This window comes from Salvelinus fontinalis, chromosome 2 (assembly GCF_029448725.1).
Source record: "Salvelinus fontinalis isolate EN_2023a chromosome 2, ASM2944872v1, whole genome shotgun sequence".
Classification (NCBI taxonomy): domain Eukaryota; kingdom Metazoa; phylum Chordata; class Actinopteri; order Salmoniformes; family Salmonidae; genus Salvelinus; species Salvelinus fontinalis.
Genome location: NC_074666.1, coordinates 83197662 through 83341502, shown reverse-complemented (window position 1 = coordinate 83341502; position 143841 = coordinate 83197662). Strand labels below are relative to the sequence as shown.

The following is a 143841-nucleotide window of genomic DNA, read 5'->3' as shown; positions in this document are numbered from 1 at the left end:
AACATCTCTGTTGATGAGTCATCGATACGTAAAACACTTAAAAAGAATGGTGTTTATGGGAGGACACCACGGTGAAGCCACTGCTGTCCAAAAAAAAACATTGCTGCACGTCTGAAGTTCGCAAAAGAGCACCTGCATGTTCCACGGTTCTACTGACAAGATATTCTGTGGACAGATGAAACTACGGTTGAGTTGTTTGGAAGGAATACACAACACTATGTGTGGAGAAAAAAAGGCACAGCACACCAACATCAAAACCTCATCCCAACTGTAAAGTATAGTGTTGGGAGCATCATGGTTTGGAGCTGCTTTGCTACCTCAGGGCCAGGACAGCTTGCTATCATCGGCAGGAAAATGAATTCCCACTTTTATCAAGACATTTTGCAGGAGAATGTTATGCTATCTGTCCGCCAATTGAAGCGCAACAGAAGTTGGATAATGCAACAGGACAACAACCCAAAACACAGAAGTAAATCAACAACAGAATGGCTTTAACAGAAAATACGCCTTCTGGAAAGGCCCAGTTAGAGTCCTGACCTCAACCCGATTGAGATGCTGTGGCATGACCTCAAGAGAGCAGTTCACACCAGACATCCCAAGAATATTGCTGAACTGAAACAGTTTTGTAAAGAGGAATGTTCCAAAATTCCTGACTGTTGTGCAGGTCTGATCCGCAACTACAGAAAACGTTTGGTTGAGGTTATTTTTTATTTTTTATTTTAATTTTTAATTTTAAATTTTTATCCCATTTTCTCCCCAATTTTCGTGGTATCCAATCGCTAGTAATTACTACCTTGTCTCATCGCTACATCTCCCGTACGGGCTCGGGAGAGACGAAGGTCGAAAGCCATGCGTCCTCCGAAGCACAACCCAACCAGCCGTACTGCTTAACACAGCGCGCCTCCAACCCGGAAGCCAGCCGCACCAATGTGTCGGAGGAAACACCGTGTACCTGGCCCCCTTGGTTGGCGCGCACTGCGCCCGGCCCGCCACAGGAGTCGCTGGAGCGCGATGAGACAAGGATATCCCTACCGGCCAAACCCTCCCTACCCCGGACGACGCTATGCCAATTGTGCGTCGCCCCACGGACCTCCCGGTCGTGGCCGGCTGCGACAGAGACTGGGCGCGAACCCAGAGACTCTGGTGGCACAGTTAGCACTGCGATGCAGTGCCCTAGACCACTGCGCCACCCGGGAGGCCCTGGTTGAGGTTATTGCTGCCAAATAAGGGTCAACCAGTTATTAAATCCAAGGGATCCATACTTTTTCAACCCTGCACTGTGAATGTTTACACGGTGTGTTCAATAAAGACATGAAAACGTATAATTGTTTGTGTGTTATTAGTTTAAGCAGACTGTGTTTGTCTATTGTTGTGACCTAGATGAAGATCAGATCAAATGTTATGACCAATTTATGCAGAAGTCCAGGTCATTCCAAAGGGTTCACATACTTTTTCTTGCCACTGCTACATCTGTAGTAAGGGTTATTTCTCTGAGACATCCCACTGCCTTTGGTCACGTAGCTGCCCAACTCCATATGGTGGATAGGCAGACCGGTGGATAGATCTCCTAGATGATATCAGAGATGGTAATTAATGTTGAATGGTTGAACAATCACGCTAAGTGAAGCTACTACACTGTTAGTCATTCACATGCTAGATCTGATCAGACAGGTACATTGTCTCCAATGGGCTGAAATATTCAAGAGGGATTGATCCGTTTATACTGCGATCAGATCCCAGACGAATCACCAAATTGACGTTCTCCACAACTCTCCTCCCTGAAATAGGCTACATCTATATGCTGATATGCCATTTGCTTTGTAAGCATGCATATTTTACTGGCCTGGCTCGCTGTGGTGTGGAGGGTCAGTTGGAAAATGACTCAAACACCGTCAGACTACTCTTCTGTCCTCTCAACTTTTGGGCTTTAGTCTCCCTTCTGCATGAATTTCCTATCTTTCCTCTTCAAACTCCAGGGAGTCAGCACCAACTACATATGGAAGGCTACTCTGAAGGCCCTTCCTGATTGATACTGTCTCTATGATCTGAGTTGAGGCAGAGAGAGAAGGGGAGGTCAGTCTTAGCTATGGGTTGCTTTTAAGCGTATCACAGTAGAAACAATAGTTTAACATTGCCCTAGTCTAGGCCTCTCTTTATCACTCATTGACCTATTCTCTTCAAGCTGTCAATCAGTTGTCAGGCCCCTCCAAGATAATAACCTTCAATAACAGATCATGGAACAAATCAAATCAATGTTTGTTGGTCGCGTACGCAGATTTGCAGACGCTATCGTAGGTGCAGCGAAACGCTTGTGTTTCTAGCAACGACAGTGCCGCAATACCTAGCAATAATACAACAATACACACATAATCCAAAGTAAAAAGAAAGACATTAAGAAACGCCAGAATGAATCCAATGAACAGCCAAAATAGCACTGTAACAGTAACCCAAATGGAATCTGTATGTACCTACACCAGATGAATGTACACAAGATCTTCTAAGAATGATATGTACAATACATCAGTAGAAATATTAGAGTGAGCTATGTCAAGAATCCAGAATATGAATAAATATGCGGTGTGTATAAGCAGTGTAACTAAAATGCAATGTACAGTAGTAGAAATATTAGAATGAGCTGTGTCGAGAATACAGTATATAAATAGACAGTACAAAACCCCATAGCAAAATGGATAGAATTGCAGGAACTTAGCTTCCGGACCTGAGTATAAATCATGTATATGTATGTGATTGGTGTGTATAGACAGTATGAATAGAAAAGCTGTGTCCTGCAGTAGTTATATAGGATGAGCCTTGACTAGAATACAGTATATACATATGAAGTGGGTAAAACAATATGTAAACATTATTAAAGTGACAAGAGTTCAATCAATCTATGTACATAGGGCAGCATTCACTAAGATGCAGGGTAGAGCATCGGGTGGTAGCTGGCTAGTGACGATGTCTGAGGTTCAGGACAGGGTACTGGGAGGACGCTGGCTAGTGGTGACTATTTAACAGTCTGGTAGCCTAGAGATAGAAGTTGTTTACCAGTCTCTTTGATGCATCTGTACTGTCGCCGCCTTCTAGATGGTAGTGGGATGAACAGGCATAGCCTGTCAGCCTGCCATCAGCTACGCACAGAGGCAGGTTGACAACAACATGAAACGATTGGGCAAGAATTGAAAACAACAACAACAAACTAATGGCACGCTCGTCGTTTTCCAACGGCCTTGTTGCATCACTGCCACGAGCTAGCTCTCTCAGGACGGTCCGGTCCTGTCCTCTCCCCCCACCCCCACAGTCTCTTCTCCTGCCCCCGTCTCTCCCCCCCCCCCCCCCCCCCCCGAGTCATGTTTAAACAAAGTAATACAAGTGGGTTTCCATGGCCACGGGGTCTGGCGATTATCTGGTGGTGTGATAGATAGGAAAAAGGCCTAAAGTGCTGCGCATATGCTAGCATGCTAGCTGTTAATGGGCGATAGCATCAAAGCAAACTTTGAGATGTAATGTTTTTCAAAGAAAAGATGAGCTTGACAGAAGAGCTCAAGGGCTAACTTTAAATTGGCTGGTTTCCACCGTCACATGGGAAGGGCATGGATTCGGGGAAGGGAGAGAGATGTGAGGGAAAAGAGCCTCTCACATAAATAGCCTTAACTCAAGAGTGTTTACAGTACGGCAAAGAAAGGGCTGATGGGGAATGTGTTCTATCTGAAGGTGATAAAGTGTATGTTTTGGTGTGGGGCATGGGGGAGAGACTGAGTAGGGGTCCTTGGCTGGGGCAGTGGAGTTATGTCTGGATCTCATCTCGTCTTCTGTCTACTGAACTTGGCAGCAGAGGACTCCTGGAGCAGCCGGTCCTCTCCCCTACACTCTCCACCCCAAGCCATCCAGTCATTGACCCAGTGAGGGACCTATAGTGGAAAACTGGTCCGTTTATGTGTGTGGAGTCACTGCTAGCCCTGGCAAGACATAGGCTACACACATGAATAATAACTGGAGTCAGAGAGACACATAGTGAGCCAGGACTGTGCCTCTTCAGTCCAAGTCTGTAATCCTTCAGCTGTTATCATGTTATCTCTGTTATCATTATTGGAAAGGAGCATGCTTCTCCTTCCAACACTGGTTTCTGTGGAGAACGACAACAACGAGATGACATGAAAACTGAGACTGACATGGTCAATGAACACGCCTTTATTCGTCTGCTTGCCTGAACAATAAGCATCGCAGTGTGTGGTCTTGGATGTGAGACAGCACAATGTACAACAGTAGGCCTACGATGGTGCAGTCATGGTGTACTCTTATGCTTTAGCCTACAACGTTTTTAGGTCAATGAGGGATTTGTTTTTTGTGAATTCACTTTTGTTAACATTTTTTGGGAGAGATCTGATGTTCCCCCATATTCATTCCATAGTGACTACCCCTCCTCCCTTATTCTTCATCTCTGTACTCCATTCCTCTCTCCTCCCTTACTCTTCATCTCTGTACTCCATTCCTCTCTCCTCCCTGGTGCACCCACTGGTCTTTTGTGGAAGGTAATGTGATTGCTTAGTTCAACATAATGCTTTCCATCTGTTGAATTTGGCTTCTATTAATTTCAATTGAATAAGTTGGTGTTGGAATCTTGCTCTATGGCCTTAGGGGTCTCACTTAAATAAATCCATGGGAAACTCTTTTTCCAGGGGAAAGTCCTATACTTTTCAATTTTTTTAATACCTTACTTAGCTATGGGATGTCACTATCAATTACCTTTAACTATGAGCTGTGTTTTCCTCTTTTCTGAAACAGGGAACTCTTCCACATCAGAAACAGATGCACTATAGCTTATAGGGCATCTCTACTGAATGTCTCTCAAATTCAATGATGTTGTTTGATAAACCTTGACCATGTTGATCATTTTTCTCTTAGAGATTTGGGTCCTTGATCAAAATTCCTAGCCACTTAAAGGCCTAGGCTATTCATGATTGAGTTAGAGACATGCGTGGCCACACAGTCATGGGTGAACAGGGAGTACAGGAGGGGCCTGAGCACGCACCCCTGTGGGGCCCCCTTGTTGAGGATCAGCGTGGTTGAGGTGTTGCTGCCTACCTTCACCACCTGGGGTCAGCCTGTCAGGAAGTCCAGGACCCAGTTGCACAGGTAGGGATTCAGACCCGGAGCCCTGAGCTTAGTTATGAGCTTGGAGGGCACTATGTTGTTGAAAGCTGAGCTGTTGTCAATGAAGTCAACAGAGGCACAGACCACTGGATCTTAAAGTTAATTCACCCTCCTGTATGTAAGATGTCTATTTTGACTCTGCCAGAGGGGGTAGCCAACATTGATTCATTCATTATTCAATGCTAATTAATTTCTGTGATAACTCATGCGTGTTTTAAAAGGATTTAGTCATTTTCACACCCCAAATTAAATGTTCACAGCTCATGACAATAGCTTAATCCCAATTTAGCGCTAGTGAAAATATAATAAATTCAGCTAATGACATGTTATAAAGTGTAATGTCAGGTGCTCCTCCTTCCTGTTGTTAATAATATTACACTTATTTCACTCACTAATCAATTTCTAATTTGTGTTGTTACGTTTTTACCATGCCGATGTCATCAATCATGGCAATTGGCAACACACCTTTTTGTATTCATTTCTCATTCAGTCATTTGGCTTTAATTTCAAAGGACATGAAACAGCCCATACAGATTAGCCCTCCGCTGGTATCTGGAGCAGAGATGGTGAATATGTTCAGATCCCAGGTCAGTTGGGAGCGTTCAGCTCTGTGACAGAGCAACAGGGGGTGAGCACATTTGGCAGGTCTCAGGTTCAGCTTTGGCCTCAGGCGATGTACCAACAACTAACACAATAGAACCGGGCTTCTGAGAGCTTGAAATCATATCCTAATGCTCTTTATTGGCCTCTCTCCTGACTCTCATGACCAATTTATCCTATTCTCTTCCATCCCATCCCATTGTCCCATCCCATTGTCCCATCACATTGTCTCTCAGGTTAATCTGGGTTTGCTTGTGCGTGTGTGCTTGTGCTCTGACAGCGGTTTGCGGTTTGTCCAGTCATAAATCACCATTCTAATCATCTTTAGTCTATACCAAACACTGCTGTAATGGACTCACTGGAAATCAATCTCATCAATAAGGGAATCTTCCCCCTGTGTGTGTGTGAGTGTGTGTGTGTGTGTGTGTGTGTGTGTGTGTGTGTGTGTGTGTGTGTGTGTGTGTGTGTGTGTGTGTGTGTGTGTGTGTGTGTGTGTCTGTGTGTCTGTGTGTGTGTGTGTGTGTGTGTGTGTGTATCGACCCTGGTTCAGTGTCTGATTCCTGCCCTGTTTAAACTCCAGGGGCCTTTCCTGCACCGCTTGTTAGCAGCACATCTCACATCAGAGGCGTGTCTGCCTTAAACATAAATTACCCCCCCACCCTGAATTCAGGAGTCAGCTTTAATGAATATGTGTTGGTCTGTATTTGGCAACATTTGATTCACCTAATTACTGAACACAGAGGGTAAGAGTTGAATGACATACTGCACATGCAACAACGAGGACTAGACGTACACACTGATGCTGCGTGTTAGATATGGAAGGAGGGAGTCTATATCCTCAGGGTCTTTGGTGGATGATGAGGAGTTCTGGTGAGGAAAGAGGGGGATGGGAGAGGAGAAGAGAGGAGGCCTCGGTAGCGGGGAATTAGGAAGGGGGGGGGGGGGCTACAGCTACACTACAGACATGGTGTGGTGGACGGGGGCTGGGTAGCGAGGGGGGTTGGGGGATGGGGGAGAACCTTGTTAGAGAGCTGATGATTTCCCCTCTCAGAGTCCACACACACAGCTCCATTTTGTGCCCTGGATGAAAGGCTGTGAATGAGTTGGTAGGGCAGCATTGTGTCTACTGGGTCCATGGTGCCATGGGCTCACAGACAGACACAACGCTCCATTCATACACACTCTACTGGCGTAACACTGTGGGCTCCATGCGTGCTAGGCTGTCTTTGTGTGGGGGAGTTGGTGTTTGTGTGTGTGTGTGTGTTTCGTGTTGCCATGTGTGAGAATCGCTCAGCTTTCAGGTTTTTCTTTGCTAATGTATGTATGTATGTATGCATAGGGCATCATTTCACTATCTGTGGTTAGCATGGCTTTGTTTAAAAGATAGTCGGCATGGAGAAGGAGGGCTGGGGGGATAAGATAAGACCACTGAGGAGGAAGGAGAGAAGGGGTGGATGGTTCTCTCTATCTATTTCTCTCTCTGTCCAAACCCAATCATCAAGACTCTGTCTTTCACCCCTCAGGCCCTTGCGGAGATCTCTGCACGCTTTGATGAGTGCGTTAAGCTCACAGTGCCTCTTCCCAAAACGATGCAGCGACTCTCGTAGTGTGACCCTTATTTTACAACAGTGCCACATCACCCCCCCCCCCCCCCAAACAGAGTCTGTTTTCTATCACAGTGTATACATAGAGTTGTAATAGGAATACGTTCCCATTCACATACTGCTGTGTAAGTCAAATGCAACACCCAGTACAGTTCAATGGTGTCCACAGAGACACCATCCTATTTCTGCTTTTAAATCTGTCAGTGTTTCTTTCAGATGACAGAATGTCTCTCGCAGTACTAGAGACCCAGTGTGCAAGCTGCTGCAGCTGCTACACCCCCCACTCCATACACACACACACAGGCACACACACATACACACATACATATACACACACGCACCCTCATGCACATACATACAGGCACACACCCACACCACCGCTGCACTCGCTGCCCCTCCCCATTTGTCTGATGTTTCTCTTTGCTTTAATAACAGGACTGATGCCATTTAAATCTCTCGCTTCAGTTAACTCAGTGGAAATCCAACTGCATAAGTGGGTTACTGAGTTCCCCTTTTTCACCAAAATATGATAAGGCGCTGAATTCAAGTCACCGTGTGAGCGCAGCTGTGACAAGCTGTAAATAAACCTTATATTATTAATACTAATAACACTACTGCTAATAACAGTAATGACATATCTTATGAGCTGTGTCCTGACTTGGTTTGAAGGAGACCTTGCCACCCCCACTGCCCTCTGTCCCCCTGCCGTCCTCCCAGGGGGTGCCAGCCACAGTACCCAGTGCCTAGGCTGTGCCCCCAATTCCCCCCTCCCTAACCAGCAGCCAGGCTGTGCACCTCATCCAACCCCCCTTACCCAGCGCCCAGGCTGTGCCGCCAACTCCCTGGACATTATGCATCCCAACACAGCCAGATGGTCTATCTCTATAACTAAAGCACATCCTCATTTAGGAAACAGATTTGACGTTAATGAGTCTACAGGATGTTATTTAATAAAAACAGCCTCTCCTCCTACATCTAGGTTTTTCTCTACCAAACAACCCTTGTTCAATGGAAGGTATTTTAAGTAGTGCTTATTAATCAAGTCACCACAAATACTTTACAAAGTATATTTAAATTTAGACTAAACAAAACCCGGAAACGGCTTAGTGATATATTAAATCCTATTTGAATGGTAATGGTGGTTTGGACCTGAGAAGTGAGTGTGTGTGTATTGTACACTGTCTCTTACCTCTCTACCCTAGAGAATAACCACTGCACCAGTGGAAGCTGGTGACTTGAGACCCACGGTATAAGCGCGGATTGCACAGGCGACAAAGCGTCTTTCAAAAATTGCCAAATCAATTATTTTAACCTAAAACATTTAATAAAGACATTTATAGTAAAATGGAAAATGGAAATGAGAGGGCTACTTACACACTGTTGGGAAGGGACCACAGTAGTGATTAAATTAGTTGAGGTGTTCAGAGGCTTGACTTCAGTTCAGGACAGGGGTTGAGGTGTTCAGAGGTTTGACTTCAGTTCAGGACAGGGGTTGAGGTGTTCAGAGGTTTGACTTCAGTTCAGGACAGGGGTTGAGGTGTTCAGAGGGTTCAGTTCAGGACAGGGGCTGAGGTGTTCAGAGGGTTCAGTTCAGGACAGGGGTTGAGGTGTTCAGAGGGTTCAGTTCAGGACAGGGGCTGAGGTGTTCAGAGGGTTCAGTGCAGGACAGGGACTGAGGTGTTCAGAGGGTTCAGTGCAGGACAGGGGCTGAGGTGTTCAGAGGGTTCAGTGCAGGACAGGGGTTGAGGTGTTCAGAGGGTTCAGTGCAGGACAGGGGTTGAGGTGTTCAGACGGTTCAGTTCAGGACAGGGGTTGAGGTGTTCAGAGGTTTAACATCAGTTCAGGACAGGGGCTGAGGTGTTCAGAGGTTTAACATCAGTTCAGGACAGGGGCTGAGGTGTTCAGAGGGTTCAGTTCAGGACAGGGGTTGAGGTATTCAGAGGGTTCAGTTCAGGACAGGGGCTGAGGTGTTCAGAGGGTTCAGTTCAGGACAGGGGCTGAGGTGTTCAGAAGTTTAACATCAGTTCAGGGCAAGGGCTGAGGTGTTCAGAGGGTTCAGTTCAGGACAGGGGTTGAGGTGTTCAGAGGGTTCAGTGCAGGACAGGGGTTGAGGTGTTCAGAGGGTTCAGTTCAGGACAGGGGTTGAGGTGTTCAGAGGGTTCAGTTCAGGACAGGGGCTGAGGTGTTCAGAGGGTTCAGTTCAGGACAGGGGTTGAGGTGTTCAGAGGTTTCAGTTCAGGACAGGGACTGAGGTGTTCAGAGGGTTCAGTTCAGGACAGGGGCTGAGGTGTTCAGAGGGTTCAGTGCAGGACAGGGGCTGAGGTGTTCAGAGGGTTCAGTGCAGGACAGGGGTTGAGGTGTTCAGAGGGTTCAGTGCAGGACAGGGGTTGAGGTGTTCAGACGGTTCAGTTCAGGACAGGGGTTGAGGTGTTCAGAGGTTTAACATCAGTTCAGGACAGGGGCTGAGGTGTTCAGAGGGTTCAGTTCAGGACAGGGGTTGAGGTGTTCAGAGGGTTCAGTTCAGGACAGGGGCTGAGGTGTTCAGAGGGTTCAGTTCAGGACAGGGGCTGAGGTGTTCAGAGGTTTAACATCAGTTCAGGACAGGGGCTGAGGTGTTCAGAGGGTTCAGTTCAGGACAGGGGTTGAGGTGTTCAGAGGGTTCAGTGCAGGACAGGGGTTGAGGTGTTCAGAGGGTTCAGTTCAGGACAGGGGTTGAGGTGTTCAGAGGTTTAACATCAGTTCAGGACAGGGGCTGAGGTGTTCAGAGGATTAACATCAGTTCAGGACAGGGGCTGAGGTGTTCAGAGGGTTCAGTTCAGGACAGGGGTTGAGGTGTTCAGACGGTTCAGTTCAGGACAGGGGTTGAGGTGTTCAGAGGTTTAACATCAGTTCAGGACAGGGGCTGAGGTGTTCAGAGGGTTCAGTGCAGGACAGGCTCATCATGGATGGATGGTGTTGGAGAAGAACTCTCCAACTGAGGGCAGGACAAGATTTTACTGGGAAGATAACAAACAATAACACTAAACAGTTAGACAAAAGAGTTAAGAATGAGTTAGTCCAAGCACGGATTAAAATCGCATTGATGTGAAATAATGAATTAGTGATTGACTCTACTTACAGTTATGAGAGAAAATTTAAAGGGCACATTCAATGTGCCAGATGAGACATTGTTTCAGTTCATATCAGGAGAGAGTTGACACTGGTAGTGGAGTGGTTATCCCCTCTTAATCAGTGAACAGGAGGGGACTTGGCTGTAAATACAAGACCCTGCTAGGTTAAGTCCCCCCTTATCTCAGCTCGCTGGTCATCATAGCAGCACCCACCTGTAGCGCGCACTCCAGCAGGTATATCTCTCTGGTGACCCCCAAAACCAATTCCTCTTTTGGAGGTTCTCTGCTGGTTCTCTGCTGCCAATGACTGGAACGAACTACAAAAATCTCTGAAACTGGAAACACTTATCTCCCTCACTAGCTTTAAGCACCAGCTGTCAGAGCAGCTCACAGATTACTGCACCTGTACATAGCCCATCTATAATTTAGCCCAAACAACTACCTCTTCTCCTACTGTATTTATTTATTTATTTTGCTCCTTTGCACCCCATTATTTATATTTCTACTTTGCACATTCTTCCACTGCAAATCTACCATTCCAGTGTTTTACTTGCTATATTGTATTTACTTCACCACCATGGCCTTTTTTTGCCTTTACCTCCCTTATCTCACCTCATTTGCTCACATTGTTTATAGACTTATTTTTCTACTGTATTATTGACTGTATGTTTGTTTTACTCCATGTGTAACTCTGTGTTGTTGTATGTGTCAAACTGTTATGCTTTATCTTGGCCAGGTCGCAATTGTAAATGAGAACTTGTTCTCAACTTGCCTACCTGGTTAAATAAAGGTGAAATAAATAAATACAAATACAAATAGAAGATACATTCCAATACAGCAGAGCCATCCTAGGTTTGGGCAACAAGTTTCTCCATGGAATTAAACTAGAATTGATATTCAAACACAGACTGCACATCTCGCCTACTTGACACATCAAAGCAGCCCAAGAAACGTTCCTGAATAAAGCCCTGATCATCCACATACCTGATGATAACTAACAACTGCGCGCGACACCTGAGGTCTGTGGTTTCATCCATTTGCCATGCGTCAACCTCTCTTTTAATCTCATTTCTAATGGATGATGCGGTAGAAGTTATCAAATCATTCTGAATGTATTTCTACATCCCAGAGAAGACAGTAGAAACTTCCATATGCTCAGCAAGTAAAGCATCGTAACATGCAATTACCTTTTTTCGTATATACACCACGCAGGGTAAAGCAGAGAACTGACTGAATTTGAACAGACATCTTCTTTTATACTGTGACAGATGTAGTTCCAACTTTAGAGTTGGCCTGTCACAGTAGAGGCTTAGCGTGGTTTAAACTTGCTAGCCTATCGGTGGTGCCTAAGCTGGTCCCAGCCGCACAGCACACAGGATCCAGAAATCCGGAAGTGTTTGTTGTGTAGCTGAGAATTTTCCATCTTGTCTCAACCTCGTGGTTAGCACATTCGACACCCTAGATTATCAACAGCTTTTCTGCAATCACACTATGTTTTGTGATTAACATGTCCTATTTCTATAAGGCATACATTTTTGTTAAAAAGAGAACAAAACCATCCTTCTGTAACGGCAGTCTAAGTTGTCCTCCTCCTCAGACGAGGAGAGGCGAGAAGGATCAGAGGACCAATACGCAGCGTGGTAATTTTCCATAATGAATTTAATCAACACACTATACAAAATAACAAAAGATAACAGTCCTAGCTGGTGCAGACCACAAACACAGAGACAGGAAACAACCACCCACAATCCCCAACACAAAACAAGCCACCTATATATGATTCTCAATCAGGGACAACGATTGACAGCTGTCTCTGATTGAGAACCATATCAGGCTGAACATAGAAACAGACGAACTAGACACACAGCATAGAATTCCCACCCAGCTCACATCCTGACCAACACTAAACAAGCAAAACACACAAGAACTCTGGTCAGGACGTTACACCTTCACACTTTTCAAGTTGTACTAGTTGCACTTGTTAGCGGAACTTTCCTTCTCATCATGCCCCTTTGCTTCACAACGTGTCCCTTAAAAGCCCAAAAATGCAATATCCCTTTTTTTTCTTGTTTTGTTGCGCAGTTTGAATACGCAGACCTTCGTCCATTACATGATCAATGCGTCTTTTTCTCAGAAGCTTGAATCTGATGTGTGCAATGAAAGGGGTTCTTCAACAACAATTCCACTATGTTGTTCCACTACAACGTTAGTGTTAACTAGCCATTCTGGCGAGAAAAAAACCCTGCTCGTCTAGTATCTAGCTAGTTACTTGCTAGTAAAGTTAGGAGGGCACTAATGGCACTAACTTGACACCAAAATAAAGTTATAAAACCAAGAAAACAACATATAATCTACCCCCTCTGTCTCCTGTAGTTTGAAGATACTAATTTGAATGGAATAATATTTGTAAAAATGCTCCTTTCACTATTCTCTATCTCAATCTATCCAACAATGTCACCAACTCACCAAGCTTCTAAATCAGTACTAGGTTCATTCTCTGATCCTTTGATTGGATAGACAACATGTCAGTTCATACTGCAAAAGCTTTGATTGGTTGGAGGATGTCCTCCGGAAGTTGTCATACTTACCATATAGGTCTATGAAAAGAGGTGAGCAGCACGAGCCTCCTAGGTTTCGTAATGAAGTCAATGTAGTCAGAGAAGGATGGAAAATAGCTGTCCTCCAGCTACACCCTAGTGCTTTTGCGACTACTGTAAACCTTCATTGCAAAACAGTGGGTTTTATTCAGGTATTTGGTGATGTGAATATAGTTAGTGTATAGTTTTATCTAAAAAGTTTAACTTTTGTAATGTTATGTTATTTGTATTTTTATTCACTGAGCAGGATGGTCCTCCCCTTCCTCATCTGAGGAGCCTCCACTGCACAACACATACACACACACTCATCCATTCTACTCCCAAACCTGTCACTTTAGGCAAAGCACTCTGTACACACACACACACACACACACACACACACACACACACACACACACACACACACACACACACACACACACACACACACACACACACACACACACACACACACACACACACACACACACACACACACACACACTATTCATGCCTCAAGACACAACAAGAAACACTCACTCCCATCCTGGCTCACAAACACAGTAAAGCATATTTCAGCCCGAAGTGGACACACCATTTTCGCTGTAGTTAGTTACAGCTAGGAGGACCTTTATCTCTGTATTATAACCCATACATACTGTACGTAGCCAACCTGGCTTTCTGTTATACCTTTCATGATCCCACCTCCCCACCCCCACACAGACACACAAACACACACACCCCACACACACAAGCAATCTTTTACACACTTCCAGTGGAACATCCATGAACCCCTTGCCTTTACGATCCTGTCTGTCACAGACGATATAAAAAATATTTCAGAAATAAAAATAAACAATAAAACAACAACCTGTATTTAACCTTTATTTAACTAGGCAAGTCAGTTAAGAACAAATTCTTATTTACAATGACAGCCTACCCTGGCAAAACCCGGACAACTCTGGGGCAATTGTGCACCGCCTTATGGGACTCCCAATCACAGCCAGATGTGATTCAGCCTGGATTCAAACCAGTAGTGACGCCTCTTGCACTGAGAAGCAGCGCCTTAGACCGCTGCGCCACTCGGGCACATTAATAGGGTTTCAGACAGGGCAAAAATATAAGTATACAATAACTCTCTAAATTGTACGCAAGCACACGTGCATTCCCTTGTACACTTACATGAACTCCAAGATCCCCTTCCCCATCCTCTCCTCCATCTCTTCCTCCCCTCCTCCTTCCCCCATCCTCTCCTCCATCTCTTCCTCCCCTCCTTCCCCCATCCTATCCTCCATCTCTTCCTCCCCTCCTCCTTCCCCCATCCTCTCCTCCATCTCTTCCTCCCCTCCTTCCCCCATCCTCTCCTCCATCTCTTCCTCCCCTCCTCCTTCCCCCATCCTCTCCTCCATCTCTTCCTCCCCTCCTTCCCCCATCCTATCCTCCATCTCTTCCTCCCCTCCTCCTTCCCCCATCCTCTCCTCCATCTCTTCCTCCCCTCCTTCCCCCATCCTATCCTCCATCTCTTCCTCCCCTCCTCCTTCCCCCATCCTCTCCTCCATCTCTTCCTCCCCTCCTCCTTCCCCATCCTCTCCTCCATCTCTCCCTCCCCTCCTCCTGTCCTGCCTGCTAATGAGATATCTTTCTAGGAGCTCGCAAGTGAGTCGGAGCTCGGGGGTGCGGAGGTGTGTGCCGGTGCACTTTCCTGTGTGTGTGTGTGTGTGTGTGTGTGTGTGTGTGTGTGTGTGTGTGTGTGTGTGTGTGTGTGTGTGTGTGTGTGTGTGTGTGTGTGTGTGTGTGTGTGTGTGTGTGTGTGTGTGTGTGTGTGTGTGTGTGTGTGTGTGTGTGTGTGTGTGTGTGTGTGCTTACAGTGCAGGCTGATAGTGCTCCTAGCCTCACTTCACCCCCAGGTCGACTCATTTCCTTCCCACTAATTACAGACAAGAATCTCAGGAAAGCTTTTGGTGTTTAAAGGCTTCCATGAAATTACAGTTTTATGGTATGGTTAAAGTCTGCATCTAATAAAGTAATTAGATGTATAAGATATAAACTTAGAACTGCATACTTGAGTATAGGTATTTAAAGGTAATCGTTTTCTGTACCATTATATTGTTGTGCCTTTATTTTAATAGATAATACATTTATCAATTATAATTATTTATAAATAAACCTGGCAAACTAACCAAGACCAGTCACAAATGACCACTTAGAAAACAAGGTTACTAGACAGAGTCCACATTTGAAATAGGCTGTGGATTTGTGAGATGCAATTTGAATGCTAATACCCAGCGATTTTTCTTTCCGGGTGAGATGCTGTGAAATGTGGTGATAGGAATCTGTCCACTCTCAACAGAGAGATAAGAACAGAGTTGAGATAGCCCTTAACTCTCATTTACGCTACACCGGAACCACTGGTGAGTGGATTCCTACAATACCAAGGAAATACTTATTATTATTCTCAGCAGGGAATGATTATATGAAGGTTTGAAGATGCGAAGGAAGGGATGGAGAGAAGAGACATTGGAAGGATGAAAATGCTTATTTTATTCATATTAATTGCTAATATTAATTGCTGTCTGGACACTTACTGTACCCTACCATTCTAATCATGAAGTATTCTCCCCCCTTACACTGTCTATTCTAATACATTCTACAAGGTCACTCCTTCTCCCGCGTACGGTTAGCAATTATACCACTTACATATATTACCTTCTTCCAATACCCTCTCTCTTACCACCTCTTCCCCCACCCATATCACTGTCTACCCCCCTCTTCTTTAGGGGGATTTACCATAGAACCCCACCCCCATCCATGACTCAGTTCTGAGGAGATGAAGGGTAAAGTGGGGAACATTGTGTTTGCCTCAGAGAGACGGGATACTCTCTCTCCTCTCTCTTTCATCAGCGCCTCACACTTGGTTAGACATACACACTGCTTCCTTGTTTAAGCACATGGCTCCGGGGTCATCTGTGTTTTGTGTTGTTTAGTGCGCTTGGGATTAGGCCGGGGCACTGGGACGCCAGCTCAGGTTAGTTTAAGGAGTCGCTAAAGGAGACTGAATATTAACATTAAGGAGATAATAGAGATGCAGAGGAAACACAGAAACAGGCTCAGAGACAAAGGAGAGGCTGACTGGGCTAGGAATGTGGGTATGTCGCCCCCCTATTTCACCTTGTTGCACCTTTTGTTTGTGTGTGTGTGTGTGTGTGTGTGTGTGTGTGTGTGTGTGTGTGTGTGTGTGTGTGTGTGTGTGTGTGTGTGTGTGTGTGTGTGTGTGTGTGTGTGTGTGTGTGTGTGTGTGTGTGCACGTGCACATGTTTGTTGTGAAAGAAAGAACCAGGCTGTATGTGTGAGACCTTTTGTTTGTTTACTTGTTCATTTAATACTGGAGCCTTTGGCAAAATAGTCTTTTATTGTTCATTTAATACTGGAGCTCTTGAGGAGATACAGTATTTTATTGTTCATTTAATACTGGAGCTCTTGAGGAGATACAGTATTTTATTGTTCATTTAATACTGGAGCTCTTGGCAAAATAGAGTCGGACAGTTTGTTTACGCGTGTAGTGTTTTTTTCTCAAGTTGAGGAGAAATCCCAGATGCCTACAGTGCCACTCAGCCCCAGAGAGGGGAAGGACAGCCTGAGAGATTGTTCAACTAACAAACATATGGAACAGCTTCATAGTTGCCTTCACTCCCTTTTGGATGCTGTAAAATACAGAATTCCTCACAATCTGTAGGCCTACTTTCCCACGAACACAGAGAAGCTGACACTTCTCCCTCCTTCCATCCGCCCCCAAATGTCTCCACCCATCTCCCCCCAAGACGTCCGCATTCTCCACCCTGATTCCCCACTTGGACCACGGTCCAATATATCTGACCGGATGGGAGACTGTGCTTTTCTTAGAAAAGGTCAGAGGTTGTCCAGCACTGTATCCACGTTTACCCTCTAAGGAGAAAGATCTGTGTTATTCTTGGTGTCTCATAGTAAAAACATGATCTTTTTATAGAACAGTTGAGGCCCAAATAAGGGTCCCCCCATCCATCTTCTCTCCACTGTGGAATAAACTGTTGTGTTTTGGGATCTTGTGTTTTTTTGTGTGTGTGTGTGTGTGTGTCTGTACATCCTTGCTAGTGCGAGTATGTGTGTGTGAGAGTGAGAGAGAGCGAGAGAGTGACTGTGTTAACTATAAGTATGTACAGGTAATTGACAAAATAATGGAAACACTTGAGTAAATGAGATATACAAAGTATATTGAAAGCAGGTCCTTCCACACAGGTGTGGTGCCTGAGTTAATTAAACAATTAACATCCCATCATGCTTAGGGTCATGTATAAAAATGCTGGTCAGGCCATTATTTTGGCTACCGTGGCTATGCCCCCATAGGATTACAATGCCCCCATCCACAGGGCACGAGTGGTCACTGAATGGTTTGATGCGCATAAAAATGAGGTAAACCATATGCAATGGCTGTCTCGGTCCCCGGATCTCAACCCAATTGAACACTTACGGGAGATTCCGGAGCAGCGCCTGAGAATTTCTTGTGGAAGAATTGTGTCTCATCCCTCCAATAGAGTTCCAGAATCTTGTAGAATCTATGCCAAGGTGCATTGAAGCTGTTCTGGGTCGTCGTGACCCAACACCCTATTGAGACACTTTATGTTGGCGTTTCCTTTATTTTGCCAGTTACCTGTATATCAATGTGTAACTGAAGTATATAGGCCTCTAGCAGTATGTTTGCATTAGATATGCGGAGAAAACTGTCTGAGAACATGAAGTCAGCTCTTTGTAATGTGTGATCATAAACACTGATAACCGGCTCAGTTTAAACCCAGCTGTGTGTAGTCATTTTTGGCAGACATTCTTACACATCCGTCTGATCCACTCCCAGGGTTATTGGTTGGTGCTTAGACAATAAAACAGGCAAGGAGACATGATAAGAATTCCTCTACTAGCTATGCAGGGATTTAGAATATTCCTGAACATTTGACAAAGGGGCTAATCCAAACCCCCTAGCTCAGATATGATAGAGTAACCAAGCAGGAGAGAAATCCTGTGTGTATTGCCTTAAGGATTTACCATTGCATTCCCCGCTGGCTAGAAGAAAACAACCTCCTCCCCCAGCCAGTCGCTGGCTAGAAGAAAACAACTTCCTCCCCCAGCCAGTCGCTGGCTAGAAGAAAACAACTTCCTCCCCCAGCCAGTCGCTGGCTAGAAGAAAACAACTTCCTCCCCCAGCCAGTCGCTGACTAGAAGAAAACAACTTCCTCCCCCAGCCAGTCGCTGGCTAGAAGAAAACAACTTCCTCCCCCAGCCAGTCGCTGGCTAGAAGAAAACAACTTCCTCCCCCAGCCAGCCGCTGGCTAGAAGAAAACAACTTCCTCCCCCAGCCAGCCGCTGGCTAGAAGAAAACAACTTCCTCCCACAGCCAGCCGCTGGCTAGAAGAAAACAACTTCCTCCCCCAGCCAGCCGCTGGCTAGAAGAAAACAACTTCCTCCCCCAGCCAGCCGCTGGCTAGAAGAAAACAACTTCCTCCCCCAGCCAGCCGCTGGCTAGAAGAAAACAACTTCCTCCCCCAGCCAGCCGCTGGCTAGAAGAAAACAACTTCCTCCCCCAGCCAGCCGCTGGCTAGAAGAAAACAACTTCCTCCCCCAGCCAGTCGCTGGCTAGAAGAAAACAACTTCCTCCCCCAGCCAGCCGCTGGCTAGAAGAAAACAACTTCCTCCCCCAGCCAGCCGCTGGCTAGAAGAAAACAACTTCCTCCCCCAGCCAGTCGCTGGCTAGAAGAAAACAACTTCCTCCCCCAACCAGTGGCCTCCAACAGTCCTGGTTGGGTCTGTGCTCACTAACATTAAATCACACAGATGTGAATGACCTTTTGAGCTCCATCCTCTCTCCCTCTCTCTCCCCTTCTATCTTCCCCCCTCTCGTTCTTTCTCTCTCCCTCTCTCTCCCCTTCTATCTTCCCCCCTCTCGTTCTTTCTCTCTCCCTCTCTCTCCCCTTCTATCTTCCCCTCTCTCGTTCTTTCTCTCTCCCTCTCTCTCCCCTTCTATCTTCCCCTCTCTCGTTCTTTCTCTCTCCCTCTCTCTCCCCTTCTATCTTCCCCTCTCTCGTTCTTTCTCTCTCCCTCTCTCTCCCCTTCTATCTTCCCCTCTCTCGTTCTTTCTCTCTCCCTCTCTCTCCCCTTCTATCTTCCCCTCTCTCGTTCTTTCTCTCTCCCTCTCTCACCCCTTCTATCTTCCCCTCTCTCGTTCTTTCTCTCTCCCTCTCTCTCCCCTTCTATCTTCCCCTCTCTCGTTCTTTCTCTCTCCCTCTCTCTCCCCTTCTATCTTCCCCTCTCTCGTTCTTTCTCTCTCCCTCTCTCTCCCCTTCTATCTTCCCCTCTCTCGTTCTTTCTCTCTCCCTCTCTCTCCCCTTCTATCTTCCCCTCTCTCGTTCTTTCTCTCTCCCTCTCTCTCCCCTTCTATCTTCCCCCCTCTCGTTCTTTCTCTCTCCCTCTCTCTCCCCTTCTATCTTCCCCCCTCTCGTTCTTTCTCTCTCCCTCTCTCTCCCCTTCTATCTTCCCCCCTCTCGTTCTTTCTCTCTCCCTCTCTCTCCCCTTCTATCTTCCCCTCTCTCGTTCTTTCTCTCTCCCTCTCTCTCCCCTTCTATCTTCCCCCCTCTCGTTCTTTCTCTCTCCCTCTCTCTCCCCTTCTATCTTCCCCCTCTCGTTCTTTCTCTCTCCCTCTCTCTCCCCTTCTATCTTCCCCTCTCTCGTTCTTTTTCTCTCCCTCTCCGTCCTCATAGGACTTTACTCTGGTGTTCATTGTTGTCACACCATATTGGACATTCTACTGTGCATAGTGTTATGTGTGTTAGGACTCTGTATTAGAAGATGGCTCCCTCACCTAAATGTGTTAGGACTCTGTATTAGAAGATGGCTCCCTCACCTAAATATACCAATTTAAAGGGGTTATCTCTTACAGATGCCATCCTTGCTGTCAGTCTAGCAAATTACTATGGTGTGTGTGTGTACGCGCGTGTGTGTGTACATGTGTGCATGTGTGTGCTGGCTGGTGCCATGTGTGCGTTTGTGCATATGCATGTGTGTGTGTGCGTGTGAGGCGGACAAAGTCTTTACAACACTGAACTCTGGAGGTGAATCTTGAATGACGTAGAGAGGCCAGGTTGGCACTGACCCTTACAACAAGAACAGTCCCCTCAGCATGGTCCCCAACCACCATCCTCAGATGCAGAGAGGGAGGTCAGTATGGATAAAACAGAGCTGTGCGTGTCGGTTTGTGTCCGTGTGTATGTTGCTTGTGTGTGGAAGGTGTGTGTTTTACATGTGCTGAAGCATGTTTCTGATTTGGGGCGTACAATCAGACATCGACTGCCAGCTCCCCATATGGTAGTGACAATTAGGACATGGAAGTTTGGAGTGGACACAGGAATGAACCTGAGGGAGATTTGGGATGGGTTAAGGAATGAGATGTTGGGACGAGTGGGAGAAGGGAAGGGGGAGAAGAAGAATGAGATGTGACGAGTTGGAGAAGGGAAGGGGGAGAAGAAGAATGAGATGTGACGAGTTGGAGAAGGGAAGGGGGAGAAGAAGAATGAGATGTGACGAGTTGGAGAAGGGAAGGGGGAGAAGAAGAATGAGATGTGACGAGTTGGAGAAGGGAAGGGGGAGAAGAAGAATGAGATGTGACGAGTTGGAGAAGGGAAGGGGGAGAAGAAGAATGAGATGTGACGAGTTGGAGAAGGGAAGGGGGAGAAGAAGAATGAGATGTGACGAGTTGGAGAAGGGAAGGGGGAGAAGAAGAATGAGATGTGACGAGTTGGAGAAGGGAAGGGAGAGAAGAGGGAAAGGCAAAAACAAAAGGAAGTCTCCTTTGATTTCCTGCTAGTGTCACATGTCGCCTGAGAGAGAGACGGGCTCTCCCATGGCGAGCTCCAACAGTGTGCTTTTAATTAGGAGGAGGAGCAAGAGAAGGAGGGATGGAAGGAGGAATGGATGTGTTCACCAGGCTGGGACCGTGCTGTTTTGTCTATATAGGCTTCATGCTACAGCACTTTCACTTCTGTGAAGTCTTCCCTCCCCAACTGGAGAGACAATCACTATTTCCCCCTCACAACTCACTGTGGATTTATGTTCATTATCCAACTGCCCGCCCACATTTCCCTTCTAACGCACACAGTAGCAGTGTGCATGTGTGTGTGTGTCTGTGTGGGTGCGTGTGTGTGTGTGTAGTTATGTGTGTGCTTGTGTGTGAATATGCAGTCCCCAGCGGCAGTTCATGTAGACAAACAAATGTAAAGTCTCTCGTTCCCTTTGGGGGTGAGTGTCAATTCAACCTTGAGAGAGAAATAACACAAGAGAGAGAGAGTGAGAGAGACACAATATACTGCCATGGGGAAAGAAAGAAGAGAGAGAGAGAGAGAGTGAGACAGAGAGAGAGAGAAAGTGCAAGAGACGTATACTGCCATGGGGAAAGAAGAGGGAGAGAGAGGGAGAGAGAGAGAGAGAGAGAGAGAGAGAGAGAGAGAGAGAGAGAGAGAGAGAGAGAGAGAGAGAGAGAGAGAGAGAGAGAGAGAGAAAGTGCAAGAGACACGTACTGCCATGGGGAAAGAAGAGGTAGAGAGAGAGAGAGGGAGAGAGAGAGAATAAACATGCATAAGATAAATGGTTGTTCTTCATGTCAGTTTAGTTGACAGTTTATGGTGACTCTATGTAGTTATTTGCCTAATGCAGCCTATCCACTGCTCAACAACACCCATGTAGGATATATCTGGACACAGTATATCCTGTGACACAAACACATTCCCTCTCACTGGGCTCTCCTTCCATCCCATCCACACATGGAGACACCACCCTCCATGCTCAGCTGGCCTGCCTTAGGACAGGGTTGGGGACAAATCCATTTCAATCTCATTCAATTCAGGAAGTACACTGACGTTCTTATTCCAATTCTCTTCTATGCTTTTCGATGAGTAAGATGTCGAATTGGAATTTAGGGCTCGATTCAATCTGTAGTGCAGAAGATCAGCGTTAAAGGCAATGCTTCCGTGTACATGGATACTGCATTCACGGTGAATGCTGCATATGCTGGCTCAATCGGAAATTACATTTACATTTCAACCACGCTACAACACAGATCTTCCATCCTACAGACTGAATCTAGCCCTTGGTTTACTTTCTGAATTGACTGGAATTCATATGGAATTGACCCCAACCCTGGTCCCAATGCTCCTTTGTCCTGCCTCATATCCAGCCCCATGCTCACTTTTTCTGCCCCTACTTCCAGCCCCATGCTCCCCTGTCCTGCCCCTACCTCCAGCCCCATGCTTCCCTGGCCTGCCCCTACATCCAGCCCCATGCTACCTCCAGCCCCATGCTCCCCTGTCCTGCCCCTACATCCAGCCCCATGCTACATCCAGCCCCATGCTACCTCCTGCCCCTACATCCAGCTCCATGCTCCCCAGGAGGACCAGTGTTTCTCTGGCTGCTGAGGTGACATTGAGACACAGCTGTCCCCTCAGTCCTCACCAGGACACTCCACTGCTCTGCGCTTTCTGTTGGGATGCACAGATGGTCCAGAATCTGTTGTGTATGAGGATGGAGTCTGGGGTTTCAAATGTCTGTCGGTCGGTCCATCCAGACTTGTTCAATGCGGGGTATGATAAGATGGCGGCGGTGCGTGTCCATAACAGGGAATCTAGTGGCATGGTTGCATTATGATGCATCGTAGAAAGTGCATCATCACCAGCGGGGTGATTTGCACAGAGTCTGCGCAGTGTGTGGTAGAGATGAAACTAGGTTATGTAACCAACTATCCCCTAGGACTCAGCCCTAACCCTTCTGACCTTGCTCCTAACCCCTCTCATTTGGGCCTTAGTGTGTCTGTTTGGCTCTGAGCTATGCTACGAGTGTTGTGGAATTGATATAAGAGGAGTGCATATAGAATGATGATACACTATTGCATGGTCTGTGACATGTCTGCCTGTGGCTTTAAAGTCATTGATTCGGACTAAAAAAGTTCAAAAACACGTTCAAAGGTTAGGGGTATTTTCTGCTAGAATGATTGAGAAAGGGAAGGCCAGGGTGTGGGGGGTGGTAGGATGGTAGGGGGAGGCAGCTGGAGACGTGCCCATGTTGGAGGCTCTCGCATGGGCAGCTGGTGGTATGACGGCCCCAGGCTGCTAGTTATTTCCATGGCGCTCCAGGCCTGGGAGTGCAGGAAGAGGCTAATCCTGACTGCAAGGCAAAGGACACTCTGGCCATCTAACATGGTGCCATCTAACATGGTGTCGTTTAACATGGTGCCATCTAACATGGTGCCATCTAACATGGTGCCGTCTAACATGGTGCCGTTTAACATGGTGCCGTCTAACATGGTACCATCTTACATGGTGCCATCTAACATGGTGCCGTCTAACATGGTGCCGTCTAACATGGTGCCATCTAACATGGTGCCATCTAACATGGTGCCGTCTAACATGGTGCCATCTAACATGGTGCCGTCTAACATGGGGCCGTTTAACATGGTGCCATCTAACATGGTGCCGTTTAACATGGTGCCATCTAACATGGTGCCATCTAACATGGTGCCGTTTAACATGGTGCCATCTAATATGGTGCCATCTAACATGGTGCCGTTTAACATGGTGCCATCTAACATGGTGCCATTTAACATGGTGCCATCTAACATGGTGCCGTTTAACATGGTGCCATCTAACATGGTGCCGTTTAACATGGTGCCATCTAACATGATGCCATCTAACATGGTGCCGTCTAACATGGTGCCGTTTAACATGGTGCCGTTTAACATGGTGCCGTTTAACATGGTGCCGTCTAACATGGTGCCGTTTAACATGGTGCCGTTTAACATGGTGCCGTTTAACATGGTGCCATCTAACATGGTGCCATCTAACATGGTGCCATCTAACATGGTGCCATCTAACATGGTGCCGTCTAACATGGTGCCGTCTAACATGGTGCCGTTTAACATGGTGCCGTTTAACATGGTGCCGTTTAACATGGTGCCGTCTAACATGGTGCCGTCTAACATGGTGCCGTTTAACATGGTGCCGTTTAACATGGTGCCGTCTAACATGGTGCCATCTAACATGGTGCCGTCTAACATGGTGCCGTTTAACATGGTGCCGTTTAACATGGTGCCGTTTAACATGGTGCCATCTAACATGGTGCCATCTAACATGGTGCCATCTAACATGGTGCCATCTAACATGGTGCCGTCTAACATGGTGCCGTCTAACATGGTGCCGTTTAACATGGTGCCGTTTAACATGGTGCCGTCTAACATGGTGCCATCTAACATGGTGCCGTCTAACATGGTCTCTCTGTTCGCATTCACTTTGTGTAACTCTTTCACAGTCACACATACACGTATTCCACCTCTAGCTCACACACACACACACACACACACACACACACACACACACACACACACACACACACACACACACACACACACACACACACACACACACACACACTTTGTTCACTTTCACTTTCCTCCTCCTCATGCACAAACACACACCTACACACAGATATAACACACACACACACACACACACACACAAACACACACCTACACACAGATATAACACACACACACATTCAAATCCTCACACCTTCCCATTCCAGAGAGACAGCATGTTAACATCCAGGGGTCTGTTACCCAGATCTTCCTTTCACACGGTGATGACTCAATGACAGGTGTCACTCGAGATCCCCCTCTGCCACAGCTGGCGCTGACAGATAAGAGACGCACAATGCACATTCAAGAAACAGAAAACTGGACTGGGCTTACACAGCAGAAACTTCCAAAAAGAACAAATGTATGGTTAACAGGTGTTGGAGCACTCGAAAAAAAAAAAAAAAAACAGGCAGACATACTTATCTTCTTACACTCAGGCTTTATTCAAACACGTATACTGACATCTGACGGATCCTCAGTGACGTCTTCCTCAGATGAAAAGATCCCCGTCTGTGTCACACTGTACTGTAAATTACAAGTCACTTAGTGCCGTTTATTAGCCTTGGACTGGGTGAATGTAAAGTATGTGTCTAAGTGTGTCTAGGGATAACAGATAGCAGAGGGATAACAGATAGCAGAGGGATAACAGATAGCAGAGGGATAACAGATAGCAGAGGGATAACAGATAGCAGAGGGATAACAGTGAGGGTTCTACAAAGACGGTGTGTTTAATGATGTCATGCAGGAGAGGAAAGGCCAGAGCCAGACAAGAGTCCAGACGGTTGAAGGACAAACTGCCTAATGGCTCTATGTGTTAATGTCAGCTCCTCACTCTCAATATGTCCTCATGATACCTATTCATACATGTCGGGTATGAAGTGTTAACACTGGTACTCACTTTTCTGTTTTGGGAGGGGGAAAAAGTATTATATATATATATATATATATACAGTGTTACTGTACTACTGTAATGTGAGACTGGTGTTAAAAACACTCATGTTTATGTGCAGCAGTTCTAGTACACACTTGGGAACATACACACACATACACACACGCACACACTCACACACATACGCACAGAAACAAACACACTCTAAAACAGCAGTATGCACAGCATTCCTGACATCTACAGTCCCTCCTCTATCCCAGGCAGGCCTTTTATGGTCACAGTGATCAATACTGCACATGTTTTATAGTGAGTCCAAGCAGGCAGCTTCAAACATTCCCATCTCTTTCACTCCCTTCCTGCTCCTCTCCTCTCACTCCTCTCCTCTCACACTATAGAAGACACTAACCAGGGGTCTGAGGAGCTCCAGCTCAAGCCTCCCTATGGGCCCTGGTGAAAAGTAGTGCACTATGTCGGGAATATGGTACCATTTAGGACACACCCTACGGTATGTCTACTAACAGCCAAGCCTCCACTCCCTCCAGCGTTCAGCAGACCTGTATTGGCCTCCCTCTATCTGAGCTCCCAACCTGCGAGGGGGGAGGAAGGCGCTGTGGAGCTCCTTTCAAACCTCAGCCTAAGCTCTTATTTCATGGTTGGGTTTACCTTTCAGTCCGACTCACAATGAGCCATGCACCATTGAAGCTACTTAGCAGTGAAATATATATATTTTTTTGGGTGGAGGTGTCACTCTGTGCAGAAGGCAACCTGGCTCTGGACACCTGTCCCCCCACCACTCCCCCCCCCCCCCCCCCCCCCCCCCCCACTCCCCTGGGATCAGGCAGGAGGGTTGGGGTTTTGCTCCAGTGCCTTGGCTAATGTGGGTCTGCGGTGTGACTCCGTGCTCCACTTGTTTTGGCCAGGCCGCCTGCTGGTTTAACTGGTGCAGTTGGACTGGCTGCCTGGAGCCTACGGCTAACCTACATAGACAGGCTTCATCTCTCCCACACACACATCCATTTTAATACAGCACTACAACACAACACAACACAACACAACACCACACAACACTACACTACACTACACAATGCCATTTACACACCAGAACAACACCGTTAAGGCAACACAAGCCTCACACAGAGGACGGATCACTAAGAGGATTTATTCCCCAAAAGAGAGAGAGAGTGTGTGTGTAAAATGTGTTCTGTGATAACTCAGTTCCTATTGGGATTATTTTGGCTCCTCTCTGCTACACTTGAGCATCTTTTTCTTAGGTTTGATATCCTATTGTTTGGTTCGATATCCTACAGCCCCTCAAAATATCCCCATTTATTTCACCGTGCTGAAACTGTGTTGTTGGGTTGGAACGTGTATTCTTTTGGGGTAAACCAGAGACTATAATGGATCTAATACATGTGGAGATTGCAGTCTGTCTCAATTTCAGAGAGAACACTTGTTTGGATTTAGGCTCCTCTCCTCTCCGTAATTCATCTGTGACTCCTGCTGTTGAACTTGAAGATCGAAGCTCATTGGTCTAACTCGACTATCTCTACATTCTCTGTCAAAATCCTCTCACTCATCCGCTTTCATGATAAGATATTGTGCGCTCGTACTTCTTTGCTCTTCCTTTGAATTTTTTGAGACATGTTGGTAGACAGTACGTTATGTATAATCTCCTTTCATATTTGACTAATTCTCTCTTTTTCTCTCTCCCCCTCTCTCTCATCCCTCTGTCTTCATCACTCCCTCTTCACCTCTCTCCCCTCTCTCTCTCTCTTCATTATCCCTCTCGCTCTTTCCCTCCACCCTCTCTCTTCATCCATCCCTGTCTCTCTCTATCTCTCTTTGTCTCTCTCTTTCTCTCTCTCTCTCTCTCTCTCTCTCTCTCTCTCTCTCTCTCTCTCTCTCTCTCTCTCTCTCTCTCTCTCTCTCTCTCTCTCTCTCTCTCTCTCTCTATGTAGAGTCTGTGAGCAGGTGAGTGCGGGACCCTGTCTGCCCCACTGTCCAGCGACATAATGAGCTGGAGCTTCCTCACGCGGCTGCTGGAGGAGATCCACAACCACTCCACCTTCGTGGGGAAGCTGTGGCTCACCGTGCTTGTCGTCTTCCGCATCGTCCTCACCGCCGTCGGGGGAGAGTCCATCTACTATGACGAGCAGAGCAAGTTCATCTGCAACTCGGGCCAGCCGGGCTGCGAGAATGTCTGCTACGACGCCTTCGCGCCGCTATCGCACGTCCGCTTCTGGGTCTTCCAGATCATCCTGGTGGCTATGCCATCTCTAATGTACATGGGCTACGCCGTCAACAAGATCGCCCGGCTGGACGAGGACAAGGGCGGGGGAGGGTTGGCTACTGAGACAGGGGGAGGGGATGGAGGTGGCTACACCCACCGGAGGCCCAGGAAGATCTGCTTCGGGGCGCGGCAGCACCGGGGTATAGAGGAGGACCAGGACCAGGACCAAGAGGATGACCCTATGATCTACGAGGTGCCTGAGCCCGAGCCCCCTCGCCGGGTCGACCCGCTGGCCCCGCGGCCCAAGCCCAAGGTACGCCATGACGGGCGGCGGCGTATCCAGGGTGACGGGCTGATGCGTATCTACGTGCTGCAGCTGGTGACTCGCACGGCGTTGGAGGCAGGCTTCCTGGCGGGCCAGTACCTGCTGTACGGCTTCCGTGTGATTCCCGTGTTCGTGTGCTCCTTCGAGCCCTGCCCCCACAGCGTGGACTGCTTCGTGTCGCGGCCCACGGAGAAGACCATCTTCCTGCGCATCATGTACGGCGTCACGGTGCTCTGCCTCACCCTCAACGTGTGGGAGATGCTGCACCTGGGCATCGGGACCATCTGTGACATCATCCGCCGTCGCCGCTGCCCACCCCAGGAGGACGAGTACCAGCTGGGGCTGCTGGGACCCAGCGTGGGGGTCTCCGTGGGGGTGCCCGGGCCGGAGCCGGGCGCAGGGGGAGGGGTGGTGGGGGATGGGGGTGCTGAGTACGTGGGGTACCCGTTCTCGTGGAACGCCCCGTCAGCTCCGCCGGGCTACAACATCGTGGTGAAGCCGGAACAGATCCCTTACACGGACTTGAGCAATGCCAAGATGGCGTGCAAGCAGAACCGGGCCAACATCGCCCAGGAGGAGCAGCAGCAGTTTGGAAGCAACGAGGATAATTTCCCCACGGGAGGGGAGGCCCGCGTGGCCCTCAACAAGGACATGATCCTGCATGCCCATGACCAGCTAGAGGCAGCCATCCAGGCCTACAGCCAGCAGCACAGGGCAGAGGAACACCTGGGGGACAACCATGATGACAAGCCCCGAAGCAACATCACCCAGGCCCAGCCTCAGCCGCAGCCTCAGCCTCACAAGGAGCGCAAGCACCGATTCAAACACGGCAAGGGGGGCAGCAGTGGCGAAGGGACTGGAAGCAGCAGCAACAGCAGTAGTAGCAAGTCAGGGGTGGGCAAGCCTTCTGTGTGGATTTGACCCCGTACACACACAAATAGACAAACACACACACACACACTCCAGCCCTGGCCTGAGCCAGCACTGACGGAGCCCCATATCCGTGTAGTGTATGTGTCAGTGAGGGAAGGGGTGGTCCCGAAAACACCAGCGCCAGCCCTGAATGGAGGGCTGAGGTAGTGGGATGTCATGCTGTCTTTCTGTGGATATTTCAACACCATGTTGTGCCTTTAAAAATCCCACAAGCTGGAGGAGACTAGCCTACAGTAGTAATATGTCAGTGTGGACAGGTGAGGAGAGGTGTGTCAAGAGCATTGGTGATTTATCAGCAGTTTGTCTTGCTTGTTTCTGTCTAACCTACAAGACCCCGACACAACTCTCTGAAACAGTCTCGAGTGTTTCTGAACTCTTCCAGTTCTGAAGCAGACACTTGTTCTCTGTTGTCTTCCTACTGTCCAGTCTTCCAGGTAGCCTGACGACTCACACTAAATGATTCTGTAGTTCGCTGCATACTTTAGTCTGAGCCTGCCATCATTGAAGTCGTTTGTGGTGACGAAGGGCACGTGGGGCAATGTACAAAACAAAGTCATCAGCGATTGGATCCTCTCTAACCAATCAGAGTCCATGAGGAATTTTCAAACTGCCGCTTTACCCACGTGTGTTCTGGCTCTGGTCCAACCCATCGGTTTCTGGACCAATCAGATGGCCTCGAATGTGTTGGCATTCGGTGAAGGGTCAGATCCAGACTCATTGAGGAGAAGAAACTAACGTCTGTGGGCGTGGTGTAGCGTTTGGCCGGAGCAAGGATTCTGGGCAGCCAGGCAAGTCTTCCAGAGGATATTGGGCTGAGAAAATTACTAAATTGTTATCACCATCTCTTTTCTGATCCATTTATTTCTGATCCATTTATTTATATCCTGTCCATTCTCTTGGTGATCCTGATTTCCATTCCAGATTTCGATCAAGATAATCTGCTGGCTGACTTTCTGCAAAGTCACTGACTTCATAATACATTGGCATCAGAATGAATCGACATCGTAATGCAATGGCATCATAATGCAATGAATGACATCGCAATACAAAAACCGTATAAAACAATGACTTTATAATGCAATGACATCATAATGCAATGAATGACATTGTAATACAAAGACAGTATAAAACAATGGCTTTATAATGCAATGGCATCATAATGCAATGAATGACATCATAATACAAAGACAGTATAAAACAATGACTTTATAATGCATTGACATCATTATGCAATGAATGGCATTGTAATACAAAGACAGTATAAAACAATGACTTTATAATGACATCATAATGCAATGAATGACATCATAATACAAAGACAGTATAAAACAATGACTTTTAATGCAATGACATCATAATGCAATGACATCATGATGCAATGGCTTCAGAATGCAGGGATAATAATGAAAAGGTCAATCACAATGTCGATGTTCAAATTCCCTGAAGGCTATTGTCTGTCTATTTTCTCTCCAAGGTCACTGATGTTTAATGTGTGTGTGACTTTATATTTGACCCATGCCAAGTCTTTGAGTGCATGCATCTTCCAGGTGGAGGGACTGTTCATGGCTTGATCAGATGAAAGTGGTCAGGGAGATGGTTGATGGAGACAGTCTGGTGAAGAGGGCTACTCTTGTAGCCACTGGAGTTCCCCCTCCTTCACAATGTTTATGAGAAGCAATTATTCTCACCATTAATTGATACCATTTATTGACAACTCCCTGTGTAAACCTGCACTCTTTTCACTTTATTTTCTCTGTGTTTCTCCGTCTCTAGTTCTCTCCAGTTTGGACCTGTGTAAGGTTCTCTCAGTACTGGGTTGACATGTTATCTGTCTGGTTATTGAGTGCCCCCTGGTGGTACAGCTTTTAAACTAAGGATTTATCATCCCCTTAGTACAATATTACTTACTTTCATTTGGTGTTTTACTAGTACTAACTAATGTCGAGTTACCAATGATCACCCAGCATTCCAAACACCTGAAGTTAGTCTCTCCAGTTACACTGTAGCCTACTGTTTCCTTTTCAACCTCTTCCTACCAAGAGTCTTCCTTACAGTGTTCTATATGAGACCAACAAGGCTGGAATACAAACAGCTCTCTAAGCTAGCCGTGTTGATGAAGATCTGCCTCTCTGTTCTCCTCTGTCCAAGTATTTCTCTGAACTGCCATATAGGCTGCGTCCCAAATAGCACCCTATTCCCTATGGGCCCTGGTCAAAAGTACTGCAATATATAGGGAATAGGGTGCCATTTGGGATGAAGCTGTAGAGACCAAACACTGTTAGTGTGATGACGGCAGCGTCACTGCCATTGCCAAGACGACGTCATGTAGCTTTGCCAAGGAATACTGTGGCCATGCTACCTGAATCACAAAGGAGAAGAACCTGTGTGCTGTATGTGAGACCAATCCTTTGTATTTTTTGTAAAAGTCGCTCTTTTTTCTATTATGTGTAAGTGTGTTTTGGTGTGTTTTGGGAGGTCTAAGTTAAATTGGTTTCTGTTTGTTTTTTTTTTGTTTTTTTGACCAGTGGTGTTTTTCAAACAATTTTTTTTTCTTCAATAATGATTTTTAAAATAAACAATAAAGATTGTTTTTACAGATAATTTCTTCGAGATTTTTTTTTCTTTCATTGCCTTCAAATTGGACAAATAATATATTTTTTATAGGTACAATAGTTGTGTATCATGTTGTTGATGTGTAAAATAAAAACTGTAATTGCCAAATGTATCCTTGTATGGAAATAGACTCGTATTTGCCATGTAGAAAACTTCTGGGCCCATATTCAGAAATCATCTCAGGGTAGGAGTGCTGATCTAAGATCAGTTTGGCCTTTTAGGTTGTAATTACACTCAGTGTACAAAACATTAAGAACACCTGCTCTTTCCATGACATAGACTGACCAGCTGAATCCAGGTGAAAGCTATGATCCATTATTAATCCCACTTGTTAAATCCACTTCAATCAGTGTAGATGAAGGGGACAAGTTTTAAGCCATAAGACAATTGAGACATGGATTGTGTATGTCTGCCATTCAGAGGGTGAATGGGCAAGACAAAAGATTGAAGTGCCTTTGAACAGGGTATGGTAGTAGGTGCCAGGCACACCGGTTTGTGTCGAGAACTGCAACGCTTTTGGCTTTTTGATGCTCAACATTCTCCCGTGTGTATCAAGAATGGTCCACAACCCAAACCACATACAGTCAAACAAAAGTTCTGAGTAGTGCTGACCAGCTGTGTGTATAGGAGCGTGCCAGGTTTTGGGCATGGGGGAGAAACTGCCAATTCTTTCTTAGCTCTGCTCGACAGTAACTTTTCCCAATTTTAGGACTAATAATCCTGCTCTTTCTGTCCTAGTTGTACTGTTGGTTTACTATGGGTAGACCTTTCTCCTGATAGGTTAGTGAAATTTAAGAGAGGCCTATGTAAATCAATTAATTGATCACATTTATTTATAAAGCCCTTTTTACATCAGCCGATGTCACAAAGTGCAGTGCAGAAACCCAGCCTACAACCCTGAACAGCAAAGCAATGCAGATGTAGAAGCAAACTAACAGTACTTCATAACCTACAGTAACTAATTCAAATGAAAACAAAAGCATTCCTTGTAAGTAATAATCCTACAGCCTGTACATGTTCAGTGCCCCGTGTCCATGGTTATAAGGCAGCCAACAGGCAGGCATAAATCACAGGAAGTACTCCGTCCAGTCAGCTTCTCTTCTGGCAGTGATTGGCTGATTGATATGGACGCCAGGCAACCACTCACTCTGCTCTGATCCCAGCAAGCCGCAGGTGTTATATCAACCGCCCAATGAAATGAAATCACATTTTATTGGTCGCATACACATATTTTGCAGATGTTAACGCGAGTGCAGAAAAATGCTTATGTTTCTAGCTCCAACAGTGCAGTAATACCTAACAATACAAAACAATACACACAAATCCTTCAAAAAATGAAGAAAGGAATTAAGAAATATCAGAACGAGCAATGTCAGATTCAGGAATATAAATATATATGTGTATAGACATTATGGACAGTATATGAATAGAAAAGGTGTGTACAGCCGTAGTTATATAGGATAAGCTTTGACTAGAACACAGTATATACATATGAAGTGGGTAAGACAGCATGTAAACATGATTCAAGTGACCAGTCTGACCATCTACAGTGCATTCGGAGAGTGTTCAGACCCCTTCCCTTTCTCCCCATTTTGTTACGTTACAGGCTTATGAGACTCGAAATTGAGCTCAGGTGCATCCTGTTTCCATTGATCATCTTTGAGATGTTTCTACAACTTGATTGGAGTCCACCTGTGGTAAATTAAATTGATTGGACATGATTCGGTAAGGCCTACACCTTTCTATATACAGTGCATTCATTAAATATTTAGATCCCTCCCCTTATTCCACATTTTGTTACATTACAGCATTATTCTAAAATGAGTAAAAAAAAAAAAATCCTCATTAAATCTACACACAATATCTCATAGTGAAAAATTAAAACAGAAATACTGAGAACACAGTGGCCTCCATCATTCTTAAATGGAAGAAGTTTGGAACCACAAGACTCTTCCTAGAGCTGGCCGCCTGGCCAAACTGACCCCTAAAGAGGCAGTGCGAGAGCTGGGCCCCTCTTTGAAATCAAACTGTGTACAGTATATAGACTAAATGCCACAGAGAAAAGGCCCAGACTGGGTTCAAAGTACCTGGGTGGGCCCGTACAGGGTCTGTAGAGGCTCGACAGTGGCTCTATAGGGGCCTAGAGTCTATGTATGCATCCAAAATGGCACCCTATTCCCTATATAGTGCACTACTTTTAGGGTGCCACTTGGGATGTATCCTCTATAAGCTGTGTGCAGTAGGGGGCAGCTGTTTCTATGTGGCCCCAGCCAGCAGACCCTCAGTGGGACCCGGTCCCAGGCAGTATAGGGGCCATCTCAGAGAGAAGGAAGGCTGAGGCCCCATCTGTTTCACATCTGAGCATCAGTCAGTGTGGACTGGGGTGACTTATGGCTCCAAGATGGGGCCTGTGTGGTTTGGATTTGTGTGCATGTGTACGTTCATGTAGGGGCGGACTGGCCACCTAGCATTTCAGGCAAATGCCAGATGGGGTGGTCCATTTTGAGCTCAGTGGGCCTATTTAACTTTTGTGCAAAATTATCATTATCTGGCTAATAATGGGGGCCTGAAGGAAAAAATGGGCCGATGTGGGGGCCTCAAGAAAGAAACCGGGTTGGTGTCCTCAAGGAAAATAATTACCCGGTGTGTTATACAGTGCCTTCAGAAAGTATTCATACCCCTTTACTTATTACCAATTTTGTTTTGTTACAGCCTGAATTCAAAATGGGTTAAATATTTTTCACCCAATATCACCCATCTACACACAATACCCCATGATGACAAAGTGAAAACATGTTTTTAGAAATTTTTGCAAATGTATTGAAAATGAAATACAGAAATATAAAGTATATCAAGTCACACCCCTGAGTAAATACATGTTAGAATCACGTTTGGCAGCGATTACAGCTGTGAGTCTTTCTGGGTAAGTCTCTAAGAGCTTTGCACACCTGGATTGTACAATATTTGCACATGATTATTTTTAGTTCTTCATGCTATGTCAAGTTGGTTGTTGATCATTGCTAGACACCCATTTTCAAGTCTTGCTATAGATTTTCAAGACGATTTAAGTCAAAACTGTAACTCGGCCACTCAGGAACATTCAATATTGTCTTGGTAAGCAACTCTAGTGTATATTTGGTCTTATGTTTTAGGTTATTGTCCTTCTGAAAGGTGAATTTGTCTCCCAGTGTCTGTTGGAAAGCAGCCTGAACAACAAAGTGGTTCACAACAAAGGGGTTGCATTCTTATTGACTCAAGAGATTTCAACTTTTCATTTGTATTAAATTTGTAACAATGTCTAAAAATATAATTGCACTTTGACATTATGGTGTATTGTGTGTAGGCCAGTGACACAAACTATCAATTTAATCCATTTTAAATGCAGGCTGTAACACAATAACATTTAGAAAAGAGTGTGAATACTTTCTGAAGGCACTGTAAATGCCAGGGTCAATTTCGGGTCCTCATCCGCCCCTGCATGCTTGAACGTGTGTGTGCAAGTGGATTTGGGCACTCTTCCAGACTCTGTGTCAACATGGTCTCAACATGGTCCCATGGTGGTTGGTGAGTGGGGTTGGAACTAGAAGGCGAGGGTATTCAGCAGAAGTGCAGAAGTGACACATCGCTTTCCCAGCACGTCTCATTCCAGCAGGAGACATAATGGCTTGTGATTGGCCGTGTAGGCTGTTTGTCTAACTGTGTGGGTTCTACATTAGACAGATACTTTTCTCAGACGTCACATTGTGTTGATGTCAGGCCCAGAATATAAGCTGAAAAAAAGAAAAGATCTCCAGTCAGACTGAATCAAAATGAAGTTTTGTCAACTGTGTCTACTCATCAGGAAGCTACATTATCTTCCTTCAGCATGTGTCTGTTGATATCTATGTAGTTGAACCCTTTATGTGCACGCAGGGATCTATTTGTCTGATGATGGGTCGTCTGTTAGAGGTCCTCTATGTTTGTCAAAGTCCCCCTTTGGGGATTTCATCACAAACCAACAGTAGAAAAGCACTGTTTCATAAATAACATAATAACATTTGTGTTTTCCTAGCCTTTTGTAAAGGATGTTTCTGAGAGTTCCGGTCTGGTATCCCCATCAATGTACTGTATGTCTCCCTGATGCCTGTCTCTTCAGTATAGAAGCACCGCATCACCAGAACAAGACAAGACTGACATGGACTTTTGGGATGTTGTTGTATTGTCCTCTCACTGTCAGTCGGGTTCCCGTTTGATTTTGATTGGTGGAGAGCAGCGGACTGTACGGTCCTATCAGAAGGATTACAGTCTTACAGGCTGATGCTGTGTCACTATTCCAGCGACCCATGCAGCAGACGGGCCTAATATGTCACTTCTTCTCATGTCAGCTATGTCATATTTATTTGGCAGTTGTTAATGTGGTGACAGTTGAGTTTCAGGTTGGTATGAGAACATTTCAATCCTTGAGGGAGCCCTTGATTGACTGTCACAGAGGCCCCACTGGTATAAAGCCATTCTTAAAATAGAGGGGATTTTCTATTTGCAATCAGCTTGCTTATAATATCATTAATCATACAACAATGCACCAGTCGGAGACGGAGCGGAGCTGAGAGCAGCAGCTGGCTCTACACTGAGGTCACAGTCCACATGAATGGAATCTCATGAACCCATGTTCTTGAACCGCAACATGTGGGGACCACTGCTTTCAAACAGTAACAAAAGTATCTTCCCTATTATATGTCCTCGCTGACTGAATTGGCAGTAAAGAAGCTATGTTACAGGGATGCAAACTGGTGAAGGCCCAAAAAGGTGGCACTTTTTTCTTGCACTGAAACATGCATAAAATCCCTGCTACGGGGAAATACAGGTTTTAACTAATTAAACAACAAAGAATATGATCTACATGGTCAGTCTCTGTGTGTAAAATAAAAAGTGGTTAATGTGAACCTAACTCACAGCTAAAAAATTTAAAGAATTTGTATTTATTATGGATCCCCATTAGCTGCACTCTTCCTGGGGTCCAGCAAAATTAAGGCAGTTTATACCATTTTTAAACATTACAATACATTCAGACTGTGTGCCCTCAGGCCTCTACTCCACCACTACCACATATATACAGTACAAAAGCCATGTGTAAGTGTGTGTATAGTGCGTATGCTATCGTGTGTGTGTGTGTGTCTGTCCCTATGTTTGTGTTGCTTCACAGTCCCCACTGTTCCAAAAGTGTTTTTTTAAATCAAATTTTACTGCTTGCATGAGTTACTTGATGTGGAATAGAATTCCATGTAGTCATGGTTCTATTTAATACTGTGCACCTTCCATAGTCTGTTCTGGACTTGGGGACTGTGAAGAGACCTCTTGTGGCATGTCTTGTGGGGTATGCATGGGTGTCTGAGCTGTGTGCCAGTAGTTCAAACAGACAGCTCGGTGCATTCAACATGTCAATACCTCTCATAAATAACAGTAGTGATGAAGTCAATCTCTCTTCCACTTTGAGCCAGGAGAGATTGACATGCACATTATGAATATTAGCTCTCTGTATACATCCAAGGGCCAGCCGTGCTGCCCTGTTCTGAACCAATTGCAATTTTCCTAAGTCCTTTTTTTGTGGCACCTGACCACACGACTGAACAGTAATCCAGGTGCAACAAAATTAGGGCCTGTAGGACCTGCCTTGTTGACAGTGCTGTCAAGAAGTTAGAGCAGCGCCTTACCATAGACATACTTCTCCCCCATCTTAGCTACTGTTGTACCAATATGTTTGGACCATGGCAAACAGGGCTAAAGTAACCAATGTTATTTGTTGCCTAGACTTTACTGCAAATGACACTCAAGTCTTGAGGAAAAAAACAATACACTGATATTACAGTTAGTCATGACAACCTTTCTAATAGAACGCTTGTGACCACACATCTAAATATTGCACTTGGGAGAAAACATTTTAAGTAGGAATAGAATGAAACAAACAGGCATTCTATTTTTGCTCTATTATAGTGGCCACTATAGATATCGATCAAGTGCACAAGGCTACATGTGTGCAAAAATAACATTCACTGAGTAAAACATGTAATAAGTGGTACTGTCAAGTTCAACACAACAAAAGCAATATCTTTGGGCTACACTGCATTACTACATTGTACACTTTCTGCCTGTGGACATCTGTTCTACAACGTGCCAGCAGAGCATGATGCCCTTTCTTGGCATAATTGATCTTTCAGGCAGAAAGTACACCTGGCATACGCCTTTTTGGAGTGGGGTTGAAGAAAAGTATTTAAGAGATAATCAACTAGGGGCTATGTGTTCCATGGAAAATAATGAATGAGGTGGAAGGTGTGTTCCATGACCCGCTGGGTGAGTGGAACTGACCTTCCACTGAATTGCATTATTTTCCAGAGAACGCATAGAGCCCCGAGTTGATTATCCCTTTTATACCATGGCTATAATTGAACACATTTGCCGTTAGACATGTGTTCATTTGACGCTATAAATGTGTTCAACATCCACTGAAGTAGCTAGCTAGTTTACTAGATAGCTACAGTAGTTGCCGTGGTAACCAAACAAACAGACTTGCTAGTTTAGCTAATCAAACCATCGTCTGCGCTTACCACCGTTTTCAATTCGACTTTTGCTTTTAAAAGCAGTTCAAACATAGAACATGTAAGAATGAACTATAGCCATTGAATTCTAACTTCCAAATATATCTTGCATTATAGGGAAATAATGCAAGCCCTAGAATGCCCTTCTTACCCATGCATCTAGTTTTAACCTATTACTTACAGCAGCTACAGTGCTAATAAGTGAACTGTCAATCCTGCATCTCCCCACCACTCCCTTGCTAATGTTGTTATTTAGTCACAGCACAGATGCTTTACTGTCACCATGGTCACAGGGGGAGAGTATTTGTTGTTATAAGCTTTGACCTGTGAGAGCTGGTAACCATGGAAACCCTTTTTGAAAGAGGGACTCCCCAGAAATGTTTATGGGTGTCATCACTTCCCTGGTCTCTTTCTGTTCCCCCTTCTGTGTTTTTGCCCAAGGCTTCTGTGTCTGGGAGGTTGTGTTGCGTTGTGCCAGTGTGGGCATGGCACTACCCAGAGAACCAACCGGGAGACTAAGGCCTGAGACTGAGGCTGGGGCCCAGGCCATCTCTGTGCAACATCCAGGACTGTCAAATGGTACAAAGAACCAGAATGGAAAAGATCTCTGTTTGAAGGGTTATGTAACATCAGTGTGTTAATGTTATCAATAAAACATACTGTGTCAGGTCACTTTCAGACACTGGATTAACATTGGACTAATGACACTCCCCAGATCCTTTTCACAGTTGTTTTTAAATGATGTGCAAAAACAATTTTGTGCTCCAGCATCATTAATTCTGAGTTCGTTTGGCCTGGGTAAGGTATCTAGTATAGTCCTTGCTGTGTAATAACCCTTTGTTGTTATTTTATGTTTACACAATCATTGAAACACCAGTTTTTCTTTCCCAAAATGTATTTTGAAATGATGAAACAAAAAGTGTTGGTATAGTAGTAGGGTCATTCCAGGAAACAAGTCCCTTCTGGTGACCTAATGAGACTCTTAAGGAAATGTTCTCTAAAGTTGTGGGAACATTTGTTGTTAGCTGGGTTTTGGGTAGTCTAACTTGGAGAGAATAAAACGGTTTTATTTCACCTAATTTTAACATTCTGTCACGAAGAGCACATGATCAACTTAATAAAAAGCGTGTTTCCCCATCATAAGAGGTGGAATAAAAAATTACTATAGTCAGTGCCTATTAAGTGCCAAATAAAGTATCAGGGTTAACCGCAACAGGGTATACCATTTAATCTGAAATCAGCTAATTGTCCTTGTGACAGGAGGAATGGAAGCTTGTTGTGTGAAACTGAGAAGGGCACTTGAAAGAAAGCATCACAAAAAAAATTTATTGTAAAAATAATTCTAGCCTGTTCCTATATGGGTAACAGGGTTGACATGTTATGTTCAACCCACTCAGTTTTCCACCACAAAACACCAGAAAATAGCCAAAAAGAGTAGAAGCAGCTCTGCTTTTACACTATGATTTGACTATTAGATATTCAATGTTTCTTTTCAAAAACATGTTTAAAAGGAATAGTTTCACCATATGAAAACGAGAGTTCAGTTCACGCAACAGGGTTGACCTTAAAATGACGGCCAGGTCTTTTTTTTTTACCTTAAAATTAATAACTAAATCATGTGAAATAAATAATAATCTTCAGAAATGACTTTGTTAAAGCAATAAAATAACTAGGGCTTTACAATTATGGTGAAAATTGGTTAAGTGGGGTTAAATGGGTTAGAATCTTTCTTGAAGGCACAAAGGGAGATCTAAAATTCAGAAGTCTTTATTCATATTAAAAAAACATGATTTTTTGAATTTTCCATGTGGTCTATATTAAAGGACACTTCGTTTAATTTAACAGTCTTTTAAAATTCAATATTGGTGCACAATTTCTACTTAAAATATCAAAGAGACACAAAAGGGACTCATTTCATGGAAGGACCCAGTACCACATTGAATGTATTATACACTATGTCATAATGAGATATAACACATTTAATCATCATTGATATTAAATATAAATCTGAAAGTAACAGTCCAGCTGAAGATTGGCCAATCCAGGAGGTATTAGATTGACATAACCATACATTCAGTTAACTCGTAAAGGCTCGCATGTGTTTTTTGTTTGTTGCTACAGTCAGGAAGGTGAGTCATATTAGGCACTACACTGACCCCCTCTGTAGTTGGGAAGGCCTCATCTAAACCATACATGTTCCAAAACACTTTGTATTTAAGTCCAACAAAACAAAAACATTCTCTAGATTCCAGCTGGAACACTTGATGATAAATACATCATTGTAAATCTATACAGTAGATGATATGCATAATTCATGTATTTACACCCATTTTGGGTACAGTACAAATTATTTGATTGCGGATCAACCTGTTCTGTAGACTCTCACACTGAGAATCTACAAACGGCTGCTGGGGCGACTAAATGTCCCAGCCTCCCCATTGCTCCTCCACTGTGACCAGACATACGTCACATAAAACATGCCCCTGTGCTGAATACCAGAGTGTTCTGGGCCAGTCGGGGCCATCCCATCTGGCAGGTAGCAAAGACATGACTGGCTAAGTGCATGACTGGGTAAGACTCCTGAGAGAGCCTATAGGAGGGCCCTATGTCTCTGTTGTGTCTGTCCTAGCTGTAGGTAAAGTTCCGGTAAAGGGGTGGGGCCTACCTGGCCGCGGGCGCACACTCTCCCAGGTGTATCCTGAGCACGCCCTGGCTGTGGAGTCTTAGCAGGTGGTCAAACTCAGCGGGCATAGCGTGCACCGTCTTCTTACTCTGCCTGTTGTCGTAGTAATGGTTGGTGAGGGGCTGGTGTCGGTGGGGGTGTTCATTAAAGGGCCAGAACCCGTAGAGATGCACGTTGGCGCACAGCTCCAGCGCCAGGCTAGCCACGATGAGTCCTGTGCTGAGGCGTACCGTCCGCAGGCCCTGGCCCTGCCAGAAGTGCGCCAGACTCTGTAGGTACTCTGGGTTGAGGAAGACGGGCCGCAAGGGGCTGTCAAAGTCTTGGATGGTGTAGAGGGCCCGCAGAGACACGGGCGTGTTGGGGCCGTACGAGAAGGCTGGCAAGAGCATCAGGGAGTCGCCATAGCTACGTAGGCTCTCCACGAAGGGCCGACGACGCTCCTGCAGGCCCCCATATCTGAGAGAGGATGGGATGGAGAGAAAAGGGGAGCGGTGAAGAACAGCTGGAGGAGATGAATTTGACCAGCACCAGAATATATGATCAGGTCATTTCTTAATCCACCACAAAACACCAGGTGATAAGCAGTATGAGAAGCCCAATGAACTCCGAAACTCACTTCTCCATGAGGATGCTGGGATTAGCTGTCACCAGGTCTGTCTTGTTGCCCACGTCTCTCTCATAGCCGTTCTCCAGAGGAGGGAGGTTACACCTGAGAAAGGGAGACATAGAGGGAAGTGGTCAGTGAATTTGTGTCTAATAATGTTTGAGAGGAAAAGGTAATTATTGTGGAGTAAGTTTTCTGTCTCACACCTGATAACAAACTGGGCGGAGTCGATTTTCTCTCCGCAGCTGCTATTAGCTAGGATTCCCCCATTCCCAACAACAGAACACGTATCCCATGTCGTATTCACAAAAGGATTCTCCTGTAGGCAACACAACATGTGTCATGTCACTCTCTTTCTTAAACACACACTCACACACACTAACCATTGAGGTGACACTCTGGACCAGAGCAACAAACCTTAGCAAAGGTGCTGAACAGTTCAGGCGTCACCTGAAGAGGCTTCCTCTTCTCTCCATCGTACACAACCTTTGACCCCAGAGGAGTGTTGGCCTGTGTCACCATAGCCTTGGTGAGTCCATGACATCTGTTACTCAGAAGAGACCTGAGAACACAACAATAACCTTTTGATTATAAGATGAAGACACCGTATTAAAAGCGTACTGTAAATGAATCGTACTTCATACACACATTTCTCTTATTTTGAAACAGTCTGGTTGATAAGTTAGGTATAAAAACCTACTGGTGATAAATGTAAGAAAATATCAGATATAGGAATACATAAACAAGGCCTCATCTTCATCTTGATATAAATATACAAATTGGAAAGGGATGATTATTGAAAAGTATTTTCTTTTAGAATTTCCTTCCTTTCAAGTGTTTATTAATTTACAAAGCGCTGTATACTCAGAGAGAGCTTTACTAAGCCACCATTAGCCTGCAGAGACAGGAAGCTGAGGAAGATAGCCTTGAGAAGGGAAATACAAACTGACTGACTGACGCAATGTGTTCGCAACAATCTTACATAACTCTGACCTTTACTTCTACTGCTACTAACAGCATGAAGAAGTAAACGCTAACATTTCACAGGTCACTTCTCCTGCTTTGAAGCACACTTCCACGTGCTTTGCTTCTCACTCTTCTAGGAGTAGAAAGGAAACGTCCCCTTTGTTATGGTTAGTGACCCTCACAAATTGGTCTTTGGCTAATCTTGGCTGGCTTTTAGTGGGGTTCAGAGTCTGGGTTTATAGTGTGTTTATATTTCACCTGAAATTTCTGAACTTGTCCTCCTGCTTCTTCCAGCTGTGAGAGTAGCGCTCCACCACTTTTTCAGTAACTGTATCCCTTTGACACACACACAGACACACACACACACACACAGACACACACACACACACACAGACACACACACGGACACAAAACAGAGAACATGCCGTTTTGAACCATATAATGAAGTTAAGGACAGTAGAGAGACCGATGGGGTGGTTGTTGAGCAGAGAGGATTGTGGGTAGTGGTTGCCAGGGTGTGTATCTAGTCTCACCTGCAGCCCTTGCATGTTCCGGAGGGGACTGGCCCAGAGTTCATAATAGGATCTTTGTGGGGGGGTCTGCCAGGTTGGACATTGCTATGAACACAAACAGGGACAGAGGTAGACCGAGAGAATAGGAGGATGAGTAGACCTCTGTTTGAACTCAGTACACCACTTATCTTGTCAACGCTTGTATAGCTGCATTGTTTGCTGTTGTATTTGCAGTGTATTGCTTGAGATTATCATGTTACCTTCGTTGAATTAATTGTTTTGATGTGGTAATTTACGGTGTGTTTACATTAAATCAATAGCTGAATGTTGTGCATACTATAACAACAACTTGGTGAGCTAAAGGTGTCACGCCCTGACTACAGAGAGCCTTGTTATTCTCTATTTTGGTTAGGTCGGGGTGTGACTAGGGGGGTGTTCCTGTCTAGGTGTTTTGTTTTCTATGTTGGCCTGGTATGGTTCCCAATCAGAGGCAGCTGTTTATCGTTGTCTTTGAATGGGGATCATATTTAGGCAGCCATTTCCCCACTGGTTTTTGTGGGATCTTGTTTCTGTGTAGTTGCCTGTGAGCACTGCCACGACTTCACGTTTCGTTTGCTGTTTATTGTTTTTGTGAGTTTCCTTTATTAAACATGTGGAACCCAAATCACGCTGCACGTTGGTCTGAGTATATTTCTAGTTCGTACGACGATCGTGACAGAAGATCCCACCACAACAGGACCAAGTAGCGTGCCCGGGAAGAGAAAGTATCCTGTCCCTGGGAGGAGATAAAAGAGGAGAAGACATCCTGGACTTGGAAAGAAATTATGGCTGGAGACGAAAGCCTTCCGTGGAAGCAGACTCAGGGAGAGAAGGGAGGACAGCGACGACGCCGGCGTTCGTGGACACAGAGTAAGCCCAAAAGACAGCCCAAATATTTTTTGGGGGGGGCACACTGGGTGGTCAGCGGAGCCGAGGAGTGAGCCAGAGACCATCCGGAGAGAGGTGGTGGCGATGAGAGTGCTGCAGAGCGGGCGTGCTAAGGAGCGTGACACCAGTCCGTTGTCATCTGCACCGGTTTCACGCATCTGGAATCCAGTGCGCCTCCCCAATACGTCCTGTGTTTCCTCCTCGTACTTGCACTGAAGTGTGCGTCACCGTTCCGGTACAATTTGTGCCGGCCCTACGCACCAGGTCTCCAGTGCGCCTCCACAGCACAATACGTCCTGTGCTAGCTCCCCGCACTCACCGTGCGGAGTGTGTCATCGTTCCGGCACCACCTGTGCCAGCTCTACGCTCCAGGTCTCCAGTGTGTCTCCACAGCCCAGTACGTCCTGTGCCTCCTCCTCGCACACCCCCTGAAGTGCGTGTCCCCAGTCCGGTACGTCCTGTGCCTGCTTCTCGCACTCTCCCTCAAGTGCGCCTTCCCAGTCAGGTATGTCCTGTGCCTGCTCCCCGCACTCGTCCTGAAGTGCATGCCACCTGTGCAGGCCTCACGCATCAGGCCTCCAGTGCGCCTCCCCAGTCCAGAGCGTCAGGCGACGGTCCCCAGTCCAGAGCTTCAGGCGACGATCCCCAGTCCAGAGCTTCAGGCGACGGTCCCCAGTCCAGAGCTTCAGGCGACGGTCCCCAGTCCAGAGCTTCAGGCGACGGTCCCTAGTCCAGAGCTTCAGGCGACGGTCCCCAGTCCAGAGCTTCAGGCGACGGTCCCCAGTCCAGAGCTTCCGGCCACGTTTCACAGTCCGGAACCTCCTGCGATGGTCCACGGTCCGGAACCTCCTGCGACGGTCCACGGTCCGGAACCTCCTGCAACGGTCCATGGTCCGGAACCTCCTGCTCCGGGGCAGGAGCCTTCCTCTGCGTCGATGCCCAGTCCGAGCACGGCGTCCAGTCCAGCTCCATGGCAGGAGCCCTTCTCTGCGCCAATGTCCAGTCCAGGCACGGCGTCCGGTCCCGCTCCAAGGCCGGAGCCTTCCTCTGCACCGGTGCCCAGTCCAGGCACGGCGTCCGGTCCCGCTCCATGGCAGGAGCCTTCCTCTGCGCCGGTGCCCAGTCCAGGCACGGCGGTCAACTCAGCTCCATGGCCGGAGCCTTCTTCGGCGCCAATGCCCAGTCCAGGCACGGCGTTCTACCCGGCCCCATGGCCGGACCCGTGGTCTGGGTGGGGGCAAAGACCCGCACCGGAGCCGCCACCGACACTAGTCGGGGGTACTGTCACACCCTGACCATAGAGAGCCTTGTTATTCTCTATTTTGGTTAGGTCGGGGTGTGACTAGGGGGGTGTTCCTGTCTAGGTGTTTTGTTTTCTATGTTGGCCTGGTATGGTTCCCAATCAGAGGCAGCTGTTTATCGTTGTCTCTGATTGGGGATCATATTTAGACAGCCATTTCCCCACTGGTTTTTGTGGGATCTTGTTTCTGTGTAGTTGCCTGTGAGCACTGCTTGAGCTTCACGTATCATTTGGTCTTCTATGTTGTTTTTGTGAGTTTCATTTGATTAAACTTGTGGAATTCTACGTACGCTGCACCTTGGTCCGTTAATTCATTAGACGATCGTGACAAAAGGGTTACGGAAGGGTAAACACAGCCGTTTAAGGGTGTTTTACTGTTCAAACAGGAAACCCGAACGCTTGAAGGAGTTTTACAGCTGCATTACAAACCGCAGTGCCAAAAGCAAATTAACTGAAAGACAGGGGACTTTATCAAAAACAGTCTGAGAAGAAATCCAAGGGCAAGGTCAAGCCTGAACTTACTATATGCAGATAATCCCACTTGAAGTGAGCTATAAAGAGATATTTTAAGAACACACTACAGAGGGTGCATGGGTTTCCCTGCGCCACAATGTGACACTCTTGTGGATAGTTATTTATGGTGGGATAATGGGCATATCCTGCAGATGGTGAAAGTCAAACAACACTTAGTTCTATGATTAATCTGAGTCTAAAGTCACATTCAGACAGTTAGTTTTATCGAGACATGACTGGAAAAAAACGACTCTCAAGTGTCACTGTCACAGAAGGGCAGACACTAAGCTAAAAACAAGCCAACAGTGTGTTCATCGAGCGTGTTTTGGTAACAGCATGAGAATACATTTTACAGTGACTTCTCGATCTCAATCTCTTGTTCTGTTCACCTTTCACTTACTTATCTTCGTCTGCCTACAGGCGACATCTTCCTTTCCCACCGAAAACAGATCACTATTTAAAATCAACATCTAACAGAGCACACCTACAGGCACATGCTAGGTTTGTATGTCTTTTAAAAACAATGGGTCAGGGGGAGATAAGATCTGCTGTAATATTTTTGTTTGAGTATGATATTTCAAAATGCACCAACGTTGAGCCATCCATGTACCTTTTCAACACCGTCCTCTTATTCTGAAATCCATCAGCTCTGCTGGGGCACAAACAGAAGTTTCTCTCTCTCTCTCTCTCTCTCTCGCTCTCTTTTCCACCACATAATCAGGGTGTGTCAGTGGTTTAGTTAAGATACCCACAGTAACAAGCATTGAGGAAAAACCAACCATTGCTCTGAGGAGAGAGAGAAAGAGAGAAAAGGCGAGTTGGTGGAGGGGGGGGGGGGGGGGGGACCAGTGAACAGGCATAACCACCAACACCAAACATATCATATTTCACCCCCTGCACAACTCTCACCTTGTTCCAGTAGAGCAGCTACTCACACCAACCGATGTGAAACAATCACACATTAAAAACAGAAGTGTGGAGACTCACTCCCTTCTGTCCTCTCTGTGCCTGTCTGGAGTATATGATGCTAGCTACCACCAGCCAGGCCTAATCCCCAAACCTAGCCCGTGGCTAAAGGCTCCAACGCCTGCCCAGTCGAGAGGGAGGAAGTTGGGGAGAAGGGGTGTGAAAGGAGTGGGACTCACCGGTCTCTGAAGACATACCAGACGAGTGCAGTCAGGACAGTCCCCAGGATGGACAGGGTGAGCATAAAGCAGAACAGTCCCCTCATGCCTCTCTCCCCCTACTAAGCCCTCTGGCTGGCCCTCTCCTCTTCTCTCTCTCTCCCTCTCTCCTAGTGTCCCTCACTCCGCACTGACACATTTGTTTGTTTTGGCACCTTTCCCCTCTTTCATTTGATTTTTTCTACCTCTCATGCACCCTCCTCCCCCCCTTGCTATTTCTCCCTGATTGTACCTCACTGCTCACTCTCGCTCTTTCTGACTGGTTAATCTTTCTGTCTCACTCACTCCCCCCTCCTTTTCCACCCTCTCTCTCTCTCTCCCGCTCGCTCTCTTTCTGAGCGTTTCCAAGCACACCGCTTCTGTAAGCAGGCTATCATATCTCTGTCTGTGCCCTATAAAAATACCTCATGCGCCTCTCTCCTTTCTTTCTCTCCTTTCCCCCTCTTTTCTCCCTCTCCACTCGGCTCCTGTAGAACTACAATGTCCGTCTTGTCCGCATGCCCTCCTTTACGTAGATTGATGTGACTTGTTTCCTTTCATCTCTCTTTCTGGCTTCCTCTTTCTCACTCCTTCATTGAGAGCACTCCGTGCTCTTACTTTCTGTCCACTGTAGTCCCAGAGCTCAAGCTGTTGCTCCTTCCTCCTGCATTTTCCAACCCCACCCCTGAGCCCCAGCCTTCTCTGCACTTTCCCCCTCCCTCCCTCTCTTCCTGTAATATCCGTCCCACCCCCATCCGAACCCCCTCTTCTCTCCCCTCCTCTGCATGAAGAGCAGCCAGTAATATAATTCCCTGGTACTGAATTAGCCCAGGGTCTGCCTCTTGACTTGTGTGTAGTGTGTGTAGTGTGTGTAGTGTGTGTACGTGTGTGTGTGTGTGTGTGTGTGTACGTGTGTACGTGTGTACGTGTGTACGTGTGTACGTGTGTGTGTGTGTGTGTGTGTGTGTGTGTGTGTGTGTGTGTGTGTGTGTGTGTGTGTGTGTGTGTGTGTGTGTGTGTGTGTGTGTGTGTGTGTGTGTGTGTGTGTGTGTGTGCGTGCGTGCGTGTGTGCGTGCGTGCGTGTGTGTGTGTGTGTTGTGTGTGTGTGTCTGTTTGGCAGGGATTTATTTTTCCCCTAGCCAATGATGGTCAGAGTAGGCTAGGGGAAGGGGCTATTGGCCAATCAGATCGACGGTTTCCCTGTTCTCTATCTCGTGCCCTTCTCTGACTGCCCCGTTCCATATCTGGCTGGCTCTGCAAGTTTACTTTCCAGGTGGTTTGCAGGCTCAAGCTCAACTTTGTTTACAGCATCAGGCATCAGTTCTAAGAAGCTATTAATTAAAACTTTTCTCACCCTGAGAGATGATGAGAGAGAAAGAGAGACAAAAATATATACTTTGTGTAGAACGCAAAATCCCAAACAATGCATGCAGAGCAGAATTAGGACTATACCTGCTAGTTATCAAGATGTCATTCTACAACCACCTAAAAGGAAGCAATGCCCACACATTCCACCACAAAGCCCTCACCTACAGAGAGATGAACCTAGAGAAGCGTCCCCTCAGCCAGCTGGTTCTGGCCAGCAAAACAATTAGACCCAACCAAATTATGAGAAAGCAAAAAGAGCTTTCTCATATATACAAAGTATGTGGACACCCCTTCCATATATAGAAAAGTATGTGGACACCCCTTCAAATTAGTGGATTCGGCTATTTTAGCCACACCCGTTGCTGACAGGTGTATACAATCTAACACACAGCCATGCAATCTCCATAGACAAACATTGGCAGTAGAATTGTCTTGCCGAAGAGCTCAGTGACTTCAACCTGGCACTGTCATAGGATGCCACGTTTCCAACAAGTCAGTTCGCCAAATTTTTGCCCTGCTAGAGCTGCCCTGGTCAACTGTAAGTGCTGTTATTGTGAAACGTCTAGGAGCAACAACGGCTCAGCCACAAAGTGGTAGGCTACACAAGCTCACAGAACGAGACCAGTGCTGAAAATCATCTGTCCTCAGTTGTAACACTCACTTCCAAGTTCCAAACTGCCTCTGGAAGCAACGTCAGCACAATAACTGTTAGTTGGGAGCTTCATGAAATGGGTTTCCATGGCCGAGCAGGCGCACACAAGCCTAAGATCACCATGCGCAATGCCAAGTGTCGGCTGGAGTGGTGAAAAGCACGCCGCCATTGGACTCTGGAGTAGTGGAAATGCGTTTTCTGGAGTGATGAACCACGCCTGGCAGTCCAACGGACAAATCTGGGTTTGACGGATGACAGGAGAACGCTACCTGCCCGAATGCATAGTGCCAACTGTAAAGTTTGGTGGAGAATGATTAATGGTCTGGGGCTGTTTTTCATGGTTTGGCTAGGCCCCTTCGTTCCAGTGAAGGGAAATCTTAACGATACGCATACAATGACATTATAGATGATTCTGTGCTTCCAAGTTTGTTGCAATCAGTTTGGGGAAGGCCCTTTCCTGTTTCAGCATGACAATGTCCCTGTTCACAAAGCGAGGTCCATACATAAATGGTTTGTCGAGATCGGTGTGGAAGAACTTGACTGGCCTGCACAAAGCCCTGACCTCAACCCCATCGAACATCTTTGGGATGAATTGGAACGCCGACTGCGAGCCAGGCCTAATCGCCCAACATCAGTGCCCGACCTCACTAATGCTCTTGTGGCTGAATGGAAGCAAGTCCCAGCAGCAATGTTCCAACATCTACACCTGCATTGCTTGCTGTTTGGGGTTTTAGGCTGGGTTTCTGTACAGCAATTTTTATTTATTTTTTTATTTATTTTATTTCACCTTTATTTAACCAGGTAGGCTAGTTGAGAACAAGTTCTCATTTGCAACTGCGACCTGGCCAAGATAAAGCATAGCAGTGTGAACAGACAACAACACAGAGTTACACATGGAGTAAACAATAAACAAGTCAATAACATGGTAGAAAAAAAAGAGAATCTATATACAATGTGTGCAAAAGGCATGAGGTAGGCAATAAATCGAGTAATTACAATTTAGCAGATTAACACTGGAGTGATAAATCATCAGATGATCATGTGCAAGAAGAGATACTGGTGTGCAAAAGAGCAGAAAAGTAAATAAATAAAAGCAGTATGGGGGGTGAGGTAGGTAAATTGGGTGGGTAGTTTACAGATGGACTATGTACAGCTGCAGCGATCGGTTAGCTGCTCGGATAGCAGATTTTTAAAGTTGTTGAGGGAGATAAAAGTCTCCAACTTCAGAGATTTTTGCAATTCGTTCCAGTCGCAGGCAGCAGAGAACTGGAAGGAAAGGCGTCCAAATGAGGTTTTGGCTTTAGGGATGATCAGTGAGATACACCTGCTGGAGCGCGTGCTACGGGTGTGTGTAGCCATCGTGACCAGTGAACTGAGATAAGGCGGCACTTTACCTAGCATAGCCTTGTAGATGACCTGGAGCCAGTGGGTCTGACGACGAACATGTATCGAGGGCCAGCCGACTAGGGCATTCAGGTCGCAGTGGTGGGTCGTATAAGGTGCTTTAGTAACAAAACGGATGGCACTGTGATAAACTGCATCCAGTTTGCTGAGTAGAGTATTGGAAGCTATTTTGTAGATGACATCGCCGAAGTCGAGGATCGGTAGGATAGTCAGTTTTACTAGGGTAAGTTTGGCGGCGTGAGTGAAGGAGGCTTTGTTGCGGAATAGAAAGCCGACTCTAGATTTGATTTTGGATTGGAGATGTTTGATATGAGTCTGGAAGGAGAGTTTGCAGTCTAGCCAGACACCTAGGTACTTATAGATGTCCACATATTCTAGGTCGGAACCGTCCAGGGTGGTGATGCTAGTCGGGCGTGCGGGTGCAGGCAGCGAACGGTTGAAAAGCATGCATTTGGTTTTACTAGCGTTTAAGAGCAGTTGGAGGCCACGGAAGGAGTGTTGTATGGCATTGAAGCTCGTTTGGAGGTTAGATAGCACAGTGTCCAAGGAAGGGCCGGAAGTATACAGAATGGTGTCGTCTGCATAGAGGTGGATCAGGGAATCGCCCGCAGCAAGAGCAACATCATTGATGTATACAGAGAAAAGAGTCGGCCCGAGAATTGAACCCTGTGGTACCCCCATAGAGACTGCCAGAGGACCGGACAACATGCCCTCCGATTTGACACACTGAACTCTGTCTGCAAAGTAGTTGGTGAACCAGGCAAGGCAGTCATTAGAAAAACCGAGGCTACTGAGTCTGCCGATAAGAATATGGTGATTGACAGAGTCGAAAGCCTTGGCTTTCGACTCTGGTCGATGAAGACGGCTGCACAGTAATGTCTTTTATCGATGGCGGTTATGACATCGTTTAGTACCTTGAGCGTGGCTGAGGTGCACCCGTGACCGGCTCGGAAACCGGATTGCACAGCGGAGAAGGTACGGTGGGATTCGAGATGGTCAGTGATCTGTTTGTTGACTTGGCTTTCGAAGACCTTAGATAGGCAGGGCAGGATGGATATAGGTCTGTAACAGTTTGGGTCCAGGGTGTCTCCCCCTTTGAAGAGGGGGATGACCGCGGCAGCTTTCCAATCCTTGGGGATCTCAGATGATACGAAGGAGAGGTTGAACAGGCTGGTAATAGGGGGTGCGACAATGGCGGCGGACAGTTTCAGAAATAGGGGGTCCAGATTGTCAAGCCCAGCTGATTTGTATGGGTCCAGGTTTTCCAGCTCTTTCAGAACATCTGCTATCTGGATATGGGTAAAGGAGAAGCTGGGGAGGCTTGGGCGAGTAGCAGCGGGGGGGGCGGGGCTGTTGGCCAAGGTTGGAGTCGCCAGGAGGAAGGCATGGCCAGCCATTGAGAAATGTTTGTTGAAGTTTTCGATTATCACGGACTTATCAGTGGTGACCGTGTTATCTAGCCTCTGTGCAGTGGGCAGCTGGGAGGAGGTGCTCTTGTTTTCCATGGACTTTACAGTATCCCAGAACTTTTTGGAGTTAGAGCTACAGGATGCAAATTTCTGCTTGAAAAAGCTGGCCTTTGCTTTCCTGACTGACTGCGTGTATTGGTTCCTGACTTCCCTGAACAGTTGCATATCGCGGGGGCTCTTCGATGCTATTGCAGTTCGCCACAGGATGTTTTTGTGCTGGTCGAGGGCAGTCAGGTCTGGAGTGAACCAAGGGCTATATCTGTTCTTGGTTCTGCATTTTTTGAAAGGAGCATGCTTGTCTAATATGGTGAGGAAGTAACTTTTAAAGAATGACCAGGCATCCTCAACTGACGGGATGAGGTCAATATCCTTCCAGGGTACCCGGGCCAGGTCGATTAGAAAGGCCTGCTCGCAGAAGTGTTTTAGGGAGCGTTTGACAGTGATGAGGGGTGGTCGTTTGACCGTGGACCCGTGGTGGATACAGGCAATGAGGCAGTGATCGCTGAGATCTTGACTGAAGACAGCAGAGGTGTATTTGGAGGGCAAGTTGGTCAGGATAATGTCTATTAGGGTGCCCATGTTTACGGATTTAGGGTTGTAGCTGGTGGGTTCCTTGATGATTTGAGTGAGATTGAGGGCATCAAGCTTAGATTGTAGGACTGCCGGGGTGTTAAGCATATCCCAGTTTAGGTCACCTAACAGAACAAACTCTGAAGCTAGATGGGGAGCGATCAATTCACAGATGGTGTCCAGGGCACAGCTGGGAGCTGAGGGGGGTCGGTAGCAGGCGGCAACAGTGAGAGACTTATTTCTGGAGAGATGCATTTTTAAAATTAGAAGTTCTAACTGTTTGGGCATAGACCTGGAAAGTATGACAGAACTTTGCAGGCTATCTCTGCAGTAGATTGCAACTCCTCCCCCTTTGGCAGTTCTATCTTGACGGAAAGTGTTATAGTTGGGTATGGAAATCTCAGAATTTTTGGTGGCCTTCCTAAGCCAGGATTCGGAAACGGCAAGGACATCAGGGTTGGCAGAGTGTGCTAAAGCGGTGAGTAAGGCAAACTTAGGGAGGAGGCTTCTGATGTTGACATGCATAAGGCCAAGGCTTTTTCGATCACAGAAGTCAACAAATGAGGGTGACTGGGGACATGCAGGGCCTGGGTTTACCTCCACATCACCCGAGGAACAGAGGAGTAGTAGGATGAGGGTGCGGCTAAAGGCTATCAAAACTGGTCGCCTAGAGCGTTGGGGACAAGGAATAAAAGGAGCAGATTTATGGGCGTGGTAGAATAGATTCTGGGCATAATGTGCAGACCAGGGTATGGTGGGGCACGGGTACAGCGGAGGCAAGCCCAGGCACTGGGTGATGATAAGAGAGGTTTGAGATATCAGCTGATGTACGAAGGGCTATATAAATACATTTGATTTGATTTGATTTGAAAGACTTCCCAGAAGAATGGAGGCTGTTATGGCAAGCAAAGGGGGGACCAACTCCATATTAATGCCCATGATTTTGGAGTGAGTTGTTCAACGAGCAGGTGTCCACATACTTTTGGTCATGTAGTGTATGTGATCAGATTTTATCAACAAGAGATAAATCCTGTCTCTAACTTCCAGGGAAAAGCCCCATTGATTATGAGTTACTCTTAAAAGCTACCGTTAATCTGGGAAGTTGCCCAGTAGGCTGGACTGTGCAGTCTTAAGCCTCCCAAAACAATAGAGCTCTAAGAGAAGTTCTCCTGGCACATCTCACAGTATGCCGCTGTATGCCCCTGCCCATGCAAAGATCCTGCTCAATTATATAAGGGTACTAAATGTGCTACATTATGATTATGTGCAGTAAGGCTAATAAAAGATCATGAAGATCGGTCTGTTAATAACACACACTAGGACTAATAGTGTTGCTAATGTTGGAGCTCACTGAGGCAATGAGGGAGCATAATGGCAATCTGACCGTGCTATTAGCTAGCTCTGTGTAAGCAGGGAGGAAGGTGAATGGGTGAGTTGTGTAATGGTTTTGTGAACGATGACTGCTGTCTCTATGCTATGCTAGGCTCACGGATTCAGTGATTTATGTAAGCAGCTGGGCCTCCCGTGGGGAATGTGTGCTGTGTGTGTGTGCTGTGTGTTCCATTGGCCTAAGCCGCTGTACCATCTGGGCTTGATGGTGGTCAGGAGGAGGGGTGGATGTTATGTCCTTCTAGTTCCGTTGTGTCATTTCCTATTGCAGACAGAAGAACGGACAGACAGACAGACGAACATACACGGACACAGATAACAGTATTTCCTCTCAGAAAGTAATATGTGTCCTTTCATGACAGAAGAGGGAGTTCTGGGAAAGCTCTTTCTTTTTCCGACTGTATGAACTATGAACCTTGTGTAGACGCCAGATGAATGACTAAGCCCTAGAGCATGAGGCCTGTGGGGAGAAGTACACAGCGGCATGCATGCCTACAAAGATGATATGATCGGAGCAGGACTGTGAAGCACTGATAAGAAAAGGCAGTGCCAGCTTGGAACCCTTAAAACAATGAAAGCAGCAGGCAACAACACTGAGTATATAATATGCCGATAGAAGGAGGCAGTGTTCTCTCTCTCTGTCGCCCTCTCTGTTGATCAAAGTAGCTAAGTCTCATCTCGTTTCCCCCGTGTTACATGCTGTCCCTCACACAGCACTCCAAGCCACATTAATTCCTCCTTGTTCCAAGCAAAAAGGCCTTTTTTCCCCCCTAAGGGCACATTTCTAATCTTATTAAAGCCTCGCTCTCTGGGAACAACCTGCTCTCCACTCCCCCACCTCCCTCACTTCCCCCGCCTGACTGAATAACTCATAAATTATCAATCTAATTCAATTGAGTATACTTTAACGTGATTAATCTATTATTCAACAGAGAGAGGAGGAATCAGTCCAGTACACTCTCGATAGATTATCAAGATTTGTGAGTGTGTGTGTGTGTGTGTGTGTGTGTACTGTTGAACTACTACAGTAGATATGTGTACGGATAAAGGTCTGTTTGAGAGTTCTAAGTTTATCATGAATGGTTTTCTGTGTATTTAGGTGAGTGTTTTTTGTACCTGTGTATTTGTGTAAGTGTAGATAAGTGCTGCTGGTCTTGATTGTCAAGGTGTTGGTTAAGTGTTGCTGCGTATGTTTCCAGGCTGACATAGCCCAGCTGTTCCACACAGGGAGCCTGAGAAGGAGCTTAGCTGTGGGGGTGGGATGGAGGGATGGGGCAATTACTTCCTGCGCCCATGTGACATCACACGGCATGGCTGGGCAGCTTCTGGATACAGGACAGGCGGTAACAAAAGGACCCATTGTCCCCCGGCAAATCAAATCAAATTGTATTGGCAGCATGCACATATTTAGCAGATGTTATTGTGGGTACAACGAAATGCTTATGTTCAGAGCTCCAACGGTGCTGTAATATCTAACAATACACACAAATCTAAAAAGTAAAATGGAATTAAGAAATATATAAATATTAGGACGAGCAATGTCGGAGTCGAGAGTATAAATATATATGTATATGATGGGATGAATAGACGTTATGGACAGTACAGTGGCTTGCGAAAGTATTCATCCCCCTTGGCATTTTTCCTATTTTGTTGCCTTACACAACCTGGAATTAAAATGGATGTTTTGGGGGTTTGTATAATTTCATTTACACAACATGCCTACCACTGATGCAAAATATTTTTTGTGAAACAAGACAAAAAAACTGAAACCTTGAGCGTGCATAACTATTCTCCCCTCCAAAGTCAATACTTTGTAGAGCCACATTTTGCAGCAATTACAGCTGCATAGCAGTGGGAAGTAAGGGTGCTGACAAAAACAACTAACCTAAAATAGCATTTGAGAAGTCATTGGGGAGATAAGTGAGTGTTACACACACCTCTATGAAGAGGGAACGCAACACCCTGCTACAACTCAACTCTGAAGTAAAAGAGGTATGACTGTAGGTGCGAGTAAGGATGACAAAAAGGTAGAATGTGGTACCGTTTACAAGGACTTTATTCCTTTACATATGGGAAAATGGGCTGGACGGAACCAAAGCAAAGAAAGTAAATGTCAAAGCCCCCTCTCCTACCTTACCTGCCTACCCACTACTTACCTAACTTAGCACCACCTGGTGCGCTAACCAAAATACAGGGGGTGGTCCGCCCAGGTCTTTCCTAGTGTGCCTAGACAGTGAATATACTACGGGTATATGTATGCATTTTAGATTAAATGTTTCATATGAGGCGACAGTACAGTCACCTTTTGATGGTATTTGCATTAATATCTGTTTTACAGTTTAGAAATAAAAACACTATGCTCCTTGTCCCCTATTTGAAGTAATTTGGACAAATTCACTTCTAGTGTATTAAAGTACTCAAAACTTTAGTATTTGGTCCCATATGCCTTGCACACAATTACTACTTTGTGACGACGGGAGGAGAGTTTAGTAGGAAGGATAGAGCACCCTACTCCAGCTTCTGCGTTCTTTGTGCACAAATGTTGCACTTGCACTGCGTTCTTTGTGCACAAACACTTGCACTTTTTCTACTAGAACAGACTTTGCTCAAACTACTTTGAGAAAAATGTACTCACTATGACGTGGTTGTCTCGCCTAACTAAGTTAAAAACCAAAGTTCTCTGAATCCCAATACCACACAGTGTTTGCGGTTCTTTAATACCGTTCTTGTTATTAAAAAAGGGGGTTACATGATAAAAGCAAAACAAAACAGAAGGACAGGCCAGTGCACACTCACACCACATGCACACCAGAGTCCATAGTTGTTTGGCATGGAGCGTTCGTCGCGTCAGCATTGTGGTGTTCTGATGCAGTAGTCGTTGCCTCAGCAGTCTTGTCATAGCAGGCCACTTCTGGAGAGGGTGAAGAAAGCCTCATCAGTAATATCATCGGGGCCAGCTTAACCCTTTTGGGGGGCCTAAGAGAGTTTGGATTGCGGGGGCCCCTGCCCTCGCGCCAAAACATTTGTGCTTCACAACATACTCTTAGGGCTTGGGTCTGGATTATATCTAGCTTTTTTAAAGATGTCTGAGCTGGTGATCCAAACGCTACACTTCCAATGATGAAATTAACAGCACTATATACAGTTGAAGTCAGAAGTTTACATACACCTTAGCCAAATACATTTAAATGTCACAGTTCCTGACATTTAATCCTTGTAAAACTTCCCTGTCATAGGTCAGTTAGGATCACCACCTTATTTTAAGAATGTGAAATGTCAGAATAATAGTAGAGAATGATTTATTTAAGCTTTTATTTCTTTCATCACATTCCCAGTGGGTCTGAAGTTTACATACATTCAATTAGTAATTAGTATTTCTTTCATCCATCTGGAGGCATTTTGCCTCAATAAGAGAGCCTCCCTTCAAGTGGTCCTTTATTTATTTCATGTTAACAATTTCTTAAACTTCTGTAATAACTCCCTTCACCCACTGCCGTCCAGTTTGATCCGGCATGCTACAATCAACCACACGTTTACATACCTGCTTGAGTTTGTGAGCCTTCTCATACGAAGAACTTTAGCAGAATCAACTTCTCCTACTTTTCTCTCCAAATCCCCTGGTCAACATGATCAGACTCACCGCAGTGACCCCACCCTCGTCCTTAAATTTCACCAACACCATGAACATCCCTCATCACTACTCTCCTCCGACAAGAACTCCAAAGACTCCTCATCTTAACCTTTACTCTCCCTGCTCTACCTCCAACTATTCCCACTCTACTCCATCCCGTCTTCCTAACCCCCCTACCTTTCCAGACATCTCTGCGCCAGTAATAGCTCAGTGTTGCTCAACCACCTTCACACGATTTCACTCTCCAAACCACTTTCATGTTCGTTAAAATTTCAGCAACTAGACATAACATTGAACAGAATTATTACTGGCCTTCATTGAGCACATTCAGGTGCGAAACATGTGTTTTGATGCCTGCCTTTGCGCAGGGGCAACTCATTAACCCCTGTTGATAAAACGTTTACTGTTGACAGGAGAACAAGAGGAGACAATAGGACGAGGTGGATAATTTCATAATAAGGCAGATTTATTCAAGTGTAAAGATATTAGGCAAAGCGTGCAGCACGGCTCTTTCTGTCTGATTTGTATGAAATCGTCCAGAAAGAGGTAGTTTCAACAATTGTACAGTCTTATATAGACAACAAGCAAAGTAGGTAGATCTGCGAGTCTGGCCTTCCGATTGGTCGATCTGGGTCTTGGGTAGTCCTGTACAGGCCTGGTGTCCACGTTCCATTGGTTCCTGAGATAGTTCTTTGTCTTGAGCTCCAACCCTGAGTTGTGTGTGTCTGTGGTTATCATGGGGGAGGGGAATTATGTGTGTCTGTAGTTGGTGTCTTAATAAGTCCAGCATATGTCCAAGAGAAATGAGGAGTATGTGTATTTTGTATAAAAGATGACTTATGTATAAAAGATGACTTATGTTGAAATGTAGTTATTACTAGTTTCCAGTCCCTATTACAATTTCTTACACCCCATACCCCTTAGGTCCCTAATTAACACTCATTCACATGAAACAAATGTTCAAAAGGGATTAAACAATTCAAAGGAAGTCACATAAGTAACCCAAAACCCAGCACACAAAATTAATACATATTAAAGCGCCTAAGTAAATCAATTCAAAATAAAGCACGAGGGAAAATGACTAAATATAATCATAGGTGACATATGCACTAAGTCACTCTGCATATGATTCTGCTAAAAGACTCAAATCTAAAATTGCAGTGTAACGCTGACCTTTAAAATATAATTGTCCATCTAAATCAGCATAAAAAGGTCTGACCCATTTTGATGTATCCTAAATTAAAATGGCTATTTGAATATATGCTCCATGATCCCACCTTAGTCCCTTCCCATAAAGAAACATTCTATGGGGCAGCAGGTAGCCTAGTGGTTAGAGTGTTCGGCCAGTAACCGAACGGGTGTGAGCTGACAAGGTAAAAAAATATGTCGTTCTGCACCTGAACAAGGCAGTTCAGGCCGTCACTGTTCCTAGGCAATCATTGTAAATAAGATTTGTTCTTAGCCGACTTCCCTATTAAATTAAAATATGGACACAATTCTCAAATGGCATAGAAAATTTGCCCGACTGATACAGATAATCATATTAGGCTAACAATGAGAGTCATAGACTGACCAGTGTTGTGAAGTAGGTGCCAGTGACCACGAGATCATAGCAATGATTCTACAGGATCTGTTTTGTCCAACAGGTAGGCCTACCAGGGTTGATGTAATGATAGCTTATTCCAGAGGCAAACCCACTAAAAGGATTGAAAGTACACACGTTTTCATTTTGTACTTGCAATTATTTGATAATTTCATCAAATAAACAATTTCACTATTGGCTTTAGATGAGTCAGCTAATTTGCACCTGAAAAGTACATATTCTCATTCCATTCCTTAGATGTGTGTATTAGGTAGTTGTGGAATTTTTTGATATTGCTGTACTGTTGAAACTAGACTCACAAGCATTGCCCTACACTCGCAATAACATCCGCTAACCATGTGAGCAATAAAAGTTGATTTGAAAAGGGTAGGGATACTGTCAGTAAGACAATAAAGGGTACCACATACAACCACACCACACATATCCAAACCACTTGAATATCACCAACACATCACATTCTAACACCTTGTGGCACATCTGACAAGACAGTTTAACCAACTGTCCTCATAGCTCACCAATGTGGATTCACAAGTTAATAAAAATACCAAGATTCTTAGCTCGTCATGCGGCAAATGTAAGGTCAGAAAAAAAGAAGGCACAATTACTTTGCTATGGTATGCATCCAGTGGCTTTGTCCTGTCAATTTCCTACAAGCTTTGTGAAAAGTCTGGACTGAGGAAAAACAGTAAGATCAATCACACAATGTTATTGTGTAGAACAGGTTATATCCTTGTAAATAGAAGTAATCCAATGCCACTTCAGAACTGCCCACACAATTGATAAACCCATGAAACCATGTCAGGTAGTGTACATCACAGGTGTGATCAAGTAAGAGTGGACTCAGGAGACAGGGTTGTCTTTCGTACACTTTTTATTGTCATCACTTGACAGAGGGAAGGGCAGGAGGTGCATGCCAGGGACAAGAAGCTGTTTACTTCTTGGTGGTCTCCTCCTCCTTTGACAGGGTCTTGATGATCTCCTCTTTCTTTGCTGCCAGGCGCTCCTCTCTGCGCTTACGGGCCTCCTTTGTCTTGGAACGACGGGCCTCAGCCTGGTCACTGCAGAGAAAAATGGTCAAACAACGCTGTAACTTATCTTTGGCTGAACACAAATGTACATCTTACCATCTATAAACATTCCTATATAAAGATCTGCTTTTAAGTGCTCATCAGCTCAGTTCCTTCTCCACTAATACAAAACATTGCACACAGAAAAGTCTAAGGCAGATAGATAAGTTGTAGTTTTAGACTTACCACAGAAGCTTCTTGCGGGCCTTGTCTGCCTTCAGCTTGTGGATGTGCTCCATGAGGATACGCTTGTTCTTGAACACATTACCCTTCACCTTAAGGTAGAGGCTGTGGTACCTGCGGGAAGGAAAGGGGCAAAACAAGAAGAGCAAATCAATCTACAATACACGCTTTAAACAATTCAATAAATACAAAATGAATAATATATCAATTAATGAACTACATTTGAATTTCCTTCCTAAATCAAATAGGAATTTGAACAGGGGTTAATCAGATAGCCAAGAGAAACATTACATCAAATTTCAGGGAAGTTTGTGTAACCATTCTCAGGAAACATTTTTACCAATGTAACTCTGGGTTGATTGTTAGCCATTATAGCTAGCAAGTTCAGCCTAGGCTAGTAGAGTTAGCTAGTTCAACATAATCAATGTGTAAGAGACATCCTTGAAATGGACCCAATAGGAGTTGCTATGCCTTGTGAATCTGTATACTCGAGGGTGGATGTGGAGAACTTACATGTGCCTGTCAATCTTATGGGACTCCCTGTAGCGACGGAGAAGACGACGCAGGATTCTCATACGACGCATCCAGGACAGCTTCTCTGGCATACGGGCGTTGGCTGTACCCTTTCTCTTACCTGGTAGGGTGGGCAGAGGAAAGGATGGTGTTAGGCCTGAGATTAATACACCCCAAAATTCACAATCCTGTTATCAAAACAAATCAGTTACGTAAATAAAAAGACTACCTGATTGTCATCACTAGTCGATATAGCTACGACAGCATTCACTCACCGATTCCTGTGTGCCTTCCCTTGCGACGTGCCAGCGTGTTCTTGCGGCAGCGGGCGCGAGAGTGCACCGTGACAGGCTTGCGGATGATAAGACCATCCTTTACCAGTTTACGGATCTGCTGGCCTGAGGGGGGACAGAAAATATATGGGTTAGACAAAGCAGGTGAATTTACAGCAACAAATCAATATTCAGTCAACTACTGGGCAGATTATGCACAGGCTACATTAACTACATCACAGTGCCAAAATAACGCGCTAAAACACAAATTGTCTGAATCCTTACGGGAGTTGGCGTTAGCAATCTCATTGGTCTCGTTGGGGTCCAGCCATACCTTCTTCTTGCCACAGCGCAGGACGCTGGAGGCAAGCCTCTTTTGAAGCCTGAGCATGCTGGGTTAGAAATGAAGTTAGTTAACGCATTACATTTTGTGTAACGTTGCTAACAACATAACTTAAATGTTTGTAGTGTGAACAGGGGTTAATCAGATAGCCAAGAGAAACGTGACATCACAAATTTCAGCAAAGTTTGCGAAACCATTCTCAGAATCATCATATTAACCATTTATCCTATATAACTCCAGCTTGATTGTTAGCCATTACAGCTAGTTAGATGCTAATGACTAAGTGTTACCATGGCTGCAACTGGGCTAACGTTACTCGCGTTAGGCTAGTAACGTTATTTAACTAAAGTAAACTCACCCCATTCCGTACAAATGTGAGCAACCGCAATATACAAACGAGGCTACAAAGAAAACTAATGGGACTGTTGCGACTGAGTTGACTTCAAAATCGGGGGTGTGAACTAGGTTTCTATTCAAGCGTTGATCGACATGGTAATGGCTCTATAGTATTGGAGAAAAGTTGACATGTAACGGAGGGTCCGTTTTTCATGTCGTAACGTACAGCACGCATAAAGCAACGATTTCTGTCTTACAATCTCTCTCCACCAGGTGTAGCACTTCTCCCATCATTTAAAAACAAGAAATAGAAAGTGTCAGGGGTAAGGGGGGATACCTAGTCATTTTTTGCGTCATCATTGTATGATATCATCACTCAAAGCCGCTGTTTACTTCTAAGACCACTTTAGCACTGCCCTAAAAACCCGATTCAAATTCGACACAAACCTTCATATAGGTATGTAATGACACATTACATAAACTCTTTATAGTGTTTTATTTACATTTTAGAGGTGATAAGTTGGACAGATTGAGTGAAAAAAAGCAATTTTCCCACACAACCTCTCTCCTCACTATCACGCATTAGTTTCGCTTTCCCACCCGCCATTTTTAAAAAGACCCGACGGGGCTCATTGGCTGCTTAAATTATGCAGAAACGGGCAGCGTTTAGGTCATGTAATTGATCATGTTGGACAGGGGAGAAATTGTGCTTTACAATGGTATTGACATTACAGTTGATCTGGAAGTATTACGTTTTTGGGGCGCTAAAATAAGGGCAATTGTACGGACCAAGGCGATGTACGAGTTTACGTTACTATAGTCGTATAGCTAAATATCATCCACACGGTTACAGTTCTTAGAAAGTGACATGGTTGACACTGAATCTTACAAGACACAAGTAACCAGTTCGCTAATACAAAGCACCGGGGAACATCAGTCAAAATCATGAGACCAGTGTCCAGGTATGTGTAGGTAACGTTAGCTGTCAAATGCTAACAAAATGGGGTAGACCAAATTTGCTAGCAACGTAGCTAGTTAGGCTGTCAAATGTCAACACTCAAATTATATGGAACATGGATATCGTTGATACTAACAATATGGGAATCAGACATGTTTTAAACGATCATAATCTAGTCAACTATGATAGCAAAGGGGTTTAACTCGCATTTGTTTAACGTTAGGCCTGAATGTCTCGTCTCAGAAATCTTGGTCGACAACATGGCCTCCCTGGCTTGGAACATCGTGCGGCACATTTACATAAAATGTAGCTTTTCAAAGATTAAATATGTTAAGGGGCTTTGACGGTAGTGTCGCGTAAATGTTGGAGCAACCTTAGTAAACGTTTAATTGGCAATTAATGTTTATTTTATAAAAAATATGCGAATTTAGACTCGCACAAAGTCGGTTGGCTTACCTCATGGCTGCTACTGCAATAGAAAAAGGAAGAGTCGAGCGACGGACAGGGCCGTACCATTAAAGCTACAGGAGAATCCAAAATGAGATATACAGCGTTTCTTTTGTGAAATAAACGGAATACGACACACATATAATATTTTTCATGTGAAGTGTTAGCATTAAAGTACTAATTTGTAGAGAGAGCGAAAGTAAGAGAGAGCAATATTGTCTGAAATCATAAGATAACGTGTATAGAAAATATGTTCTCCCCTTATCTGGGAATAATAGTATATTCCAAAGGCGGGGAGTGATTTCGCACTGCATTGTGGGTGAAATCATACAAAACGCGCCTCACTACTCCGCCAGAGACCATGTCGAAGCCAAAGACTAAAACTGTGTCTGTCTGACACTGTCAGAGGAAACGTTTCTGTACGGCTGGCTACGTTTAGATAAGCAGCCCAAATGTGATATTTTTTCCCCATTAATTGGTCTTTTGACCAACCAGATCACCTCTGAAAAGATATGTGAAAATATCTGATATATGGCATTTACTTTTACTCAAGTATGACAATTTATTAGTTTTCCACATCCCTGTACTTAAGTACATTTAAAACAAGATACTTTTCGACTTTTACTCAAGTAGTATTTTACTGGCTGACTTTTACTTGAGTAATTTTCTATTAAGGTATCTTTACTTTTACACAAGTATGACAACTGAGTACTTTTTCTACCACCTTGAAGGAGACCCTAAAGTTGAAGCCAAGTTCGCGTGACATGAATGCATTGTTTGATTTCCTCTCTGAACTGAAAGAGATGGAGACCCGCACACTGCTGAGAAAAATAATAAATCCAAAACTGAGGCTTGAATACAAAATAAAGATGTTTATTAGAACATCATGGTCCACCAAAAAATCATAAATGGAATGTGAAAACAAAACAAACGTTTTGGCCTCAGGCCATCCTCAGTGTAGATCTTCAGCAGCAAGCTCACCTGGCTTCTATTTCAAGGATAATTGCAAATGATCAAGCAAGACAGAAAATCAATAAATCTGTACCTTGTACAACATAATGCATGTTCTAGATTCTATACAAAAGGTACAAATGCGGACAGAGAAATATCATCAATCATTGCTTTTACATAAACCATGTGAACATTTCCTCTGAAAAATAACACAGGATTGTAATAGAGTATGAAGCTAAAGAGACCACTAGATGGGGCTATCGATCACCAATAAGAGGCAATATACCAGCTACAGGAAAAAAATTCAATAACAATTCTTAATTAATAAAATAAAATGTTATTTGTCACATGCAGTGACGATTTTAGCATGTAAATCTTGGTGGGGCAAAAAAAAAGAAGAAGTGGATGCATGCCAACAAAGCCACTATAAAATATAACACTAAACAATACATGAATTGCACTATAACGGTGACAAACGGTGCCCACAAACTGTTAGGACCTAGAGAAATCTGTCCCAACATCTTACCACTGCTACACCTGGCTATCAGCGGAGCCTTGTCTGACAGTGAAACAGTTCATTCAGCCTCATTTACTGCCTTTAAAAAAACATAGCTGATATGGCTGACTTGTTTAAACAAATCAAATCAAAGTTTATTTGTCACGTGCGCCGAATACAACCTTACAGTGAAATGCTTACTTACAGGCTCTAACCAACAGTGCAAAAAAAGGTATTAGGTGAACAATAGGTAAGTAAACAAATGTGGTTTCTAATGACAATTGAGATGTACAAACTATGACATAAGGGGACGACAAGCGGATAAGAGGACACCCGTAATTTCGATTAAGACATTAATGAGCAAGCTAGGACTGACGTAGTCCATATAACTATTTGTTTAGCACTTTTGAAATGTACAGCGGCAGAATTCAGAACATGGGCCGTTCTTACAGTGTTCTCCCTGTATACCAAGTCAGAACCGTAGGATAAATAAAGGGGGCATAAAAGCAGACAATGAAAGCTCTTACAATATTCAGTGATTACATTTCTCAAAAACAGGTTATAGGCTACATGTGCACCACCAAGTCAGAACAGTAGGCAAAATTAAGAGAGGTAAAAATACCAAATTATTAGGGTGAGGCACATGGGCTACTAACATTTTACTACACAGCATACACTTAGTATTACTTTCTTAGCTACAGTATTCATATCTCCCTGGCATATTACATAATTTATGCAGCAGCATACAATATATTTTTGGACTCACCTTGTTGTGCAGAGCTCACTTGAACAGGAAGGTGGTGCGGCGGTCCTTTGTGGGCAAATTTTGTCATCAAAGTCTGGCATTCTCTGGATTTATGGTGCTGGGAACTCTGAACAAAAACGTTCAATCATGATGACGTCATTGATCTTCAGGTCATAGCTCTATAAAGAGGCCAGATTTACAATTTCGAGTTGGATGACCATTCAAAGCGTATTTTCCCAGTCGGAGCTCATTTATTCCCAACCTCCCAGTTGTCTTGAACTCACTGAAGTCAAGTTTTCGCAGTTCCAAGTTAACAGTTGTTTTGAGCACGGCACAAATCATACTTCATTGACAGCATGGCCAATGTTAAATGTTTAATCCCAGATTTGGGACCACACAGCCACTCCACTGATTGGCAGGCTGGGGATTGCTTTACAATGCTTGCAGTTAGTCACTGATTCCTTCCAAACTACTCGTTGTTGAATTTGCGATTTCCAACTTGTTGTATAATGAATATGTCTAATGGCCGATGAGCACCAATATGTTTTATCTATAATTTCTCTTCATTATTTATCTTCATATGTCAAGGATTAAAAAGGATTTTCCAGTAGATTGTCGACTTTATTTTATTTTATTTTTATTTCACCTTTTTTAAACAGGTAGGCTAGTTGAGAACAAGTTCTCATTTGCAACTGCGACCTGGCCAAGATAAAGCATAGCATAAAGCAAGCAGTAACTTGATTCATGATGATGACTGTTGGCTAAGATTTTGAAAGTATGATGTTGACATGTCAGTCCAATCAAAGCTACTGTAGATATAACGTGATTTGACGTAATTTTATCTGTGGCCAATGACCTTAAGCCTTCTTGGATGAGCACTTCTAATGTAACTCTATGGAGGCACCCAAGGGAATAGAAATTTCTAGCTCTACCCTTAGACTTGTCAGTGACGTAGTGTCCCCATGAGTGACAAAACACTGAGCCAATCATGGTGCAAGGCCCCGTATTTTCTGCTGGCTTGCGCCACCACCACAGAAAGCACGGAGCTAGGCTGAAATACCTGCATTTTGGAGCTGCCTTACTCAAGAAAACAAAAAAGAGACCATGTTTGTATGCTGATTTATTAACTCAATGATATATGTATTATTTTACATTCTTTGCAAACTGATATGTGACACGTATTAATGCAAAAATAACATGCAAAACAGGTAAGCTCCACCCACAAAAAAATATATATCACGAATGACTGGTCGCCACTGGTCACATGAGCGAAATACAACAGGTGTACACCTTACAGTGAAATGCTTACTTACCAGCCCTTAAACCAACAATGCAGTTTCAAGAAAATCGAGTTAAGAAAATATTGACTTAATAAACTAAAGCAAAAAAGCAAAAAGTAACACAATAACAATAACAATAACGAGGCTATATACAGGGGATACCAGTACCGAGTCAATGTGCAGGGGTACAGGTTAGTCGAGGTAATTTGTATAGGTAGGGGTAAAGTGAATATGCATAGATAATAAACAGTGAGTAGCAGCAGTGTGAAAACAAAGGGGGGGGGGTGTCTCAATGCAAATAGTCCCGGTGGCATATTTGATTGATTGTTCAATTGTTCAGCAGTCTTATGGATCGGGGTAAAAGCTGTTAAGGAGCTTTTTAAGACCTAGACTTGGTATAGAAGGGGACTAGGCATGCACCCTTGAGGGGCCACCGTGTTGAGGATCAGCATGGCAGATGTGTTGTTGCCTATCATTATTACCTGGGGGTGGCCCGTCAAGAAGTCCAGGATCCAGTTGCAGAGGGAGGTGTTTAGTCCCAAGGTGATTAGCTTAGTGAGGAGCTTCAATGGGACTATGGGGTTGAACGCTGAGCTGTAGTCAGCATTCTCACATATGTGTTCCTTTTGTCTAGGTGGGAAAGGGCAGTGTGGAGTGCAATTGAGATTGCATAGTCTGTGGATCTGTTGGTGCGGTATGCGATTTGGAGTGGGTCTAAGGTTTCCGGGATGATGGTGTTGATGTGAGCCATGACTAGTCTTTCAAAGCACGTCAATGCCTGATGGGTGGAGAGTTATGAAATATATCATCCACCTGCATTCTGTCTGGAGAAGACTAAGTTCAAGATTACTACACTACGTGAATGTTTTATCTGCTGAATAGAACAGGAGGACATGGAGGAGACGGGGTGACCAGACTGAAGCCATTTTCCCATAAAACGTCTACCTGCAACTAGCCTCTGCCACAAGCTTTCACCTTCAGGAGCGAAGCCTGGGAGCTAACCTGCTTGCTTTGTTCATGTTCAATTTGATTTGATTTGACTTTGGACTTAAACGCCCTCGAAGCCATTCAGGCTACCCAGCAGCATAGAATGCAACTGACATCTCTCCTCTTGATAAGAAGGTATGCCAAATGGGTTACTGTAGTAATTTTCTTGGCCAAAAAATAACTGTATGACATTGTCATCTGAATCAGGAATTGAATGGACATCAGTAGGTACACAGCTGGAGAGAAGGATCTCACCTGAATCAATGAGTCAATTAAGCAATAAGGCATGAGGGGATGTGGTATATGGCCAATATACTACGGTTAAGGACTGTTCTTAAGCACGACGCAACGCGGAGTGCCTCGATACAGCCCATAGCCATGGTATATTGGCCATATTCCATGAACCCCCGAGTTGCCTTATTGTTACTATAAAATGGTTACAAATGTAATTACAACAGTAAAAATAAATGTTCTGCTATACCCGTGCTATACGGTCTCATATACCACTGCTTCAAGCCAATCAGCATCCAGGGCTCAAACCACCCAGTTTATAAAGGCACATAACCTACACACACACACTGCCACTCAGGACACACACACCACAGAACTGCACTGATAAAGGGACATTCCTTGCATGAGGACCTCACATAAATACTTTACACTGGACTGAAGAAGGGGGCGAAAACCAATCTACACTCTGTCACAGCCTGATCTGTTTCACCCGTCTTTGTGATTGTCTCCATCCCCCTCCAGGTGTCATCCATCTTCCCCACTTATCCCTGAGTATTTTTACCTGTGTTTTCTGTCTGTTTGTGCCAGTTCGTCTTGTTTGTCAAGCCAACCAGCGGTTTTGTGTCAGCGCCTGCTTTTCCCCAGTCTCTCTTTTCTCGTCCTCCTGGTTTTTGACCCTTGCCTGACCATGTACCCAACTGCCTAACCACTCTGCCTGCCCCTGAGCCTGCCTTCCGTCCTGTACCTTTGCCCCACCTCTGAATTACTGACCTCTGCCAACCTGACCCTGCCTGCCTGCCGTCCTGTAACTTTGCCCCTGTTGCTGTAATAAACATTGTCACTTCGACACGATCTGCATCTGGGTCTTACCTTGATACCTGATACACTCAATACATACATGTGTGTTTTACATTCATGAACCTCCCTCAATGAAGAAGACTACTTATTCAGACAGGTTTTCCTCTCTATTTTATTTGTGTACTCGTTATTGCTACTACTATTTTTATACGAAAAAGGGACATTTTCATTAAGCCTTTAAAAACATCATAATGGGAAAAATGTATTTGTGAAAACTGAATAAATACTAAAGTGAAGTTGATAAATACACAAAGGATGGCGGTCAGATTCAGTAAGAACATAGTAAAAAGTTCTAGATGAACCTAGCTGGCCACATCTGTACTGCTAAGCCTCAATATTATTTGACTATATTATTCCACTGAGTTAAGCTATGTCAGATCCTTTACTGTGCATCAGACTGTAAGCAGGAATGGACTACAGTATGCTTGTGCATCGCACAGTATGGACATGAATGGACATCTATGTACAGTACCAGTCAAAAGTTTGGACAACTACTCATTCAATTCATTCTTTATATTTACTATTTTCTACATTGTAGAATAATCGTGAAGACAGAACTAAGAGTTGGACTGCAGAGTGAAGGAAAAGCAGCCAAGTGCTCAACATATGTGAGAACTCCTTCAAGACTGTTGGAAAAGCATTCCAGGTGAAGCTGGTTGAGAGAATGCCAAGCGTGTGCAAAGCACATATGGAATCATGTATTAACCAAAGAAGTGTTAAACAAATCAAAATATTTTAAATTCTTCAAAGTAGCCACCCTTTGCCTTGATGACAGCTTTGCACACTCTTGGCATTCTCTCAACCAGCTTCACCTGGAATGCTTTTCCAACAGTCTTGAAGGAGTTCTCACATATGTTGAGCACTTGGCTGCTTTTCCTTCACTCTGCAGTCCAACTCATCTCAAACCATCTCAATTGGGTTGAGGTCGAATGATTGTGGAGGCCAGGTCATCTGATGCAGCACTCCATCACTCTCCTTGTTGGTCAAATAGCCCTTACACAGCCTTACACAGCATTGTCCTGTTGAAAACAAATGATAGTCCCATTAACCGCAAATCAGATGGGATGGCGTATCGCTGCAGAAAGCTGTGGTAGCCATGCTGGTTAAGTGTGCCTTGACTTCTAAATAAATCACAGACAGTGTCACCAGCAAAGCGATCACACCACCTCCATGCTTCACGGTGGAAACCACACATGCGGAGATCAACTGTTCACCTACTCTGCATCTCACAAAGACATAGCGGTTGAAACCAAACGTCTCAAATTTGGACTCATCAGACCAAAGGACACATTTCCACCGGTCTAATGTCTATTGATCGTGTTTCTTGCCCTAAGCAAGTATCTTCTTATTATTGGTGTCCTTTAGTAGTGGTTTATTTGCAGCAATTCGACCACGAAGTCCTGATTCACGCAGTCTCCTCTAACAGTTGATGTTGAGATGTGTCTGTTACTTGAACACTGTGAATCATTTATTTGGGCTGTAATTTCTGAGGCTGGTAACTCTAATGAACTTATTCTCTGCAGCAGAGGTAACTCTGGGTCTTTCTTTCCTGTGGCGGTCCTCATGAGAGCCAGTTTCATCATAGCGCTTGATGGTTTTTGCGACTGCACTTGAAGAAACTTTAAACGTTTTTGACATTTTTTGGATTGACTGACCTTCATGTTTTAAAGTAATGATGGACTGTCATTTCTCTTTGCTTATTTGAGCAGTTCTTGCCATAATATGGACATGGTCTTTTACCAAATAGGGCTATCTTCTGTATACCACCCCTACCTTGTCACAACACAACTGATTGGTTCAAATGCATTAAGAAGGAAAGGAATTCCACAAATGAACTTTTAAAAAGGCACACCTGTTAATTGAAATACATTCCAGATGGTTGAGAGAATGCCAAGAGTGTGCAAAGCTGTCATCAAGGCAAAGGGTGGCTACTTTGAAGAATCTCAAATATAATTGTTTCACACTTTTTTGGTTAGTAAACTCAGAAAAAAAAGAAACGTCCTCTCACTGTCAACTGCGTTTATTTTCAGCAAACTTTAACATGTGTAAATATTTGTATGAACTTAACAAGATTCAACAACTGAGACATAAAATGAACAAGTTCCACAGACATTTGACTAACAGAAATGGAATAATGTGTCCCTGAACAAAGGGGGGGTCAAAATCAAAGTAACAGTCAGTATCTGGTGTGGCCACCAGCTGCATTAAGTACTGCAGTGCATCTCCTCCTCATGAACTGCACCAGATTTGCCAGTTCTTGCTGTTAGATGTTACCCCACTCTTCCACCAAGGCACCTGCAAGTTCCCAGACATTTCTGGGTGGAATGGACCTAGCCCTCACCCTCTGATCCAACAGGTCCCAGACGTGCTCAATGGGATTGAAATCCGGGCTCTTCACTGGCCATGGAGGAACACTGAAATTCCTGTCTTGCAGGAAATCATGCACAGAACGAGCAGTATGGCTGGTGGCATTGTCATGCTGGAGGGTCATGTCAGAATAAGCCTGCAGGAAGGGTACCACATGAGGGAGGGGGATGTCTTCCCTGTAACACACAGCGTTGAGATTGCCTGCAATGACAATAAGCTCAGTCCGATGATGCTGTGACACACCGCCCCAGACCATGACGGACCCTCCACCTCCAAATTGATCCCGCTCCAGAGTACAGGGCTCAGTGTAACGCTCATTCCATCTACGATAAACACGAATCCGACCTTCACCCCTGATGAGACAAAACCGCAACTCGTCAGTGAAGAGCACTTTTTGCCAGTCCTGTCTGGTCCAGCGACGGTGGGTTTGTGCCCATAGACAACGTTGTTGCCGGTGATGTCTGGTGAGGACCTGCCTTACAATCTCAGCCTATTGCGGACAGTCTGAGCACTGATGGAGAGATTGTGCGTTCCTGGTGTAACTCGGGCAGTTGTTGTTGCCATCCTGTACCTGTCCCGCAGGTGTGATGTTCGGATGTACCGATCCTGTGCAGGTGTTGATACATGTGGTCTGCCATTGCGAGGGCGATCAGCTGTCCGTCCTGTCTCCCTGTAGTTTTGATGTCTTCACTATTATTCTACAATGTGGAAAAAAGTACAAATAAAGAAAAACCCTGGAATGAGTAGATGTGTCCAAAGTTTGACTGGTACTGTATTTATGACCATTATAACAATGTAGTGCTCATATGGGGAAAATAAAATGCAATGTACCTTTGATTATCGTGTCTCATGATTTTAATGTAATGAATATTGACTTATCTGTATAACATTGGAATCGATGTACCGTGTAATTATTATCGTCAGGACTATATTGATGCTTTTCATGTTTTTCTGATTTCATTGAGATGAAGTGAGCGATGTGACAGATAAAATGTATATAAGAAAAACAGTAAGCCAACAGGCTACATATCCTCGCTGATGTACCACTGCCGACAACTGCCTACAGTGCCACTTGAAAAGAGGTGAGCATCTAAAAATGTGGATATCATCTGTGCAACCAGGTGACAACCTAGTCTAATTGCTTTACCCATTACCCAATCACAAGACATCCCTTCCGTGTTGGTCTCTCGTTGATTAATCAGTGATGAGGGCGGGGCCTTGCCAATGGGGCGTGGACCTATTCCGTTCGCAGCTGGAATCTCGAGTGGAGCGCCCCGTCCGTATTGTCTGAGTGATGAAACGGAGGGTGGTGGGCTAGAATAGACTGTAGACGACGCAGCTGTTGCTATTGTACTACGCTTGGGAAGCACCCTCCGGGAAACAACGGCAAGTAATTATCTTCGTTGACAATGACTATAGCGACATCATCATAAACATAGGAATTAGAAAATAGAATTGAAAAAGTAAATCAATGGTACAGAAAAGTAGTATGTCCAGGACGCCTTCGACCTCAACGCAGGAGATCCAAATGGACATGTTTGATCAACATCCACACGGACAGGTAAGCAGTATAGGCTACAACTCAAGCCTACCCGGGAAATCTCACCGTAGGTTTGATGGAGCCAGTCCGCCTGTTGCTGAAGCTTTTTGTTTAGACATTTTGACAGTCCACAGTTTGACTTGTCATAACAGGGACTATACAAGCAGAAAAGCAGGTGAACGAACCAGCTGTGAATAAGATTTAATGGAGTAGGTTATAATTCCCTGAGCAAAAAAAAACGTGTATGGGAATTGTATCAGTAGGACTAATAACTAGGGTAATAACAAAGTAATGCATGTATTCTTCATCTATAGTATAAGCATTGGTTTGGTCACAGAGGGCCATTAATATGGTAATTAACTGTGGCTGCTGTGTGTCTCTTCTTCCGTTTCTCGTTACCATCTGCAGCTGTTCCACTTTCAAATAGAACCACAGGAATTATAGGCTATGACTTTTATTATTATTTTTTACAATTTGTGTTGGAAAAGTGTGTGTTATTTATGACATGACATTGACTATTTTTGGTTTGACCATTTGATGGTCAATAATTACACAAAGCTGCCTATTATTGTAGGCTAATGCTAAATGATGATTGATGAACGAACTCTGATGTCTTTTACGCAATTAGCGCTATGTGCTACACGTTACTAGACGGAGAAAGTCCATAAGTGATGCAAGCCACGCCCACGTATTAATGGACCGTGTGGACAGTGGACACGATTTTCTCTCATCCGTTTTGCCTTCATGCGGGAGTAAGGACACCGAACTCTGTTTTAAATGTCTTTATAGCCTACTCATAGCTATTGGATTGTTATTTCTTTGCTGCCAGGAACTGTCATGGAATCAAGGTGTTGCTGATTTAATGATGATGATGATCACTAACAAACTTTTTCCCGAAATGAAAGGGGATGAATGCCATACACACTGGCAGACACATTTAATGGAATAAGATCGCACATAATTATCATATCATGTGTTATAATGCTCTCCCTTAGAGCCATGCCTTTTCTGCCCTCCAGAAAACAGCATATTGGCTTTTGATAATTGCTATATCTGTGCTCATGCAATGTTTTCTTACACAACACTTGTTCTTTTACAACTCTAAATGTTCGGAATGTAACTTTTTCTGTAGCTATAAATGGCATTCGGGAAGTTACAGTATATGATAAAACTGGTTACGTGGGCATGATTGGTCGTAAAATCGAATGGGGGGGGGGGGGGGGGGTGAGAATGACCAGAACAAACCCGCCCACGCTAAGCTCCATCATTGTCTCTCCACGGAAACCGCGACATCACAGAAAAACAACACATACTCTATACAACCCAACACCTCAAGCCATGCCAAGTATGCTTCCTGCACGCCTCACTCTCCCACTCTTTCTCTCTCCATCTCTCTCTCCCTTCCCCATCCTTATTTCTCTCTCTCTGACTGTTTTTAGCTGTCAGATTTCTATCCCTTGCGTGTTAGTGCTGTGCTGAGAGACAGATGGACCCCCTCCTTGTGTAATGTGGTGGGGAAGGGTTTGTGTGTGGCACTCGGATCAATTAGATATAAAGTTCGCGCAGACCTGCGGGGGGGGGGTCACGCTGGCATATTTATAACTCAGCTGTGGAGAGACGACCGGGGGACCACACTTGTAGACTACATCCCAAATGGCACCACATTCCCTACGTAGCGTACTTATTTTGACTGAAGCCCTATGGGTCCTGGTCAAAAGCAGTGCACTATATAGGATTTTTTTTTCTTCCATTTGTGACCGTACTAGTAAGATCCTGGAGGAAAGGCCCCCCAGCAACACTGAATGGCAACAACCAACCCCAACAGAGATGAAAACATATGAGCAGGCGCAGGGGAATGCTGAACTGATCTAAATCAAGCCTGGATACAATAGCTCAGATTATAGATTGTGTTTGTTCTTCTGCCTGCAGCATCAGCGGAGGAGTGCTGTTACTGTATGTTTGCCTAGAGAATGTTCAACTGTGCTCTGTTAATGCTGGGAGACAGAGACACACCACAGGCTTGTCCTCCCATCCCTCCCCAGTTTACAGTTCCCGTCTAACAGAGCAGCGCTCGCGTCACACCCCCCTCTAATTAGTCACTTAGCCCCGGAGGTTGGTTACCGACAGGAAACCTCCCCTCCCTACTTCCCCTCTATGGCATTTCCCTGCCCTTTACTGTAGCCAGCCTCTCCCCATGGCCAGCTCAATCCAACCCACCCCACGCCCCCTTAATTTCCTACAACTCACCTGTCAAGGATGTTTTCGTCATCCTCTGAATATGATCTATAATGTGTAGACCACAGAGGATGATGCCCATGTCCGGGCCAGCATTGTTGCGGCTATTGAGGGCACATTTGTTTAAAAGTTGTCAGCACAGACAGAGAAATACCTCTGGGGACTATGGTGCCCCGGCTCAGTGATGATGAGGGACGGGTAGGGAAGCTGGACTACAGCCCTACAGCTGGACTCAGACTCTTAACAGCGGGTCCATACCTCACACTGAAGAGTATTCTGATTACTGGTCTGATCAATTTGGTCATAGCTGTGGGCGCAGGTGTGTGCGTGCGTGTATGAAGGTGGGGTTGGTTGGGTTGCTGGGAGCAGGTGTGTGGCGACAAACTGTACAGTTTGTGCTCATAATGTGAGCATGATTTTTGTACATGAAAGAGAACATGGCTCTGAGAGGTTGATCATGCTTTTGATTGCAGGAATATGTCCCATGTGGGTGTCTACCTTTTGAACACTGCACCTATTTGTGCACACAGTACATGTGTGAGTGTATTGTATGTTCCTGTGTACTATTCTTGTGGTCTCCGCTCAGGCAGCGGTCCCTGTCCATCTGTGCACACAGGAGCGGCACAACCCACTAGTCTGATCCATCAGGCTTCCTGATTGCCAACAAATGCAATTATCCGGCACTGCGTATCCATGGTGACGTGGCCAGGGTGGGCTCTAATGCAGTGGAGGGCCCTGCCCAAGCCAGGCTGATCCCTGGCAAATGGCCTATCACATTACAGGGTCCTGACCTACATGGATAATGACAAGTAATGGAGGTTGAACATGAAGCTGAGCTAAGATGGTGGAGTACACTGGTGCTGGGAGAGGATCAGGACACATTGTCTCCTTTTAACTCCCATCTCTGGCAGCGCTCCATCTGTTCTGGTCATTGTCTTCTATGTCCCTGAAGCTCTCCTGATCATAGAGTTCCAGTATCATAAACAATTGAATTTTGTGGACTTAAAAGTCTTGAGATGAATTTACCGCTAGAACAAAGCTGGGAGGTTTCGTGATGTTTTCTCAACAGAAAATATGTTTGTGAACAAAACTTTGTTCAAGTGTACTTTTTTAAATTAAGACTTGCTTTGTGAAGCTTCTTCTAATGTCTCTTTTGGGTTTCTTGTCTCCTTATCTTCCTTCCTTCTAGGGAAAGTATTCCAAACGGAAGAGCCGCTTCAAGCGCTCCGATGGAAGCACCTCCTCTGACACCACCTCCAACAGCTTTGTCCGGCAGGTAAGACCCCCTATTCGCCTTATGCTGTACCTTATACGAGACTGCCTGATTCCTCTGGTGATGAGTTCAAGCAATTCATAGGTGCGAATAGCCCAATGGATCAGTATGGATATTGCTGCAGCACTATTAGCGCCTTCTCATGGTCACTCGCACACAGCCGTCAAAGCTCTCTGCAGTTTTACTTACATTACACGTTGTTAACCTCTTACTCCTCCCCCTTTCCTTCTTTCTCATCTGTCCAATCGCTGTCTTGTTTCTTTTTTCCTTGACCTTTCTCTGTCACCCCTCATTTATGTTGCTCTCATAAACACAATTGATGTCTCTGCTGTCCTCCCCAGTGGACGCACCCACCTACTCAGGACTCAATGTTTTTCACTATGAATCAACAATAAACTGGTCAGATTGATGCAGCTTGGATAAGAACAAGACAGAGAGTGTATCGTAGGGACTCCAGGAGGTAGATCTCCACAATCCTGATTGTCATGTCCTGGTTCCGGGTCCTCATGTAGGGCTCAGCCCCTCCCCAGCACGCCCTCCCCAGGTTCCCTGTGGTTCATTGATCAACACTGTCAGGGTGAGCCCATGGGAGCCTGCTATTCTCCAGCAGGAGAGACAGGCTTTAGGAAATATGTTTCCATGGGGGAAACGTACCACACAGAGACACTTCCTTTCCGGGGGGTCTGGAGAGAGGGGAAGGGGTTTAAGGTGACACGCGGGTCATCTCCATCGCAGCTCATCATGCGGACATGACATTTTATTAAAGCGGCCCCGTGTCATGCCACCATGTGTCCCCTTTTCCTCCCCGACCTCTTCATTTGAGGGAGGAAACGTTTTGCCCCTGCCTGACGACATTAACCTGCTCGCTATGGGTGTCACACACAAAAATACTCCCATCTCTTGGCAGTGAACACATGGAGTGTAGCCTTCCTGTGGATTCTAAAGGTTAGCTAACTTCATCCTCTGTTGCACCCCTCCCCCTCCCTCCCCTACTCACTAGCACATCTCCTCATTAACCCTGTAAGTCTGCTCTGAGCCGGACATGTACGGTAGCAGGGGCCATTAAAGTGGGTGTGTCCCAAATGGATACCAACCTGTATACAACCTGAATTTGCAGTGAATCCTGCATTTAGATGTCATAATGCACTATGTAGGCAGGCTGTGTTATGTCTATGTATGCAGCTAGCTGCACTGTATATGTTTGCACCCTCTTGCGCAACTGCGAGCTGAACACTCTTTCCAAGCTTTAAGTCTCACAAACACACACACTGTCACACAATCAGCCAGCAGTGGAGCCGGTACACTGGTCTGGTTTCCATGGCAACCGGCACACTGACTCTCCCCTCTGTGTGCAGGCGCAGTGGGATGGAGAGGAGGAAAGAATGTTTAGATGGATTAGTGTGTGTGTGTGTACAAAAATAGAGTACTTTAGAAACACAGGGAGTGGCAGGCATGTAGTAATGAGCACCATTACTAGCTGTGATTGTAACCTTTGTAAAGAAGAGGCAATATGGATGTGAAAGACACAAGATGTAGATCAGATGCACCTCGTGTGACCTCCTTGACTCTTTGGAATTGTTCATTGCTGTTTCAATGTCTGGGCTGATTGAATATGATTTCAGGATTCAATTCTACATATCGCTCTCTTTATCTATCAATCTCTTTCTCTATTTCTCTTCTCTTTCTCTCTCTCACAAGCGCGCACACACACACACACACATTCTGATGGGTTTTTGTGATCAATACAGTTGACTGTCGGACTGTCCGGCAATGCCCTCCAGCTATTCTACCATAGAGACATGAGATGAGCTGACCCCTACACAACACAGTCAGCGAAGGACCATAATCACTCTGGCATCCCTGGGGGCTCATTTGCCGGGGTTCAGTTTCCTTCTTTTGCCATTCCATTTAGAGCAACTGTGTCAGTCCAACGCTATTAGGTCATGATGAATTATTATTTCTGATGGCGCCAGGGTCAGGTCAATTGGCTGTTTCACAATAGAGGGGGCGACTTGTGTTACGTAAAAGAAAGCTGCTCAGGACAAATAAATTATATTCTACGACCGCAATGTTCACAGGATGAAGCCTATCTTAATAATTCACCCTGAAATCACCTCTTCTCATTTGAGTGAGGAGAATTTGATAAACCGATAGTTACAATTTCCTACATCTGAGTGTCATTTTTCCTCGTTATTTTTCGCCCTCATATTTTCTCAGCTGTGTGTGAGAAATCCTGCTATGGTGTATGTTCCTTTTCCATTGGAAGGGAAAATGTAATCAGTCCTTCTGTCAGTGAAAATGTAATCAGTCCTTCTGTCTCTTTGAGGAGAGGGAACCAAACAGTAGTCTGAGTGGCTGACACTTGGGAGTGGCTCTGAGAATACTAGCCTGCCTGCCTCTCTCTGGCAATCTGTTCCTCATGCTGTGGACCTGGCTGGCTGGCTGCCTGTTCATCACCAGTCAGTCAACCACTCCTGCGTCGCTATGGTGAGGCACCTGTCACAGTGTCAGAGGTTGCCCTCTGCTGGTGGAATAGAGACACCAGAGCTGTATGTTCCCCTCCTCCACCCGGTCTCGCCAACCCCCTGCTCTCCTAGCTTAGGCCTAGATTCAATCAGATCAAGCGTTAACCGGCGACAGCCGACACCCACATAGCTGATGTACACTGGCGTAGCACCCCCCCCCCCCCCCCCCCCCCCCACACACACACAATAAAACCCCATAGATCAACACTTTTTTTTAAGGAATAATGAAACATTTTCTCAGTCTTATGCCAAAATGTATAGAATAGCAGGACATTTTCTCAGTCTCATGCCAAAATGTATAGAATAGCAGGACATTTTCTCAGTCTCATGCCAAAATGTATAGAATAGCAGGAAATTTTCTCAGGGCTTCTTGAAGGTTGGGACTATCCTTGTCTGGCAGGGAAAGTTTTTATTTTATAGTTTAAAACAATTATTTTGTCGCATTATTTGAGCTTAAAATGTACATTTAAATGTTTAAATTTTCAAACTACTTTCAATATGATTCATTTCCATGTCTGCTCTATGCCTGGAAATGCAAAGGATCCCAATTTCATAATAAAAATGTCAATAATGGATATTAAAAAGTATCTTTCTTGTGACTATAAAGAATATATATTTTTTAATTGTTATTCCTAAAAGATGTGTTCGGAGATTTGGCCAACACCGTCAGATTTGTCTAAAATCCTTATTCATGTCCTCATTACATATAGGGCAATGCATGATCTGGAAAGTTCTCTACTTTTGATAGATTTAAACAGACGATATGGGAATCACCGTGGTCACAACCATAAACTGTCAACGCCATCTGGAATATGAATGTTGGTTCAAATATGTTACATTTAATTAGCTTTTAGTCATGAAGCAACTGAGGAAACAACTAATTGCTACTGTGTAAACCACTTGAATGAAGAAGAAAACTGCCATTTTTGTTAACTCCGTGAAACATCAACTCCATCAGAGTGCTGAAAGATCTGATGGAGTGGTTGTTTTTTATTGGGGATTTTCAAATGAATCATTTCCCAATATTTTACAGATGTTTCTGTTACACTTTTCTTTTTAGAGGCAAAAATATGTCTGTCTTGAGTAGTTGTCAACTCCGTCAGTGGCTTGTCAACTATGTCTCTGATGGCTTAACCCCTTAAGATAAAAAAGCAAATGTCATCACATCTGCATCATATGCTTAAACAGTCAAAGTATTTGCTGCGCTAGGCCTAAGGGTTTGCTTTATAAATGTTGTTTTATGTTCTACATCTATAGAAAAACGTGCCAAAATGCTCAAGAAATTAGCCCTGCAGCATTGAATAGTGATATAAAACTTAAAACTTGGATTACATATTTGAATAATTTAACATTCATATTTGAATGATCTATTGTTAGCTTTAGAATTGCTTGGACCTTGCGGGGGGACCCGCTAAACTGCTACGCCACTGCTGATGTTTTGGCGGTGTCATAGGTGGAACCGCGTTGGAGCTGTCACATCGATGAGCAGCCACTCTTGTGATCATTGTTACGGAAGCCAGATCCGTTCAACTCGCGTTAGAAATTTAAAAACAAGAACGTGTAGGATATATAGAAATAATGACGCTCAAATTGAACATCATTAAACAAAATAATGAGGATTTCTATCAGCCTAATCGAGGTGTAGATTACGTCTCACATTCCAGTGTTCGAATTTGTAAACAAGCTGCATGGGATTTCGCTTAGTGCGACTCCGTGCAGCCAATAGCAATGCCCGCTTTAGGTACAGTATAATGCGAGGAGCCACTTGTGGGTTGGACAGCTCTAACGCAGTTCCACCTCCGACACGTCAAAACATCAGCTATGCGGATGTCGACTGAAAATGTCGACATGATTGAATTGGGCCCTTAGTTTAGCAGGCTGGAGCCATTTTAACACTGACTGACTGCTGCCTGGCTGGCTGGCTCGCTGGGCCAAAGAGTTCAAGTTCAGTTCATCTCCTTCACTAATCTGCCGACTCGTCTTCACTTATTTGCTGACTACTTGAAATGATCTACGTTTGCGTATCTGCTTTCAGGTTGATGAAGTATGATCATTACATAAGGAAGTACGATCTAAAGAAGAAGGGACATGTTCATGATAGTAGAAGCTGAAATAATCCATTGAAGTGCAACACTTTAGAACTGAAAGCCAGTAGGTATTTTATCTAGTTTGTGTAGCTGGAACAGGTATGCCAACTGTTGCCTGAACTTAATCAAAGAGATTTTAGAATAAACCTGTGTGGCCTTGAAATGTGCCCGTTTTATTTCCCTTGTCTTTAGGGGATACTCACCTCCTGTGTGCTGACTGGTTCCAAGTGTGCTGTCATTATTGAGCACTGGATGTCCTTGTTGCTGCCACTGATACACTGTCCCCCCCCCCCCCCCCGCAATCTAGTCACTTCCTCCCCTCTAACCCCATATCATCCCCTTGTTTGATGTCCTGTTCTGGGTATAGAAAGAGAGAGGGAGAGGGCAGGATAGAGGAAAGTTTTTTTTTTCTCCTGCCCCAGCCTCTCTCCCACGTCAGTGGGGGCATTGAATGACTGACGGCTGCATACCAAGCCTCCTTCTGGGTCTCGCTGCGTTGCGTTCACGGTCCTGTTTCTGTCCTGCCAGGGCTAAATATAATTCCCCAGTTTGCAAATGTAGCACAAGTCCTGCAACCTGACCCCCCCCCCCCATCTCCCTCACTCCCCTCTCCTTTCCTCATACACAAGGTTCAGGTTCTTGGAGGTGGGTGTGTGTGTTAGGAGGGTTAGGACAGCACACTCCTATTTTCACACATACAGTACTCTCTCTCTGGCTCTCTCTTTCAGACACACACACACGCACACATACTTTTGGACTTACACACTTGCCGGCACGGTCTCTCTCTCTCTCTCTCTCTCTCTCTCATACACACACACGTACACACACACACTGCTGGACGTTGGTGTGGACTGTGGCTTTGCCCCTCTGATTTGCCGTGGTGTGGCGAACGTGGCGAGCGCGGTATGGAGCAGACCGACAGGTATCGCAGGCCCGGCATGGTAAGACAGACCTGGCTAAACCTAAACGCTTTACACTTTTGGTGAGTCTGTTTTGGCACCTGGTCCGGGAAGGGCGCCTTGCCGTACTGTAGGAGTGTGTGTGTTGGAGTATGTCTGTGAGACAATGTGGGCGTGTGTGTCAGAGAGGGTTGAAGTTGGTGTTAGGTCGGTGGACAGGACACATTAACTTAGAAAAAAGTTTGATGCGCCATTTCCTAGTCTCTCTCATTCTCGCTCTCTTTGATCCTCTTCTTTCGCCTGCGTTGTGTAATTCCATTTTGGGGCTGGGCCACAGCTGCAGGGAAGGCGCTGGGGTTTTAATTAGACTTCCAGTCCCCCTGGTAGACTGGCTGCCTGCTGAGGGACCTGCCAGCGTCACTGTCCCAGACCCTAGCCCCTCCAGCCATTTTATGAGGCTTCTTTCTCTCTCTCTCTGTCCTGTCCCAGCTGGTCCCAGCCTGGATCCCCAGAGACGCAGATCACATAGTGCCTAACGTCAGTGTTTCCTAACAAAGTGTGTCCATGGGAATGTAATGGTTTTGACCTCCACAAGTTTGACCGAGTGCTATATTTATCTTGCTGATTTCTTGATAGGTGGACCCCTAGGAGGGTATTTTCTGACGTTTTTAGTGCTTTTTAATGTTACAGTTCCTAGGCGTTTTGGTTTGAGTACCTTTTTTAAAAATGCTGTAGGTCTCAACAGTATAATTAGACTTGCCTAGCACTACTATCTGCTATTAGCTTATCCTTTTTGAAAAAGGATATTGTTGATATTACTTCATTAGTGCCCACTTTGAGCTGAATCACACCTCTCTGTGTATTTGCGGTGAGGTCTGTACATGACCCCCTTTTTTTTTTGCCTCTCTCCTCAGCGCAGGGCCTTTTTTTAAGATAGCAGTTCACAAAGACACGGTTGTCCGTCGTCCAGCCTGTTGTCATGACAACGGCGGGCATCGTGCGCCCAGCACATGGCCATTTAGACATTGGGAAGCGCCACTGGCCATCGCGAGACACGGAACGTCTCTGACGCTCCTCTCTTAGTACACTGTCAGCTACCAACCTGGCTTTTTAAAATCTTTTTAATCCTCTGGAAGAGTGCTGCTTGTTGTTCTTCAGTTCCACCGCTGACTGGTGATAGGTCAGGGGTCAGGGGTCATCTTCAGTTCCACCGCTGACTGGTGATAGGTCAGGGGTCAGGGGTCATCTTCAGTTCCACCGCTGACTGGTGTTGTACCTACTGTTTATGCCAGTGCTGCTGGTGTGGGATGTGAAACCCCTGTAGAATAGGGAATGAGCCTGGGCTGATCATTCTATCCGTCTCCCTCTCTGCTGGCTGTCTGAGTGTGTGTTTGCCCTGTCTCTGTGTTTACAGCTGGGTAGATTGTTTGCTTCGATCACACAGAGGGCTGGAGGGAGGGCTGGAGGGAGGGCTGGAGGGAGGGCTGGAGGGAGGGCTGGAGGGAGGGCTGGAGGGAGGGCTGGAGGGAGGCCTGGAGGGAGGGCTGGAGGGAGGCCTGGAGGGAGGCCTGGAGGGAGGCCTGGAGGGGAGAGGCAGAAATACAGCCTAGAGGAGTAGCGAGAGAGTGTGATCTTGTCAGGATTAGGATGTCATAATTAATCATACCAGGGGTTTGGACCGTTATTGTATTTCACTTCGGTATCTTTTCTTGCTATCTTTTCGATCTTATTTCACTCTGCCACACACACCGCTTTCTCACTTTGAATCTTAGTCTGTTTTTATCTGTAGATCTTTATATCATCATCAAGGCGAGGAATGTTACTTCACAACACGCATTCTATGTTTTCAGACAGTCACAAAGGAGGACACTAGATAGATGCATATAATATTCACCCACACATACTGGATACAGTGAGCTCTGAAAGTATTGGGACAGTGACACATGTTGTTTTGGCTCTCTTCTCCAGCACTTTGGATTTGATATGATACAATGAGGTTAAAGTGCAGACTGTCAGCTTTAATTTGAGGGTATTTTCATCAATATCGTCGGGTGAACCGTTGAGACATTGCCTCACTTTCTGTACATAGTCCCCCCATTTTAGAGGGCCAAAAGTATGGGAACAAATTCATTTATATGTGTATTAAAGTAGTCAAGTTTAGTATTTGGTCCCATATTCCTAGCATGAAAGCTTGTGACTCTACAAAATTTGTTAGATGCATTTCCTGTTTGTTTTGGCTGTGTTTCAGATTACTTTGTGCCCGATAGAAACAAATGGTAAATGTACTGTCACTTTTACTGAAAATAAGAAATGAACATTTTTCGAAACACTTCTACATTAATGTGGATGCTACCATGATTTACGGATAATCCTGAATGAATCGTGACTAATTAGGAGTGAGAAAGTTACATAGCATGCGTCTGTAACTTATGTTACAGTAGCATAGCGGTTAGAGTGTTGGGACAGTAACCGAAAGGTTGCTTGTTCGAATCCCTGAGCCGGCAAGGTGGAAAAATCTGCCAAATATCCTGCGTCTAACTTATGCTGTAGCCTGTAGATGCAATGTATACATCTCCAGTCCATAAAGGTATTGTACCATTCTCCCTCACGCCATCACGTATTGGAACAGTAAGGCCTTCATTGCATCAGAAGAGGCAACATCATGAACATAATTTCTCCCCTCAAGGCAATGCTTTTCACCCCTCATTATTCAATGCTCTTGTCTTTCACACTCCCACTCTTTCTATTTCCCTCAGTTTTCAACTGAAAGAATTTCTTACTGTAAAATGTATTTAATGGACAAGGAGATATATATATGTGTGTGTGTGAATATTTGCCAAGAAAATCTAGTTTGTGCAACATTCTGCCATGGCTCAGCTTTGAAGTGATTACCCATATCCTCCTCCTCCCCTCCTCTGGGGTGGCAGGTAACATAGCGGTTAGAGTGCTGGGACAGTAACTGAAAGGTTGCTTGTTAGAATCCCCGAGCCGGCAAGGTGGAAAAATCTGCCCTTCTTCCCTTGAGCAAGGCAGTAAACCCCCACAACAGCTCCTCCTCGGCAACCAATGATGTGGACATCGATTAAGGCCCCCCCCCCCTCCCCCCCTCACACCTGATTCAGAGGGGTTGGGTTAAACTAGGTATCTCCTTTCTCTTTCCTCCTCCTCCTGACAGACTTCGCTTCTTTCTTCAGTAGGAAGCGAAGTCCGCCATGACGTCTCGCTCAATGACGTCCGACGGTGGTATTCACGTGCTTCGAAATTTGCATGTCTGTGAAACCTTAGAAGGCTTAGCTTACATGCAACATGTCTGTTACGTCTAAATGTTACCCGCCCATACAAGTCAGATACTACTAAAATATTCTAGGACACTTGTCAATGTATTTGGTGCCATATGTATTACTGACAAGTTCTAGGGAGAACATATACGAATCGTGTCAAATTCTTCTAGATCTTTTCCATACGGGCATGGAGTGACATTATCAGAGATGTGCGTATTATGAAACATTCTGTCTTATTGATTTGGGTGTGACCCAGTCATTGTTATATAAGTCTATGGGCCCAGCTCTATAGGCAAAGCCTTGAAGCAGGATGTTTATCAAACACAAGCTCAGCTGTAGCCATTAGTCACCAGTTGAGTGTGTTTCTGAGAGCATGTTAATCTAGCCATTTCTTCTGCCTCCACCTCTTCCAAAAGTGAGCTGTGCTATTCTGATGGTGTCTCTCATCCTCCTATGTTTATCTCTCTCTCTCTCTCTCTGAACTAAGCAACTGGGCTGGTTACTATGACACTACTGGGATCTCTGGCCTGGCCAATGGGAGAGCAGCTATGGGGATCAGGTGGTCTTTAGCTATTTTGAACAGGAGCTGTGAAGTGAAGCAAGCAACTAAATTAGTGACAGAATCCATTGACAAAGAGAGAGGGAGTTGGAGAGAGGGAAGGACAGTATGCAGTAAAGGAGCATGTAGAGGGGCGATGGGAGAGGGAGAAAAAGAGAAAGGTGGAGGAGAGAGAGGACAGTAGGAGAGTAAGCGTAAGGGGGAGGGTAAGAGTAATTAGAGGTATCCATACTGCCTGTTGATCGGTACATCACCCTGGTCTCTGCCTCACACTCCCCTCCCCCTCCAGACTTTATTTGTTTAGTAAAGGATGGATTAAGTCCCTAATTGTGTCTCCCTCTCTTTTTCTCTCCATCGATTTCACTCCCGTCTTTCTGTCTTTTTCTATTCTGCGGGTTTGTTATGTGGCGTGACCAGGTTGAGTGAGTGAGTCACGCATACTGTAAACACATGCACGCGCACACACACACACACACACACACACGCAGACTCACTCATCCCTCTTGCTCCCTCTCTGCTGCTTTCACTGCATCACAGACCTGTTGCAGCAGTTAGGGAGTTGCTGTTCTGTGAGAGTTATTCTGAGGAGGCAGTAAGCTATTCTCTCTTTATTCTCTCTCGTAGACAGACACAGTCCTCTTGGTTTCTCATCTAGCTTAATTAACCTTTCTATAATATTCAGCTCTCCATGTTGGGATGCACCTGTATGGGTTAGAGGATGACTCAGAGCCGGTAAGTGGCAACGGCTATTATCATCATTATTAGACACTGCATGTCTGTGTCGGGGAGATGGGCGAGGGTGTGTGTGTTTTGTGTTAATGAAACAGGAAGTAGGGATGGTCGGGTAGGTCCCCTGGAAGTGTCTAACTGTTGCCTTGGTTACCGGGCGTGGCATTGCTAAGCCACCGACGATTTTGATGCGACAGGTGGCTCCACTAGAATCGACGTTCTGTTTGTTATTAATTCAAACCGTATAAAGTGACACGGTAAATATCAAAGTACCTATCTCTCACTCACATACAGTATTTCTGTTTGTCAGCGGCAGGTTGCCCTAGTGTACATATAGCCCTTCAAGTCCTGTCTGGTCTCTATTGCTCTGGAGCAGAGATGGGGGCTGAAGCCGCTGAAATTTCACCTCCGACCCCTGACCATGGTTACCTTCTGGGGCATTCTGGGACTCAACCCTTCTTTTCATTTCTTCTTGTCTTTCACACGGTTCTATGCGTAGCAACAGTACCTGCAGTTGCTGTTATAACAGCCAGAGACCAATAGGGAGTCCGAGTTTTCTGATTTTGTGATGGCACATACTTATGTGCTAATTACCAAATACCTGCGTATTTGAACTCCCCATTTTCTCATCGGGGAATTATTTCAAGTCATTACATATGGTGGATGTCAATTCTCACCACATTCTCACCTCTATTTTAAAACCCCACACCTAATGACTCACTCATTCTGCCTCGCACATTCAGCTGTCCGCATTCTTGTCTGCACCTCCCACGGGTGTATGCAGCAAGCGAGAGAGCGAGTCTGACACCTGGAAAAACAGAACAAGTGAGAGAGTTACATAAAGAGAGCACTCAAACATTTGACAAGTGAGCCAGGCTGTACTCCCAGTGCTGGGCTGTAGTGTACAGTATACCAGGCAGGGAACGCTCCGCTCTGAGCAGAGCCCCCCCCCCCCAAGAGAGGAGGCCAGGCCAGCGTTTTTATTGTGTGGTATGGGTGGATTAGGGTCAGCCAGAGAGGCTCAGGTTACCAAGCATCAACGGTGGTGGAAGTGGACGAAACCATAGCCACTTCATGAGTAATTTATCAGTGGTAATATTAAATCCGGGGCTTGGGCCTTTTTTTATCTCTCTCTCCCTCTCTCCCTGACACGCCCACACTCAAACACATCAAAGCGCCTGATCAGATGTGATTCAGGTTTGCATATGTGTTTTGATGCATCCACTTCACACTCATATCACACCAGCCAAGTGTTATGTGCCAGACAGTAATGTGTGTATTTGATGAGTAGGCTTGAATGCAGGCAGGCAGCCAGGCAGGCAGGTTCCCTTTGTGCCTCCAGGTTATTAATAAAGGGTGAAACAAAAGAAATGCCACAGCGAGGTGGACCCGATGACAATTATAGGTGATTGTTTGGGATATTTGCCTCGAGCCATTCAAAATGAGGTAGGCACCAGGCAGTAGTACAGAACACACTACAGTACATATTATGGTCTAAATAGAGATGGACAGAACACACTACAGTACATATTATGGTCTAAACAGTGATGGACAGAACACACTACAGTACATATTATGTCTAAATAGAGATGGACAGAACACACTACAGTACATATTATGTCTAAATAGAGATGGACAGAACACACTACAGTACATATTATGGTCTAAACAGTGATGGACAGAACACACTACAGTACATATTATGGTCTAAACAGTGATGGACAGAACACACTACAGTACATATTATGGTCTAAACAGTGATGGACAGAACACACTACAGTACATATTATGATCTAAACAGTGATGGACAGAACACACTACAGTACATATTATGGTCTAAACAGAGATGGACAGAACACACTACAGTACATATTATGGTCTCAACAGAGATGGACAGAACACACTACAGTACATATTATGTCTAAATAGAGATGGACAGAACACACTACAGTACATATTATGGTCTAAATAAAGATGGAGCAAAGCATAGGGAGATGGGAAAAGACAGGCAGTGGAAAATAACATGCTGAGAGAAGAGACAGCGGGACAGAGTGAAGGAGAGATAAAGCGGAGGGAGAGATCCCAGGGGAGGAAAAAACGGATTATCACGTTGGGCACAAGGCCTTGATTGTGTTATACCACAGAGATGAAACGGTATGAAAATTTCATATCACGATTATAGTGACCAAAATGATCACGGTTAGCAGTATTATCACAGTATTGTTAAAATGTGCTGAAAAAGTTCAAAAAGTACTGTTACACTGAAATCATTTCACCAAGTTTTATATTGAAAACCAACAGACAACAAATAAAATTAGCAGCACTATGCACTTTTTGTGTGCATAAACGTTAAAATAATAACATAAACATTAAAGATGGCACCACGTGACCATGAGAGGTAAACATTTCCCTACTGCAGCTTTAAATGAACACAACCTACGTAAATGAAATAAACAAACAGATACAATTAGCAGCACTCACTTTGTAGTGAGGCACGGCAACCTCCATCAGCCTCAGAAAGCCAGGCCTCTCAACAATTTGAAATGGCATCATGTCCTTTGCAATGTAATATGAAAAGCCTGCAGTGAGGTTTTGAGCATTTGTTTGATGTGGGTGCATAAGCAGCCTGCCTTTTTTAAATGCTTGCTCGAGTGTCTGTCACAACTGTAGATGAGGGACCAGTAGCATCACTGGGTTGGCCTGCTGCACGCCTGTAAACAAGGGAATAGCAGATGTATTTATTATTATTATTATTGGTGTTATAATTATTCACTTACACACACAGTCAATCTTCTGTGTTGCATTTGAGTGTATGCAATGACCCCATGCACTATTGACATGAATACAAATTAGTCTTAAGAAGACAGTTACAATAATTGCAATGAGCCCAACAATTGACCTAAATACAGGAGTCTTGTATAGGAGTCTATAGTGTTTCTGCTGTTGGAACACTTTTACAACCAAGTCGACGTCTGCCAGATTTTTAAATTAACAAAATATGTTGATTGGGTGACTAAACTAAACTCAGCAAAAAAAGAAATGTCCTCTCACTGTCAACTGCGTTTATTTTCAGCAAACTTAACATGTGTAAATATTTGTATGAACATAACAAAATTCAACAACTGAGACATAAACTGAACAAGTTCCACAGACATGTGACTAACAGAAATTGAATAATGTGTCCCTGAACAAGGGGGGGGGGGGGGTCAAAATCAAAGTAACAGTCAGTATCTGGTGTGGCCACCAGCTGCATTAAGTACTGCAGTGCATCTCATCCTCATGCACTGCACCAGATTTGCCAGTTCTTGCTGTTAGATGTTACCCCACTCTTCCACCAAGGCACCTGCAAGTTCCCGGACATTTCTGGGGGAAATGGACCTAGCCCTCACCCTCCGATCCAACAGGTCCCAGACGTGCTCAATGGGATTGAGATCCGGACTCTTCGTTGGCCATGGCAGAAGACTGACATTCCTGTCTTGCAGGAAATCAAGAACCGAACGAGCAGTATGGCTGGTGGCATTGTCATGCTGGAGGGTCACGTCAGGATGAGCCTGCAAGAAGGGTACCACATGAGGGAGGAGGATGTCTTCCCTGTAACGCACAGCGTTGAGATTGCCTGCAATGACAACAAGCTCAGTCCGATGATGCTGTGACACACTACCCCAGACCATGACGGACCCTCCACCTCCAAATTGATCCCGCTCCAGAGTACAGGCCTCTGTTTAATGCTCATTCCTTCGACGATAAACGGCAATCCGACCATTACCCCTGGTGAGACAAAACCGCGACTCGTCAGTGAAGAGCACTTTTATCCAGTTTTGTTTGGTCCAGCGACGGTGGGTTTGTGCCCATAGGCGACGTTGTTACTGGTGATGTCTGGTGAGGACCTGCCTTACAACAGGCCTACAAGCCCTCAGTCCAGCCTCTCTCAGCCTATTGCGGACAGTCTGTGCACTGATGGAGGGATTGTGCGTTCCTGGTGTAACTCAGGCAGTTGTTGCCATCCTGTACCTGTCCCGCAGGTGTGATGTCCGGATGTACCAATCCTGTGCAGTTGTTACATGTGGTCTGCCACTGCGAGGACGATCAGCTGTCCGTCCTGTCTCCCTGTAGCGCTGTCTTAGGCGTCTCACAGTACGGACATTGCAATTTATTGCCCATGCCACATCTGTGGTCCTCATGCCTCCTTGCAGCATGTTCACGCAGGTGAGCAGGGACCCTGGGCATCTTTCTTTGAGTGTTTTTCAGAGTCAGTAGAAAAGCATCTTTAGTGTCCTAAGTTTTCATAACTGTGACCTTAATTGCCTACCATTTGTAAGCTGTTAATGTCTTAACGACCGTTCCACAGGTGCATGTTCATTAATTGTTAATGGTTCATTGAACAAGCATGGGAAACAGTGTTTAAACCCTTTACAATATAGATCTGTGAAGTTATTTGGATTTTTACGAATTATCTTTGAAAGACAGGGCCTTGAAAAAGGGCCGTTTCTTTTTTTGCTGAGTTTACATAACGTGTTATCGTGTGCAATGGGCGAATAGTCTGCAGACACATGCAGCTAAACAACGTGTCGTGTTTTTACAAGAGTAGGTAACACTGAAAGCTTCGGTTTACATTATTGACAAGCTATTAGAAAGTTAGACAGACAAACCATGACATTTTCCCCCATTCCGAAGTCCCCACATTATGCATTGAGCTAAAAGTTCATTTACCTTGCATTCGCTATAAAGTAGTGGGTGGTGGCAACGAAGATGACTCAAGAGATCTGAAGTGTTGCCCCCTTTCGGAGCGTTTTTTTGTTGTTGTTGCATGTTCTGCAGACAGGGTGACCATCTTTGATTTAAGTTTCACTCAGCACTCTTGTAAAACCCAAAATACAACCACACTTCAGATTTGGTCCTCTTAGAAGGCAGAAAAAATCGCTGTCACTGCCTTCCGCCATGTTTTCACACAAAACAAACCCCACGTTGCATGCGGCGCCTGCGTCAGACGGTTGCTAACTTTGGTTGATGCTGGGCAGTATTTACCTTGAGTTTTTCAAACTGTGGGAATCAAACACGGTTTAAAGAAATTCGTCGGGAATTTTACCGTGGTTTGTCGTGAAACCGGTAACCGTTTCATCCCTAATTCCACACACACCTCTACAGTCCACTCATTTCTCTCCCCCATGTTTGTCTGTTGGTGTTTGTTATGGGGAGGTGTGTGTGTTTCCAGTAGTACTATTGCTGTCTTTATTGTCCTTACTGCCACAGGGGTTTTATTCAAGGACGTGTGGTCATTCCATATAATACGCTTGTGTACACACACACACACACACACACACACACACACACACACACACACACACACACACACACACACACACACACACACACACACACACACACACACACACACACACACACACACTCGTACAAACATACAGCACACTAGAAAAAATGACCATGCCACTATCTCCCACATTCTCCTTCTTTCCTTCTCTCTATACCTCCTATCTCTATCTCTCTGCCCTCTCTTTCTCTCTCACACATAAACACTCACTCACTCACTCTCACTTCCTTACTCTGTGTGTGTGTGTGTGTGTGTGTGTGTGTGTGTTGCAGGGCTCTGCCGACTCCTACACCAGCCGGCCGTCGGACTCAGATGTGTCCCTGGAGGAGGACCCAGAGGCGCTGCGGAAGGAGGCAGACCTACAGGCCCTCGCCACCCTCGAGAAAGCCAAGGTCAGAGGTCACCATGGCCCTTCCCTGTGACCCTGTCCCTCTGTTATACAGTACCACCATACAGAACAGCGCAGTTTTTAACCATTCACCCTGACCCTAACTATACACCTAACTATTCTCGCTAACAGTGTCCCCTCAATGTTTTAGGTACACGGTCAACACATATTATAACATGTATTTCTATTCAATTAACATTCATTAACAGGCTTTGTGACATAATAGACATTGAGCGACATGACAAGTTGAGTAGTATCTCATCCTGTCTTGTCCGCTCTGTCGCCCTCATGTCATTCATCATTCTTATCCTCTATTCTCATTCTTTGTTCTGCCTTTTTCTTTTGCTCCCACCTCCCCAGACCAAACCAGTAGCCTTCGCTGTGCGGACGAATGTGGGCTACAGCTCTGGGCCCAACGATGACGTCCCAGTGCAGGGCATGGCCATCTCCTTTGAAGCCAAAGACTTCCTACACATCAAAGAGGTACCAGAGCTGCGTAGACAACACTGGGCCTTTCTTATTTCTTATTGTTAGATTGTTTCTGAAGATGAGTTAGTCCCCAGACCCTGGAGCTTTACGAAGACAGCGAGATATTGTTCAGTTATAGTATGAACATCCGGTTCTATATATATGTCTGATTGATGTGTCGATAAGCAAGCTAAGATGGCGGCGGTGGTTGCCTTGGCAACAACAGCAGGGGCTCTGAGCGAGGGAGGAGACGACTGGTGCGTGTATTATAGGGTGGTATTGAGGTGTCTGTCTGTCTGTGTGCTCTGTGCAGAAGTACAATAATGACTGGTGGATTGGGCGTCTGGTGAAGGAGGGCTGTGAGGTGGGGTTCATCCCCAGCCCAGTCAAACTGGAGAACACGCGGCTACTGCAGGAGCAGAAGATGAGACAGAACCGCCTCAGCTCCAGGTACTGGCTGCTGCCCACACCCATGTCCCCTGGCACCCATCCCCCAGTCACTTCACAGCAACATAGATCAGTTACCTATCGGCTCCGTCATATCAGGGCTGTTATCCAACAGGTTAGGGCTCAATTCGAATTGAAGGCAGTTAATTCCGAAAGTGATTTGAATTTGAAATAAGTAGCGTCTACTTTTCAGTTTATTGAGAAGTCATTGAAAATAAATGCCCTTTTTTTTCGATTATTGAATTGTCATTTTAGTTTACTTTCTAAATTGACTGCCTTCAATTCGAATTGAGCCAACCTTGTTATCCAATTAGCTTCCACAATGCATGCAACATAATACAGTACAATGATCACCAAATCAACAGTCACTACTTCACAATTAAAAATAGGAAAAGTTCAATTTACTTTCATTGACAATTATTTTTCAGTCCACCTCTCTTTTCACCTACCAGTAACCATCCACTCATTGTTCTCTCCTCCTCCCTCTTACAGTAAATCTGGTGGCAGCTCCAGCCTGGATGTTGCCACGGGAACACGCAGGCCCACCCCTCCTGGCACAGGTAAGGTCAGGGGGGGGGGGGGTCATCACCTCTTGACTGGCTAGAAGAGACACACACACTACAGCACTGTGTGTGTGACGATAGATATAGCCCTCTGTCGCGGCCTGTCGCTAATATTCCGTGTCGATTTTAATTGGATAGTTGGTGATCCATGATGAAACGGATATCTGCTGTGTGGAGGGGAGCGTCTCAGTGGGTGTGCTGCTGATACTGGAGTGAGATAGACAGAGAGAAAGAGAGGGGTCCTAGCACGTCATTAGTATGGCTAACAGGACCGGCCTGAAATAGAGCTGAGGATATAGTGCTCCTCTCATTAAATCTGATCACTACGCTTGGCCAGACCAGGGATGCATCCCAGAGGGCACCCTATCCCCTACATAGTGCACTAGTTTTGACCAAAGCCTTATTGGCCCTGGTCAAAAGTAATGGACTTTGAAGGGAATAGGGTCCGATTTGAGGCGCAGCCCCATACCTTATGTGTTAGCACTGAGCAGCAACAGTATAGTTCAGTTCAGTCATGCTGCTGGATAGACAGTACGGTTCACTGAGACGGAGGGAAATAAATAGACATAGAGACAGAAGGAAAGATTGATGGTGTGGAATTACAGAAATAACTACACTACTGTTCAAAAGTTTGAGGTCACTTAGAAATGTCCTTGTTTTTTAAAGAAAAGCACATTTCTTTGACCATTAAAATAACATCAAATTGATCAGAAATACAGTGTAGACATTGTTAATGTTGTAAATGACTATTGTAGCTGGAAACGGCTGATTTTTAAAATTGAATATCTACATAGGCGTACAGAGGCCCATTATCAGCAACCATCACTCCTGTGTTCCAATGGCACGTTGTGTTAGCTAATCCATGTTTAAAACACCAGTCTCAACGTCATCAGTGAAGAGGCGACTCCGGGATGCTGGCCTTCTAGGCAGAGTTCCTCTTTCCAGTGTCTATGTTCTTTTGCCCATCTTAATCTTTTCCTTTTATTGGCAAGTCTGAGATATGGCTTTTTCTTTGCAACTCTGCCTAGAAGGCCAGTATCCCGGAGTCGCCTCTTCACTGTTGATGTTGAGACTGGTGTTTTGCGGGTACTATTTAATGAAGCTGCCAGTTGAGGACTTGTGCGGCGTCTGTTTCTCAAACTAGACACTCTAATGTACTTGTCCTCATGCTCAGTTGTGCACTACGGCCTCCCACGCCTCTTTCTATTCTGGTTAGAGCCAGTTTGCGCTGTTCTGTGAAGGGAGTAGTACACAGTGTTGTACGAGAGCTTCAGTTTCTTGGCAATTTCTCGCATGGAAGAGCCTTTATTTCTCAGAACAAGAATTGACTGACGAGTTTCAGAAGAAAGTTTTGTTTCTGGAAAATTTGAACCTGAAGCCACAAATGCTGATGCTCCAGATACTCAACTAGTCTAACGTAGGTCAGTTTTACTGCTTCTTTAATCAGAACAACAGTTTTCCGCTGTGCTAACATAATTGCAAAAGGGTTTTCTAATGATCAATTAGCCTTTTAAAATGATAAACTTGGATTAGCTAACACAACGTGCCATTGGAGCACAGGAGTGATGGTTGCTGATAATGGGCCTCTGTACGCCTATGTAGATATTCCATTAAAAATCAGCCGTTTCCAGCTACAACAGTCATTTACAACATTGATCAGAAATACAGTGTAGACATTGTTAATCTGATGTTATTTTAATGGATAAAAGCTTTGAGCTTTCTTTCAAAAACAAGAACATTTCTAAGTGACCCCAAACTTTTGAATGGTAGTGTACATGTTTTTATTAGATAAGAACTGACTGGGAGTGAGTTCATTGAATAATTGAATTGAAGACAGACGGACTAGATCAGACACGTAGATTGACTGTAACTGCCATTGTTTCTCCATTGATGGATTACCTAATAATAATGGATGTGTGAGCATTAGTACATGACAGTTATAGTATGGTTCTCTGTATCAACCATATTTGTTACACCTCAACTGATATACCAAACCCCTCTTCCTGCCTGGCTGTGCCGGCTTAAAACACCCCTACCCACACCCGAAACACAGAGCTCTCACCACCGTAACCAGTCGCAGCACACAGCAAACCCCTCTTCCTGCCTGGCTGTGCCGGCTTAAAACACCCCTACCCACACCCGAAACACAGAGCCCTCACCACCGTAACCAGTCGCAGCACACAGAAAACCCTCCTCAAGGCAGCTACACACCTTTTTCTGCCTCCACCTCCTAGCACCTCTTCTCTGCTCTTTCTCTCTCTTTCTCTGGTCTCCGCCACTTCTTCTTCAGCAGTGAATAGCTCTCTCTTCCACCTCCTTTCTCTCCACATCTCTCTCTTACTCACTGTTCTGTTTCGATCGCTGTCTTTCTGACCTGCTCATACACTGAGTTCGTGGTCACCTATTGACTTTTTATTTCAGCACTGTTATATCTGGTTCAGAACGCTGTCATTTCTCCCATTTCTAGATCTCAGATCGGAGTCTGTCCTACTCTCTGCTTTTGATTGCCTTGTCTTTTATTGATTGCCTTTCTTATCATGCCTTTCTTGTCCTCCTTTATCTCTTTCCCCCGTTTTTTTCCTCTGTCCTCGTTTCTCTGTGTACATCTCCATTTTTTTCTTCCTCTTTCACTATTGTTCGATATTCTCTCTCTCTTTCTGTCATTCCCTGTCCTCTCTCTCTCTCTCTTTCTGTCATTCCCTGTTCTCTCTCTCTCTCTCTCTCTCTCTCTCTCTCTCTCTCTCTCTCTCTCTCTCTCTCTCTCTCTCTCTCTCTTTCTGTCATTCCCTGTCCTCTCTCTCTCTTTCTGTCATTCCCTGTCCTCTCTCTCTCCTTCTGTCATTCCCTGTCCTCTCTCTCTCCTTCTGTCATTCCCTGTCCTCTCTCTCTCTTTCTGTCATTCCCTGTCCTCTCTCTCTCTTTCTGTCATTCCCTGTCCTCTCTCTCTCTCTTTCTGTCATTCCCTGTCCTCTCTCTCTCTCTTTCTGTCATTCCCTGTCCTCTCTCTCTCTCTTTCTGTCATTCCCTGTCCTCTCTCTCTCTCTTTCTGTCATTCCCTGTCCTCTCTCTCTCTCTTTCTGTCATTCCCTGTCCTCTCTCTCTCTCTTTCTGTCATTCCCTGTACTCTCTCTCTCTCTCTCTACCCCGCCCCACCCCTCAGCTCATGTGGACATGTCCACGATGGCTTTTGACCTTGACCCCCTGGACCTGGATGCCGAGGAGCCCCCTGAGCCCCAGGGTGACCCTCGCTCCCCCAAGGGCATCGCAGGCAGCGTCACCTCCCCCCAGGGCCAAATCAACCGCCTGCCCTTCTTTAAGAAGGTAAAGCCCTCCAGGGGCCCCAGGCACGACGGCTGCTTCCCCTCCCCACCTCCCTTCAACCAAACCCCCCCCACTGCACGCAGCTATGGCCCAGTCCTAGGCTACAATAACCTTTGTCTGTCCCCACTAGCCCCTCCTACACCCCTCGTCTCTGACTTACTGCCCTAAACTGACCCACCGTTCCCGCCGCTAGCTAGCGCCTGTCTGACTCCCTAATTCCGATTGGCTCCTCTGTCTCTGGTCCCCATGGTAACGTGGAGTTATGTTTGCCTGTGCGTTTCTGCGCTGATCAACTGGGGGAGGGGTTGAGCCAAAGACGAACCGGAACATGTTCATACATTCACCGACGCAAAAGCAATGTATGAATATTCGTCCACGGTGCAACTCCAAACAATAAAAGTCATTATTGATCAGACTACAATGGGTGTGGTCTCCGCTGTACTATTGAACAGCTCCACGCCCAATTCCCAGCTAATCGTCACCTGTCAATAACAACACGTCCTCTGTCTTTTGTGCTTTTTGTCTCTTTTTTTTTTGTCCCTTTTGCGCTGTCTTCTCGCGGCGGTTGTGTACGGAATGATACTGTAGGTGGTCCAGCTAAACAGAAACAGAAGTCGGTGAGTCTGTGCTGAACTTTACTTCACCTTTACCTTCTGTTCTGTCTCGTCCTCCTCTTCCTCTCTGTCGTCACTCCATGTTCCTCAGTCTGCTCTCATGTCAGCTTATGCTAGAGAGAGTGGGAGGTGACTGGATTTGAACATTGCCTCATTTTTGTCACGTTTTTCACTTATTCCCCAAGAAGAAGATTTCCGTGTTGCAGTTGTCCCCAGGGATATTGTGTTCCCAAATGATCAATTAAGAAATGATGGAAAATTAGAAATTATAGGGAGGGAACTGTAGGAAGGGAAATGTTAGTTCCACCCTCCAAATGCAAGCAGGGCTTCCATTTGTCTCTGTCGTCAGAGCTGATTGGGTAAACACGGGCTGTCAGTATGCAGTCAGAGCTGATTGGGTAAACACGGGCTGTCAGTATGGAGTCAGAGCTGATTGGGTAAACACGGGCTGTCAGTGTGCAGGCGTGTCACGGGCCCCTGTCACACACTGTTCTGGTGAACGTTAATGCTCCCTGATGTGTTTTCATTCCCATTCTGGACGGCTGCTTTGAGTGACAGCCAGTAGCCTATCATCAGCCCGCCTCGCTATCCCTCCCTATCTCAGAGCTGTCAACACAGCTTTGATCCCACAGACACAGGAGACGATCCCATAGACACAGGAGACTGTGGAGACAGAGGCACGCTTTGTCCTCCAATAGCAAAAACACTTTCTATAGATTACGTGAAAGTTCATGTTATTCAGAAAAAGAGAGATTAATGGTGATACACAGTACACTTCCCTCAGCACTGCCCCTCTAGAGATGAGCACCATTTGGAAAAGTTCTTAAGTGTATTTTTTAGATGTAGTGAATCGTAATGAGGTGAAGTGCGTCCACTGCCTGGTTGTGGAGGTGTGGCTTTATGTAACGTAATGCAACTTAGTGGAGGAGAGCTCTTCAAGCCTCTATGCTACTGCTCTCAGTGCACTAAAGTGCTGCATGGAATACAGAAGAGAAGGCGTGCTGAGAACACAGAGAGCTGACACCGAATACACACTAGCACCCTACAGGTGTAGGATCTTAATTTGATCCCTTTTTGTTGCTGAGAATCTTGAAGCTCATTTGCATTTCCTGCAGCGTGATATACATAAATTTACTGAAAACCCACACTAACACACCGTTATATTAACAGTATTGCACTTTTCATGTACACTACTTTTGGCCAGCTAATAGCCTAACCATGGATCAACCAACGTTATGGACTAAACCTTCAAGACCTGTTGCTGCAGGATTATTTTGCTATGACAATATAGGTCAAATGAAGATCCTACATCTGTAATCTCCTAATGCCTTCCTATCTGTTAGTGGATAGACCATGGAACCTGTTCTCCTCTCACCTGTCATTCCAAAACAGGACGCATTCTATAACAGAACAGATGCTTATAGATGCGGTGTTGGGCAGGTGAATCATGCTCCTCATGATTCATATTGATGGAATGTTAATGTATGCATTTGTTTTACTTGTTAGAATATTGATTGACTGTGTGTGAGGGTTTTTCGTAAGAGTGCATGTCATCTTCAATGTGATTTGAGTGTTTGAAGTGTCTGAAATGTATTCTCTGTATGTTGGTTCAAAATTAGGTATCTTTCTGTAGGTTTAGTGTGTGCTTGTTGTCCATTTTCTCTGGGCCTAAAACCCCATTTTGGTTTGGTGTCTATCTGGCTTCTTTCTATACAGCAAGAGGGGTCTACCACACAGATACATACTAAGAGAGAGTAGGAGAGAGAGAGTTATCTTTGACTGGAACCACAGTCACGTAAGCCTTTGGCTGGACAAAAGCTCCTGAGACTTTTTAGATATCAATAATGGCTCTTACCATTCCCCATAGCTCATTCTGATCCAGTTGAATTATAGTTTATTTCATTTGCTATGACTGGGAGAGCAGACCTGAGACGTGGAAATGAGTGCTTTCTGTGAACATTTTGTGCCTTGGTCTTGGTGCTTTTATCCTCTCCAAGATAATAAATGGGCTCTGTCCGAAATGCTTTATGTACCATTCTGACTGTACAGAGAGAGGGAGAGTGTTGATATAATGTTGATTTATGTGTGTGTTTCTGTGGCAGTAGATTGTGCAGCTCCGTACGCGTGCGTACAAAGTGGCTGTAGATTGTGCGTCTGAGTATGCCTGAGCTCCGTTCGCGTGTGCGTCTGTTCCGACACAGTAGTTTATAGTGTCTCACCCCGCTCTTGGTGCTCTCCTGCCTGACTCAGATGGAGCATGTCCCCCCTTACGACGTGGTCCCCTCCATGAGACCCATCATTCTAGTGGGGCCGTCACTGAAGGGCTACGAGGTAAGGCTACTGTGTAGCTCAATCTCCCCGACTTTCTTCACGGTTTATGATATCGGTCGTATTCCACGCCTCAGTTGTTCTTCTTCTCCTCGTCTCCCACCAGGTGACTGACATGATGCAAAAGGCTCTCTTTGACTTTCTCAAGCACAAGTTTGAGGGCAGGTGAGTTTCAGGCCAGCCAGAGAACACGACTGAAATACTTACCATATTTAGTAAAGGTTGAATATGTCTTCAACTTAGTATTTAGTTAACCTGCTTTTAGACGTTTCCAGTTCTCAGCCCTGATTGGTTGACCGTGTTTCTTCCAGGATATCCATCACCCGGGTGACCGCAGACATCTCCCTTGCCAAGCGCTCGGTCCTCAACAACCCCAGTAAACACACCATCATCGAGCGCTCCAGCACCCGCTCCAGCCTGGGTAAGACAGGACCAGTAGGGCAAGACATCTTTGTACCTTCTTTGTACCAAGAAAACCATTGTTCACAATAAGTTCCAGGACTGGCTCTGTTCTGTGCCTTTCACACCCACGTGATACATTTCAAAAAGCTTTGTTAGTTCATGTTTCTTATCATCCGTTGGGCTATTGTGTTGTTACCTTTCACTATCAGTGTTGTCATATATCAATCTTAGCTGGTGTAAGTATTTGATCCGGCTGATGACCTGCCTGACTCTAAATGAAATACCAGTTTGTACTTGGACAATGACTGGTGTTTACCTGTCTCCGAGTATTGGGAGAAGGATATTTAAAAGTATTGTTTCTGTTGGTGATAGCTACCTGGTCAGCGAAAGGTCAGGGAATATTGGATGCTAGCATCTATTGATTACATACAGTAGGGAGCCTCATAGTCAATTGAATTAAATTACACAAATGTTTTTACTTAGGTCATCAATCAACTCCGTTTGGCATAGATAGTGTTCAATATCAGTGAGTAGGGCTAAGCACAGGACAGCAAGGTCCCTCTAGAGGAGAGGCTAGCTGAGCAGTGAGGGGCAGTGTAGCCTGTCCACAGGAACCTGTCCACCTGTCCACTGTCCCTCTCTGATCTGGCCTCTTCTCTTTCTCCATCCTGTCTTTTCCTACCCTCCACCCACCTGTCCCTCTCTTCCACCTTCCCTCCACTCGCTCTACGTCTCTCAGACGTGCTGGGTACGTATGCTCTCAACCCCACGAGGAAAACAACCAAGAGCTTTTTTCTCTGTTCTCCTCCCCTGTCTGTCTCACTACTCTCCTCATACACTCATACCTCATGCATCTGTCTGCCTGTCTGTTCCTCACACATGTTTGTGAAAGCCTGTTGCTTGCAGTAATAACAATTTGAACTACGGCTGGGAAAGAGTAGACTAATTACACAGCAGAATGAGTGCTCGGTGGGTCTGGTGGCTCTAGGCTGCTCAGCTGAGCAGCTGTCTGTCTGTCTGGGGTTCAGGGGAAATGTGATAGTGGGCCTGGGGGGGGGGGGGGGGGCAACTGTGATCAGGGAGGAGTGTACAGGGGAAGATGATACTCCCCCCTCCATCCCCCATTGCCTCCCACCCTGTGACCCAGAATCAGGGACCCTACTGTAAAGTAACATGTAACGTGTAAATAGAGGAAATTTGGAGGTTAATAAAAGCTAGGACAGTTTGTTAGGTTTTCATTATTTTAGGCAAAGTTCATTTCTCTAATCTCTCTGCGGAGCTTCTCGTCGCTGCCTTCCACCTGCAGGTTTAATTCCCTTTCTACTTCAGCCCTTCGGAGGGAGACCGTCTGAAGCCCGCAGCCCCTCTGCAGATTACCTGTCCCCTGTTTATGTAATTGTGGCTGGGGTTGCTGCCAGAAGCTCCACAGAGAGATAATGTAATTGTGGCTGGAACACTCCCCCCCCCTCCCCCCCCCCCCCCCCCCCCCCCCCCCCCCTCCCCCCCTCCAAAGAAAATGTACACACATCTGAGCATATGATAAATGGGGACAGGCAAGCGGTTAAAACCATACAGGCTATTCTAGGGTTTTGCTGAAGGAGAATAAGAGTGTACAAAGCCGAGAACATCCAAACCGACTAATACGTTTGCAATGCCCGATAGCTCTAACAGCGAATGCTATTACACTTCATCACTTTCAGATGACTTTATTCCTTGACATGTTCAGAACGGTATATCAGGTGCCACCACATGCGTCTCATTCTCACAAGCCTCCTTCCTTCCCGAGTTTGAGTCGATATCAAAAGTTGTGTTAGAGGCTATATTTACCAGTGCAAAACATCCGTCAGTGCTCGTTGGAATGTGGCAACCGAATGAGAATGCCCCCAATGTTCCATTTAGCGGTGTGTAAATGGAATATCTAATGCGATGGGTTCTGTTTCACATGCACCGAACCTCTTGCTCAAATGTTGACATGCATGATAGTGTTAACATGCCACGTTTGCATGTGCGTGTATGTATCCTGTTTATTTTGAAATGTTGTGTGTGTGTGAAATATGAGTTATCAAAGTGGCAGTAGTCACACGGATCTCCCGGTATACTCCAGAAGGGATTTAAATGTGGACAGAATTGAGGTTTGACAACCAATTCAATGTGTAAACTCTGTGTGTTCAGACACCTTCTACACCCTGTTACTTATTGCATTTCCATGTTGTTCTCTACCACATAGCGGAGGTGCAGAGTGAGATTGAGCGTATCTTTGAGCTGGCCCGCACCCTGCAGCTGGTTGCGCTAGACGCAGACACCATTAACCACCCCTCTCAGCTGGCTAAGACCTCCCTGGCTCCTATCATCGTCTACATCAAAATAGCCTCGCCTAAGGTACCCTCTGAGAGGAATGACTTTGTGGTCGATTGACTTCCTCTATCACGTCCTACTGAAATGGCATGTATGTGTGACTGAAATGTCTGTAGATGTGACATCTCTGTCAGTGACCAGCGGTATGTTGTTGCCTGTTTCCCTTCAGGTCCTCCAGAGGCTCATTAAATCCCGGGGGAAGTCCCAGGCCAAACACCTGAACGTACAGATGGTGGCAGCAGACAAGCTGGCCCAGTGCCCCCCTGTGAGTGTCTCTGTGGCCCTGGATTCTGTGGCCCGAACGGCACATGTTCTTACATGCTGTTTGCCCTGAACAAATTCATTCACAATGACCAGTCTGAACAATGGCATTGGTTTAACATTGAAATGAATGACGTTTTAGGTAGTTGGCTGAATCTCTGACGTTGACAGGTGAGACACTAACATGATGTCCCTCTGTGTTGTATGTAGGAGCTGTTTGACATCATCCTGGATGAGAACCAGCTGGAGGACGCCTGTGAGCATCTGGCTGACTACCTGGAGGCCTACTGGAAGGCCACCCACCCCCCCAGCAGTAACCCCCCCAACCCCCTCCTCAACCGCACCATGGCCACGGCCGCCCTGGCCGCCTCCCCAGAGCCCGTCTCCAACCTGCAGGTACAGGTGCTCACCTCCCTGCGCCGCAACCTGGAGTTCTGGCCCGGCCTGGATGGCCCCGGGGCCGAGCATGGGAAAGTGGCCGAGCACGCCCTCTAAAGGGCAGCTGTGGGGGACGGGGGACGGCTCAGGGGGAACGACACCCCCTTCCTAACCCAAACCCGGCTGCCTGCTCTCCAGATATATCTCCTCCCATCCTCCCTCTCTCCATCCCTCCCCCGTGACCTGAAAGAAGAAACCTAATCACATTGTTTAAACCACATCCTCATTCATAATACTGTATAGAGAAACACTACATACATGGAGAGATGGAAGGGGCTGTTAACTGGAGAGAGTATACTGGGTCCATCACATTGGATCTAACTCAATAGCACACACACACACACACACACACACACACACACACACACACACACACACACACACACACACACACACACACACACACACACACACACCAGAGTACTCAGAACAATATAGGCCCCACACATTACTGTGAAAGCCTTCTGCATTAGAAAACACCCACACACAAACGGAGAGCTTCATCCTCTTCGAGAAAACCTCTCTGCAAATGACACAGTATGTTAGAGCAACACACAGCAAAATTAGCCAAGGAGAGTTTATATGGGCAGGACATTGGATCCAGACCAAACCAGCACTGGCAAGGGTTTTCAGTGAGAATAACACACACACACAATCACATTGGAGTTGTGAAATGAATTGACGGGGGCAGTTATTGGATGAAATGAAAACCCTCCATCATCCGTCCATCAGTCAGAGAGGTACAGTACCTCTGTCTCTGGTCTGCTGCCTATTCCCTGTTCACTGTAATTGGTTGAGAAAATGGAGTTGTGTGCCCCTTACCCAACCTCGGGGCTCCCTGCCTGGCCTCCTTTCTTCAGCACTCCTTTATCGTCTGGGAAACGGTGTCCAGTTTACTTCCCTTCTCCGTGTTGCCATGGCACCGTCCCTGAAAAGGAGCGAATCATCTCGGCCGCTAGGCCAATGTGTGCCTTGTTGTTGTGGCATCATTTCTGGGTTTCTGATGTGTGTGGCGTGGCAGGGATGGGCTGTGTGTGTGTGAGAGAGCGTGCATATGCGTGCGCGCGCGTGTGTAAAGTGATGTGGGCCGTGACTAATAGGAATGTCCTAATTCATGAATTCACACAGGAAACTCTAACCAGCAGAAAAATGATAATCTGGGTCTCATCTCCAATCAGCCACTGGCTTCAGCCAAATACATACAGCATGACTCATGACTGTCATAGTCCAAGACCTTGTGAAAGTTGTTGTATATGGTACGGCTGGCTGTACATTGTCTTACGTCAGATAGTCGATTCCGCCTGCACTGATCTGTCTCGGTTGAGGGCCGAGCGTCGCGTACGAGTAACACAATCTGACAAAAGACAATGGCGGCTGTATAGATTCATTAGAATTCGTTCAGATGGAGGAGATTTTGTTCCGTTACTATTTTACTGTCAATGGGTGTGACTTAAGCTCGGCCTATTCAAAGTCATTAGCAAGGATCAGCCGAATGTTGGCTTGACCCAACTCTGAAGTGTCTTGTTAATTGTGCTGAGTTACACAGAACGTAAGACTTACTACTTAGGATGAGGAACATGCTTGTGAATGAAGAGATATCACAATTAGTTGAAACATCATTTTAGCTGCTGTGAAAAATCAGCCAGAAGAGGGCACTGTTGGTTTTGCAGCCAGGAGCTGAACGTGGTGTTTTGCTTGCCTAACGACTGCATGGCTGTTTCTCTTACAGATGATGAATGAACACATTTCTGTAGTCTATGGAAAAGAGTCTGCGTGCATGTATTAAATACAACAACAAAAAATGTCACTTTGACCAAGTAATTATTTACACGGTGTGTTTTAAGTACTGCATAAATATATTCATTGTTATACTGTAAACCTCTGTGTTGCATTGTGAACTGACTGACTGACATTACTGATATCCTGTTTGATCTAACTGCACACTAACCTGTCCTAGCCCTGTTGACTAACCCACTGCCTGGGCCTTGTTCTGTCTCACTGTGTCTCTGCATGGCGTGTGGTGTGGGCGGGGCTCGCTGCAGGGGCCGTACCTGGTGCACGGAGAACAGAAGCAGGAAGGGCCTCTGTCGGAGTGCGGTGGTAGCGGCAGTCTCCATGACTACCAGAGTGACCAGGGAGGGAAGCAGCAACCGCAGCAGCACCAGCAGCAGAAGCAGCAGACCTACCTACACTCCTCACGGGGCCAGCTACGGGCAGGGAGTGGGAGGGGCCTGTCCCGGCAGGACACCTTCGACTCTGAGACTCAGGGCAGTCGGGACTCGGCCTACACTGAAGCAGGGGACTCTTGCATGGACATTGAGACCGACCCCTACGAGGAGTCTGAGATGTACCGCGGGGTAGGGGGCGGGGGCAGCCGCCTCCACCTGGCCCAGCACCACGGCCGGCAGGCCTCCTGGGAAGACGAGGGGGCCGAGCCGGACCAGGAGAACCTCAACCACCCTCCCATGCCCTCCCACACCCAGCCTGGGCAACATGGTCGGGCCAAGCTAAGGGAGAGGTACTGCCAGGAACCCGGGGTCACCGGCGCCAACATGGGCCGCAACAAGAATCAGGAGGACTGGGGGAGGGACGTGTACATCCGCTGAACACACATCACAACGTATGGGCTAGGAGGCTGACGGACAGACTGGGGGAGGGAGGGAGGAAGTTCACGGTTAGGGCTAGGGGGTTAGCGGGGAGAGGAGGGTGGGTTTGAGGGCCATGCCAATCAGAGGCTCATGAATGAATCTGTTTACAACCCTATTAAAGAGGTACTTTTCTCATTGTTGAGTACACTGGAAGGAAAAAAACAACTGCCAGATGCCATCCACCTCATCCAGATATTTGAGCTATATTCAATTTATTTATCTTTTGAGAAAAAAAGCAGTTTGGTTGGTCTCTTTTTAGTTTATTTTGTTAGTACTACTGCATGAATACCATTGGAATCCTACTGAACTGACAGCACGAGGACAGTTATCATTATGATTACGAATTCATCATTGTGTGATCTGTATGGCTTAATCTCTGTAGTGTAGAATGTGAAGGCTGATAGAGCTGTAGTCTGTCATGTCCGTCCTCTGCAGTCTTAAACAGGGTTGTATGTCCCATGTACAGTACAGAGCATCAGGGTCTCTATCCCCACAGCTTCAGGCTCAGCTTCAGGATTCAGACACTTTCAGGATGGATCCTAAGCTTTTTGAGTCCCTTTGCTCCGATTCCTCATCACCCAGACCTTAAAAGCTATCTGGTGGAGAAGTTGCCAAAATGTCTTCAGAATAGTTTATTGAGATAATTGTTTTATTCGTTTGACGCTTACCTTAATGTTAAGAATAAAAGGGAACACCCCAAAGATACTACTTCTTCTTCCCTAACCGGCTTCAGCCATAGCATTTAAATAGAACTGTATGTGTCTGGTCTGGTTGTCCCCATCTGTTTCCTGCTATTTTAGGGATACTGTCTGTCTGTGGGTGATAGCTTTGCTCGTGTAGTATACATTGTCTTTTCGAATGTGGTACAGTTCATAAGCAGCACTACAGTAGTAGTCGCGTGAATGAAATGTCCTTCCTAATAGTCTCTCACACCCTCAGACTTGACTTCAAGAACTCCAATCACAAGTGCCGGAATGTTTCGCCAAGCCACGTCCACCATTGTCATGGTGGGATGTCTTATCTCTTGTCACACTCACTGTTTTCATATGTGTGTCTTTACTGTATGTGTCTTCTTGGCTACTACCCTGCACTGTAGCCCACCCTGTCGCTCCAGCCTCCAGCACGATGTCCACCACCATCTTGTTTTCTCTGCACCAGCTTTGTGTTGTCTACGTGTTACAGGGCACACTAACAGTTATGTAAGAGTTGTTTTGCGTGGTAAATCACCCCAAACGTTCAACCAAACAGCTAGCTTGTCTGAATGTCAGATGCCATGCACTTCTCTTCTTGATTTCTGACTGACTTTAGTGGTGTTTTTTTCCCCCTGTGGACATTTGCATTTTATAAGGTCCTCAGTTCTTTAGCGCTAGTGAGAAGAGTGTAAAGGGGGGTGGGGGATAGGTACAAAACATGGTCTTTACCTCAGTTAACTAAATGGAGGATCCACAAATGTCTTTGGTGGGCTCCTTCTGCCCACCCCTTCAGTCAAATAAATATTAAATAATAATTCGTAAATAATGTTTATTGTTGCGTTATCGCAATTGTTAAAAAGATGAAAGAACATGTATCATTGGTGCCTGATTGTAGCTACATTTTGCTTTCTGCCTTTCATTTTTAATCTGTGGATAAATTCGTATTTTAATTAAAATTTTAATCAGAAAAAAAATATGTTTTGGAATTTCATTGTGTCACTCCTTTGATCAAATCAAATTTTATTGGTCACATACACGTGGTTAGCAGATGTTAATGCGAGTGTGGCGAAATGCTTGTGCTTCTCGTTCCGACAGTGCAGTAATATCTAACGAGTAATCTAACAATTCCACAACAACTACCTAATGCACACAAATCGAAAGGGATGGAATAAGAATATATACATATAAATATATGGATGAGTGATGACCGAGCGGCATAGGCAAGATGCAATAGATGGTATAAGATACATTACTCATCCCATATGTATATACTGTAAGATATGTAAACATTAAAGTGGCATTATTTAAAGTGACTAGTGATCCATTTATTAAAGTGGCCAATGATTTAAGTCTATGTAGGCAGCAGCCAATCTGTGTTAGTGATGGCTGTTTAACAGTCTGATGGCTTGAGATAAGTGGTTTTTAAGTCTCTCTTTCCCAGCTTTGATGCAGGTACTGACCTCGCCTTCTGGATGATAACAGGGTGAACAGGCAGTGGCTCGGGTGGTTGTCCTTGATGATCTTTTTGGCCTTCCTGACATCGGGTGCTGTAGTTGTCCTGGAGGGCAGGTAGTTTGCCCCCGGTGATGCGTTGTGCAGACCGCACCACCCTCTGGAGAGCGGTTGAGGGCGGTGCAGTTGCTGTACCAGGTGGTGATACAGGCCAACCGGATGCTCTCAATTGTGCATCTGTAAAAGTTTGTGAAGGTTTTAGGTGACAAACCAAATTTCTTCAGCCTCCTGAGGTGGAAGAGGCACTGTTGCGCTTTCTTCAACACACTGTCTGTGTGGGTGGACCATTTCAGTGTGTCTGTAATGTGTACACCGAGGAACTTAAAACTTTTACCTTCTCCACTACTGTCTCGTCGATGTGGATAGGGGGTGCTCCGTTTGCTGTTTCATGGACTTCAGGAAACAGCAGAGGGAGCTGATAATCACTGATGATTATCAGAGACACACACTTGCACATCCTCCACACCTAGAGGGCTGTATGACTGAATACATTAGTTTGCCATTTAAATTAGCGATACTTTAATTTAAATGATCCCTCAATTCTTGCAATGCAAGTAACTTAAGTATATTGATGATTGAAGCCGTTGTCAAATAACAGAAAACCTCATCAGGTGCATGACGTAACAATACGCATAACAGCTGAAGCTTGTTGTAGTTCACCTTCTGTTACATAAACTATGGCTTAAAATTTGGTTTCTGTTTTTCTTGCGAAGGAAAAAAAGAAGAAAGCCTCTTAAGAACTTGTGGTTTTTGACTCATCTCTGGTTGAAAACACAACAGCCGCAGGGCTCAGCTCAGCGCGTGACGTGCCCTGGATTGTCATGCCTACACTGTGGAGGAAACTTTTAATTCCAGACATTTTAAAAAGAAGTAAGAACCATATAATGTTCTATGGGAGGAAGTAGTTAAGTAAATATCTAGACGTTTGGGTGTGGTGGTCCCTCTTCCTGAATCTGCGATCAGATGTTGGCTCGTTTTTCAGGCTTTCCCTAATGTCCACACCATGACCCAGAGTGACCCCTGACTGAGTCCTACCATTACAGGATTCTTGAGTGAATCCCATGTATATAAATAGAGGCCTGATCAGTGTTCGGATTAGGGTGGATGTCAGTGTTGGCGATATTCAGTAAGGATCCGGCTATGATATTCAGTAGGAGCACTGGGGCATACACTTCACAGAGTAACTAAGATATGAGTGTGGTAATACCGTTTTTAAAATATTTTAATGTGATTGAAATGGAAAAATGGAACAGCTAGTGATCCTGAAGTTACACGGAAAACCCCCTGCACTGCCGTAAAGATCCAGACTTCTAAGCAGAAGCCTCATGTTGTGGGACTATCACTTCTACCACCAGGACATTTTAACTTGGGAAAGTCAAGCCCTGAAGTTAATTCAAACACATTCTCATTCACAGGAATAGAAAGGGAATTCCAGGGAAATGTCACAGTCATTGTTTTACTTTTTGATACCATCAATAAATATCACCTGTAGAATTCCCCTGAAATGGTCAAAGTACACGGTACTTTACGGGGCAACTAAGATATTAGTGCAGAGTGCCGTTTTTAAAACAATTGATGGATATTCATGTGTTTGAAGGGGATCAGCTAGTGACCCTGTCCACTGGGCACAGACGTCAATTCAACGTCTCTTCGAAATTGGTTTAATGTAATTTCATTGAAATGACGTGGAAACAACGTTGATTCAACCAGTGTGTGCCCATGGGTGAGGTTTACATGCACAAACATTACACACTGCACTGTGGTGAAATAAAGATTCAGATTTCTTAGCGCCTAAGGTTGTGACACTATCCCACTTCTGCCATCATTGTAGACAATATTTCAAATTGGGAAAGTCATGCCCTGAAGTTTATGATAAACACAATCTCAATCACAGGAATAGAAAGGACATTCTAGGTGAATGTCACAGTCATTGTTTCACTTTTGGTTACTAAACATGTAGAATTCCCCTGCTTGAAATTATGCTTGAGGAACTATGAAGTAGTTCCGCGGCCATATGTGGGTGACGGCGTTGTCCTCCCATTGATCAGAGCTCTCATTTCATTCGTCACATTTGCGTCATGTTTTGCTACAGAAGCGTGGCCACGCCTGCTTTTAGCTGCTGAGGAATTCCTTTGCCCCGCCTTTTTCGGTGACTCGCTCCAATCATACCCCAAAATCTAGCTAGCTAAGTAAAAGAATGCATTGCCTATTTTGATCGCAGAATCAATTTGGTATCGATAGACAACCCAAGGGCACATATCTCGTTTTGTTTGTGTCGATAAACGTCAGAAAAATACCTTTCTAGGCTGTGCTACCTAATGTTTTCCAGGTAGTTGGCTTAATAGCCTCGATGCACAGCACAGGGTTAGTTATCAATACAGTTATTTAGCTAGCTAACGTTAGCTATCTTTGCTTGAAGTGTGGACTGCCTATTGTGTTAGCTAGCCAGCTACCGTTAACAGCTATCTGATTTGCTGTGTTTGAAATATTTTCATATTTCTTTGAGTTGTCTTCATTCTCATCGCCGGTGGATATGGGACTACTCTTTACCAAGCTGATGACTGTCTTCGGAGACAGAGGTAATCAGTTGTGTGCCTGGATACATCTAATTTACTGCTATTATTGTTGCTCCTAAGTAATCTCCACTCCGTGCCTGATAATTTCTGCTTGTTTGGTTTGATAACGTTAGCTGCTTTGTAGCAGAGTGTTGTTATGGACTCGATTCAAATTATGAGAACGTTTTCAATAAAGTTAGTGACATTTCAAAAAAATTGTTAATTTCGGTTTAGCCAAAATCGTAGCTAAATTTCTAACTACACTGGGCACCTTCCAATAACTGGTTAATTTATATCGGACACGAGCTAGTCCGTACTGGATGTTCTGTTCACTGTGTCAACGTTCTGCACACGTGTCCCGTGTAATTATCTGTTTTCTATGTAGCGGTAGTGATAGTGAATTGCATTAGTATTATGCAACCGAAAACATTTTGTCAATCAGTACTGTTTACCTCGTTGATGAGATGATGGCAGGTTAGAGGTCGTTGAGGGGTTGACTATCAGGGTCAAATGGCCCTTGTTTTACCTAGTAGTAACACTGCAAACAAACAGATGTTTTGACCCCTTTGGATAATAAAGATGTCTGCCCATGTTTTTCATATCTGGTATTTGAATCCATGGCTAGACCCTTCAAAGAGAGTCCATCAGTCAGATGTGTTATCGTGGTGATGATTGATTAGCTTTGGGGGTCACAGGTCTGTGAATGGCAATCCGTGTGTCTGTTATGTAGAGGTGTGTAAATCACTTTCCCTTTTCCTTCTCTCATAGAACACAAAGTGATCATAGTGGGCCTGGACAATGCTGGGAAGACTACTATCCTCTACCAATTGTGAGTGATATCAAAATAGATTTGTATAATTCATGATCACATAAGTCTCAGATGTATGCAAATGGTATTTATAATCACTTAGTCATAACAATCGCTCTGTCCTCTCAGCCTTACCAAAGAGGCGGTTCACACCTCCCCCACCATTGGCAGTAACGTCGAGGAGATCTCTGTACGCAAGACCCGCTTCCTGGTGTGGGACATCGGAGGCCAGGAAAGCCTGAGAGCCAGCTGGAACTCCTACTACTGCAACACAGAGGTACGGATCTGTTGGTGTGTGTGTGCCGCAGAATGTCTTTGTCGAGGAGCAGCATGTGTATTTTTTTATGTGACAAAGTGTGTACAGGTGTGTGTTTTGGTTTCTGGCCAGTTACAGCTGGAGTAGAAATAGAACCCTGGTGAAGGTGCTAATGCCTAAACACTTTTTTGCTTTAACTTCCCTTTCCCTCCGAGACTGTCTGAATAGCTACAGCTGGAGACAATATGTTTTTCAGCGCCAACGATTAGGCCAACACTGAGTTATTACACTTTAACCAGCAGCTGATTGTTGTTATCATTGATAAGGCATGGGAACACTATTACATCATCTGTTACAGAACTAACCATATCAGCCTGCTGTCCTGAGTATTCCTCTAACACTAGACTGTTACTGAAGTCATACTAAACGTTGATGAGATGAGAGCACTCCGAGCCAGGGGTACAGTTAAGTGAGTGAGTTGGTCCTCTTTGACCAGGGTATTCAGTTGTTTTGTCTCTCTTCAGATTGTGATTCTAGTTGTGGACAGCACAGACCGCGAGCGCCTAAATCTGAACAAAGATGAACTTCACCGCATGCTTGCACATGAGGTAACAACCACCTGGGCTTTTTGGAGGGATCATGGGAAGGGGGGAAGGAGGGTTAGCTCAACCTCACTGTTTTAAGATATTTTTTTTCTGAAGACCAGTTTCAAATGCAGGAAAGCACACTATTCATTCTTAACTTCCCTTTTCCTGTATATGACACACCAGAAATATTAGCCGATTGGAATTTCCTTATTTTATCAACAGGTGGATGAGTGAGGATTACTTTAAAGAATAAGGGCACTTTGTTTACTAGGTGGTTCACGTTCCATTGTCACTCACCTTATGTGTCTTTTTAAAGGTGCAATATACAGAAATCGTTCCGCCATTTCCTGGTTGCTAAAATTCTAATAGTTCACCTTATTTCAGTTTGTGACAAACAAGCAATCGATAGTGTAGAAAATTGTTATACCATCCAAACTGCTGTGAAATATCTTTTTGATAACCAAAAATATTATATTTGAAGCTGGTGTAAAGAATTTCTTCTTAGACTTGCTTTCAATGAGAATGACAGATCTATAACTCACATTTCTATGTGAATTTGATCAGGTGGCCCAAATAGTGACATATTGCAGCTTTAACATGTTGACTTGTGAGCTGTGTTTATGCTCTCAATATGACTCATATCACCATTACAGAGCAAACAAACTGATTGCAAAACCATGATGGGTTGTTTCAACATTTCCCCTGTGTGAATCAGTGCATTGACAGCTGAGCTGTTCAGTTTCTGTTCTGCTGACGCTGCTATTTTCTATTATCTGAGATGTCGCAGCGGAGAGATTCTGTAGATTTCCACAGGAAACGCTCAGACGTGTAAATATGTTGAATATAAAAACGAGAATTGTGCCTCTCCTGTCTGACTGGTGTGTAGGACCTACAGAATGTAACCCTGCCTTTCTCTCCTGTCCGGTCTGACTGGTGTGTAGGACCTACAGAATGTAACCCTGCCTATCTCTCCTGTCCTGTCTGACTGGTGTGTAGGACCTACAGAACGTAACCCTGCCTTTCTCTCCTGTCCTGTCTGACTGGTGTGTAGGACCTACAGAATGTAACCCTGCCTATCTCTCCTGTCCTGTCTGACTGGTGTGTAGGACCTACAGAACGTAACCCTGCCTTTCTCTCCTGTCCTGTCTGACTGGTGTGTAGGACCTACAGAATGTAACCCTCCCTATCTCTCCTGTCCTGTCTGACTGGTGTGTAGGACCTACAGAATGTAACCCTGCCTTTCTCGCCTGTCCTGTCCTGTCTGACTGGTGTGTAGGACCTACAGAATGTAACCCTGCCTTTCTCTCCTGTCCTGTCTGACTGGTGTGTAGGACCTACAGAATGCTGCGATTCTAGTTCTGGCCAACAAGCAGGACATGAAGGACTCTATGACAGTGGCAGAGATCTCCCAGTGCCTCACCCTAAGCTCTATCACAGCCCACTCCTGGCATGTACAGGCCTGCTGTGCCCTCACAGGGGAGGGGTGAGTACACTGCATAACTACAGACACGCCTGGGCCTCCTCCGTGTGTGTGTGTGTTATAACATTCCCATAAATAACCTAAAGTCACTCAAACACAGTTTAATTTTCAAAACCATTTCCATCTCTTTCTCCTAACCTCCAGACTACCTGCCAGTCTGGACTGGATGAGGTCTCGTGTCCTGGCCAGTTAGAACTCCTTCCGTGGGTTCATCTCCTTCCGTGGGCTCATCCAATTGGAACCAGGACAGCTATCCTTTGACCCAACAAACACAACCTCTGACGTCACAGCCAAAGCCACAGTGCCCAGATCAGGATCTCCACTATCTGTAGTGACACTGCCCCTCTGAGCCCCAGGGGTGGCCCCAGTCTTGCCCTGTCACCCTCATGCCTTACCCAGCCCTTAGTGTGTATGTCAGGGCTGATCAGAGTCCAGGTCTGCCTCGGGATAGAGGAGGCCTGGAGGAACCTGGCAGAACCTCAACTAGATATGCCAGGGTGTGCATATGCGTAAGCATCTATCTGTGGTGTGTGTGAGACTCCGTTCTAGAGGTCCACCATGTTTACATAAGAATCGTTACCTGTCAGACCTGACTCCATAAGGATGGCACAGTATGCCCCACATAAGCTGAAAAGGTACCTATCACAGTATTTAAGCCTCCTGTCCTCATGAACTCCACAGAGGTAGAATGGGAGGTTGCATTGGATTTCTTTAACATACAGATTTGTACCTCTGACTTGAGGAAAACCACAGTACAACAGGTTAAGAGGCCAGACCTAATGGGGATCAAGCTGGTGCTCAGCCTTCTGAGCTATCAATGCACAAATTACTTGAAGTATTTATATCAAAGAAAGAAGGGGGTTGCTTGACAGTGAAAAACGGTAGCATGCTTTCTGTAAAAAGCAAGATGACAAACAAGTATTGTCTGATTTTAAAACAGGTTAATCATGTATTTTTATACATATACAGTGGCTATGTATTTTACGGTACAAAATATTTTTTGTACAAATAAATGTTATTGTTGTTAAACTGGTGACTGGGCTGCCTTCTCTGTAGTAGGGGAATTACACATGGAACAATTTGGGAACGCCTGAACCAATGATTTATATACTGAACAAAAATCTAAGCGCCACATGCAACAATTTCAAAGGTTTTACTGAGTTACACTTCATAGAAGGAAATCAGTCAATTGAAATAAATGTATTAGGATTTTGCATGACTGGGCAGGGGTGCAGGGATGGGAGGGCATAGGCCCACCCACTTGGGAGCCAGGCCCAGTCAATCAGAATTAGTTTTTTTTTACAGTAAGAAATATTCCTCAGTACCCCTCCCTTCTTGGACGATCCCACAGGTGAAGAAGCCGGTTGTAGAGGTCCTGGACTGGCGTGGTTACACGTGGTCTGCAGTTGTTAGGCCGGTTGGATGTACTGCCATATTCTCTAAAATGACGTTGAAGGCGGCTAATGGTAGAGAAATGAACATTCAATTATCTGGCAACAGGTCTGTTGGAAATTCCTGCAGTCAGCATGTCAATTGCACACTCCCTCAACTTGAGACGTTTGTGGCATTGTGTTATGTAGCAAAACTGCACATTTTAGAGTGGCCTTTTAGCACAAGGTGCACCTGTGTACTGATTGATCTGTTTAATCAGCTTCTTGACATGCCACACCTGTCAAGTGGATGGATTATCTTGGAAAATGAGAAATGCTCACTAACAGGGATGTAAACAAATTTGTGAACTACATTTGAGAGAAATAAGCTTTTTGTGCATATGGAACATTCCTGTGATCTTTTATTTCAGCTCATGAAAAAACTGGGACCAACACTTTACATGTTGTGTTTGTATTTTTGTACCAATGTCTTGCTCCCATGCAGATTTTGTATTTGCCAAGGAAGGCAGATTAATGTTCTGTATTATGTCGTATAATCTGGAGATTGTGCCCTTCAGATACGGGTAAAGATCTAAACACTTCTCGACTGTACACTTAGTAGGCTCGAGTGGAAATGAAAGGAAATGTGTTTTAGCAAAACTGCGAGTTTGCCGGGCCGGTATCTAAAAAAGTGGATATTGGGAATATTATGGTCAACCCTCAGAGTATAGAATGAGACGAATGTGTTATCAACAAATAGGTCACAAAAAAACACCAGACCGTTCTGATGCCAGAACTGGAATGTCGTGTCAATCTGTGACACTGTGAAGAGATGATTAGATGTTAATAGAGAGAAACCGCTTGCTTGTTTAAGGCTAAAGTGATTTCGGAATTGGGACCAGATTTGAATATAACTCACATTTCTATGTGCATTTGGTGGGGTTGCCGAGGTGCCTTATTGCTATTGTAAACGGGTTACTAACGTAATTGTAGCTGTAAAAATAAATGTTTTGTCATACCAGTTGTATATGGGCTGTAAACTGGGTGGTTCGAGCCCTGAATGCCGATTGGCTGGCCAATATACCACGGCTAAGGGCTGTTCTTACGCAACGCGGAGTGTCAGGACACAGCCCTTTTAGCCGTGGTATATTGGCCATGTACCACAAACCCCCGAGGTGCCTTATTACGAATATTAACTGGTTACCAACGTAATCAGAGCAGTAAAAATAAATGTTTTCTCATGACTGTGGTATACGGTCTGATATACCACGGTTGTCAGTCAATCAGTAATCCAAGGTTTATATTCCGAACGGTTTTTAACAGCTACACTACACTTTATTTACTAGTCTAGATAACACCAGCCCCTCCACAGCTCGCGCATTAGCGGGTTCAAAATAGGGGACATCCGGATTTGAACCGGAGACCTCTTGATCTGCAGTCAAATGCTCTACCACTGAGCTATACCCCCACTGTACCTCAGCAGCAAAATAAAAGCTAATTATCCTAAGGATGTCAATTCTGTTCATATATTAGAAAAACATTATTTTATGCGGTACAGTTTTTATTTTCTGTTTAAAAAATGTATTTCACGGGTTATCGACGTTTTTCAAGGCGTGTTCGTCTGTTAGGGGAGCGCACATTTTGCATCGTTTCCTCCACTAGGAGGAGACAAATACATGTGTCTCTTGGGTGCTTTCAGTACTGTACAGTACACGGTATTTTATATATGCTATCAAGGGAGAAATGAATGTTAGTGTTTCTTTGTATTTTTTTGTTAGTAACAACATCAGTCGGCTCCCATGCATGCCCAATGATATATATTTATTTTTTTATGAACATGCATGCACCCTAAACACATTAGATAAAAAGATCGGTTTGGTCACAGTAGTAAACCTCAGATAGTAAAACTCTAGTTCTGTCGTGCATTTCATTCGTGCATTTGCCATAAAACAACAACAACAACAATAACCACTCACATCACACATGTCGACCAGTTTAAGTTTTATGGTGTGTATAGGGCAGGAATCAGGGGCGAAAATCTGAGATCAACCTTGGAGGGGACAATTACATTAAATTTTCTCAAGAGCAATTCCTGAGGGGGACACCAAAAGTAGTGCTGTAACACATAGCATACGTTGTTAAATGTATATTGAGGAACCATAATTCCTACAACTGGATAATTGATAGGTACAGTAGTTAACTGAAGGGTTTTCCCAACTTGTTCAAATGTTTAAATCATTATAATTCTACTATTATAATAGTTATAGCAGTGCTCCTTACCAGTCCAGTATGTATGCAGGTATTCGTACTTACAACCAGCAATATCAAGAAAGGTCAGTAGGTGACAATGGTACTGTACACTGTATGGGTGTAGTTTTCATAAATACAATGAACATGGTGTGATCACATCTAAAAGAATCTCCATTGAGAACCATCACAAAGTTGGTCTCCGTATTGAATTGACCTTTTAATTGGACTTTTTCTGATACATTTATATAGTCATTAAATATGTCCACCTGGCCTGAGTCTACAATATCTTTGCAAGAACAAAAAGCTTAAAATAAGTAGTTCTAAAAGCAAAATAACTACTTCAATGAAAAACCCAAATAAATCAAACAAAATATACTTCAGTGTCTCAACTCAGCCAGTGTCTCAACTCAGCCAGTGTCTCAACTCAGCCAGTGTCTCAACTCAGCCAGTGTCTCAACTCAGCCAGTGTCTCAACTCAGCCAGTGTCTCAACTCAGCCAGTGTCTCAACTCAGCCAGTGTCTCAACTCAGCCAGTGTCTCAACTCAGCCAGTGTCTCAACTCAGCCAGTGTCTCAACTCAGCCAGTGTCTCAACTCAGCCAGTGTCTCAACTCAGCCAGTGTCTCAACTCAGCCAGTGTCTCAACTCAGCCAGTGTCTCAACTCAGCCAGTGTCTCAACTCAGCCAGTGTCTCAACTCAGCCAGTGTCTCAACTCAGCCAGTGTCTCAACTCAGCCAGTGTCTCAACTCAGCCAGTGTCTCAACTCAGCCAGTGTCTCAACTCAGCCAGTGTCTCAACTCAGCCAGTGTCTCAACTCAGCCAGTGTCTCAACTCTTCAAACAGCAGCTATGGACAAGTATGTCGCACAAAGTAGGCCATTTTAAATAAAATAACATGAAATAAATCATTTGTAAGTGTCCTGAAAACTACTAAACAAAAGAACAAATATCAATTACACCAGGGGTTCTCAAACAGGGGTCCATGGACTAATTGCAAGGGGTCCGTGAAATAAAAAAGTGTAATGAATGTAGTCAGTACCACAAGGTTTCCAGTAAGTTTACATATAATATAGAGGGGGTGGAGGTCCCTGAGGACTGCTCAAAACCTTGCCTGCCTTGCCTCAAAATATGCAGGGGTTCCAGTACCCCAAAAAGGTTGAGAACCACTGCTATACACACTACTGAACAAAAGAACCGAGCATATGTTTGCGGGTTTCCTCAACAACACATCCGTTGGCACTTTCGCAATGCCCTCGCCTGTTGTCTCCGACACCCTGTACAGCCCAATAAACTCCTTGTGAGGGACATGGTCATGGTCAACATAACGCAGACAGACATTCTCCTGTTCAGCACCAGAGACATCTTGAGTACCATCAACAATTAATGAAAATTGTACAATCGGAAGAGACCTAATCTCAGCTGCAATGCCTCGAATGACTATTGGCCATGATGTTCAGAATTTCATTCTGTGCTTTGAGGCCTGTGTACATTGTGGTACGCTCTGTTAACCACTTCAGTAAAATGGGATCATCCTCTTCTGCCCTAAGTTTCAAAATCTGGTATAAATTCCCACTGTCATCCGTGTGGCCTCTAAAGGCTTGTCCCTGTCTTACTACATGCCGCACCGAACTAACAATTTTCATCAAGCAATGCCTTGCGTCATCCAGCTGTTTAACCCACGCGCTGGACATAACTGGACACTGATTGGATTTAGCTGGTGTGCTGTTACAATTACAAAGTGGCGGTGGGTTTGGCAATTTTGATGTGCTGTGAATTTTTCAATGCCTTTTCTCCAGTTCCTAAATCCTGCACTAATGAAGGCAGCATCAGCTCTTTGGCCAAAAGATGGCTGGCTTGAAAACCCTTGGCTACAGTGAAAACACAACACTCCTTTTATTGATGGATTATAATGTAGCCAGGGGAAATCGCGAAACCATCTCTCTTGAAACGTCAACACTCTGTTGGCAAGAGTTTGCGGTTCTATAAATTGTGGGTGTGGCTGATATGGTTTTGTGCCATCACTGTGGTAACTGGACAATGCTGTGCCACTGTCCCCTATACTGGTGCTGCTGGCAACAAGGGTGACACTTGGTCCTGCCGTGGCTGTGACACTGTCCTCTGAAGTCTCTCTTCCTGGCTCTTTCCCTTTCACCCCCCTAACTGACTCAGCCTGTCTCCTAGAAAATAAATAAGGTGTTTGCCGTACTCCTAACTACCGGTACCCAAAACTACACAATTAATCACAACAGCAATACCATTGCCGTAAACAAATCTTAGTTTAGTCACCAGTTTAAGTTGAGAGTGGGGGTATCCATTACATTTTCCAATTATGTCCCTATTTTACAAGTCAAAAAAATTGAGAACCTTTCATAATGTTGCCAAACAAAGACTCAACAAACTTACCTGAGACTCCCTGTCTCTGCCAGTCTGTCCCTGCATATCTGTCCCCAGCTCTGCTGTCTGTGTGCCATCTGTTGCCTGCTCTGCCTAATGACATCATTGTGAAACATTACCATTAGCATTTCACTTCTTTCTTATGAACATTTTATCAACTAGTCTTTGAGATATTAGGATACTAGAGTTCTTACTATGCGTTTTGGTGTATCACAGGGACGTCGAAGCACTACAGCTGCATGCTGATCTTGGAATAAACTGACGATAGCAAAGATTCCATCTTTGACGACGCCACATAAATGGAATAGGTACTAGCTAGCTTGATAGTTAATGTTTGCTTTAGTTTGCGCGCTAGCTCTGCAAATTCAACTAGTGTGTGAACCCTGCCAACATAAAAATAAATAAATAACATTGCTATGGACGTGCTATGGATTGACTGGATTAACCTCACGTCAGTTACGTACATGTCCCTTTCGGACAGTAGATACGAACCCTCTATTACCTTGCCAGCTAAAGAACTGGCAGTGGATCAAACCATTGTGAGGCAAAGGGCGGGGGGGGTCGCAATCTTTTGAAATTTAAATGCGCTATTAAGTGTCTATAATCAGCACAAGTGCTTTCATTGCGTATTATTAATATTATTGAAATTACATAGTTATGTTTACAGTGATATATTGGGGGGACAAATCATATTTTTCCCAAGATGGGGGGTCGTGTCCCCCCCGTCCCCCCTGGGATTTCCGCCTATGGCAGGAATTGATAATGAGACAATTAAGGGTGCAGAATGTTGTTAAAACCGTGACCACGAAAACCAAAAAGCGTGCGAAAAGGCCTGTTATTACATCCCAGCCACTTGAAATGACATTGAGGTTTATTTGCATCACAACACGGAGATTGCATTCCTCCGCATTTCAAAAGTAAATCTGGTGGTGATAGAAACGTGTAAATGACTAGAGAGCGACTCTGACTTCAGGAATACAATAGGCCTGCAATACAATGAATGACCTTCCATCGGGCATGTCTGCTACACTTCCCCAACAAGGGATTTGAAGGAATGGGTACCATTTTAACAGCTAGTTTCTCCTAAGTGAAAGATAATCCCATGGGTTATAGCATGTACAATAAATATAGACCTAATAGTATGACGGCAACAATGTCTGACAGTAATAAACCTAACCATTTTACTGTAACAGTTATGATCAGGTAATATGTTCTACCAGCTGATACTATGAGCTCCAAATACTTTTACTTTTACTTAAGTAGTATTTTACTGGGTGACTTTCACTTTTACTTGAGTCATTTTCTATTAAGGTATTTTTACTCTAGGATGACAATTGAGTACTTTTTCCACCACTGAGAACCAACATTGTTCCTTTCAGATTTAAGAGCGGTATGGGGAAAGAACCCTTTTTGGAATTGTTGGGTTTCTGACATTATTTGGAATAGTCATCCAAAGAACTTGAAATTCATAACCTCCATGGTCCATATCAAGTTTTCTCACTTAAAATGGCTAAATAGTAGCATGTCTCAAAGGGGGCCGTAAGACTACATTATGTGGGTGAGAAGAAAATGCTGCCATCTACTGGACAGGTTGTGGTACTACTAAAAAAGCATCACAATGGAAGTAAACTTTCGAGATTTGAGTCTGTAATCCGTGATGATTTTCTTAAATTGTAGGTGGAGGCATATCCAGTTGGAGCGCTGTTATGTATGTATTTTATACATGTCTAATAAATTAAGTCAAACAATCAGTCTTACAATATATATTTCTAATGGAAAAGGAATAGAGATAGACACATTTAAACTGTTACCTGGCTAAAACTGACCATCTGTGCATGTTTGATTGTAGATCTGTCTATGTCTAGGCTTCAACATCCCTATATTCTGTTTGCCTATGGCAGGGATGGGCAACTTTGATGAGGGTGGGGGCAAAGAGAAAGTAATACAAAAGAAACTGAAAGTTATCCGATTACGTTACTGAGTTTGGGTAATCCAAAACTTACGTTACTGATTACAATTTTGGACAGGTAACTAGTAACTGTAATGGATTAGATTTAGAAAGTAACCTACCCAACATCTCCAACTCAATCATCAAGTTTGCTGACGACAGAACAGTGGTAGGCCTGATTACCAACAACAACGAGACAGCCTACAGGGAGGAGTTGAGAGCTCTGGCGGTGTGGTGCCAGTAGAATAACCTTTCTCTCAATGTCAACAAAACAAAGGAGCTGATCGTGGACTACAGGAGACAGCAGAGAGAGCACGCCCCCATCCACATCGACGGGGCCGCAGCGGAGAGGGTGAAAGCTTTAAGTTCTTTGGCGTGCGCATCACTGAGGACCTGAAATGGTCCCTTCACACCGATAGTGTGGTGAAGAAGGCGCAACAGCGTCTCTTCAACCTCAGGAAGCTGAAGAAATTCAGCTTGGGCCCTAACACCCTCACAAACATCTACAGATGCAACATTGAAAGAGCATTCTGTTTGTGCTGTATCACCGCCTGGTACAGCAACTGCACCGCCTGCAACCGCAGGGCTCTCCAGAGAGTGGTGCGGTCTGCCCAACGCATCATCGGGGGAACACTGCCTGCCCTCCAGGACATCTATAGCACCCAGTGTCACAGGAAGGCCAAGAAGATTATCAAGTACCTCAGCCACGGCCCGTCCACTACCATCTAAAAGGTGAAGACATAGCAGAATGAGCAATGTCAGAGTCCTCAATATAAATACTGTAGTGCCTTCGGAAAGTATTCAGACCCCTTGGTGGTTTTTCTTTCTTTTGGATTATGTGCATTGTTAGATTGCTAGACGTTGCTGCACGGTTGGAGCTAGAAACAGAAGCATTTCGCTACACCTGCGATAACATCTGCAAAACTGTGTACTTGGCCAATAAACTTTGATTCGATTTGTTCATTTGGATATCAATGCTAAGATATGTCGTCTAGGTTCTTAGAGGGTATACACTAACACAACATTTGTTTTATAAATTATATGTGCCACTCAGTTCCATAGTCAGTAAGGGCCCAATTCCACCATAATAAATGATGCCTTTCTTACATATGCACTTCCTACACACTTCTCAGTAGTTGGTTTTCAGACTTAACTTATGAAGGTGCGTAATGGGCTTTGCAGGCGTGGTTCTCTTGCGCATGCTGAATAAATGTAATGCAAACGCTGAAAACCCTGTAACTTCCTAGCCGGCAGATTTTCAGGGTTTTCATTACATTTATCTTAAGCCATCCTTTCAAATACAGTGTACCTTTAAGTTTGAATTTTGATGACAGACTCAATAGAATAATCCAGAGAACGGGTTCAGAATATTAGGGATCAACGAAAGAAAGCCATCTAACTTTATGCATATTGATCTGTCGTTTCAGCACCAATTGATAGATTTAAATTACACTGTTGTCACTGACATTTTCAACCTCTCCCTGACCCAGTCTGTAATACCTACATGTTTCAAGCAGACCACCATAGTCCCCGCTGACTGTAACACTCACGTCTGTAGCCATGAAATGCTTTGAAAGGCTGGTCATGGCTCACTTCAACCTCATCATCCCAGAAACCCTGAACCCCCTCCAATTCACATACCCCCCAAGCAGATCCACAGATGACGCAATCTCTATTGCACTCCACACTGCCCTTTCCCATCTGGACAAAATGAACACCTACGTGAGAATGCTGTTCATAGACTACAGCTCAGCGTTCAACACCATAGTGCCCACAAAGCTCATCACTATGCTAACATGATGACCAGACCGCATTCGTCGCATACGCGAGCGTTGCAAAATAAATGTACACATACATGTTATTCAATCATTGCACCCACTCTGCTCGTGCGCGTCAACGAGCGTCTGCGTAGCCAGGTGCTAAAATAGAACTTGGTTCTATTTGTGACGCTCGATGCACTGCAAGTCCTGTCTCTCCCATCTCCTCATTGGTTTTTAGGAATATATATACCCACGTGGGTGATTGAAAGATGAGCTGAGGTCCACACTCCAATCCAGTAGGTTGTGGTAATGCACCTTAAAGTTGGTAGCCCGCCGCCATAAAAAGTCCAAAGAAGAAGAAGAAGCCTGAAGGAGGAGAGATTACTAGAAAACAAACGTTTACCCTTTTATCTGTGGATTAATTGTCGGAGTAGAGGACCTTGTGCATTTCAGGTAAAATGCAACCTAATGTTTATATCCCAAGACAAATTAGCTATCAACAGCAAGCTAGCTAGTTGTATATCTCACTGGTCACACCCAAAGCCAATTCTTCCTTTGGCCGCCTCTCCTTCCAGTTCTCTGCTGCCAATGACTGGAACGAACTGCAAAAATATCTGAAGCTGGAGACTCTTTCCTCCCTCACTAGCTTTAAGCACCAGCTGTCAGAGCAGCTCACAGATCCCTGCACCTGTACATAGCTCATCTGTAAATAGCCCGTCCAATCTACCTCATCCCCATACTGTATTTATTTATTTATTTATTTATTTATCTTGCTCCTTTGCACCCCAGTATCTCAACTTGCACATTCATCTTCTGCACATCCTACCATTCCAGTGTTTAATTGCTATATTGTAATTACTTTGCCACCATGGCCTATTTATTGCCTTACCTCTCTCATCCTACCTCATTTGGACATGCTGTATATAGATTTTTCTACTGTATTATTGATTGTATGTTTGTTTATTCCATGTGTAACTCTGTGGTGTTGTCTGTCGAACTGCTTTGCTTTATCTTGGCCTGGTCGCAGTTGCAAATGAGAACTTCTTCTCAACTAGCCTACCTGGTTAAATAAAGGTGAAATAAATAAATAGCTAAATTGCCATAATGTGTTTAATGCTTTTCAACCTGTCCCCGAATATAGTTGGTTCAGAGTTTGTTTTGATATTTCAACCTGAGTGTCCTGATTGCATCTGGTGTGGCCGGGACAAAATCAACATGCGTGCGATTGGGGCACGCGGACACTCGCGCGTATGCCATCTGGTCAGCATGTTAGGTCCCTGGAACTGTACACCTCCCTCTGCAACTGGATCCTGGACTTTCTGACGGGCCAAAGAAGAAGAAGGTGGTGAAGGTATGGTGAAGGTAGGCAACAACACATCCTCCCCTCAGGGGTGCGTGCTTGTTACCCTCCTGTACTCCCTGTTCACCCACGACTGCATGACAGCGCATGACTACAACACCATCATCAAGTTTGCCGATGACACAACGGCGGTAGGCCTGATCACCAACGACGATGAGATAGCCTATAGGGAGGAGGTCAGAGACCTGGTATTTCGATGCCGGGACAACAACCTCTACCTCACCGTGGGCAAAACAAAGGCGCTTATCATGGACTACAGGAAACGTAGGGCCGGACACGCCCCCATTCACATCGGCAGGGCTGTAGTGGAGCAGGATGAGAGCTTCAAGTTCCTCTGTGTCCACGTCGCTAACGACCTATCATGGTCCAAACACACCAACACTGTCGTAAAGAGTGCACGGCAATTTCTCTTCTCCCTCAGGAGGCTGAAAAGATTTGGCGTGGGCCCTCATATCCTCAAAAAGTTCTACAGCTGCACCATCGACAGCACCTTGACTGGCTACATGGTCGCTTGGTACGGCAACTGCTCGGCATCGGACAGCAAGGCACTACAGAGGGTACATTACTGGGGCTGAACTCCCTGCCATCCAGGACCTCTATACCAGGCAGTGTCAGAGGAAGGCCCTAAAAATGGTCAAAGACACCAGCCACCCAAGTCATAGACAGTTCTCTCTGCTGTCACACGGCAAGCGGTACCGGAGCGCTAAGTCTAGGACCAAAAGGCTCCTGAACAACATCTACCCCCAAGCCATAAGACTGATAAATAGTTAATCAAATAGCTACCTGGACCATCTGCATTGACCATTTTTGCACCAACTCTTTTTAACTTTATGCACACACACTGAACTCTACCCACACACTCACATGTACTTACACTGTCACCACACACACACACACTTCCACACTCATTTTGTTGATCGTATTCTGCATTTTTGTGAAGGGCCCATAAGTAAGCATTTCACTGTTAGTTTGCACCTGTTGTTTACGAAGCATGTGACAATTACAATTTTCTTAGTTTAGATTTGATCTTATTTAGGGGTTAGAAAAGTATTTATGAAACACAAAAAACTGGTTTGGAGAGCCTTTACACACAAAAGAAAGAACACGGTGGTTTGATTCATTCAGAAAATTGGCACATTCAGTTCTTAAACCCATGGTAATGTTGGAAAATTATTGTACGTAGAATTATAATAGGGGGAATAGTGTACAATAGTAGGCTATACCCTCGTCTATTGCCTGCACTAACCATGGACCTGTGTTATGACACAGGCAAGTACTGCACCATACGTCTGGTTCAAACTGTTATGGCTTAGTCGGTGCTCAGCTCCATAACGATTTAATTAGCTGACTTGTCATTTAAAAAAATAAATATTATCAACTGTTACTAATGATCCTCAGCAACAACCACATGGCCGTGACGGCGCTTACGGAGGAAGAAAACGAAACAATGTCATTAAATGGAATGATAATGTAGGCTATACCAACTGAATGTGTGTTGTTGAATGTGCGTTGTTATTAGGCCTACTGACGGTCAATGTCTAATATTTAAATTAACATGATAGAAATAGGAAACAGAGAAAGTCGGTGTAGCCTATAATTAAGACAATCGAGAGTACCCATCCCTGCAAGTTCCAATAAAATGCTGTACAATTTATATTCTGCATAATGGCACAGCATTTCAGAAACTTTACTGTGGGAAAGTTGATATGTTGATATGCTTCAGTGTGACTGGTTCAACATTTGTCTCGCGATAATAAGGTAAAATATATCTAAAAGAAGTGTCGTTTTTATTTACAATTCCCTTATCCAAACGGATTACTCATTTACCTAGCTCTTATTAACAGCTCTTATCAACGGCTCTTAATAACGGCTCTTATCAAGTTGTAAATGACAGTGCATGAAGAATAGTGTTACTGTATTTCTATCAGAAAATATTACAGTAGATGCTTTTTCCACTTGGAACCGCTAGGTTCTCTAGACCTTTTTAATTGTTTCCTTCTGCGCAAAAACGGTGGAATTATTAGGGAATTAAGTCAGGGTCAGAGTCCGGATATCTATAGACACATTTCCACCACACCTTCATTTATTTCATCTCCACCCAAAACAAATAGCAGGTGAACAGCATGCTATTCTCAAACTTAAATTCAAGGTCAGAATACACGTGGAGAGACAACTGCATAGAAAGGGAATTAAGCTCCATTTACGCGCCCTTAACTCGGGTCGGAATCGGGCCCATGTTTATGTTGGCCTTACCTGCCCAGTTAGACACCATTCACCAACCCACCATTGATCATAACTATTAGACCTGTGATTGATATGTATCAAAGAAAATGAGGGGGCACCCAGATTTGAACCGGGGACCTCTTGATCTGCAGTCAAATGCTCTACCACTGAGCTATACCCCCTAATAGAAAGCTCTGTCACCAGAGGTACTCTAGTCAATGTTCTGAGCAAGTGTTTAATAGGGTAGGGCTACTAGAACATTGCTCCACCCCCTGTAACTATAAAGTGTATGTTTTATTTTATTTTTATTTAACCTTTATTTAACTAGACAGTTAAGAACAAATTCTTATTTACAAGGACGGCCTACACCGGCCAAACCCGGACGACGCTGGGTCAATTGTGCGCCGCCCTACGGGACTCCCAATCACGGCCGATTGTGATACAGCCTGGAATCGAACCCGGGTCTGTAGTGATGCCTCTAGCACTGAGAAGCAGTGCCTCAGACCGCTGCGTGTGTGTGTGTGCATGGTTGGGTAGGTTACTTTCTAAATGTAATCTGTTAGTTACTAGTTACCTTTCCAAAAGGGTCAATTGTGCGCCGCCCTATGGGACTCCCAATCATGGCCGGTTGTGATACAGCCTGGAAGCGAACCAGGGTCTGTAGTGATGCCTCCAGCACAGAGATGCAGTGCCTTAGACCACTGTGTGTGTGTGTGTGTGTGTGTGTGTGTGTGTGTGTGTAGGGTTGGGTAGGTTACTTTCTAAATGTAATCTGTTAGTTACTAGTTAACTGTCCAAAATTGTAATCAGTAACGTACTTTTTGGATTACCCACATTTTGTAATGTAATCGGATTACTTTCAGAAACACACACACACACACACACACACCGCATCCAGAACACAGAGCCAATATTTACCCAGCCGTCTGCACAACACAAGAGGATCAGATGTACAGATACGTGAAAGAGGAACATAAAAATGGAGAGAGAGAGACAGGGTGACAGGGAGAGAGCTGGGGAAGAGAGAAAGAGGGAGATAAAAAGGCTATTAAAAAAAGAGTGAATGAGAAAGATGGAGAGAGAGAGCTGTGTTAAATGAGAGGGAAAGAGTACAGAACTGAGTGGTTGTTTGTGATACAGGAGAGGAGCTGAACATGAGCAATAGTTTGGGTTGAAATTAATGACACTGGAACAGCAGAACATTCTTCAGAGGTTTGTATTTTTACATCCAGATCCAACATCTTATTGACCTCTTTGAATCTGACTGACTCGTGGAAAAGGCTGAATGACCCGCAGCATAATGCGAGTCACTTACAATTCAAGTCTCTTCCTCTATTAATGCTGTAATTCCCCAGATGACCAGTAGAGACCAGTGTAAGCAAATTAAATTGTGGGAGCTTATTCAGAACACGCTCATAGAAATCTGTTTACAGTAAAACCAAGATTTATCTTTTCATTGTGCAAGAGAATCAGCTCTATTGTAACATTCCAATGTTCAATGACATTCTGAGTATCATGCCCTACGAAATATGTCCCTAGCCCTAGTATGTAGGCTACATTTCCCAGCAGTGAATCTTGAAAAGTCTCAACTGTCATTTCCTCACCAGCGTTCTCTAGCCTGATTTTTCAAAGTGGAACTGATTGTAATGGAACAGCCGAGAGAGAAGCGGAGTGATGGTGGAGACAACCACACAGTATAACAGACAAAACTGCTATCGCACGTGCCTGGAAATTAAACCATAGCCAAACAAAACAAGACATGCCCTTTTTCATATGACCCACAAAATGTATGCTCAATACTCAGACAATGTGTTTGTTTTGTATTGACCAGATACACATTCATAGCAGTGGGCATGGAATACCAAAACTAAAGTGCTTATGGACAGTACATGTATATGTCATTGTGGTAATTATCTGGTATGGTGGCTGTATAGTTAGAAGCACTGTTAACTGCTTGTTCTTCACAGCAGTTTATAACCAGAAGGTCAATAGACAGATTCCGTGAAGAGATTGTACTGTTTTTACTGTGTTCATTTAATTCTCTGCAGCAGCCATGTCTGAACACAGAGGTACTATATCATTGTCCAAGGCCAGGAGATGCCATGGCATGGCATCTACTATTGAGTTCCCTCAGAGATAAGACAGAGGGCTCCACTGTGATTCCAGATGATTTCACTAGAATCCAAGTCCAAATATGGAAGGAGAGAGACAGAGACTGGGGCACATCAAAGCAAAGAGAATGGATATAAAACATGAGAGAGGCAGGACATGCAGGGAGAGAGAGAGAGAGAGAGAGAGAGAGAGAGAGAGAACACTTTCATCTCCTCAGCTGCTATGCCTTATCATCCCTCTGTCTTTGTAATCACCATGGCAACGGAAGAACAGCATTGAGAGGGTGTTGTAGAGGGAGAGAGAGTATGTAAGTGGAGAGAGCACGTGAGGGAGGGAGCTACAGGGTGACTGGGACCAGGAGAAACTCCGTTGTTGAAAGAGAAGAGAAGGAGAAGAAGGAAGAGAGAGTGAAGAGAGAGCTGTGTGTTTTTGTTGTTGCTGAACAACATGTGTCTCAGTGTGCTGCTGCTCATCTTTCTCTCCCAGGCAGAGTTGGGGAGAGTTTGGGCTCAGCAACAAACAGGTAAGCTTTTCTTTCTCCCCTACCTCTCCTGTGTTTTCCATCCTGATTCTCTTGTCTCAGTGTACTTCATCACCTTTTTTCACCTGTTGTCTCCTGCCTCCTTCTCTCCTCATTTTCCCCATGCATCACTCTCTTCATACCACTGGAAGTTGGTGGCACCTAAATTGGGGAGGATGGGCTTGCGGTAATGGCTAGAGCAGAGTTAGTGGAATGGTATCAAATACATAAAACACATGGTTTCCATGTTTGACGCCATTCCATTCGCTACGTTCCAGCCATTATTATGAGCCGTCCTCCCATCAGCAGCCCCCATTGCTTCACACAGCCTCTCTTCGGGTCACTCAGGTGTTGTATTTTCTGCCGTACAATATCACCTCATCCAGGCGCTTCTCTCCCTTTTTTTAACTTCCAGAATCATCTTTTATTTGCATAATGTATGCCATTTACATCTGTCCATCTCTCTTTCCCCTTCATGGCTCTCACACTTCCATCCTAAGATGTCACAACTTATGATCACATGGAATAATAACATCTTTTGTATTTAACATTAAAGAAAAGCTGTGAGCGTTTTGGCATTCTTTTTTATTTGATATTTCAGGGCTTCAATAACCTCCGTACAGATGTCTTTGAAGACATTGTTTTTACTCATTTACTTATACAAGGGAAATGGTACAGGTTCATGATTGTGTTTGGAAACGGGCATACCCTTATACTCTTTGTTTGTGCAGAAAAGTTAGTTCCTAGTTTGCAATGAAAGTGTGACCATAAACAACGCCATGTTCCAGAAACGTGCAAATGACTCAGAATAACAACCCACAAAACAACATTGCTTCTGCCTAACATTAGATTTGGACATATTTCTCCCTGCCACTCTGCTAGCCTAAAAGTCAGGCAGTCCAGGGTGGGAAAGGAGAGGTGAACAGACAGAGAGAAGAAACTGTTGGTGAATGTAGGTTAAAAGGTGGAAGCTTGATGAGTCGTGTGTGTTTTTTAAAATCCTTTATTTATCCAGGTCTTTCTCATTGAGATAAAATCTATTTTTCAAAAGACACCTGGTCCAATAGCAGCAGGGGGGAAAAAGTTTCAGACACAACAAACATTGAACAAAACTATAGACACACATACAGTACTACAATGACATATTACATGTGTGTTTGTATGTATGTGTGTTGAAAGTGTATGCATTTCTGTGTGCTTGGGGTGTGACAGGAATGCTTGTGGACCGATGGAGGGGGACGCATTGCGATGTGTTTCTCCTCCTAGCCATATAAAGCCTTTTATCAGAGATTGAGTAATTCGATTTGTCTCCACCACTGTCCCACCACTGCACTCTTCTTTCTATGATCTCCTCACTTTTCAATAAATCCTGTAACCCTTGTTAGCCAAATCTCTGCTCCCAATTCTTATTTTATTTCACGAGTAGTCTTTGCTGACTGTCTTCCTCTCGTGACCTTTGTTTTGCTCCAAAATTCCTTGAGGCAAGGCAGATGCATCCCATTCTCCTTCCCTGATACTACCTACCACCTTCAAAACAACAACAGCTCTTCCCTGATACTACCTACCACCTTCAAAACAACAACAGCTCTTCCCTGATACTACCTACCACCTTCAAAACAACAACAGCTCTTCCCTGATACTACCTACCACCTTCAAAACAACAACAGCTCTTCCCTGATACTACCTACCACCTTCAAAACAACAACAGCTCTTCCCTGATACTACCTACCACCTTCAAAACAACAACAGCTCTTCCCTGATACTACCTACCACCTTCAAAACAACAACAGCTCATCCCTGATACTATCTACCACCTTCAAAACAACAACAGCTCTTCCCTGATACTACCTACCACCTTCAAAACAACAACAGCTCTTCCCTGATACTACCTACCACCTTCAAAACAACAACAGCTCTTCACTGAGCTAAATGAATTGCTTTTCGTGTTTATCTTACACAGCATAAAATGTGATTATTTTATTTTTTACATGCAGTGTAAAAAAAGCTGTTTGAAATAGGATCAAGTGGAGCTACCCTCGAGAGCTTTCTGCAGCATCTAAACCAGACTATGAAAACACAGCTTGAGGGATGAAAATGAATTGTGAGGCTGCTGACCTCAGAGCTTGGCTCTGTTCTTTGTCCTGTTGAGAATTTCACTTAACAAATGACTTGTGTCTGGTCCAGCCATGCTGGGGCCAAGTCTGAACAGAGAAAAAAATGGAAAGGATAAATCTGGATATACTAAATATCTGTGTGGCTGACATCCATAGATGTGATGTCACTGTCGTGGAGATTTTGATCTGCAACAGCAAGGGTCATTGTGACATCTATACAGACACTTCTGGCAAGTTTCAAGAGAACAGAAGGATCCGTGAAGTAGGGATAGAGGAGCAGGGAGGGAGACAAAGAACCTAAAAATCCTAAAGGAATCCTGCCACTTTTCAACCTCCTATTCATTATCTCCAGCACCATACCAGTGTCTACATACGTGTTCACGTCACGTTTCTATGATCTGTGGTTAAAGAGATAAGAAGAAACGTCCTAAAATATGGTTATCTGTGACATCACAGAGTAGGATTAAAAGAAGCAAATTAAAACAGTGATTTTCAAAACATTGTTTCTAGCCAGAGTGGGGTATTTTATTGCTCCCATGTCACTGTGGATCTCATAGTGTTTAAAATCACAGTTTTTTAAGTGTTTTTACTTTGACGATGTACATTATAACTTTATATATTTTTTTCTACAAAGCATAGAAATGCTCCATTTTCACATATGTAGAAATGGTATTGTGCTGGAAATAATGAAAATGAGGTTGAAAAGTGGTAATTTGCCCTTTAACGATTCTTTGGCATAGTTAAAGAAAGTGATTTTCTGGATGATGAGGTGTGATATTGGCATTGGGGAATAAGACATGGTTCAGCACTGATCTTCATTGAGATGCCTGACTTAGTTCGTTATGGGCTTTGTCTTATCGTACAATGAAAACCAGAATTAATTCCTTTACCTCATCCACTGAGAGTTTGGGTTTCACCATAACAAAGGAAGTATGAGGTCATCACTGCTCTCTTGTTTTCACAGAAGAGATTCTGGTGTTTTTTCAAAATGTAAAATCTCTTGTTTCAGCATAACACCTGCTACCTTATAAGCTTTATCATATACGTTTCCGGGTATTATGCCACCCACCAAGTCTTATTTGACTGATATGAGTAATGTGTTCAAGTTATAACGTGAGGAAATGTTGCTTGATGCAAGTTTTTCAGACTCTTCACAGTCACTTTCTGTTGGCATTCTGGATGGTGGTTGTTCCTCTTGTGGTTCTGACCCTACAATTACCACTGCAGCTGTTGTGAGTGGGTGTGTGGGCATGCAGTATGTGTCAGTGTCAGTGTAAAGCAGGGATGGGCAACTGGTGGCCCGCAGGCCCTTTTTGTAGACCAATAAAAAAAAAAATATATTTTTTTTGAAGAACTCAGTTGGGTCTCAACTTAATGTTGAGAGTTAGAATAATAGAATACACAAAGTGTAAAACTGATACTTTTTCTCTCCGCCTCATGGAAATTAGTTATCACATTTGAATTGCATGAAATTAGGTATAACATTCAAATCAAATCAAATTCAATTTTATTTGTCACATACACATGGGTAGCAGATGTTAATGCGAGTGTAGCGAAATGCTTGTGCTTCTAGTTCTGACCATGTAGTAATAACCAACGAGTAATCTAACCTAACAATTCCACAACTACTACCTTATACACACAAGTGTAAAGGGATAAAGAATATGTACATAAATATATATGAATGAGTGATGGTACAGAACGGCATAGGCAAGATGCAGGCAATGCCATGACCTGGTCACAAAGCCTAATAATCAACATACATTTCAATAATCCATAAGAATGGCTGAAGAAAGAATATTTAGCAATATTTTTGCCATATTAGGTCAAAGGTTCACTTTTTAATTCAGGTATCAATGATCATTTCCTGTGCATTTGTAGTTTCAAGCTTTTATTGTCACGTGCACAAGTACAGTGAAATGCCTTTCTTGGAAGCTATTTCCTAATGCAGTAACCAATATCAATGTAGTGCTATAAAATAAAGTAGAACAAAAACACACGGGAAATAGAAACACGAACACTGGAAAGTAAGTACGCTATACACCGGGTCAGTGCCTATATTATATTTACAATGTGCAGGGATACAAGAGTGATAGAGGTAGGATATGTATAGGAGTAAGGTGACCAGGCATCAGGATATATGATGACAGAGTGTCAGTGTGCGTGTTATATGTGTGTGAGCAAATTAAGTGCATGTGCTAGAACGTCAGTGTGAGTGAGTGTGTAGAGTTCAGTGAGTGTGTGTATAGAGTCGGTGCAAAAATTTAAAAAAAGAAGGCATTCATATTCATATGATCGGCCACATTGAGTTGAACTGTGGAAGTGATCCCGAGCCAGCCCTGGCAGCCGCTCCCATGCAGGAAAGGGTGTGCCCTCTCACCCCCGGTCTGACTGACCACTCACGGAAACCGTCCTGGAAATATGGGCTGAGTGGTTTCTTAGCATCAGGGTTATTTTAGTGTTCAGGCCAGAGGACTGTTTGACTGTCTATCGGCCTATGAGCTGTAGTTTAAACTTGACCATGTTGAGAGAGGGTGTGGTATAGTTCTTCTGCAGACCTGACCTCTGTTTTAGACAATTAAAATGAAATGAAAGCCTGAGGTCTGTGACTAAGTGACAGTTGCCTGTGTTTAAGCAGGCCAGACACTCAGTGTGGGCCTTATATTATAACAGAGGAGGTGTTTATGTTATAATGGTATTCTCACTTGTCATATCCTATTTCTCCTCTGTCATCAGGCATTCCAATACATCAGTGGTTCCCAGACTGTGGGGTCGAGAGGTCAGCAGGGGGGGAAGTCAGTTGGGCTTTCAACATACTTTTAAAAGTTGTAATAGTAAAGGCCTCCCGGGTGGCGCAGTGGTCTAGCTGTGCCACCAGAGACTCTGGGTTCGAGCCCAGGCTCTGTCGCAGCCGGCCGCGACCGGGAGGTCCATGGGGCGATGCACAATTGGCCTAGCGTTGTCCGGGTTAGGGAGGGTTTGGCCGTTAGGGATATCCTTGTCTCATCGCGCACTAGTGACTCCTGTGGCGGGCCGGGTGCAGTGCGCGCTGTGGCGGGCCGGGCGCAGTTCGCTAGGCGTACGGTGTTTCCTCTGACACATTAGTGCGGCTGGCTTCCGGGTTGGATGTGCGCTGTGTTAAGAAGCAGTGTGGCTTGGTTGGGTTGTGTTTCGGAGGACGCATGGCTCTCGACCTTCGTCTCTCCCGAAGCCCGTACGGGAGTTGTAGCGATGAGACAAGACAGTAACGACTAACAATTGGATACCACGAAATTGGGGAGAAAAAGGGGGTTAAAAAAAAGTTGTAATAGTAGAAGGCACCACAGACGGTCTCGGTACTTCTCCTCAAAAAGAAGAGCAAGGATACAAAACAAATCAATTTTTTTTTAGTCCCCTCCATTTCCTATCTCCCCCTTCACAGCCCTCTATATACTCCTCATCTCGACTTGAAGCCTCTTGATGTATTTAATTGTTCTCCCCCTGCTCTGGGTATAATAGTCTGTAGAGTTATGCCATATAATTACTAGCCTTGGTGCTAGTCTGTTTGTTTCTGCTCGCTTGCCAAGCAGGCAGTAGGTAGCTTACCGGTTAAGAGTGTTGGGACAGTTACTGAAAGTTCGCTGGTTCGAATACCTGAGCTGACTAGCTGAAAAATCTGCCGATGTGCCCGTGAGCAAAGCACAAACATATTTTCTGTCTTGACAAAGGAGTAGGCAGAAGCACAAACAGATCTGGGACCAGGCTATAGAATGCATAGGAATTTAACTTACAGTGATTTATGGGATCTATATCAGTTATGGGATGTAAGAGCCTTTAGTACAATTGCATCCAGTTGGACAGTGTAGTAGATGTGTCACGTTCCTGACCTGTTTTCCTTTGTTATGTATTTGTTTTAGTTGGTCAGGGCGTGAGTTGGGTGGGTTGGTCTAGGTTTGTTTTTCTATGTTGGGATTTTTGTGTTTGGCCTGGTACGATTCTCAATCAGAGACAGGTGTGTATCGTTTATCCCTGATTGAGAGTCATACTAAGGCAGCCAGGGTTTCACTGGTGTTTTGTGGGTGTTTGTTTCCTGTGTCAGTGTTTGGGCCACACAGGACTGTTTTCAGGTTAGTCACGTTTGTAGAGTTTCGTAATTTGTAGTGTTTGTTGTTTGTTCATTAAAACATGAATACCTACTACTCCGCATCTTGGTCCGATCCATGCTCCTCCTCGTCTGAGGAGGAGAACGACTACGACAACCTTAACAACATGCTTGCAAGATAGTGGTCATTATGTTTTAGTGATATAGAAAATATATATGACTGAACATGGGGCACATCAAATAGACCTCTGCTAGAGCCAATATAAGCATACCATGTAAGAATCTCAAATGATAACGTCGACAAAATAAGACATTTACGATTTACAAATATGATGGAGTGATAAACCCCTGATCGCCTGAGTCTGTTTGAGATGAGGGGAGTTAGATGAACCTTAGCTGCACTTAAACCCTCTTCACTCCCTTCTCTCAGCTATCATCCTACTAGCAGGACGGAACACATGCTAAACAGTCCGGATGGAAGCGCAAATCTTTACCACAACAGTCCTCTTGGAAGTGGCACCTCTTCCTTCACCTCCTGCCCTCTTATCAGAATCCTCTAGACGGGCAGGCTCCTATTGTTGGCTTGGTGATAAGCCAGTGATTTAAGTACCGATGGCCTTGAGAGTTTTATTCTAGACCACTTAACTGATCAGAGCTGGCCAACTACAGCCCTGCTCCCTCCACACCCCTCCCTTCAGATAGAATAAAGCTATCCATGTTGTGGCAATGCATTTCTGTTGCTATGTTTTACATAACATAAGAGGCAACAATGACCACCTTGTATTTTATGCAGTCTGTTTTCCAAAGTCCATCTCCATATTCAGCAGTCATGTTTCATTGATGCTGTAATGAAACAAGATGGCACATAAAGACGAAATATCATATTCGGAGTGTGTGCAAATATCAGACAAAATGAGCCCTGACAATTATGGGTGGTGCCAGTATGGTCAACACATTGCTAGTAATACTCATCTGTGGCCGTGGTTTGATGAGGGCTTTGGATTAGAATATCACTAATCGTTGGTGAAGTGATCACTAGAACCACATTTTGAGGTGTTGTGAATGAATGCACTTTCATGGTTTGAGCAGCTGGCCTGTGTTTTTCCTCAGTCTACTAATTTTAGTGTGTGAGGTATGCCAACTTAACCAATAAGTTATATCACCAACACCTATTTTATGTCTCCTACCCACCCACACAAACACTTATGTCCACCATAGAATCAGATCATTGCCAAACACACATTCCACTTGCAGGTTATTTCAGTGTTTGGTTTAGCTTTCTATTTATATGCTAAACATAGGCTTCTTTTCAGAAGCAGAGACAAGCCACACGGACACAAACTGTTGGCTAGTGTTAGTCAAGCACCAGATTATTCACTTAGGGTTAGCTATACCTAAACGTTCTGAGGAGTTTAAATGAACGAAGTGATTTGATTCAGAAAAGGGCAGTTTATATAAAATGAACGCCTGTTTGTGGCAGCCAGGGTTGATTCCACCCAGTCGGTGCAGCAACAAAATTGGGTAACAAAAACTGCCATGTTCTGAGTTGGAGTTCTATCACACGCGGTGTACGATTACAACAAACATCTATTTCTCTCTCCGATCTAGTAAGAACATTCATACATGACCAGACTGCAGACTGTGTCACCCGCCTGTTACCCAACTCAGTTTGACCTGCTCAACAACAGTTATTTCCAGAGAAAATGTGCAGCAGCCGTGCTGCCCACGGCATGTTCATGGTGATTCCACCGGGAAGAGTGAGATTCACAGATGGAATCTCTTTGCTTTTTAGTTTGCCATATGCCTACCGATATTCGAAAACTTCCTTTCGTCTACTGAAAGCAAGAGACAAAACAGTAAACGTATATAGTAGAGGAAGGCGCCCAAATTTAGGGTTAGAAGAGACACTCCGTTTGAAAAAAAAACAACACGTGCGGTTACGTTTATATAGTAAATGTGACATCATGAACACAACCCCTCTTTCAGAGTCGGACGAAAAATCCCCTAAAAGTTGCGCAACGTTGAAGCTGTCTGGATCAGGAAAGCAAGTTCATCAGTTAAAAACGCATCATGTAATGATGACGTTGACAATAAGTCAGATTGTCAACGTTGGCTGGTGTGTTTATGGGCATATTCAATATCTCCCTATCCTAGTCTGCTGTCCCCGCATGCTTCAAGATGGTCACCATTGTTCCTGTACCCAAAAAGGCAAAGGTAACTGGATTTAATGACTATCGCCCCATACCTGCCACCCTAGACCAACTTCAATTTGCTTACCGCCCAGTAGATCCACAGACGATGCAATCACCATCACTTTGCACACTGCCCTATCCCATTTGGACAAGAGGAATACCTATGTAAGAATGCTGTTTATTGACTATAGCTCAGTATTCAACACCATAATACCCTCAAAACTCATCATTAAGCTTGAGGCTCTGGGTCTGATCCTCAACACTGCGGCCCCACAAGGGTGCATGCTCAGCACCCTCCTGTACTCCCTGTTCACCCATGACTGCGTGGCCTAGCACGCCTCCAACTCAATCATCAAGTTTGCAGACAACACAACAGTAGTAGGCTTGATTACCAACGATGACGAGACAACCTACAGGGAGGAGGTGAGGGCTCTGGGAGTGTGGTGCCTGGAAAACAACCTCTTACTCAACGTCAACAAAACAAAGGAGATGATCGAGGACTTCAGGAAACAGCAGAGGGTGCAACCCCCTATCTACATCGACGGGACCGCAGTGGAGAAGGTGGAAAGCTTGAAGTTCCTTGGCATACACATCACTGACAAACTGAAATGGACCACCCACACAGTGTGGTGAAGAAGGCGCAACAGAGCCTCTTCAACATCAGGAGGCTAAAGAAATTTGGCTTTCACCTAAAACCCTCACAAGCTTTTACAGATGCACAATTGAAAGCATCCTGTAGGGCTGTATCACCGTCTGGTATGGCAACTGCATCGCCCGCAACAGCAAGGCTCTCCAGAGGGTGGTGCGGTCTGCCCAACGCATTACCGGGGGCAAACTACCCGCCCTCCAGGACACCTACAGCACCTAATGTCACAGGAAGGCCAAAAAGATCATCAAGGACATCAACCATCTGAGCCACCGCCTGTTCACCCCCTATCGTCCAGAAGGCAAGGTCAGTACAGGTGCATCAAAGCTGGGACCGAGAGACTGAAAACAGTTTCTATCTCAAGGCCATCAGACTGTTAAACAGCCAGCACTAGCACGTTAGAGGCTGCTGCCTATAGGCATACATTATAAATCACTGGCCACTTTAAGGAATGGAACACTAGTCACTTTAATCATGTTTACATATCTGGCATTACTCATCTCATATTTATATATCTCATATGTATATGTACAGTTGAAGTCGGAGGTTTACATACACTTAGGTTGGAGTCATTAAAACTCGTTTTTCAACCACTCCACAAATTTCTTGTTAACAAACTATAGTTTTGGCAAGTTGGTTAGGACATCTACTTTGTGCATGACACAAGTCATTTTTCCAACAATTGTTTTCATTATTTCACTTATAATTCACTGTATCACAATTCCAGTGGGTCAGAAGTTTACATACACCAAGTTGACTGTGCCTTTAAACAGCTTGGAAAATTCCAGAAAATTATGTCATGGCTTTAAAATCTTCTGTTAGGCTAGTTGACATCATTTGAGTCTGTCACGACTTCTGCCGAAGTCGTTGCCTCTCCTTGTCCGGGCGGTGTTCGGCGGTCGACTTCACCGGTCTTCTAGTCATCATCGATCCATTTTTCATTTTCCATTGGTTTTGTCTTGTCTTCCCACACACCTGTTGTCAATCCCATTCATTACCTGTTGTGTATTTAACCCTCTGTTTCCCTTCATGTGTTTGTCAGAGATTGTTCGTTGTCAAGTGTTGTGTGTTTTGTGTATAAGTGTGCGATGGGTCTTCATACCCAGATTTTGTATTATATTTTTTAGTGAGTGTTATGGAGCTTATTACTGGAACTTTTATTAAAGTACTCCATGCTACACTCTATTTTGACTCTCCTGCGCCTGACTTCCTCTGCCACTTATACACGCCATTGTGACAGAGTCAATTGGAGGTGTACCTGTGAATGTATTTCAAGGCCTACCTTCAAACTCAGTGCCTCTTTGCTTGACATCATGGGAAAATCAAAAGAAATCAGACAAGAGCTCAGAAAAAAATTGTAGACCTCCACAAGAACTGAAAAAGCGTGTGCGAGAAAGGAAAACTACACACCTGACTCAGTTACACCAGCTCTGTCAAGAGGAATGGGCCAAAATTCACCCAACTTATTGTGGGAAGCTTGTGGAAGGCTACCCGAAACGTTTGACGCAAGTTAAACAATTTAAAGGCAATGCTACCAAATACTAATTGAGTGTATGTAAACTTCTGACCCACTGGGAATGTGATGAAAGAAATAAAAGCTGAAATAAATAATTCTCTCTACTATTATTCTGACCTTTCACATTCTTAAATGTGGTGATCCTAACTGACCTAAAACCGGAATAAATGTCAGGAATTGTGAAAAACTGAACTAAGGTGTATGTAAACTTCTGACTTCAACTGTATATTTTAGTATTTTGATCATTTGTGTAATTAATACAATCCCTCAAGCACGTGCATGTCAGCAGTCAAGTTTTGAAAATAAAGCTTGATGTACAACTTTATCTCGCAACTGTATACAGAAACTGACAATAAAAAATCTAACGCATGGACAATGTTCTGTGCACATAAAACACAACACTGCTGACATATAAACGAGAAGGCTTGGATGTTGCAAACAATACTAGCCAGCATCTGTATGACACCGGATGGCGACAGGCAGCAGAACTAACAATGGAATGTAGCTAGCATAGACAACATCTCCAGCACCACACATAGACAACATCTCCAGCACCACTCGTGTAAAACACCTCATGACTTAGCTAGATGAACTGGCAACTAACCATCTCAATAACTCACAAGCGATTGCCATGCGATTAACGAACAAAAAACAAAAATGACAGCAACAGATCATGACCAGACTGCACTGAGAAATGTCCCAAACAGAACAAAACACTTTCTGCTTTCACCAACCGACTCAAAGTACTTTAAAAGAAAAACAACCAGACGGAACTAAACACAATGTCCAGTGGGGGGGCTCTACATCACAACGTGCAATCAAAACCTGAAGGAGGCTACGGCCACACATGGAAAATTAAAAACGGATGAAATCGTATATGCATTCTTGTTGAATCGGTCATTTCTGTAATTTCCAAACACAAAATCTCTATGTGGCTCCGGCCTGAGAAGCAGAATAACCAGATGCATTGTGGCCTCAAGCAGAGTGATGTGGGGACATGTGTTATCTGATAACCACGGAGGTCCTCAGAGATTGGTCCCTCCTAATCCCAGATGATTTCAAATCCACATTGAGTTATTTGTTTGGATAATGTTTTAGCAGAATGTTGTGGAACATATGCTGTGTTGTAAGTAGCTTTGGGAACGGCTCACAACTTTGGATCCAAGAGACAGAACATTGCAGTCCATGGGATATGCAAGACAAGGAGAGGAGAAGGAGGAGAGAAAATCAAAGCGGCAGACAAACAAGAAATCCTCAAGGCCTTTCTAGTTTGTTGTATTGTGATTAGACTGTGGTCCAGCCAACACACGTCTTGTGTGTGTGTGTGTGTGTGTGTGTGTGTGTGTGTGTGTGTGTGTGTGTGTGTGTGTGTGTGTGTGTGTGTGTGTGTGTGTGTGTGTGTGTGTGTGTGTGTGTGTGTGTGTGTGTGTGTGTGTGTGTGTGTGAGTGCATGCATGGGTGTGTGCAGGTGCAGTTGTAGGAAAAGAGGAGTTTAAAGTTTAAATGCATGCCAGCATTCCCTCATGGCCAGAGATATGTTAATGCTATGTTCACTTTCAGCCCACAATATCCAAACCATTGCATTGAGTTATACACACTTGGTTCAGGGCTATGCAGTAACCAAAAGCCAGGGTTGGGGAGTAGTGAACTACATGTAGTTCAACTAGTAATTTAACTACATTTTGCATTAGCTTTGTGATAGTTTAGCAAAATTCTAATCTTGGTAGTGTTTTCAGAAGTGAATTACTTTTTTCTCGGCCATGGGTGTAGCTACCTACTGAAGTTTTTTTGCAAAAAGAAAATATGGGTGATGTAGGCAATAATTTCCTTTCTTTTTCAGCATCAGACCTGCCTAATTCTCACCTTGAACTGATTTGTGTTTAATGGGCTAAATTATACATTATGTTAACATCTGACTCCAGAGTGTTCTGTTCTTCCAATTTGTAGTCCATGACATTTCAGATTTAGATATATTATAACATTTTCACAAAGTAGTTGTGATGTAATGAACTACTTTTTCAAAGTAACTTCAGTTGAGTCAACTATATTTTTCTTAAGGCTAGCTTTAGTGTAGCTTAACTTCCACCAGTGAGAAGTAATTTGAAGTAGCTTCCCCAACTCTGCCTAAAGCAGATGCTTGATTTGTTTATAATGTGACCGAGTGGATTCCCGACATGCACCTTCTGACTGACACTGACTTGATCTGTGTCACTGACTCACCGTGTTTTGGACAGAGATGCGGTATCATGTGAATGGACAGCAGCATGAGAAGCCATCACACAGGTCCCCCAGAGAGCCGTGGCTGGGTGACACCAGGGTGGCCAGGGAAGTACTGGGAGGAGGACTGACCATTGACACCCTACCAGACAACATGACACACTTAGTGGTGAGTGGCGCTGGGGCAGTGGTCCAACAACACACTAGTGTGGGCAAGATGTGTACTTACAGTATGTCAATGTGAGATTCGCATGTTCCAGTTGTGGTGGTAGAATACTGCTCCCTGCTGGCTTTATATAAAACAAATCAATGTTGAACCGCATTAGACTGCAGAGGGTATATTGAAAAGAGTTGAACAATGTCGATCAAATCAAATTGCAGTGAATCATTTCAACCTTGCTGCTGAAATGTACAGTCCAAGACATTAAAGGACATCCTATGGTTTCTAAAAGCGTATCCCCTTAACTTATTTAGTATGCACCCTGCATTCTTCATATTTAGCATCCCTCTCTTGTTATACTACTATGTAATAAACTGGAGACTGGAACTCAATGTAGATTGTGTGTTTGTTTGTTTATGTGGGCCTACATTCAAATGTTGCTTTCACTGTTAACCCTGCTGTTCATTATAACATCTCATCTCCACCCCCCTCCTCACACCATTATTCTATCTCTCCCGTCTCATCCCTCAACTTCTCCTCTTGCACTCACCTCTACTGTTTCTATAACAGGAGGACGCTGGTAGGTATTACACATGGCGTAGTTTTGGCCCTGATGACCAACGCACAGATGAACTCTGGGTAGATCTAAACGACCTAGAACATGGCCAAGTCAGAATGCATGGCATTTTGTCCAATACACACAGACAGGCTGCGGTGAGTTATACACTTGGATACACACACACACACACACACACACACACACACACACACACACACACACACACACACACACACACACACACACACACACACACACACACACACACACACACACACACACACACACACGTACGCTCATGCACATTTAATTTCCCTCCCTCTCTCTCTTCCTCGTATTCCAGAAGGTTGCCCTCTCATTTGACTTCCCCTTCTACGGACATTATTTGAGGCAGATTACCATAGCAACAGGAGGTACATTTCATTATTCTTCCGACACATGGCAAGTTGTTCATACTCTGATGGAGCCACTCAGCTCACATTTCTTCCTTTCTACTTCCTGCTTGTTACTTACGTTAAGCACAGAAGGAGTGAACTATTGTAACTACCAGTGGCCACTTGCCATGCATCTCCATAGAACCCTGACCTGTGACCTTCTGCAGGGTTTATTTTCATGGGAGAGGTCACACACCGCATGCTGACAGCAACACAGTACATCGCTCCCCTCATGGCCAACTTTGACCCCAGCTTCTCCAAGGAGTCTACAGTGCAGTACCTGGACAATGGTAAGCCACAGAGTAACATTCAGACAGCGCTTGTTATTTTACTTTCGACCCTTGGTTGACCTCTGTGCGACCTGTCCTTTACTGACCCCAGGTGAGGTGTTTGTGGTGCAGTGGGAGCGGGTGAGACTCCATGGGAGGGAGGCAGAGGGGGCATACACCTTCCAGGCTGCCCTGCACCTTACAGGGACCATCACCTTCAGCTACAGAGATGTGAGAGAGACTTACAACATGCACACTTATGAA

At 44.7% G+C, this 143841-nt stretch overlaps 6 protein-coding genes and 3 non-coding genes across 17 annotated transcripts in view; 4 read left to right on the top strand and 5 right to left on the bottom strand.

Annotated features, from left to right (window-relative positions):
• LOC129829214 (gap junction gamma-1 protein-like) overlaps nt 1-31625 on the top strand; it is a 42280-nt gene extending 10655 nt beyond the window's left edge. For both annotated transcript variants that reach the window (XM_055890882.1, XM_055890875.1), the window contains exon 2: nt 27371-31625. In XM_055890882.1, coding sequence (XP_055746857.1) covers nt 27425-28888 — 1464 coding nt within the window. In that variant the 5' untranslated portion in view covers nt 27371-27424 and the 3' untranslated portion in view covers nt 28889-31625. The remainder of the gene's footprint in view (nt 1-27370) is intronic.
• Nucleotides 31626-39836: 8211 nt separating this feature from the next.
• Nucleotides 39837-47459, bottom strand: LOC129829227 (alpha-2,8-sialyltransferase 8F-like). Of its 4 annotated transcripts, none has more exons than XM_055890911.1 (8): nt 46736-47459; nt 46201-46376; nt 42872-42955; nt 42597-42674; nt 41790-41934; nt 41579-41691; nt 41385-41477; nt 39837-41224 (listed from the first exon to the last, which is right to left on the bottom strand). In XM_055890911.1, the coding sequence occupies exons 3-8, from the start codon at nt 42913-42915 to the stop codon at nt 40747-40749; spliced, it is 951 nt and encodes a 316-aa protein (XP_055746886.1). In that variant the 5' UTR covers nt 42916-42955; nt 46201-46376; nt 46736-47459; the 3' UTR covers nt 39837-40746. The 4 variants fall into 4 exon arrangements, with proteins under 4 accessions (XP_055746886.1, XP_055746895.1, XP_055746868.1 ...); XM_055890920.1 differs by having other exon boundaries at nt 47179-47459; XM_055890893.1 differs by lacking the exon at nt 46201-46376.
• A 12233-nt stretch (nt 47460-59692) lies between these two features.
• LOC129829208 (60S ribosomal protein L19-like) lies at nt 59693-63053 on the bottom strand. The gene is made up of 6 exons (XM_055890863.1): nt 62968-63053; nt 61160-61266; nt 60878-61000; nt 60603-60723; nt 60093-60203; nt 59693-59897 (listed from the first exon to the last, which is right to left on the bottom strand). Exons 1-6 carry the CDS (start codon nt 62970-62972, stop codon nt 59771-59773), a joined length of 594 nt encoding a protein of 197 aa, XP_055746838.1. The 5' UTR covers nt 62973-63053; the 3' UTR covers nt 59693-59770.
• LOC129833832 (small nucleolar RNA SNORD53/SNORD92) lies at nt 61355-61434 on the bottom strand. The gene has a single exon (XR_008756120.1). It is a non-coding gene; the product is annotated as a small nucleolar RNA SNORD53/SNORD92 (small nucleolar RNA).
• Nucleotides 63054-72108: 9055 nt separating the features above from the next.
• Nucleotides 72109-107229, top strand: LOC129829201 (voltage-dependent L-type calcium channel subunit beta-1-like). Of its 3 annotated transcripts, none has more exons than XM_055890828.1 (14): nt 72109-72434; nt 75838-75924; nt 91603-91722; nt 92079-92201; nt 92500-92636; nt 93126-93193; nt 96357-96517; nt 99382-99462; nt 99566-99624; nt 99771-99880; nt 102089-102240; nt 102386-102481; nt 102688-102873; nt 104958-107229. In XM_055890828.1, the coding sequence occupies exons 1-14, from the start codon at nt 72345-72347 to the stop codon at nt 105519-105521; spliced, it is 2034 nt and encodes a 677-aa protein (XP_055746803.1). In that variant the 5' UTR covers nt 72109-72344; the 3' UTR covers nt 105522-107229. The 3 variants fall into 3 exon arrangements, with proteins under 3 accessions (XP_055746803.1, XP_055746814.1, XP_055746824.1); XM_055890839.1 differs by lacking the exon at nt 96357-96517 and adding an exon at nt 97106-97134 and having other exon boundaries at nt 72112-72434; XM_055890849.1 differs by lacking the exons at nt 72109-72434; nt 75838-75924 and adding an exon at nt 81171-81474.
• A 2676-nt stretch (nt 107230-109905) lies between these two features.
• Nucleotides 109906-115283, top strand: LOC129829187 (ADP-ribosylation factor-like protein 5B). 3 transcript variants are annotated; one of them, XM_055890798.1, is made up of 6 exons: nt 109910-110346; nt 111091-111151; nt 111260-111407; nt 111911-111994; nt 113305-113456; nt 113598-115283. In XM_055890798.1, the coding sequence occupies exons 1-6, from the start codon at nt 110301-110303 to the stop codon at nt 113644-113646; spliced, it is 540 nt and encodes a 179-aa protein (XP_055746773.1). In that variant the 5' UTR covers nt 109910-110300; the 3' UTR covers nt 113647-115283. The 3 variants fall into 3 exon arrangements, with proteins under 3 accessions (XP_055746788.1, XP_055746780.1, XP_055746773.1); XM_055890813.1 differs by lacking the exon at nt 113598-115283 and having other exon boundaries at nt 109906-110346; nt 112860-113398; XM_055890805.1 differs by lacking the exon at nt 111911-111994 and having other exon boundaries at nt 109908-110346.
• A 936-nt stretch (nt 115284-116219) lies between these two features.
• trnac-gca (transfer RNA cysteine (anticodon GCA)) lies at nt 116220-116291 on the bottom strand. The gene has a single exon. It is a non-coding gene; the product is annotated as a tRNA-Cys (tRNA).
• Nucleotides 116292-126867: 10576 nt separating this feature from the next.
• On the bottom strand, nt 126868-126939 carry trnac-gca (transfer RNA cysteine (anticodon GCA)). Its single transcript has one exon. It is a non-coding gene; the product is annotated as a tRNA-Cys (tRNA).
• A 2247-nt stretch (nt 126940-129186) lies between these two features.
• The window catches only part of LOC129829179 (plexin domain-containing protein 1-like), a 17055-nt gene continuing 2400 nt past the window's right edge, over nt 129187-143841 (top strand). The window contains exons 1-6 of the mRNA XM_055890787.1: nt 129187-129392; nt 142173-142324; nt 142886-143029; nt 143218-143287; nt 143476-143598; nt 143690-143808. Coding sequence (XP_055746762.1) covers nt 129317-129392; nt 142173-142324; nt 142886-143029; nt 143218-143287; nt 143476-143598; nt 143690-143808 — 684 coding nt within the window. The 5' untranslated portion in view covers nt 129187-129316. The remainder of the gene's footprint in view (nt 129393-142172; nt 142325-142885; nt 143030-143217; nt 143288-143475; nt 143599-143689; nt 143809-143841) is intronic.

Coding starts and splice junctions, on each gene's coding strand:
- LOC129829227 (XM_055890893.1), bottom strand. CDS start 46,821: ATGAGGGGACTGTTCTGCTTTATGCTCACCCTGTCCATCCTGGGGACT. Junction 42,675..42,871: donor GGAACATGCAAGGGCTGCAG/GTGAGACTAGAT, acceptor TGTGTGTCAAAG/GGATACAGTTACTGAAAAAG. Junction 41,692..41,789: donor TGTTCAGCACCTTTGCTAAG/GTTTGTTGCTCT, acceptor TGTTGCCTACAG/GAGAATCCTTTTGTGAATAC.
- LOC129829208 (XM_055890863.1), bottom strand. Junction 60,204..60,602: donor CATAAGATTGACAGGCACAT/GTAAGTTCTCCA, acceptor TCCTTCCCGCAG/GTACCACAGCCTCTACCTTA. Junction 59,898..60,092: donor GCCCGCAAGAAGCTTCTGTG/GTAAGTCTAAAA, acceptor TTTTCTCTGCAG/TGACCAGGCTGAGGCCCGTC.
- LOC129829201 (XM_055890828.1), top strand. CDS start 72,345: ATGGTACAGAAAAGTAGTATGTCCAGGACGCCTTCGACCTCAACGCAG. Junction 75,925..91,602: donor CCAACAGCTTTGTCCGGCAG/GTAAGACCCCCT, acceptor TGTGTGTTGCAG/GGCTCTGCCGACTCCTACAC. Junction 99,881..102,088: donor CAGCACCCGCTCCAGCCTGG/GTAAGACAGGAC, acceptor TCTACCACATAG/CGGAGGTGCAGAGTGAGATT.
- LOC129829187 (XM_055890798.1), top strand. CDS start 110,301: ATGGGACTACTCTTTACCAAGCTGATGACTGTCTTCGGAGACAGAG. Junction 111,408..111,910: donor CCTACTACTGCAACACAGAG/GTACGGATCTGT, acceptor GTCTCTCTTCAG/ATTGTGATTCTAGTTGTGGA. Junction 113,457..113,597: donor TGTGCCCTCACAGGGGAGGG/GTGAGTACACTG, acceptor CCTAACCTCCAG/ACTACCTGCCAGTCTGGACT.